The sequence below is a fragment of the Lithobates pipiens genome, unplaced genomic scaffold (genome assembly GCF_037356315.1).
Source record: "Lithobates pipiens isolate NorthernLeopardFrog02 unplaced genomic scaffold, aLitPip1_a1.2 Scaffold_27, whole genome shotgun sequence".
In the NCBI taxonomy this organism is placed as follows: Eukaryota; Metazoa; Chordata; class Amphibia; order Anura; family Ranidae; genus Lithobates; species Lithobates pipiens.
Window position 1 is genome coordinate 139,654,312 of NW_027507788.1, and position 144,179 is coordinate 139,798,490.

At 44.7% G+C, this 144,179-nt stretch overlaps 1 protein-coding gene across 1 annotated transcript; it reads left to right on the forward strand.

Annotated features, from left to right (window-relative positions):
• Positions 1-34,905: 34,905 nt before the first annotated feature.
• Positions 34,906-93,123, forward strand: LOC143934176 (L-amino-acid oxidase-like). Its single transcript, XM_077457566.1, has 7 exons — positions 34,906-34,947; positions 63,943-64,166; positions 69,568-69,677; positions 70,569-70,770; positions 72,486-72,554; positions 75,090-75,223; positions 90,860-93,123. Exons 1-7 carry the CDS (start codon positions 34,935-34,937, stop codon positions 91,641-91,643), a joined length of 1,536 nt encoding a protein of 511 aa, XP_077313692.1. The 5' UTR covers positions 34,906-34,934; the 3' UTR covers positions 91,644-93,123.
• The last annotated feature ends 51,056 nt before the right edge of the window (positions 93,124-144,179 follow it).

Sequence of the window (144,179 nt, forward strand, 5' to 3'; positions counted from 1 at the left end):
ATACTACCAGGCTACCCAGCTTGGTAGAATTGTGGATTGGTGCCGTCATAGAGACAGTAAAAGATGGGTTGCTATGGAACAACAAGTAAGCCCCATCCCTTTAGATAGAGCCATGTGGTGCGGCACGGCTATACCTCCCATATTAAGAGCTCATCCTTTAATAGGACCCACGCTCCAGATGGGAGCTAAAGCCGTGCGGATTCCCAGAATCTCAACAGTAAAATCTCCTTTATTTCCCATTCTAGGGAATCCACAATTCCTGCCTGGCTTGGAACCAGGAATATTTAGAAATTTAAGAGAGAAGGGATGTTTTCAGGCATTACATTTCTTGAGATCTAAAAAATGGCCATCATTAGAAATGTTAATGCAATCAGGAGGACAATATGAACTACCCCTTTGGCAGGCGTTACAGGTTAAACATTTCTTGGACACTTTAGGACCGACTAAGGATTTTGATCGGCCACTTACTAAGTTTGAAAAGTACTGCGAGAAGAAGGAGTCCCTCTCCCATATTATCTCCAAAATATATGCATTGTTAATTTCTCCTTTGGAGGATAATGATATCGTGAGTTTGGATAAATGAGAAAGAGATCTCGGACAAACCTTCACCCCGACCCAACGTCAGAAAATAATACATCTGACTTTGAAATCATCTAGATGTGTTAAGATACAGGAACTAAATTATAAAGTATTAATGCACTGGTATTATACTCCTTCACGAATGCATACCTTTTTTCCAGAAACATCAGATAGATGTTGGAGGTGTGGTAAGGAGAGAGGCACTATTGTCCATATTTTTTGGCATTGCCCAGTGATTAGACAGTTTTGGGAAGAGGTTTGGAAAATCTCTCAATTGTTTACTGAATATCATCTTGAGGAAGATCCGGCCTTTTTCCTATTACAATGTACACATATCCCATTAGAGAGATATAAGAATTCAATGTTATGCCATCTGGTGAACGCAGCTAAAATCTGCATAACCATTTGTTGGAAGGAAAAGGGGGCACCGCAAATTTCGCAATGGTTAAACAAAGTAAGGAAAATTGGGATCATGGAGAATTTGATCCCTATGCCTCCTGAGGAAAGGGAAGCTATAGCGCAAATCTGGGCCCCATGGGAAATTTTTTTACAGTCAGAGGAGGGGAAGAGGTTGATTGGAGAAGAAACGGAGGATTAGATGAACTGGTTGAGTGACATAAACCACACCCTCTGTTGGGTGGGACTGACTTCCCCCCCCCTTTTTTTTTTGTAGGAGGAGGACCGCTATGGGGAATGGATATTGTATTGGATATCGTATTGATATTGTTTTGTTTTGTTTATTAAAATGGCAGGAATATATTATGTTGTACTTTACTGATGATGTTTAATGGAATATTTGGTTATTAGAAAGTATTTCTTATATGTAATTATTTTTAATAACTTATGTTTTGTATTCTTGCAAAGAAATAAAAAAAAAAAAAAAAAAAAAAAAAGAAGCTGCAGAGTAGCAGATCATCTGCATACTGCAGCAGAACGGAACGATGCCTGGGTGTTCAAGCTCTGAGAGTTGTTTGGAGGACAATAGAATAGACAACAGGTGAGTCTATATAACCCTGGGGCATTCTAAACCAGGTCAATTTCTGTTTTTTAAAACTGAATGCAAAGAGTGGCTGTGTCTCCTTATCCACAGGGACGCTAAAAAAGCATTTGATAAATCAATAAGAGAGAAATATTCAGCATTGGGTGATATGGAGGTGAGCAAAGATGGCACATCAGGCACTATTGGAGCAATTGGTACAACTAAGTTGTTTATGGCCCTGAGATCCTGTACAAACCTGTAACTGCCATCCGGCTTCTTAACAGGATTGATAGGAGTGTTGTATGGAGAAATGATTTCTTTTAAAATCCCTTTGTCTAGAAAGTATTTTACAATTGGCTCTATGCCCTCTTCTTTTTCTCTTGCAATGGGGTACTGTTTTTGATACACAGGTAAAGCTCCTGATTTCAAAGTTGCTTTATTGGGTGTACAGGATATGAACCCTACATCCAGAGGGTCCACTGCCCATACTCCCTCTTCAGTATTTAGTTGATATTCATTGGCTTTTGTTGTGGGCACTTGCATGGTATTTATAGTGCCTACTTTAGTCCAGTCCCAGGGGAAGGTAGATCCCACTAGACTATCTATAATAATCCTTATGTCTTCCTGAGTATAATTCCTTCCTTTACAAGCTTTCTTCAAATAACTTATTGTTCCCAAAGCTGATACGGTGGGCTTGGGGCAGTGCTTGATAATATGATTGATATCCTCAATCTCAATAGGTTTTATTACCAAAACATCAGCCACGGTCATGAAAGGAAAAATCTGTGTAACTTACGGCATAGCTGCTTTTGCTGCCTGTGAAGTTACTTCCTCTTCTTCATCTGACCCCCCCGTATCCTCCACATCCTGTTTTGAGTCTGTATGTTTTATACTCTGATCCCCTGCTAGCTGGTATTGTTTCTCTAACTCCTCTGCAGCTTGTTTTAACTTTTCTGCTATCTTTCTCATAGTTTCGATCTGGGTTTGGATGTCTACCACTTTACGGCATTTTTAATCTTTTACGGACGTTTTCTCCTCTTCAAGAGACTCCCTATATTTAGAGGAAGAAGCAGCAGCATTGTCAGGCACTTTTGCAGGCATAACCGATGAGGCTACAGCGTCCTGGAACCCGGAGCGTCTCTATCTCTTGGATTTGGACCTTTCCTGTTTACAGTAACCAGTTTTCTTCTCCCTTCCTCATATACTCCTTGTCCCACACGGGATCCCCCTTGTAATACAGGGAAGCTTCACTGTCTCCAAAACAAATGGCCCTGATCATGTCCATATGGAATAAATCGTTATCACCCATCTTGGAAAATGGGCTACTACTTTTCATACCTTCAGTCCATCCCTCCAAATTCTCTACCCAAGGGTTAATATACAAATAATCAGTTCCGCATATTCAGGCTACATAACATTTACATGTCTCCCCAACACCTGGAGGAGAGATATCCTTACTTGAATGTTGGCCCATAACAACACCATGGAGGATGCTACCTTACCTTGCAGCGCCCGACAAAATCCACACAATACACAAACAGATTATCTTATTTGTCTGTAAGCGATAGAAAGAAAGCAAGCAAAAGGTTTGGGTTTTTCCGGCACACTCTATCAGATTTCCTTATTTAACTTCTTACAGTACTCTACTAACTTACTTGGGTTTCTCGAACCCTTTACTTTGGGTTTCTTAGAACCCTTTACCTTGGGTTTCTCAGAACCTTGGCACTTTCTCAGAGTTCCTCTTTTTTGCCATCACCCAAAACGGACTTCTACCGAGGCACATATATTTACATACAATCTTACAATATTTAATTTACAACTACACCCTTTACTAGTCCCGTTGGGGATTGGTCTTTTAACTAGCGGTCACGGTAAGAGAAATAATAAATGAAATCAAACTGACCGGACCAGAGCCCCCAGAAATTGTTGGGTTGTAGAGTGGTCTAGGGGTGAGTGGACCCTCAGTTAAGGTATCTGCCTAGATTATCCTTCTAACCCAGAAGGCCTGGAGACCACTCTGATCAGGAAGTATTCACACACACACACATACCATACATTTCTCAAAGTGGTGTAACAATTTATTTCTGAACTTCAGCTCATAAGGGCAAGAAAGCCCAACCCTCCATACATTAATATACGATAAAAACAGACATCAATTAAAACAAGCAGTGGAAAATTACTGAATATGTGCAGAAACAATATACGCCCCCAAATTCATATAGAAACTGGCCACAGGAAAGGCTAGTAGAGAAAAATAAATTGTTCTCGAGAACATTTGTTCTCAATAAGAGGAACTTAACTTAACTACACTCCTAACAGACTCTATGTGAATATTTATCTTAAAATGGATACTCATAGTATAGGTTACAATATCTAAGACGACAGGCAATAAGCTAAAACAAACATTAAGCTAAAATATTCCTTCAGCAAGGTCTGTAACATCCACCAGCTCTGTGATGTCTTCATGGAGGAGTGGAGGAGAACTCCAGTGGCAACCTGTGATGCTCTGGTGAACTCCATGCCCAGGGGGGTTAAGGCAGTGTTGGAAAATAATGGTGGCCACACAAAATATTGACATTTTTGTCCACATTTGGACATTATCACTTAGGGATGTACTCACTTTTGTTGCCAGCGGTTTAGACAATAATGACTAGGGATGAGCCGAACACCCCCCTGTTCGGTTCGCACCAGAACCTGCGAACAGACCTAAACTTCATGTGAACTTTAGAACCCACAATCTAAAGTGCTCATTTTAAAGGGCAATATGCAAGTTACTGTCCCCAGGGGACATGGATCAATGCAAAAAAAAAAGTTTTAAAAACTGCCGTTTTTTTCAGGAGCAGTGATTTTAATAATGATTAAAGTGAAACAATAAAAGTGTAATATTCCTTTAAATTTCGTAGCTGGGGGGTATCTATAGTATGCCTGTGAAGGGGCACATGTTTCTGGTGCTTAGAACTGTCCCTGCACAAAGTGTCATTTGTGCAGGAAAAAAAGTCTTTTAAAATCACTTGCGGCTAAATTGTCGGCTCCCCGTAATACAGAGAACACTCAATGAGTCTTCTCTGTATTAGCCGACAATTCATTCATTCATTGATAAAAAAAAAAAAAAGCGTGGGGGTTCCCCTAAATTCAATTACCAGGCCCTTCAGGTCTGATATGGATATTAAGGGGAACCCCGCATCAAATTTAAAAAAAAATTGACGTGGGGGTCCCCCTAAAAATCCATACCAGACCCTTTATCCGAGCACGCAACCTGGCAGGCCGCAGAAAAAGAGGGGGGACGAGAGAGCGCCCCCCCTCCCTCCTGAACCGTACCAGGCCACATACCCTCAACATTGGGAGGATGCTTTGGGGGTCTGTGACCCCTCAAAACACCTTGTCCCCATGTTGATGAGGACAAGGGCCTCATCCTCACAACCCTGGCCGGTGGTTGTGAGGGTCTGCGGGCGGGGGGCTTATCAGAATCTGGAAGCCCCCTTTAACAAGGGGACCCCCAGATCCGGCCCCCCCTGTTTGAAATGGTAAGGGGGTACAAAAGTACCCCTACCATTTCACAAAGAAAGTGTCAAAATGGTTAAATAAGACAAACACACTTTTGAAAAATTCCTTTATTAAAAATAAAAAAAATAAAAAAAAGATTCCAGTGGTGCTAATCCACTCTTGCTATCCAGCGACGAATCTCCGGGGTCCAGCGCTGTCCATACATCCGTCTTCTGTCTCCACTGCGGAGACTGCGGAGATCCCAGCGCTGACGTTTCTTATATTAGGAGGGTGGGGCCACCCGTCACCTGACCCCGCCCCCTCTGACGCTGGTAAAGGGAGCCAGGGGTTCCCCAGTGACGTATCGGTGACCCCACCCCCTCTGATGTAACGGAAACCTGTGTTACATCAGAGGGGGCGGGGTCACCCATACGTCACTGGGGAACCCCTGGCTTCCCTCTCCAGCGCCAGAGGGGCGGGGTCAGGTGACGGGTGGCCCCGCCCTCCTAATATAAGAAACGTCAGCGCTGGGATCTCCGCAGTCTCCGCAGTCTCCGCAGTGGAGAAAGAAGAAGGATGTATGGACAGCCTGAACTGAGAGATCCCCCGTCGCTGGATATGATCATCCATCGCTGGACCCCGGAGATCCGTTGCTGGATAGCAAGAGTGGATTAGCACCGCTGGAATCTTTTTTTTATTTTTTTTATTTTTAATAAAGGAATTTTTCAAAAGTGTGTTTGTCTTATTTAACCATTTTGACACTTTCTTTGTGAAATGGTAGGGGTACTTTTGTACCCCCTTACCATTTCAAACAGGGGGGGCGGGATCTGGGGGTCCCCTTGTTAAAGGGGGCTTCCAGATTCTGATAAGCCCCCCGCCCGCAGACCCTCACAACCACCGGTCAGGGTTGTGAGGATGAGGCCCTTGTCCTCATCAACATGGGGACAAGGTGCTTTGAGGGGTCACAGACCCCCAAAGCATCCTCCCAATGTTGAGGGTATGTGGCCTGGTACGGTTCAGGAGGGAGGGGGGCTGCTCTCTCGTCCCCCCCCTCTTTTTGCCAGGTTGCGTGCTCTGATAAAGGGTCTGGTATGGATTTTTAGGGGGACCCCCACGTCAATTTCTTTTTTAATTTGATGCGGGGTTCCCCTTAATATCCATATCAGACCTGAAGGGTCTGGTATGGATATTTAGGGGGACCCCCACGTCAATTTTTTTTTTTATTTGACACGGGGTTCCCCTTAATATCCATGTCAGACCTGAAGGGCCTGGTAATTGAATTTAGGGGAACCCCCACGCTTTATTTTTTTATTTTTTTTATCAATGAATGAATGAATTGTCGGCTAATACAGAGAACACTCATTGAGTGTTCTCTGTATTACGGGGAGCCGACAATTTAGCCGCAAGTGATTTTAAAAGACTTTTTTTCCTGCACAAATTACACTTTGTGCAGGGACATTTCTAAGCAGCAGAAACATGCGCCCCTTCACAGGCATACTATAGATACCCCCAGTTACGAAATTTAAAGGAATATTACACTTTTATTGTTTCACTTTAATCATTATTAAAATCACTGCTCCTGAAAAAACGGCCGTTTTTAAAACTTTTTTTTGCATTGATCCATGTCCCCTGGGGCAGGACCCAGGTCCCCAAACACTTTTTAGGACAGTAACCTGCACATTACCCTTTAAAATGAGCACTTTAGATTTCTCCCATAGACTTGTATAGGGTGTTTTCCGGCTTTTCGAATTTGCTGCGAACAGCCCAAATTGTTCACTGTTCGCTGAACAGGCGAACAGGCAATGTTCGAGTCGAACATGAGTTCGACTCGAACTCTAAGCTCATCCCTAATAATGACTGTGTGTTGTGTTATTTTGAGAGGACAGCAACTTTATACTGTAGCAAAGTGAAATTTCTTCAGTGTTGTCATATGAAAAGATAGAATGAAATATTTACAAAAATGTGAGGGATGTACTCATTTTTGTGAGATACTGTATATACAGTGGTGTGAAAAAGTGTTTGCCCCCTTCCTCATTTCCTGTTCCTTTGCATGTTTGTCACACTTAAGTGTTTCGGAACATCAAACCAATTGAAACAATAGTCAAGGACAACACAAGTAAACACAAAATGCAATTTGTAAATGAAGGTGTTTATTATTAAAGGTGAAAAAAAATCCAAACCATCATGGCCCTGTGTGAAAAAGTGATTGCCCCCTAAACCTAATAACTGGTTGGGCCACCCTTAGCAGCAACAACTGCAACCAAGCGTTTGCGATAACGTGCAATGAGGCTTTTACAGCGTCCTGGAGGAATTTTGGCCCACTCATCTTTGCAGAATTGTCCTAATTCAGTTACATTAGAGGGTTTTCGAGCATGAACGGCCTTTTTAAGGTCATACCACAACATCTCAATAGGATTCAGGTCAGGACTTTGGCTAGGCCACTCCAAAGTCTTCATTTTGTTTTTCTTCAGCCATTCGGTGGTGGACTTGCTGGTGTGTTTAGGATCATTGTCCTGCTGCAGAACCCAAGTTCGTTTTAGCTTGAGTACACGAACAGATGGTCGGACATTCTCCTTCAGGATCTCTTGGTAGACAGCAGAATTCATAGTTCCTTTTATCACGGCAAGTCTTCCAGGTCCTGAAGCAGCAAAACAGCCCCAGACCATCACACTACCACCACCATATTTTACTGTTGGTATAATGTTCTTTTTATGAAATGCAGTGTTCCTTCTACGCCAGATATACTTGGACACACACCTTCCAAAGAGTTCCACTTTTGTCTCATCGGTCCACAGAATGTTGTCCCAAAAGTCTTGGGGATCATCAAGATGTGTTGTGGAGAAATTGAGACGAGCTTTGATGTTCTTTTTGCTCAGCAGTGGTTTTCTCCTTGGAACTCTGCCATGCAGGCCATTTTTGCCCAGTCTTTTCCTGATGGTGGAGGCATGAACGCTGACCTTAACTGAGGCAAGTGAGGCCTGCAGTTCCTTGGACGTTGTTGTGGGGTCTTTTGTGACCTCTTGGATGAGTCGTCGCTGTGCTCTTGGGGTAATTTTGGGCGGCCGGCCACTCCTGGGAAGGTTCACCACTGTTCCATGTCTTCGCCATTTGTGGATAATGGCTCTCACTGTGGTTCGCTGGATTCCCAAAGCTTTGGAAATGGCTTTATAACCCTTTCCAGACTGATAGATCTCAATTACTTTCTTTCTCAATTGTTCCTGAATTTCTTTGGGTCTCGGCATGATGTGTAGCTTTTAAGGATCTTCTGGTGGACCTTACTGTGTCAAGCAGATCCTATTTAAGTGATGCCTTGATTGTGAACAGGTGTGGCAATAATCAGGCCTGGGTGTGGCTAGAGAAATTGAACTCAGGTGTGGACAACCACAGTTATAGTATGTTTTAACAAGGGGGGCAATCACTTTTTCACACTGGGCCATGATGGTTTTGATTTTTTTTCACCTTTAATAATAAACACCTTCATTTACAAATTGCATTTTGTGTTTACTTGTGTTGTCCTTGACTATTGTTTAAATTGGTTTGATGTTCCGAAACACTTAAGTGTGACAAACATGCAAAGGAACAGGAAATGAGGAAGGGGCAAACACTTTTTCACACCACTGTATATATATATATATACCTCCTGAAGTGTATAATATACTGTACACCGCCAAATGCACTGTATATATAGTGTACACTAAATGCAGGGTATATGCATATATCTACATAGCTATAGATCTATATCTTTATATCTATCTATCTATCTTTATATCTATCTATCTTTATATATATATATTATATATATATATATATATATATATATATATATATATATATATATATATATATATATATATTTAGATAGATAGATAGATAGATAGATAGATAGATAGATAGATAGATAGATAGATAGATAAAATACACTGCCTGCAAGTCATTAACTGCCTAATCTAGCTCAAGTTATCTCTAGCTCCGTCCACTCCAACACACTACATACGGCCGCTGTGTAAGTAGCCTTATATAGTATGGGGCCTTGACTTAGCCCCCTGAGCCATGATTGGCTAAAGGCACCCTGCCTTTGGTCAATCATGGCTCTCACAGCAGAAAGTGCTATGATTGGACAAAGCATGCAGATCAGGTGCTTACTTTGGCCAATCATCAGATATCAATGCACTACGATCCCTCGATGCTCAAATTTGTTGCGAACACCCCATAATGTTCGGAATTCTGCGAACACCCGATGTTCGAGACAAACTTATGTTTGACTCGAACCTTGGGACCATCCCTACAGCCTAATCTATCTCCACTATATCACACTACTTACGGATGCTGTTTGGAGCCATGATTGGCCAAAGGCACCCTGTAGAGGAGGTGGTGGACTGGCTTAGTAAACCATCCTCATCCTCCTGATCCTCCATCACACAAGCAGAGACTAGTGCACAGTCCACCGCAGCTGCCAGAGCAGTTTATTTTGCCCCCTTGTCCACAGCTACTCCTGCCATAGCGCCAGCATCATGAATGGAGGAGTCAGCTGCGTTATTTGAGAACAGCATCAGCCATTTGCTCTTTGACGATGCACAGCCATTACTTGATTCAGATGTTGGTTTTGAGGTTGAGGAAGGTAGGAACATGATCCCACAGAGAACACGAGTAAACAACAAATTAGCAGTCATGTTCCCCCAGCTGCAGCATATTGCCAAGTTTGCTCCAGTGATGATGAGGATGGAGGGGATGACGATGATGAGGCCACTAATGCGACCTGGGTGCCAGATAGAGCAGAGGAGGATAGTGCAGCTGGGACACAACCCCAGTGAAGCAGGGTGTCCTCCAGAGGCAGCCATCATGGAAGAGTAAAGGGCAGACACTCTATTCCATCAGATTGTGGAGCTAGAATATATCCCAGCCCATTTCACACAGCTCAGCTGTCTGGGCCTTTTTTAGCACATGTGCAGCCAATTGCTCTATTGCAATTTCAATAATTTGCCTCAAGCAGATCAAGCGAGGTAAAAAACACCAGGCATTTGGGTACTGTAAGAAACCATGAATCAGACTGGGACAGAAGTATTGTTAAATCACACTTGTTTAATAATAAAAGTAAATAGAACAAGCATAGTCAAAACATAGCCAAAGTTCAGAAACCGGAATGGATCGTCAGACAAGTCAGAAAGTCGGGGAGTCAGGGATCAGCGTAGTGGAACAGCAAGCAGGATCTGGAGCCAGAAGAAATGTCAACCAAGCAAGTCTTTAACAGGAACACAGGAGCCTCTGTGATGTTGACCATGGCGAAGGCAAAGATCATCTGGGCTGGATGGCTTAAGTAGGCAGGACTGATGAGCAGGATATAATCAACAGGTGAGTCACTGTGGAGAGATAGGAGCTGGAAATTAGCCGACAGCTGAGCGGCCGGCTCACAGAAGGAAGGGCTGAGCCCAGCCCTGACAGGTATCACATGCTTGACAAGGCATTTAAACTCCCACCATTCAGCCTGTTGGCAAGAGCACCTGAAAGCCACACAAAAGGGATGCAATTCTTCTCCTCCTCACTCCTCACCTTTCAGGTCTACCCCGCTATATCTCATGGCCTCTTAGCAACCTTCACTAACAGGGATGATGGTATAGCAAAGGGTGTCACAAGCCCTTGCAGCACGTCTGCCAGCAGCACACCACCAGCTGTAGAGTATAGCAGGCAAATTTCTCTGTCGCAGCTGCTGCAGCACAAAAAGAATATAGTCATTGCCACCCACATGCCCCTCATCTAAATTTCAGCTTGTCCCAGATGCTAGCTTTCCGTCTGATGGATTCTGAACCCTTCTGTGATATTTCAGAATGTGCTGTACCACAGTGGCAAGTTCCCAGTTGCTATTTTTTTGCACGTATGACCATTCCAGCTCTGTACCACCATGTGCAAGGCAATGTTGTGGCATTGTGGGCAAGGCAGTCAGCCACAAGGCCCACCTTACTGCTGACTTGTGGTCCAGCAAGCATGGTCAGAGATGATATATTTAGTTCACAGCACACTGGGTAACTCTGCTTGCATCCAGGAAGGATGCAGGACAGAGCTCAGTGCTGGACGTTGTTTTGCTGCCACCTCTCCATACAGCTAGTGGCGATGATGCAAGATTTGTCAGCTCCACCCCCTCTTCCTCCTCATCCATGCACTCCTCTGCTGAATTGTCCTTTGAACTGCCAGTACCCCCTAAGCCTTCAAGGGGCTATTTATTGGGTTAGGCTAAAAGATGCCATGCAGTGCTTCAGCTGCTCTGTCTAGAGGACAGAAGCCACACCAGAGCAGAGATTATTTCAGCTCTGCAGGAGGAGGCCCAGAGGTGGTTCACGCCACACCAAAGTGAGCCAGGAATGGTGGTGTGCGATAATGGCACTAACCTCCTGTCCGCCTTTCGACAGGGAAAGTTGACACATGTACCATACCTGGCACATGTCCTCAATTTGTTGGTGCAGCATTTCTTAAACAGGTACGCAGATTTGTAAGTGTAGCACTGACCCCCGAAGGAGCTGCTGGTTTGAATTGGGCCTGCTCTCTACCGAGAAACCCCACTAACTTGACTCAATCCCCTTGACAAAGCTGTGGTACAATGTAATACAGTACAATATAAGACAATGCAAAGTACTTGTATTACACTCTCAGGATCCACCTGGTAGGAAAAAAACAGTACGCCACACAACTGGATACTTAACCAGAAATATTGTTTACTGCAAAATATTTAAACAGGTGGTTACAGAAATTGTGCTATCATCCCAACGTAGGACGACAGCACAATATATTTAAATATAAAAACAATATTAACTGTATATTTACAATATATATATATATATATATATATATATATATTGTGGCAGCAGGCAGGTAAAGTCACCTGGTTGTATCCAGGATGGGAAATATGTGTGCCCTAGATTCAGGCTTTATGCAGACTTGTACAACTAGAGGGGAAGAGTTAATGAGCCCAGCTGAAGTAAATGGGCTCATTAAGACCTCTACAAAAAACCCCAGCATGCTTAGGGAGATGCTCCATCCTGGAACCAGTTTTGTGTTGTATAGACTGGGGAGTGTGACACCTGTTCTGTGCGGTGAGTTAACGCCTGTGTGGCAAACCTCTACAACAGAGACAGGGACTGGTGCAGCACAAGGCTGCACTCAGTTGTTAGACAGGGAATCTAAGTGTGTAGTTAGAGGTCGAGCTGACCAGGATTTATTTTCATGTTTTATTTTTGTTTGGCTGTTATATGTATCACTGCATGTAGCATAAATAAACCGCTTCTTTTGTTTTTTTGCACCTACAACGCTGTCTGCTGTGCCTGATTTTGTGTTGTGAACCCATCCAGGGGGTCACACACCCCCGCTGCCGAGCAAACCCCTCACAGTTGGTAGAGAATGCGGGCAACGATCCCGCTACCTCTCGCATATGTGGCAGCAGGCAGGTAAAGTCACCTGGTTGTATCCAGGATGGGAAATATGTGTGCCCTAGATTCAGGCTTTATGCAGACTTGTACAACTAGAGGGGAAGAGTTAATGAGCCCAGCTGAAGTAAATGGGCTCATTAAGACCTGTACAAAAAACCCCAGCATGCTTAGGGAGATGCTCCATCCTGGAACCAGTTTTGTGTTGTATAGACTGGGGAGTGTGACACCTGTTCTGTGCGGTGAGTTAACGCCTGTGTGGCAAACCTCTACAACAGAGACAGGGACTGGTGCAGCACAAGGCTGCACTCAGTTGTTAGACAGGGAATCTAAGTGTGTAGTTAGAGGTCGAGCTGACCAGGATTTATTTTCATGTTTTATTTTTTCAAGGCCAGCATGGAGGAGATACTGAGACAGCTGGCTCTAGCAAATGCAAATCAGCAGCAAACAAATGCGGGTTTACAAAGGAGCCTTGCAGCTCAACAACAGAGCCTTGCAGCCCAGCAGCAGACAAATGCAACTTTGCAGCAGAGTCTGGAAGCTCAGCAGAAGGCTCACCAGCAGAGTCTGGAAGCTCAGCAGAAAGCTCACCTGCAGAGTTTGGAAGCTCAGCAACAAGCCCAGCAGCAGACAAATGCAACTTTGCAGCAGAGTCTGGAAGCTCAGCAACAAGCCCAGCAGCAATCTGAAGCCCGCTTCATAGACCTGTTGCAGAAGCAGGAGCAGAGTTTTCAACAGCAAATAGAGACATTGATACAGCAACGTTCGCAGACCAATGAAGCAAGTGGTTACAATAATACCGCATCCTTTGGTGTGAGCCGTTTACTGACAAAAATGACTGGAGAGGATGATCCGGAGGTGTTTTTGACCACATTTGAAAGGACTGCTGAAAGGGAAAAGTGGCCTAAGGAGCAATGGGCTGGACTGGTGGCCCCTCTGTTAACTGGGGAATCGCAGAAAGCTTATTATGACCTAGAGCCTGACCAAGCAAAAGACTATGTGGTACTAAAAACAGAAATATTGGCACGGCTGTGTGTCACCCTGGCCGTCCGGGCTCAGCGTGTGCATAATTGGACTTTTCAGGTTGGAAAACCCCCCAGATCTCAAATGTATGATCTCATTCACCTGAGCAGGAAGTGGCTGCAGCCAGAGATTTTGACCGCACCAAACATTGTGGAACGTGTTGTTATGGATCGTTTCCTGAGAGCTCTTCCTACTGCCATCCAAAAATTGGTAAGCCATGGAGACCCAGAAAATGCAGATAAACTTGTGGATCTGGTTGAGAGATACTTGGCTACAGAGAACTTGACCACCTCTTCCAGGGACTCACGGACTTTCCATCCTAAGACCAGATCATCCCCAGTGGCGGGTAAGATGACTCCAAGGGGTGAGGGTGGAGAGAGTGAGAGGATGGGAGTTCTACCTAAGGTCTGGCGGGAGCAGCCCAGGAAGCCCATGCTGCAAGAGGCAGCGAAAAAGATTATTTGCTACCGCTGTCGGCAAGAGGGACATATTGCAGCCAATTGCCCAGTTGTGGATGAGCCTATGCAATGTGACTTTATAAGGGAGAGACGTCAGTCGCTGTTTGCGACAGTTGCATGCACTGCCATTCGGGGACCTGAGAAACATTTATGTAAAATGTGTATTAATGGTAGAAATGTTGATGTGTTGCTGGATTCAGGTAGCCTGGTAACATTGATAAAAGCTGAATTAGTTACTACAGAGGTCTCTGGGAAGAACAAGGTGGCTGTTATTTGTGTGCATGGGGACACCCGAGAGTATCCTGTAACTTCAGTGTTTTTTGAGACCCCCAAAGGTAACCTCTCTCATCAGGTGGGGTTAGTGTCTCACTTACCACATGATGCTATTGTGGGAAGGGATTTTCCAAAATTCTGGGAACTCTGGGATTGTCCTGAGCCCCCCACTGGTGCCCTTATAAACCAGGAAGATGACCAGAATTCCTCTGGGAGTGGTGAGGACTCTCCCGAATTTCCCTTGTCGGTATTGGCGGGGGAAACTCGAGAAACTGGGGAGGAGCCAACATCCTCAGATGAAAACATGCCGTCTGTGGAGTTTTCGGATCTTGAGGTTCACAGGGAAAATTTTGCCACAGAACAGTTAAAAGACCCCACTCTAATAAAGGCACGGGAAAATGTGGTGAAAATAGATGGCGAGTTAGTGAACCCAGATAAGACTTGCACTTATCCTTACTTCACTATGGAAAGGGACCTGCTGTATCGAGTGTCTCAAAGGGCAGAAGAAACCATTGAGCAACTTGTAGTGCCCAAACCTTACAGGAAGTTGGTGTTAGAATTGGCCCATGGGCACATTCTGGGAGGTCATCTGGGGGCCGAGAAAACCAGAGAGAGGGTACTGCAGAGATTCTATTGGCCTGGGGTCATGAAGGAAACAGAAAATTATTGTTCCTCCTGCCCTGTGTGTCAGAAGTCGGCACCTATGCCACATTTCCGTAACCCGCTGGTACCTCTTCCTATCATTGAGGTCCCCTTTGAGAGGATCGCAATGGATTTGGTAGGTCCGATAATGAAGTCTGCTAGGGGGCATCAGTACATTTTGGTTATATTGGACTATGCCACCCGTTATCCGGAAGCAATTCCTCTTCGAAATACCTCGGCCAAAACCATAGCCAAAGAGCTATCTCTTGTTTTTAGCCGCGTGGGTATTTGTAAGGAACTGCTTACGGACCAAGGTACCCCCTTTATGTACAGGGTTAGACAGCCAGGAAGGCGAAAGCCGGAGCAGATCTATCACGTCAATCTGCTGAAAGCCTGGAGGGATAGAGAATCCTTAGTCGCAGAGACTTTGTCACAAGCACAGCCTGATTGCTTAGTTCCTGAGGTTGGAATAGCAGACACCTTATCGAAAGCCCAACAACAGGAGGTTAAAGAGTTTGTACTTCGCAACAAAGAGATTTTCTCTAAACTGCCAGGACAAACATCTGGCGTAGAGCATGACATTATCACCCTGCCAGGAGAAAGGGTAAAACTAAAACCTTATAGAATACCAGAGGCCCGACGGGAGGCAATACGTGGGGAAGTTCAAAGGATGCTGGAATTGGGTGTGATAGAGGAGTCTCAGAGTGACTGGTCCAGTCCTATCGTACTAGTGCCCAAACCTGATGGGAGCTGGCGGTTTTGTAACGATTTTCGACAATTGAATAAAGTTACAAAATTTGACACCTACCCCATGCCGCGTATAGATGAGTTGATTGACCGGTTGGGAACAGCCCGATATATGACAACTCTTGATCTCACCAAAGGGTATTGGCAAATTCCCCTGGCCGAGTCGGCCAAGGAGAAAACTGCGTTTGTAACCCCAGATGGGGCATTCCAATATAAGAGAATGCCGTTTGGGTTACAGAATGCACCGGCAACATTCCAGCGGAAAATGGATAAGATTCTGAGGCCCCATCAGAAATATGCTGCAGCTTACCTGGATGATGTGATTATCCATAGCACAGACTGGGTCTCACATTTGCCAAAAGTACAAGCAGTCCTAGACTCTATCCGGGAAGCTGGGTTTACGGCCAATCCAAAGAAGTGTACCATTGGACAGGAGGAGGCCAAATATCTTGGGTACACTATTGGGAGGGGGGTGATAAAACCCCAAGTCAATAAAGTCGAGGCCATACAGAGTTGGCCACGTCCCAACAGCAAGAAACAGGTACGAGCCTTTCTGGGAATCGCTGGCTATTATCGACGATTCATTCCCCATTTTGCTTCTCAGGCTGTGCCCCTCACCAACCTGACAAAAGGGAAAGAGTCGGTCATGGTTAAATGGTCCCCAGAGGCTGAAGAAGCATTTCAGTCCTTAAAAACAGCCTTATGTAGCCAGCCAGTGTTGTACTCACCAGACTTCTCTAAGGACTTCCTGGTACAAACTGATGCATCAGACGTTGGGTTAGGAGCAGTGTTATCCCAGGTCTGGAACGGGGAAGAGCACCCAGTCATTTACCTCAGCAGGAAGTTGAAGTCCCATGAGGTAAATTACTCCACGATTGAGAAGGAATGTTTAGCAGTGAAGTGGGCTCTAGATTCCCTTCGGTACTATCTACTAGGTAGGCACTTTGACCTGGTGACTGATCACGCTCCTTTAGAGTGGATGGCTCAAAACAAGGAGACCAATAGAAGGGTAAATAGGTGGTTCCTGGCCCTACAGGAATTTAACTTTACAGTTAAGCATCGCCCTGGTGTTAAAATGGGGAATGTGGATGCTTTGTCTCGGATACATGCGTGTCTGACTGCTTGTGTTACAACCCCAAGGTTGAAACAAGAGGGGGGGGGTATGTGGCAGCAGGCAGGTAAAGTCACCTGGTTGTATCCAGGATGGGAAATATGTGTGCCCTAGATTCAGGCTTTATGCAGACTTGTACAACTAGAGGGGAAGAGTTAATGAGCCCAGCTGAAGTAAATTGGCTCATTAAGACCTCTACAAAAAACCCCAGCATGCTTAGGGAGATGCTCCATCCTGGAACCAGTTTTGTGTTGTATAGACTGGGGAGTGTGACACCTGTTCTGTGCGGTGAGTTAACGCCTGTGTGGCAAACCTCTACAACAGAGACAGGGACTGGTGCAGCACAAGGCTGCACTCAGTTGTTAGACAGGGAATCTAAGTGTGTAGTTAGAGGTCGAGCTGACCAGGATTTATTTTCATGTTTTATTTTTGTTTGGCTGTTATATGTATCACTGCATGTAGCATAAATAAACCGCTTCTTTTGTTTTTTTGCACCTACAACGCTGTCTGCTGTGCCTGATTTTGTGTTGTGAACCCATCCAGGGGGTCACACACACCCGCTGCCGAGCAAACCCCTCACAATATATATATATATATATATATATATAGACCTGGGAGCTCCCCCTACTTTAAAGGCTAAACGTGATATCTCACTTAAAGTACTTTATCCAGGGTCTTCTTTCTTCGCTAGCTAAAAGTCACTCCTTTGTTATTTGTAATCCAAAGTCTGTGGAGGATTAAGCTGAAGTGCTCCTGGTGTAACTCTAATAACTTATCTACACCGCTTGAGGCGCCAAAGTAGATAGGCCTCAAGCCTGCTCAGTGTCAGTTGCTCTGCTACTTCTCCATTGAACCACAGATTCCAGCGAGGCCTATATGTGAGTCTAACTGTGTGCAAAAGTTAACAAACGGTGGGCCGTAACCCTCTCACCAACTGTATCGGAGTTCCGCGTGATCTCTTTAGTCCAGTGACTGTAGCTTGCCTCTCAGTTAGCTGGGCCAGACGCTCTGTATCACTCCACTGAATGAATCTGGTTCTCTGATTCTCTGCTGAGTGTCTCTGGACCTTCTCAATCTGGTTTTCATCTCTCCGGCTCCGTCAGGTCACTTCACAACCGAACAGGATGACGTTCCGCAATGGCTACAGGCCGATGTCTCCGGGAAGCGGAGGACCTAAGCGGGGACCTAAAATGGCCACTCGGGTCCTTTTTATCCCCTACCCAGCATTCACTGTGTAAGAGAGTGTTCTTGGGTAGGTCACACAGACTCCTGGGTAACAAGATCAACCTTCTCAATCAAAACAACAGTCACTTCCTGTCCAAGTCTTTAGGTTGTTCTCAAGTAAAAATATACAGGTATGTTACCCATATTTGGTCACTAGATGGCTCTGGTACAGAACCACAGTAATGTCCATTAACCTTTCATTCCTTTCATTAAAGTATACATAACCACATCAATAAGCAAGGATGTCAGCGCTACACAAGATCTTCTGAAATAGGCCAAAGAGTCTGTAGCTAGTTCATGCGGTCATACACAGCCAGTATTTGGTTGGCTGAAATTCAGCGAGAATTCCACCTGTCCGTAAACCGCCTGATTTTTGACATGCCCACCCAGCAGCTGCACATGCAACACACGAGTACCTGTGTGAGTATGGCACAATGACAAGCTCAGGGCGGCTCCGTTTTTTTTCCCATGCCAATGGCTGCTGATAAAGGATGTGTTTACTGTATTGTCACCATTTGAGAAGGGGACAAGGATGGTGAGCCGTGACAATGCATGCATCAGTGACACAATCGCTGTTGTGTTCCTGCTGACACTGGCAGTGAAGGGGTTAACCACTAGAGGGCACTGTAGGGGTTAAGTGTGTCCTGGGGAGTGTTTATAACTGCGGGGGGCATGGCTACGTGTGACAAATCACTGATCTCTGCTCCTGAGATCAGTGATCAGTGGCCCAAATGAGTTGATTCTTTCCAGGATGGCCAGATGCCTTGGGAGAATGCTAAGTCTTGAGCACAGCAGAATGGAGACTCTCTGGGACAAAGCAGCGGACACAAGGTTTCTCAGGAGGAGTATGGATCTTAGCAGCAAGAATTTTGTCACCCAAAGGAGAAATAAGACTGGTGCGAACCGTACCCAAGATACGATCAGGAGGAATCATAGGAACTGGAACCGACTCCGACTTGGAAGTGGAGGAAAATTGTCGTGACAAGGCATCAGCCCTTACATTCTTAGTACCGGATAAGAATGAGACAATGTAAATAAAGCTCGACATGAAAAGAGCCCATTGCGCCCTTCTGGGAGAGAGTCACTTAGCCTTAGACAAGAATCTAAGATTCTTATGGTCAGTAAGTATAAGAACAGGCACAGTGGTACCTTCAAGGAGATGTCTCCATTCTTTCAGGGCTAAAATGATCGTCAACAGCTCTCTGTCACCAATCCCATAATTGCATTCTGCAGGTGACAATTTCTTGGAAAAGTAGCCACACGGATGCATAGCGCTCTCAGAGTTAGGACGTTGAGACAGAAGGGCACCAACTCCAGTCTCAGAAGCATCAACTTCTAGGATAAAAGGCAACATAGGATCAGGATATGCCAACACAGGAGCAGAAACAAAGGCAGCCTTGAGAGTCTCAAAGGCCTTAATGGACTCCGGAGACCAACTCTGTGGGTTACCGTCCTTTCTGGTCATATCAGTCAGGGGCTTAACCAGAGACGAGAAGTTACGAATAACCTTCCGATAGTAGTTGGCAAAACCCAGGAAATGCTGCAGAGGACGTAAACCCATGGGTCGAGGCCACTGTAGGACTGCCGAAAGTTTCACTGGGTCCATCGAAAAACCAGCAGTGGAAATGACATAGCCCGGGAATGTAACCTGTTTACGATGGAACACGCACTTCTCCAGTTTACAATAGAGATTGTCCTCTTTTCGTTTTTGAAGCACACGGCAGACATCTGTGTGGTGGCTCTCCAGGGACTTGGAAAATATGAGGATATCATCAAGATAAACCACCACACATAACTGCAACAAATCTCAGAGGACATTGTTAATAAATTCCTGGAAGACTGCTGGGGCGTTACAAAGGCCAAAACGCATTACCAGGTATTCATAATGGCCCGTTCTGTTATTAAATGCAGTTTTCCCCTCGTCGCCCTCCTTAATGAGCATGAGATTGTATGCCCCTCTCAAGTCAAGCTTTGTGAAAACCGTTGCTTCCTTGAGGTGGTCAAATAACTCTGTAATCAATGGAATCGAGTAGGCATTCTTAATCGTGACACGATTGAGACCCCTATAATCTATACAAGGTCTCAGTTCACCGCTCTTCTTCTTCACAAAGAAGAAACCAGCACCAGCAGGAGACGGGGATTTGCGGATGAAACCTTGAGAAAGTGCGCCAGCAACGTACTCCTCCATGGTCTTATCCTCCAAGACCAACAAAGGGTAAACCCGGCCACGAGGAGGTATGGCACCAGGTTGAAGGTCAATTGCGCAATCATAAGACCGGTGTGGAGGCAAACTACCGGCTTGACCTTTATCAAAGACATCGCTAAAATTGCGGTACTCCTCCGGCAGGGAGGGGAGTAAAGAGATGCACAGGACCCTAGATACCTTCAGGAAGCATGTCTCACTGCATTGTGGTAACCAGGAGAGAACCTCAGCACAGAGCCAATCAAAAGTGGGGTTGTGCCTCTATAACCAAGAATAACCAATAACCAGCGGAAACCTGGGTGAGGAAATAACTTGGAATTGGATTATCTCATGTTGAAGAGCCCCTATGGCCATGGACAACGGAACCGTCTCATGAGTCACATGGGCAGGCTGTAAAGGTCTCCCATCAAGAGCCTCAATGGCAAGTGAGTGAGTGTCACGCAGCTGCAGCGGAATCGAGTGCTGCAAAACAAATGCAGCATCAATGAACAGGCCTGCAGCCCCAGAATCGATTAGAGCCTGTATCTCGATGGATGAGATAGAAAGGGAAAGGGTGACCGAAACCAGGGGCTTATCCTTCTGGAGAACTGGGCATGAAACAACGCCACCCAAGCATGATCAGGAACAGCTGGTAACTGTGGAGAGAGATGAGAGCTGGCAATTAGCCAACAGCTGAGCAGCCAGCCCACAGAAGGAAGGGCTAAGCCAGCCCTGACCGACTATAATAGAATAGAAAAAAATTGCATTAAAAAATAGAATAGAATAGAATAGAAAGAATATAATCATTCCCAAAATTCAAAAATAATCAATTTGAATGTAGTATAGAAAAAACAACAGAATAGAATAGAATTGAAAGAATATAATCATCTTCCGAAATTCTAATTTCGAATAGAATAAATTGAAATTTGAATATAGAAGAATATAAAAGAATATAATAGAAAATAAAATAGAATATAAAAGAATAAAATAGAATAAACAAATAGAAAAATAATATAATAATAAAAAAAAGAATAGAATAGAAAGAGTATAACCATTTCCCAAAATTTTATTGGAATAATTTGAATTTAGAATAGGAAGATGGTTATATTCATTCTATTATATTCTATTCTGTTTTTCTCTATACTGCTGTGTTATTTTCTATTCGATTCTACTATGCTCTTTTCTTTTCTATTCTATTAAAATTCAAATTAATTCTATTTGAATTTAGGAAAATGGTTATATTATTTCTATTCTATTTTTTTTATTCTATTCTATTCTATTTGAATTTCAGAAGATGGTTATAGTATTTCTATTTTATTCTATTCTTTTGTTTTATTCTATTCTATCCCATTCTATTCTGTTATATTATTATCTAACCAATTTTGTTCTGTTTTACTCTATTATATTATATTCGTTTACTTTTTATTGTTATATTCTTTTCTATTCTAATATATTTTTTTCTATTCCATTCGTTTATTTTCTATTTTATTCTCTTTGGAAATTGGAAAACTATACAAATTCGAAAAGTTTTCAAATTGGAAAACTATACAAATTTGAAAATGATTCAAATTCAAAAACTATTTGCAATTGATTTGAAATCTTCGATCCAAAATTCAAATTGATTTGAATATGATTAAACTAAACAAATTCTGAAAACGAATTAAACAAATTTAATTAACCACTTGCCTACTGGGCACTTAAACACCCCTCCTGCCCAGACCAATTTTCAGCTTTCGGTGCTCTCACACTTTGAATGACAATTACTATTATTAGTCATGCAGCACTGTACCCAAATTAATTTTTTGTCCTTTTTTTCCCCACAAATAGAGCTTTCTTTTGGTGCTATTTGATCACCTCTGGGTTTTTATTTTTTTGCGCTATAAATGAAAAAAGACAGAACATTTTGAAAAAAAACGCATTTTTCTTTGTTTTTGTGCTAAAATTATGCAAATTATTAATTTTTCTTCATACATTTTGGCCATAATTTATACTGCTACATATCTTTGGTAAAAATAACCTAAATTATTGGATATTGTTTGGTCTTTGTGAAAGTTAGAGAGTCTACAAGCTGTGGTGCGAATCATACAAAGTTGATCACATCTGATGTACTGGTGGTCTATCTCATTTCTTGCGACCCAAACAAGCCAGGAAAGTACAAATACCCCCCAAATGACCCCTTTTTGGAAAGTAGACATTCCAATGTATTTAGTAAGAGGCATAGTCAGGTTTTTGGTGTTGTCATTTTTTCCCACAATTTTTTGCAAAATTAAGATTTTTTTGTTTTTTATTTTTTTTCCCACAAAATTGTCATTGTAATAGATTATTTCTCTCACATGGCATGTGTATACCACAAATAACACCCCAAATTTAATTCTGCTACTCCTCCTGAGTATTACGATACCACATGTGTTGGACTTTTTCACAGCCTGGCCACATAGAGAGACCCAACATTCAGGGAGCGCCATCACGTGTTCTAGGAGCATAAATTACACATCTAACTTGTTGACTACCTATTACACTTTTGAAGTCCCTGGAGCACCAGGACAATGACACGTGACACTGACATGGCACTGATGGCAGATGGCACTGATACATGGCACTGATGGCACGTGACACTGATGTGACACTGACGACAGGTGGCACTAATACGTGGCACTGATGACACTTGACACCGATGACAGATGGAACTAATCTGTGGCACTGATGATACGTGACACTGATGACACGTGACACTGACAAGTGGCACTGATATGTGGCACTGATGACATGTGACACTGACAGGTGGCGCTGGGGATACATGGCACTAGGGACAGGTGGCACTGGGGACACGTGGCACTAGGTACGGGCGGCACTGGGGACACGTGGCACTAGGGACACGTGGCACGTGGCATTGGGGACAGGTGGCATGGATAGGTGGCACTGGAGACAGGTGGTTCTGGGAACAGATGACACTTTTAGGTGGCACTGGGGACAGGTGACATTGATAGGTGGCACTGGGGACACATGGCACTGACAGGTGGCACTGGGGACAGATGGCACTGATAGGTGGCACTGGGGACAGGTCACACTGGGGACAGATGGCACTGATAGGTGGCACTGGGGACAGGTGGGCATGTGTGTGTGTGTTTCACTGTGTGTGTGTGTGTGTGTGTGTGTGTGTGTGTATACACTCACAGACGCTGCAGCTGCAGCACGGAAGCTCTCCCTCCTCACATGCTGTCTTTGTGTGAGGAGGGGAGCCGGCGATGAGAGATGATCTCATATGTTTACATATGAGATCACCTCTCATTGGATAGCCCGATCGAGTGCTAAATGGCTGCTGTGATTGGCCATTTAGCATGATCTGTGATTGGCTGTGTCCGAGGGACATGGCCAACACAGAACTTCCCTGATGCGTGCCCGCGGCGGAGCGCATTAGGGAAGTAAACAGGAGGACGTCCAAGGACAGCCTCCCGGCAGTTAGCGTCCGCTCTGTAGCCGTCTTTTGGCTATAGGGCGGGCGCAAAGTGGTTAAACAAATTTTTGTAAATAATGAATCAAAACAAAATAATTGGTTTTGTTCTGCACATGTCTAGTTACAATCTTGTGAAAAAGGAGAAACGGCGGAGAAGGGGTCCGCCTCAGTGATGCATTCAAAGCATTTTTTTCGTCCTTGTCCCACAGGACTGTCAGCATTCACATCCCATTGGCAGCGTCTGCATCATACGGTTGGAGATTATCTAGGGGCGAAAAATAGACATGGAGAGCTTTCCGGTTGACGATCCACTGAGTTACAGGGTGATGAGAATAGACCACCGGCCGGAACTTGCCCACTATGCAATTGAACTGGACTCGCTGGGCTTACCTGCATCCAGCGTGTTTTCCGAATGGGCATTCAGTGCTGCCACAGACTCGGGTTGATTGGTTGACATTTATCAAAATTATTAATCCCTGGATTAGCAGCAGCTATCAAGCCCCTAATGCAGATGTCGTTGATTAAGTGGTTTTGGCATATGGAATCTCTGCAAGACTGATAGGCTGCCTAGCTTTGTGGGTGTTGATTTTATCCGACTGCTGCGAAACAGACACCAGAATTTATCCAAAAAATCTCTAATCTTGTTCCAAGTGCACTAAATTGTGGTCTCATCATACAGCCTGGCTCGCCAAGCTATTGTTTACAAAATAATGAAAGCTTGCAGGGAAAATTTCTTTTTTTGTCTTGATTAATGCTGCAGCAGTGTCAGAAATCATGAAATCAGACCGAGACAGAAGTGCAGTTATATCACACTTGTTCAATAATAAAAGTAAAAAGAACAAATGTAGTCAAAACATAGCCAAAGTTTAGTAACTGGAACAGATAGTCACCCAAGCCAGAAGTCAGGGATCAAAGTAATGGAACAGCAAGCAGGATCCAGAGCCAGAAGGGATGTCAGCAATGCCAGCCTTTAACCACTTGCTTACTGGGCACTTAAACCCCCCAACAGTCCCAGACCAATTTTCAGCTTTCATCACTGATGCACTTTGAATGACAATTGCGCGGTCATACAACACTATACCCAAATGAAATTTTTATCATTTTTTTCCCACAAATAGAGCTTTCTTTTGGTGGTATTTAGTTACAGCTCGGAGTTTTATTTTTTGCTAAACAAACAAAAAAAGATGCAAAAAAAAAAAATCATGTTTTAATAGTTTGTTATAAAATTTTGCAAACGGGTCATTTTTCTCCTTCATTGAAGTGCGCTGATTAGGCGGCACTGATGGGCTGCATTGGTGGGCACTGATAGGCTGCACTGGTGGGCACTGATAGGCATAGTTAAGGCGGCACTAATAGGCACAGATAAGGCGGCACCGATGGGCACAGATAAGGCGGCACTGATGGGCAAAGATGGGCACAGATAAGATGGCACGGATGGGTGGCACGGATAAGTGGCACGGATGGGTGGCACGGATGGGCACTGATAGGTACCACTGATAGATGAGACTGATGGGCACTGATAGGTGGCACTGATAGGTGGCTCTGATAGGTGGCACTGCTGGGCACTGATGGGCGGCACTGCTGGGCACTGATGGGCGGCACTGCTGGGCACTGATGGGCGGCACTGGGGTGCAGCACCTTTGAGGCAGATTGTGGGCACTGTGGGTGGCACTGTGGGTGGCACTGCTGGGTGGCACTGTGGGTGGCACTGTGGGTGGCACTGTGGGTGGCACTGTGGCACTATGGGCACTGCTGGGTGGCACTGACGGGGGGCACTTACTTTTATTCAGGATGGCACTGCAGGGGGCAGGTGGGCACTGGCAGGGGGCAGGTGGTGGCTTGTATTGCTGGCTGTGATCGGGACTGATGTCCCGATCACGGCCGCCAGTGATCGGCTTTTTTTTTTCTCCTCGCGCTGTCAGCGCGAGGAGGAATAATAGCCGATTACCGGCTCCGTTCTATCACATGATCAGCTGTCATTGGCTGACAGCTGATCACGTGATAAGGGGTCGGGATCGACTCCTTGCACGGATCGGTGATCAGGCGAGTCTCATGGACTTGCCGATCACAGAGCGCGCCACGCGCTCCCCTCAGGGGGCGCACAGGCCGCTCGTGCACGGGACGACGTTAATAGACGTAGTCCCGGAAAAGTAGGTCCGCGCTAATGCCGTCATTTGGCAATAGCGCGGATCCCAAGTGGTTAAACAGGAATGCAGGACATGTTTCTTGTGATGTTGACTAAGGCGAAGGCAGAGCTCCTTTGGACTGGGTGGCTTAAGTAGGCAGTATTGATGAGCAGGATATCAACAACTGCTGAGTAACTGTGGAGAGAGATGGGAGCTGGCAATTAGCCGACAGCTGAATGGCCAGCCCCGAGAACGAAGGGCTGAGCCCAGCCCTGACAGTACCCCTCAAGACCCCTCCCTCTCAGAGGACTACCAGGCTTGAGGGGAAAACATCTATGGAAATCACAGAGGAGGACAGGGGCATGTACGTCCAAGGACGAGACCCAATAGCGTTACTCCGGACCATTCCCTTTCCAATGCACCAGGTACTGTATGCACCCACGGAACCTACGGGAGTCAACAATGGACTGTACTTCATACTCCTCATGGATCTCAACCTGTACAGAGTGAGGAAGTGGCACCGAGGTGGTAAAGAGGTTGCAAACCAAAGGGAGACGTGAAATACATTTGAAATACGCATATTAGAAGGAAGGTCTAATGCATAAGCCACTGGGTTAATCCTGCAAAGAATACGAAAAGGCCCAATAAACTGAGGTGCGAACTTCAGTGAAGGAACACAAAGTCGGAGATTGCAAGATGACAGCAAGATCCTGTCCCCAACCTGGTAGGAAGGCGCAGGCAGGCATCTGCGGTAAGCGTGGAGTCTGTACCTATCATTAGCATGACGTTAAGCCTCCTGGACTTGTGCCCAAGTGGAACAAAAACCACAGAGATGCTCTTCTAATGCAGGAATACTCTGCGGAACAAATGAGTCAGGTAACATGAGGGTTAGAAACCATAATTGGCCCTAAACGGGGACAATAGGGAGCAGAATTCAAGGCACTGTTGTGAGCAAACTGCCCACGGTAATAGGTCTGACCAGTTGTTATGATGGTCAGAAATATAGCAACGTAGGAACTGCTCCAAGGACTGATTGGTTCGTTCTGTGGCATTAGACTGCAGATGATACACAGAGGAAAAAGCAAGCAGAATTCCCAACTGTGCACAAAAGGCTCGCCAGAACTGGGACACAAACTGACTACCCCTGTCCATGTAAGCGAAAGATCTCCCGAGCAAAATTGGAAGCCAGTTCCTTAGAAGTGGGCAACTTCTTAAGTGGAAAACAATGACACATCTTTGAGAACCGGTCAACCACCATAAGGATAACTGTGGGGAGTTGGGTAACTCCACAATGAAGTCCATAGACAGGTTGGTTCAGAGCCTCTCTCCATTGGGTATGGGTTGTAGGAGGCCCACTGGAAGGTGTCATGAGCACACACGGAACAGGCAGCAACGAAGGCAGTTACATCAGCATGTAGACTAGGCCACCAGAATTGTTGGGAAATGGCCCAAACAAGTTGATTCTTCCCATGATGGCCAGCTGCCTTGGGAGAATGGTAAGTCTGGAGTTCATTTAGAAATTCTCTTTTAAAAATGTTTTTTTTGCATTGATACATGCCCCCAGGGCAGGTCCCAGACCCCCATATTTTTTCTATGCCCAATAACTTAATATAAGCCTTCAGAATGGGCATTTTAGATTTTTCCAGTTCCGGTCCCATAGGCTTTAATGTGGTCCGTTCGGCTCTGAACTTTTGCAATGTTCATGTACACCCGATCGGATTTTCCGACAACAAATGTTCGAGTAGGGATGAGCTCACTGTTCGGCGAATTCAGAACTTTGTGGACCGTTCACACCAAATTCATGTGGCATGAACGGCCCACAATTCACTATGCCATCGCAGTGCATTGCTGGCTCATGATTGGCCAAGCATGTATTGTGACCCCGCATGCTTGGCCAATCACATTGCCGGCAGCGAGGAGAGCCATAATTGGCCCACAGGCAGGATGCCTGTGGCCAATTATAGCTCAGGGGGTTTAGTACACGACCCACACTATATAAAGCTGCCAGCACAACGGACCTGTGTAGTGTTTTCCGGCGTGCAGGGAAAGAGCAAGATAGGCAGGGACAGTGTGTTCTTTTCCCAGGCATCTGCAGGAGTTAAAGTGGATGTTGTGTACCTCCAGCACAGTATACACCTGTATCTACCCTTTATTGCTGGTCTTCTCTAATTAAGGCATCTGCAGGAGTTAGTGGGTGTTGTGTGCCTCCAGCATGGTATACACCTGCATCTACCATTTTTTGCTGGTGTTCTCTATACAGGCATCTGCAGGAGTTAGTGGGTGTTGTGTGCCTCCAGCACAGCACAGTATACACCTGTATCTACCCTTTACTGCTGGTGTTCTCTAATACAGGCATCTGCAGGAGTTAAAGTGGGTGTTGTGTTCCTCCAGCACAGTATACACCTGTTGCTACCCTTTTTTGCTAGTGTTCTCTAATACAGGCATTTGCAGCAGTTAGTGGGTGTTGTGTGCCTCCAGCACAACATACACCTGTATTGACCCTTTATTGTCTGTTGCATATCTTGCATATTAGCCTTTAAAATTAGCACTTTTGATTTCAAACGTTCGCGTCCCATAGACTTTAATAGGGTTCTAAAGTTCGTATGAATTTTTGGTCCGTTCGAAGGTTCTGGTGCGAACCGAACCGGGGGAGGGTGTTTGGCTCATCCCTAGATGGGAGCTTGTTGTCGGAAATTCCAACCATGTGTAGGCTCCATCTGAATTTTTTTTGTCGGAATTTTGGACAACAAATATTTGAGAGCTGGTTCTCACATTTTTTCAACAACAAAATTCATTGTCGGGAATTCCGGGTGTGTGTACACAATTCCGACGCACAAAAGTCCATGCATGCTCTGAATCACGTACGAGACAGAAGCGCTCGGTCTGGTAAAACTAGTGTTCGTAATGGAAATAGCACATTCATCAAACTGCACATTTTAATGCAGCACATTCTCTTCTTCTTTATAATGCTAGAAGTTTTGCTGCTGATATTCACACAGAGTTCTCACAAACGGATTTCTTTATTATTTCTTGTGATCTCATGAATAATATTTGTTATTTTTTTTTTTTTTTTTGGCAGAGCTCCATAATAATGTTTAGAATTTATTTTTATAGGGATTTTTTTTTTTTTAATGAAGATCTTCACTTTTTTTATGAAGATCTCCTGTTTTTTTTTTCTAGTGAGCTACTTTTTTTTGTTTTTGTTTTTTTATCAAGATCTCCTGTTTTTTTTTTCATTTTTTTTTCTACTGATCTCCATATTATTTTTGTCGTTTTATGTGTCAAGTTACCACAACACCATTATTAACTTGTATTTTTTAACCTCAAGGAGGTTGTTTGGTGTTGGTGTCCCTTGTTAATTTGACATTGTATTTTGAAATGTATCTGCCTACTCACAAACAAACTGTCCTTTTTGAAGTAAAACACATAGGCAAGTATTTTTATGAAAAAAAAAATAGGTATTTATTATGGGTCATAACCAAATAAACTATACCACAGCCTGGCTACATAAATGTCATCTGTTGGCCTTAAAATGGTTGCCGGGGGGATCTGCGGCTTCACTAATTCCAACAATTGATCCAGTGCTGCCTTCCTCTTTTCTTTTATTGGTATAAAAGGGGTGGTTTACCTGCCACAGACAAGGCAGCTCCCTGTACATATCAATGAATATGGGGATAAAGTCTTGATCATTCAATAGATCCATTTTCTCTGCAAGACACAACGCAAGACAAACCCTAATGTCAGGCTAAACTCTCCTAATCATGTCCCAATAAGCAGTATAGGCCCAAGTTAAAATTTTACCTTCATTATCACGATCGGTACTTCCGATACTCTTTCCTCCGCTCACAGATCATATGTACGACGCATTTTCCCGGCCCCTTCTCTTTCGACACAGTGTAAGAGCACATGGCAGAGAAAGAACAAGTGCATGCAGACAGCAGCAACAACGACAAAAGCCCAGAGCCACGAACATACCAATCCGGGGGAGATTTAAGGCCTCAAATATGTACTTTGTAGAGATGGTGGAGATGGTGGACATCTTGAAGAGGGCTGACTATGATGGGAAGCATGGACCGTACCCAAACCCAAATGTGAGAAAGGCCAAGATCATGGCTAAAGTTGTGAGAAGTCTGCACAGGAATTTTAGGGTACGACGATCCAAGGATCAATTAAGGAAACGCTGGTCAGACATGAAATTGAGAGAGCATGATTAGTACAGAAAGATAAGGCAACTGCTTCTAAAAAGAAAGCAGTTGTCGTGTGTTCCTATTATTATTACTTGCATGCTGCTTCATGTGCTCTTATTTACTGCTGTACAGTTTAAAATGGCAACTTTCAGGTTCGTGGGCACAGTAATCGTTCGTAGTAAACATCGTTCATTCGCCCACTAATACAATGTTTTTGGCAGATACAGGTTAACTACATTTGTTCAGGCCTATTTGTATTCAAAGAAGTTTAGTACATTGTTGTCTAGATGGGTTTGTAACTAGAATGAAATTAAAACTTGATTCAGTGTAAGGAGAGGACACTCAGCAGCTGTTTACACATCTGGATGCAGGAGCACTAGTGTGGGACACCAGAACAAACTTTTTCGGGTGTCCCACGCAGGTGCTCCAGTGGATACTAGTGCTGTCTCCATGTGTGAAACTTGACCAAAAAAGGTAAGTATTCCAGCTTTAAGAAAGGGAAAAGGTGGGTGTCTGAGACCACAGCCTCAGGTAATAGATGGATGCTTGCATATTTATAATACATGGTGTGTTTTTTTTATTTTAGGTGATGTGGATGTTGTGGAAGAAGAAACACATTTCACAAGTGCAAGTGCACAGTTCCTCATCGGGGAGATCAATAGGGATTTACAGAAGATCAAGGAGGACATCAATGATGTGGAAAAAAGAATCAAAAACATCATTGATCGTTTTAGGCAGTTGGACACCACCGCCAACATCACAATACTATTAAACCCTTTATAGTTGTAATTAGGGATGAGCCTGATGTTCAAGTTGAACGTCAGTTCGACTCAACCATCAGATGTTCTCCTGTTCGCTGAATAGCAAACAATTTGGGGTGTTCGCGGCAAATTCAAAAGCCATGGAACACCCTTTAAAAGTCTATGGGAGAAATCAAAAGTGCTAATTTTAAAGGATTGTATGCATAGTATTGTCATAAAAAGTATTTGGGGACCTGCGTCCTGCCCCAGGGGACATGTATCAATGCAAAAAAAAGTTTGAAAAACATCAGTTTTTTTGGGAGCAGTGATTTTAAAGTGGTTGTATACTGTTTTTTTTACTTTTACCTACAGGTAAGCCTATAATAAGGCTTACCTGTAGGTAAAAAGAAATCTCCTAAACCTGTATGGTTTAGGAGATATTCCCCTCGCAATGCGCTGCTGACTGCAGCGGCGCATGTGCAAAGGGGATTTTCGTCTGAAAGCCTGTCAGACGCTGGACTTTTGCTGGAAAGAAATCTCCCTGCGCGCATGCGTTGGAGTGACGAAGACACGCCAAGGGAACATGTCAGCTCCCTCAGCATGGATCGTTGGAGATATCAGGGCCCCGTTCTAAGGTAAGTAATTCATAATGAGCCAGTATGCACCAAAAGACTTTTATTTATAATTAAATCAAAAATAAGGCTTTCTTCAGCACACAGATCAAAACGTAAACCAAGTCCGCTTATCTTCAGCACAAAAACAAGAATTAAAGAAAAAAAATACAGTTCTGTAGTCGGGTCTTTGCCCCAAAGTTTTCAGAGTCCTTATAGAAATCTTTTGCAGCCTCCAAAACAGCAACACAGAAACACAGCTCATCAGACAGGTTCCTGTCTGATGAGCTGTTTTCTTGGAGGCCTTTAACCCCCTGTGTGCAGAATCTCTGTGGTCAGGGAGGGAGGCTCTTTGCCACCCAAATGTCACTTCAGAGCCCCCCAAATTCCGGGTCCCAACTATCTCTCTCTTAATATAGAGAGGACCATGAGTTAGTCCTCTCTTGATGACTACACCCATAATTTCTCACCCATTTTGGGTGACCCCCTGGTCTACCGGGACTCCCTTAAAGTGACCACAACCTGAATACTGGTGCTACATAGCACCCATCCAGGACCCAACCTTGGCATCCTGTACAATTGATACATGTCCCCTGGGGCAGGACCCGGGTCCCCAAACCCTTTTTATGACAATAACTTGCATATAAGCCTTTAAAATTAGCATTTTTGATTTTTCATGCTTGTGTTCCATAGACTTTAATGACTTTGCATGTTCAGACAAATTTTTTGCATGTTCGCATGTTTTGCTGGGAACCTAACCGGAGGGTGTTCGGCTCATCCCTAGTTGTAATAGTATGACCCCAAGTTGGGGGGTGGGACTATGTGGACGTGTTTCCCATCTATTACCCCTCTGCAGAAAGTCCCACTGCTGGGCAAATTGGGAAGCCACAGTCTGCCATTCCTGTGGCATTGAAGGAAACTGTGGAGTGAAAGAAAAAAAAAATTGTACTTTTGCAAATAACATTGCAAGCAGATTAGACACAAACATTTTTGGCCAACATCAGTATAACATTTATTTGAAGGAGTAGTTAAAGAAAAAAATATAAGAATCACTTATCAGATTCCTCACCCTCTCTGATGGCCCATTGTAAAAATTTTAGGGGGGAGATGTTTTGGACAGGTAACCCTCTCCACTTCATTGAGAGCTGAATGCATAAATAATGTGTGCTACTTTGGCCAGGCCCTCCTTACTTACTCTATTGGCAGCCTACTGGACAGGTAAGAAGTCTCATAATACAAAAATATGAGTACACACTGTACAAATTTAAGCACATTTTTTCATTCTGCTATTGCCTATCAAGATAATAGGAGAACAAATCTTTAAACAGTACCATTTGAAAGTATTCAGGCAGGCCCTTGCACTACATGCTTTGGTGAATTTATCCATAAATATGACCAAAAAAGAGGTAGGTATAGTGTGTATGGGTTTGGCAAAGTCAGCAGATAGAGTATTGGTATCGTTTGACTTAGCCATTGGGGGAGGGAGGGTTCCAAATGATTTTGGGACCCCCAAAAAAGCCTCTGGCACTCCTTCTGAATTTAAGCACACAAATAACATTTGTACACATTTTAGGGGCTGTTTAGGGTAAAGCACTACTATGGAGCTGCCAAAATACATTGTTAAGTGACAATGTACACTAGGTGTGTATGGGCTCAGAATAGCATGCTGGGGAGGTAAGGGAAGGCAAATATGCATGAAGGACAAAAAAGGAACTTTAAAAACTTCCAGCATTCATGAGGATAAAGAGGACATTCACAGCATATTACAATCATGGTAATTAGGGAATGATGAAAGAAATACAATACATTAGCAAACATTAAATACATATAATGTGATGTTAAAGGAGTAATCTTACCTTAATATCATCCTTTTGCAGGACTTGAATGATGGCAGAACAGGTCTCTGGAATAATGATGCCTGTCGAGAACTTGATGTCCTGCAGACTTATCCCTGCTGCCAAGTACCGCAACATGAAGACTAGCTTCTGTTCAGGAGTGATGGCTACGAACCCACACGAACCCACAAGCACAAACTGAAGAGCATTAACAATCTGAAAAGCACAAGGCTGAAAAATGTGAATCATCTCTCACCAAACTTCTACTAACACGAGATAAACACGAAATTAGCAGAAGGAGCCCAATGGGTGGTGCACTGGCTATTGAAATTCCTCTTTATAGTGATGTCGTATGTATTGCATGTCAGCGCGTTTGGAATTTCCAATAATATTTGTGCGACCGTGTGTATGCAAGACAAGCTTGAACCAACATCTGTTGGAAATAAATCCCAGGATTTGGTTATCGGAATGTCCGATCGCGTGTACATGGCATATCTCTACCCATAGACACACTCTTAAACCTTGTGGACAGCCTTCCCAGAAGAGTTGAAGCTGTTATAGTTGCAAAGGGTGAGCCAACTCAATATTGAACCCTATGAACTAAGACTGGTATATCATTAAAGTTCGTGTGCGTGTAAAGGCAGTACTTTTGACATTATAGTGTATTTCTGTCTTATTGTTATTATCTCACATGCAGAGTGCCAGATAGCTAGGTCTAGGCCTCTGTATTTGTGTAGCAGTCACCTTCCATTATGTTAGTAGGTAAACCTGTTTATTACATCAGAGTTTATATGCAGCTTCTGTTATTTTAGTTAACCCTGACCCTTCTGGTCTGGGATTTTATAGCTAATTTTAGCTCGGGTTCAATGCCCAGCATAAGCTAGAGCCATGTTAGGCATCCAAAGGCTACTTGGTATTTAGAGGTCCAGTTGCATGGTAAATAAGAAGCTACTAGGGGCTAAGATGCAGACTCTGAATTCCATTACCCCACCACCATTTCTGCTGGTAAGAAGCTGCATTCCAGGCTGATTGAAAAACGGTTGGAGGATCTTCCCATTACCACTGATCTTGTCTTAATGTGTCCTACACTGAAACAGACACAACATTGTAATCATCCCCTGGGGCCCCTGCAACTAAACTTTGCCACAATGTTTATGTGGAGGTATCTTTATTCATGAATTTATTCATAACTATATACACCCAAGTATATATCCACAATTCCACCAGGTCTGTCGTTGGGCACATTTGTATATTGGATGTAAGTACTATAATTAAACTTTTCTTATATAAAGTTTGTAATATTTTCCCACTGGTTTGCTTCTATATACTTATGGTTAATGTTATGTTCTGGTTGCAGCAGTTCCTCTGCTCCCAATTACTTTGAATACATTACTGTTTAATTTCACAGAAAGAGAATCCCCTGCTCACACAGGACCTGTCCTGGGTGGTGGCACTGCCAACTTTATTATCAAAGCCACTCTTCCACTTAGGGGAGAGTTCTGGTTCAATTATTTACCTACAGATTTAGCGCAATATCCTGTTTGGGGAGGGACATTCTTCATCATCCCACAACCCTCCCCAAAAGAGGGTTACATGCTCAACAAACAATAGTGAATAATGAATACCTAGACAGACAATAGTAGACAATATCAATCGCTTCTAATACCATCATAACTATTTTCATCTGTCAACAGAGATTACACATAAACCTTATGTTGTAACATCAGTTGTATGCTCTATATATGACATCAAATTTGCATGTTGGTGATTTATCACTACAATATGTAAGAGTTGCTCCTCCTATTAAGTTAGTAATAAAAACACAGTGCAAATCTACAATATTAGTTCTGTACAAACAGAAGAAAGACATGGAGAAGTTTAGTAAGTGTTGCTTGCTATTTTCCTTAATATTATATTGCTTTGTTTTTAGAAATGAGGAAAATTCACAGTTTTTGCTTTTAGAAAACTTCTGCAATTTTTTTGGACATTTTACTGAAATTTTACCATTACAGTGAAGTGCTTTGTCAATGCAGAAGAAGAAATTTAGGTGGTTGAAAGTGCTATTTGGCTGTTTTTAAAAGTGCAATGGGCTTTAAATTACTCCTGATGAGCACATTTTACTTTTGTGTGTTTTTTTCCCCCTTTTTGTATGGTTTACTTTACTTCTTTTTTTTCCTTGTTTTGTACTTTTATACAAAATATGTATTTTCAGGTGGACACTGAGGCTAGAATCACACATCTGGCTGTAGATGGTTTGAATTTCAGTCAGTTCAGCAGGGCCTGGATAAGATTAAAACCATATATGAGCAAACTGATTGTACCCAAATCAATACATCAACTTGGGTACAACCAGCGTGTGAGATTTCTAGCATGCCATTATTGTCAGCGGCTATAGCTGTGGTTGCAGAAATGAAAATAGCATTATCTATGACCTGCCTTAATGTCTTCTCAAGTCAAGAAAATATTTAAAACAATACAAACTAAATTAGGTTGAATTACTTCAAACTAGAGTTCACTCACATATTTTAACTGTACGTTTTTTATTAGAAAAACTGAACAATCGATCCTATATTTACTAGATGTAATAGAGATGTGCGATACCTAAATCATTTGCTGTGGAGATGCCTGAAGCTACACATATTGGGGCTCAGTCATCTCCACAGTGAATACTGCCCTGCAGGTGTCTATCACAGCTTGACCCTAAGCACTGCATTTTAAGTATGCTTGATGCCGTAATCAATGACAAGTATGCTAAAGAGGCTTTGTATTATTATTCACAATGTCTTCAGGGTTCTGTACTATAATTTAATTACATTTACTCTTCTGGGGAATGGAATAGGTATTTTGTATATTGCAATGGAATTCTTGTCATATGTTTATGGTTGTGACATCTCAATAAAATTGTACTTGATTTAAACAGGGACAGAGCAAAAAGTTGGGCTTTAAAAGTCACATGTTAAAATTACACTGGAGAATATGATCCTTAAAACATTTTTTTTTTGTTTACAAACTTTTTTTTATTAACCACTTGACAACTGGGCACTTAAACCCCCCTCGTGATAAGACCAATTTTCAGCTTTTAATGCTCTCCCACTTTGAATGACAATTACTCAGTCATGCAATACTGTACCCAAATTATTTTTTTGTCCTTTTTTTATACAAATAGAGCTTTCTTTTGGTGGTATTTGATCACCTCTGGGTTTTTTATTTTTTGCGCTATAAATGAAAAAAGACCGAAAATTTTGAAAAAAAACCGCATTTTTCTTAGTTTCTGTGATAAAATTTTGCAAATTATTAATTTTTCTTCATAAATTTTGGCCACAATTTATACTGCTACATATCTTTGGTAAAAATAACCAAAATTAGTGGATATTATTTGGTCTGTGTGAAAGTTATAGAGTCTACAAGTTGTGGTGCAAATCATAAAAAAATGTATCACACCTGAAGTACTGGTGGCCTATCTCATTTCTTGCAACCTAAACAAGCCAGGAATTTACAAATACCCCACAAAGGACACCTTTTTTGAGTAGACACTCCAAGGTATTTAGTAAGATGCATGGTGAGGCGTTTGATGTTGTAATTTTTTCCCACAATTCTTTGCAAAATTAAGATTTTTTTTTCCACAAAATTGTCATTGTAATAGGTTATTTCTCTCACATGGCATGTGTATACCACAAATGACGCCCCAAAATACATTCTGCTACTCCTCCAAAGTATGGCAATACCACATGTGGGACTTTTCACAGCCTGGCCACATAGAGAGGCCCAATATGCAGGGAGCACCATCAGGTGTTTTAGGAGCATAAATGACACATCTAACTTTTTGACTAACTATTACAATTTTGAAGGCCCTGGAGTACCAGGACAATGGAAACACCCCCAAAATGACCCCATTTTGGAAAGCTAACACCCCAACGTATAATCTACGAGGCATAATGAGTCTTTTGAATGGTTCATTTTTTTTTTTCCAGAAGTTTTTGGAAAATGTGGAAAAAAATGAAAACGCATTTTTTTTTTACACAAAGTTGTCAATTTATAAGATATTTCCAACACATAGCATGTACATAGCAAAAATGACACCCCAAAATACATTCTGCTACTGCTCCTGAGTACGGCGATACCACATGTGTGAGACTTTTACACAGCCTGGCCACATACAGAGGCCCAAAATTGAAATAGCACCTTCAAGGGTTTTAGGAGCATAAATTACACATCTCATTTCTCAACCACCTATTACACTTTTGAAGGCCCTCGAGCACCAGGACAATGGAAACGCCCACAAAATTACCCCATTTTGGAAAGCTAACACCCCAACGTATAATCTATGAGGCATAATGAGTCTTTTGAACGGTTCATTTTTTTCAGAAGTTTTTGTAAAATGTGGAAAAAAAATGAAAACGCATTTTTTTACACAACGTTGTCCATTTATAAGATATTTCCAACACATAGCATGTATATAGCAAAAATGACACCCCAAAATACATTCTGCTACTCCTCCTGAATATGGCGATACCACATGTGTGAGACTTTTACACAGCCTGGCCACATACAAGGAACACCATCAGGTGTTCTAGGGACACATAGCATGCACATACCAATAATTACACCCCAAAAAACATTCTGCTGAGCAAAGGGTAAAAAAAAGATTACCCGTGGTTTTAGTAGCACAGTTGTCCACAGGAGGATAGCACTGGTCCAGGCAGCAGGCAGGGACTTGGTCAGCAAAACCAAACGCAATTGTCCAGGCAACAGGCAAGAACACTTTCCATAGTCGGTACAGGCAGGGATACAGTCCAGGGTCAGTGCAGGCAGAGATTGTCAGCAGTGGCAAAATATTGATCCTGGTAGTAGGCAGGAACATGGTCCATCCATGTGGTGTGGTCAGTTCATGCGACAGGCAGAGGCATTATGGCATAGGTTCTACAGGCAGCAGGCAAAAGTAGGGCCTCGTTCAGGACAGAATGGGGATAGGGGTAGAGGCTTCTCCCACCCAAATCTCTTTGAAGACTCCGAGTCTCCAGACCCTAATCTAGGAATGAGAAAACAAAAAAAAAATGTTTTCTTCATCCAGAAAAACAATTCTGGAGCCCCTCACATATGTGAGACCCCTGTATTTATGAATCCCACTTGTCCAGGGGCAGGGTACAAGATCAGTCCAAGAGGCAGGCAAAAAGGATGGTCAAACAGTCCAGGGTGAGTTCCAGATCAGGCAGAGGTATGGACAGAATCAGTAGGCAGAAACGTGGTCGAATAACAAGCCAGGGTCCGTTACAGAGCAAGTAGATGCATAAGGAGTGTGACGGTAAATGGCAGGAAGGGAGGGTTATATGTTTACCATACTTCACTAATAATGTAGTGAAGTATGGTAACGGCGGAAACAGACAACTATGCAGAGGCCTGGTTGGGAAGGACATTGGGGACAATAAAAAGTGGTGTCCCTTCTCATTCCTCCTTTGGAGCACACCCGGCATTTTTTCTGACGTTTTTGGCCTGTTGGTCTGGGAGGGATTTTATCAGGAAAGTGGAGTTCGGAGAGTCTACTAATCACAGCAGATCGAATGGTTTCTGGTGGGCTGTTTGGGAATACAAGGACAGTGGTGATTTCCTCTTGGTAGGCAAGGAAGGATTTGGGTCTTTCAGTGGATTTGTGATAAATAACGTAGCTGTTGTATATGGCCAAATTAAAGAAATAAATGGAATCCTTTTTATACACCTGGTATGTTCATCTTGAGGCAAGGTAGGGTTCAAGCATCTGGTCGTTGAAGTTGACACCGCCCATGAACATGTTGTATTTGTGGATACATGTTGGCTTTTGAACTCGGCCATCCCACCTGTTGATCTCCACAAAGGTATTATTGTGGATCGATAAAAGAACGTACACATCCCTTTAGTCTCTCCACTTCACAGCCAGAATTTCCTCATTCCGAAAGCTCGCCGTCTCCCCTCTTCTTAGCTTCTTGTTGATGTGGCTTTGAGGAAAGCCCTTCCGGTTCTTCCTTACAGAGTGTTCTTTCTGTGGAGGTTGAGGAACAGGGGTAAACTTCTATAAAATTTGTCCACATACAGATGGTAGCCTTTCTCCAGGAGTGGATTTATGAGTTCCCAAAAGACCTTCCCACTCAATCCAATGTATTCTAGGCAATTGGGGGATGTAGCTGGGTGTCCTTCCCTTCGTATACCATGAAGGCATAGGTATACCCTGTAGCGCGGTCGCACAATTTGTACATCTTCACCCCATAGCGGGCCCTTTTGGAGGGAATAAATTATTTTATGCCCAGCCTGCCAGTAAATTTGACAAGGGACTCATCCACGCAAATGTGTTGGTCTGGGGTAAACAACTGGGGGAAGATATCAGAAAAATAATTGAGCAGTGGCCGAATTTTAGAAAGCTTGTCAAAATTAGGGTAATTTCAGGGAGGGCACTGGGTATTACCATTGTAGTGTAGGAATCTCATAATCATGAGATATCTGGTCCTGGGCATTACTGAGGAAAAGATGGGCATGTGGTGGATGGGGAGGTAGACCAATACGAACGTAAAACATTTTTTTTGGTTAGTCCCATACAGAATGTGAGGCCCAAAAAATGTTTAAACTCCTCCACTGTTAAGGCTCTGCACTCGTAGGGACGGGCATAATAGGACATTGGGTTGCTTGCTATAAATTGTTGGGCATATAGGTTGCACTGGACCACAACTGATGCAAGCATGTCCTCAGTAAAAATAAGGTTGAAAAAATCGATTGGTGAAAAATTTTCTGTGTCCACCTGGACTCCTGGCTGGGCAGAGAAAGGGGGAATGATAGCTTCTCCTGAATTGAGAGGAAGCCAAAAGGGGTTCTGAAGAGAATAGGGAAAGCTGGCATGGGACCTAACCCTTTGGGACAGAGGTGACACCCCACTGGTACATGGCCTTTGCCGAGGTACTGCGGTGCTGGCGGATGGCATTATGGTGCTGGTGGATGGCATTGTGGTGCTGGTGGATGGCACTGCCTCCTCACCAGTACGCCTTTGTCTGGCGGGCGGACTCTCATCCTCCTCTGAGGCTGTCTGTGTTCCACTGGTTAGGATAGGCTCGTAGTCCACGTCAGACTCACAATCCAAATATGAGGAATCCAAAGCGGAGAGCTCCCCCTTGCTCTTGTCAGCTGCAAGAATATTGTATGACTCCTCGGCTGAAAATAATCTTTGTGACATTCTCACAAATGGCACTGATATGTGGTACTGATGACACGTGACAGAAGGCACTGATGTGGCAGGTGAGACTGATCTGACAGGTGACACTGATGTGACAGGTGACACTGACAGGTGACGCTAATGTGGCAGGTGACACTGATGTGGCAGGTGACACTGTTAGGTGGCACTGATAAGTGGCACTGATGACACGTGACACTGGCAGATGGCACTGGTGACAGATGGCACTGATGGCGTGTGGCACTGATGTGGCACTGATGACACGTGGCACTGATGTGGCACTGATGTGGCACTGATGAAACGTGGCACTGATGTGGCAGGTGACACTGACAAGTGACACTGATGTGGCAGGTGACACTGACAGATGGCACTGACGACAGATGGCACTGAGATGGCACTGAGATATGGCACGGATGACAGATGGAACTGAGATGGCACTGATAGATGGCACTGATGACAAATGGCACTGTGACACTAATGCCGCGTACACACGTAGCCGACTATCCGGTGGACTTAGTCCGGCGGACTGTCCGCCGGACTTTCCGAACGGGCTACTTGCCCACACACGGCACTTTTTCAGCGGACTAATACGGCGTACTAAGTCCGCTGGACTATCCGCCATACTTTTGAAATGAACGGACTCGCCCACACACGTGGAGGAAAGTCCGCTCATTTTGAGCGCGTCTCCAGGTAGACGGGGCCAGCGAAGGAGGCGTCGCTGGCCCCGTCACCTGGTATGGACTTAAAGGGGAACCCCCACGCCGAAAAAATCGGTGTGGGGGTCCCCCCAGGTTCACATCAGACCCTTGTCCGAGCACGCTACCTGCCGGCCAGGAAAGGGGGGAACGAGCGAGCGCCCCCCCCCCCCCCTGAGCCGTTCCAGGCCGCGTGCCCTCAACATGGGGGGTGCCTTGGGGAAGGGGGGGCCACGCGGCCCCCCCACCCCAAAGCACCTTGTCCCCATGTTGATGAGGACAAGGGCCTCTTCCCGACAACCCTGGCCGTTGGTTGTCGGGGTCTGCGGGCGGGGGGCTTATCGGAATCCGGGAGCCCCCTTTAATAGGGGGGCCCCCAGATACCGGCCCCCCACCCTATGTGAATGAGTATGGGGTACAATGTACCCCTACCCATTCAGCTGTAAAAAAAAGTAAAAAGGGTTAAAATAGTTTATTGCACAGCTCCGGGGGTCTTCCATCTTCGGGGGTCTTCTAGGCGGCCGAAGAAGAAAGCCGGGCTCCTCCGCTAGCAAAAGAGCTAGCAGAAGATAGCGGAGGAGCCCGGCTTTCTTCTTCGCCGCCGCCCTCTTCTTCCGACTTCAGGGGTCTTGTCCCCCTCTTCGGTTCTTCTTGCCGGGCCACCGCACCTTCTTCTAGCTCTTTTACAGGCGGTGGCCCGGTCTTCTGTCGCCGCTGTCGCCGCTTTCGCCGTCTTCTGTTCTTCTCTTCAGATGTTGCCTCGTCGCATCCTTCGCTCACAATGGCACGGACGCGACGCATGGCGACTTATATAGGGACATCACCGGATGATGTCCCCGCCTATTATGATGTCACAGTCCCAGCATCCTCTGCGACAGAAGACCGGGCCACCGCCTGTAAAAGAGCTAGAAGAAGGCGCAGTAGCCCAGCAAGAAGAACCAAAGAGGGGGACAAGACCCCCCGAAGTCGGAAGAAGAGGGCGGCGGCGAAGAAGAGAGCCGGGCTCCTCCGCTAGCAAAAGAGCTAGCAGAAGATAGCGGAGGAGTCCGGCGAGAAGACCCCCGAAGACGGAAGACCCCCGGAGCTGTGCAATAAACTATTTTAACCCTTGTGTGTTGTGTTTTTTTTAACTTTTTTTTACAGGTGAATGGGTAGGGGTACATTGTACCCCATACTCATTCACATAGGGTGGGGGGGCAGTATCCAGGGGCCCCCTTATTAAAGGGGGCTCCCGGATTCCGATAAGCCCCCCGCCCGCAGACCCCGAAACCAACGGCCAGGCTTGTCGAGAAGAGGCCCTTGTCCTCATCAACATGGGGACAAGGTGCTTTGGGGTGGGGGGGGCGCGAGGTCCCCCTTCCCCAAGGCACCCCCCCATGTTGAGGGCACGCAGCCTGGTACGGCTCAGGAGGGGGGGCACTCGCTCGTCCCCACCCTTTCCTGGCCGGCCGGGTAGCGTGCTCGGACAAGGGTCTGATGTGGACCTGGGGGGGACCCCCACGCCCATTTTTTCGGCGTTGGGGTTCCCCTTTAAGTCCATACCAGGTGATGGGTCCAGCGACGCCTCCTTCGCTGGCCCCCGGATACCTGGAGACGCACTCAAAATGAGCGGACTTTTCTCCGGGCGGGAAAAGTCTGTTCATTTCAAAAGTACGTCGGACTGGCACTCACCCGGCCGCATTGTCTGCCGAAATGCGAGTCCGGCGGGAAGATTGGAGTGCAAAAATACTTTCTAAGTCCGCCGTACTTTTGGGTAAAAAAAGTCCGCCGGAGGCTACACACGGGCGGATTGTCCGGCGGACTTGAGTTTGCCAGACTTTTCCACCGGATTGTTTGATCGTGTGTACGCGGCATAACAGTGATGAGCACTGTGACACTGTATAGGCACATGGGCACTGTGTGGGCACTGATGTGTGTTTTCAACTAAAAAATCTACTTTCACAAATCCATTGGCACTGGCAGATGCAGCACAGATCCTCTCTCTCCTCACAAGCTGTCTCTGTGTGAGGAGAGAGAGCAGGCAATGAGAGATGATCTTATATGTTTACACTTGAGATCATCTCTCATTGACAGGTCCGATCGCATTGTAAATGGCCGCTGTGATTGGCCGTTTTTACAGCGATCTGTGACTGACTGTGTCCAGGGGACACGGCCAGCACACAACTTCCCTGATGCACGCTCGAGGGAGCGTGCAGCGCGGAAGTAAACAGGAGGACATCCAGGGATGGCCTCTCGGCAATTGGTGTCCGCACTGCAGCCATCTTTCGTCTATAGCGTGGGTGCCTAGTGGTTAAAGCATATAAAATATACATTCTCGTGACAAGATACAACAAAGAGTAGATGTCACAAATATAATGTGTAAATGTGTGCAAAAATGCGAACTCCATTATAGGACACGAACGTGAAAAATCAAAAGTGTTAATTTTAAAGGCTTATATGCAAGTTATTGCCATAAAAAGTGTTTGGGGACCTGGGTACTGCCCCAGGGGACATGTATCAATGCAAAAAAAGTATTTAAAGCGTCCATTTTTTCAGGAGCAGTGATTTTAATAATGTAAAGTGAAACAATAAAAATGAAATATTCCTTTAAATATGGTGCCTCGGGGGTCCCCTTAGTCTGCCTGTAAAGTGGGGCATATTTCCCATGTGTTTTACTGTGCCGCAGCAAAATTACATTTCAAAAGGAAAAAAATGTCATTTAAAATTGCTTGGCAATATAGATAAAAATCTATGAGAAAATTTGGGTGGGTTCCCCCCCCAGTCCATTATAGGCCCTTCGGATCTGGTATGGATATAATAAGGGTAACTCCACGCCAAAATAAAGTAAAAAAACGGTGTGGGGTCCCCCCAATCTATACCAGGCCCTTTGGGTCTGGTATGGATTTTAAGAGGAACTCTACGCCAAAATGTAAAAAAAAAATGGTGTGGGTCTCCCAAAAATCCATACCAGACCCTTATCTGAGCAAGCAGCCATGGCAGGCCAGGGAAGGGAGGGGATGAGTGAGCGCCCCCCCCCCTCCTGAACCACCCTAGGCCACTTGCCCCCAACATGGGGAGGGTGCTTTGGGGTCCTCTCAAAATAATTCAACACACAGGCATTAATGTCTAAACCGCTGGCAAAAAGTGAAAATGTCCAAATTGGGCCCAATTAGCCATTTTCCCTCCCTGATGTCATGTGACTCATTAGTGTTACAAGGTCTCAGGTGTGAATGGGGAGCAGGTGTGTTAAATCTGGTGTTATCGCTCTCACTCTCCCATACTAGTCACTGGAAGTTCAACATGGCACCTCATGGCAAAGAACTCTCTGAGAATCTGAAAAAAAGAATTGTTGCTCTACATAAAGATGACATAGGCTATAACAAGATTGCCAAGACCCTGAAACGGAGCTGCAGCACGGTGGCCAAGACCATACAGCAGTTTAACCGGACAGGTTCCACTCAGAACAGGCCTCGCTATGGTCGACCAAAGAAGTTGAGCGCATGTGCTCAGCATCCTATCCAGAGGTTGTCTTTGGGAAATAGATGTATGAGTGCTGCCAGCATTGCTGCAGAGGTTGAAGGGACGGGGGGCAGCCTGATGCCATGTACACATGATCGGAATTTCGGCCCGCAAAAGACCGATGAGAGCTTTTCATCAGAAAATTTAGCTGGCCGAATTCCCACCAGTAAAAAGTTGAGAGCATGTTCTCAATTTTTCCTGACGGATCAATTCCGATCATGTGTATGTAATTCCAACGCGCAAAAACTCACGCATGCTCAGATTCAACTACGAGATGGAAGCTATTGGCTACTGCTTATTGAGCTTTCTTTTTCTAGTCCCGTCGTATGTGTTGTACGTCACTGCATTCTTGATGGTCGGAATTTGGTGTGACCGTGTGTATGCAAGACAGCTTGAGCAAAATCCCATCAGAAATTCCATCAGGAAAGCCATCAGAGCTTTTTCCGACCAAAATTCTGATTGTGTGTACGCGGCATAACAGTGCTCAGACCATACGCCACACTTTGCATCAAATAAATCTACATGGCTGTCATCCCAGAAGGATGGCCTCTTCTAAAGATGATGCATAAGAAAGCTTTCAAACAGTTTTCTGAAGACAAGCAGACTAAGGCGGCGTACACACGCGGGGACTGTCTGCCGAAACTAAGTTCGTCAAACAGTCCGCTCAAACTTTTGAATGAACGAACACGCCCACACACGGCACTTTTTGAGCGGACAAATACGGCAAACTTTGTTCGTCGTACTAAGTCCGCGCAACTTTTGAGCTGAGCGGACTCGCCCACACACGAGGCAACAGTCCGCTCATTTCGAGCGCGTGTCAAGGTAGGCGGGGCCCGCGACGGAGACGTCGCGGGCTCCGCCGCCTGGAATGTACTTAAAGGGGAACCCCAACGCCGAAAAAATCGGCGTGGGGTCCCCCCAAAGTCCACAACAGACCCTTGTCCGAGCACGCTACCCGGCCGGCCAGGAAAGGGGGGCGAGCGAGCGCGCCCCCCCTCCCGAGCCGTACCAGGCCGCATGCCCTCAACATGGGGGGTGCCTTGGGGAAGGGGGGGCCGCGCTGCCCCCCCACCCCAAAGCACCTTGTCCCCATGTTGATGAGGACAAGGGCCTCTTCCCGACAACCCTGGCCGTTGGTTGTCGGGGTCTGCGGGCGGGGGGCTTATCGGAATCCGGGAGCCCCCTTTAATAAGGGGGCCCCCGGATACCGGCCCCCCCACCCTATGTGAATGAGTATGGGGTACAATGTACCCCTACCCATTCACTTGTAAAATAAAAGTACCCAAAAAAAAAAACACAACACACGAGATAAAATATTTTATTGCACAGCTCCGGGGGTCTTCCGTCTTCGGGGGTCTTCTCGCCGGACTCCTCCACTATCTTCGTGTAGCTCTTTTGCTAGCGGAGGAGTCCGGCTTTCTTCCTCCCCGCCGCCGGCCTCTTCTCCCGTCTTCGGGGGTCTTGTCCCCCTCTTCGGTTCTTCTGCCGGGCCACCGCGCCTTCTTATAGCTCTTTTGCAGGCGGTGGCCCGGTCTTCTGTCGCCGCTGTCGCCGCCACCTTCCGTTCTTGTTCTTCTTCTTGTTCTTCTTCTTCTTCTCCAGGAGATGTTGACACGTCGCTCTCTCCGGCCGGAATGCCAGAGCCGTGCTGAGCGGCCACTTATATAGTGACAATGGGGCGGTGTCACATGGTATATGTCACATGGGTTGGTCACATGGTGACCCCGCCCCCTTACGATGTCATAGTCCCCATGTGACATCAACCCATGTGACCAACCCATGTGACATATACCATGTGACACCGCCCCATTGTCACTATATAAGTGGCCGCTCAGCGCGGCTCTGGCATTCCGGCCGGAGAGAGCGACGTGTCAACATCTATTGGAGAAGAAGAAGAAGAACAAGAAGAACAAGAACGGAAGGCGGCGGCGACAGCGGCGACAGAAGACCGGGCCACCGCCTGCAAAAGAGCTATAAGAAGGCGCGGTGGCCGGCAGAAGAACCGAAGGCGGCGACAGAAAAACGGAAGGCGGCGACAGAAGACCGGGCCACCGCCTGCAAAAGAGCTATAAGAAGGCGCGGTGGCCCGGCAGAAGAACCGAAGAGGGGGACAAGACCCCCGAAGATGGGAGAAGAGGCCGGCGGCGGGGAGGAAGAAAGCCGGACTCCTCCGCTAGCAAAAGAGCTACACGAAGATAGCGGAGGAGTCCGGCGAGAAGACCCCCGAAGACGGAAGACCCCCGGAGCTGTGCAATAAAATATTTTATCTCGTGTGTTGTGTTTTTTTTTTTGGGTACTTTTATTTTACAGGTGAATGGGTAGGGGTACATTGTACCCCATACTCATTCACATAGGGTGGGGGGCCGGTATCCGGGGGCCCCCTTATTAAAGGGGGCTCCCGGATTCCGATAAGCCCCCCGCCCGCAGACCCCGACAACCAACGGCCAGGGTTGTCGGGAATAGGCCCTTGTCCTCATCAACATGGGGACAAGGTGCTTTGGGGTGGGGGGGCCGCGCGGCCCCCCTTCCCCAAGGCACCCCCCATGTTGAGGGCACGTGGCCTGGTACGGCTCGGGAGGGGGGGCGCGCTCGCTCGCCCCCCTTTCCTGGCCGGCCGGGTAGCGTGCTCGGACAAGGGTCTGTTGTGGACTTTGGGGGGACCCCCACGCCGATTTTTTTCGGCGTTGGGGTTCCCCTTTAAGTCCATACCAGGCGGCGGGGCCCGCGACGTCTCCCTCGCGGGCCCCGCCTACCTGGAGACACGCTCGTAATGAGCATACTTTCCTCCGAGCGGGAACAGTTTGCTCATTTCGAAAGTGGCCTACACACGGGCGGACTGTTCGCTCAAACAAAGTTTCAGCGGACAGTTTTTCGGAATTTCCGAAAAACTTTGTTCGTCAAACTGTCCGCTGAAACTGTCCGCTGAAGCCCCACACACGAGCGGACTGTCCGCTGAAACACTGTTCAGCGGACAAAGTTGAGCCAACAGTCCGCCCGTGTGTACGCGGCCTAAGAACACTGATTACTGGAACCATTTGCTGTGGTCTGATGAGACCAAGATAAACTTATTTGGTTCAGATGGTATCAAGCGTGTGTTTGACTCAAACATCAAGCTCATTCCTAATCTTGAATACAAAAACAAAGAAAAATTCAGAAGCATACAGAAAAACCATTAGAAAATATGTATCAGTAACTGTCAAAAAAATTTTCAATGCATAAAGAATCAGAGAGATATACTTAGAGTATTGATCTTACAGATCATGGCAACTTAAATTGATACTATATTAATTTAAGATAGCAGAATATGCCTATGGCTTTTCCAAGCTTCCCACTTACAATCAAACAGGTGCATTTAATCCTGTAGTGTATACAAAATCCTTTCCATCAACATAACACCATGAACCCTATCTAGTATTGAGGACAGGAGTACTGCTGGGGAAACTAAATAATGTGTATTAATCTTTTCTCCTTGAGCAGGACACCTGGAATAGGCGCTCCAATAAGACACATTGAGATTGTGAGATTTAGGGATGTACCTGATATCGTGAGGCTATAGAAGTTATTTTATTCCATACCGGAGAGAGAATCCCACACTCCCAAAATACATATTTGAAGGTACCCAGGAGTGGACATCGCGGGAAACAGAGTCTGGATGTTCCCGGAAACATGGCTTGGAGTTCGGAAGGGGTATAATACCATCTGGTCAATACCTTAATGGCAGTTTCTCTGACTGCTACTGATTATATCCAAATCTTCCGGAGTAAACTGTGCATCACAGTCAATTTCTCACTTGTTCCTATAAGGATGCTCACTTGAAAAATAGGAAGCTAATACAGCTTTATAGAGGTCTGAAATTAGGCCTTTACCTCTGGGAGAGTCATGGCAAAGCTGTTGAAAAGATGTGTGTGGGAAGAATGGGGACAGGCTATAATCTGAGATATAAAAGTGGAAGGGAAGGGAAGAAAGCACCAAACCAGCATAGTGTAGCACAATTTATTAAGTAAAATACAATATAAAACAAATAGAACTCACAAGTGGGTGAGGGGGAGAGAGAGGATGACCGTCCACAGTAGATTGTAATGAGCTGGGTGCTGTGTGGTAGTCCTTGGTGGAGATGAAATCCGGCTGTGGTGGGGAGCAAGATGATGAAGAGTCCATGCAGGGAGACTGGCATTTGGCTGCCCTGTGTGGCCGTGATAGTATATCCAGAAATCGGATGTCCTCCCAAAGACAATGTGTCCAGCTGGAGTAGTGAGAGCAGCTGTCAGTCCAGCCGCAGTGTGAACCAATCGGGACGTGCTTCAGAAGCTTAACCACGCCTCCTTCATCAGCCAATTGGCTCACATGGTGGCTGGACTGACAGCTCCTTTCACTATTCCAGCTGGACACATCTTCTTTGGGCAGACATCTGATTTATGGATATACCAAAATGGCCACACAGGCCAGCCTAACTCCGATCTCCCTGCACAGACTCCAGGCTCATTTTGCTCCCCACCATAGCCGGCTTCCTTCTCCACCAAGGACTATTACACAGATCCCAGCTCATTACAGTCCACTGTGGACTGTCATTCTCTCTCTCCCCCTCACCTGCTTGTGAGTTCTATTTGTTTTATATGGTATTTTACTTAATAATTTCCAGCTCAAGAATTAAAGCAGCCTTACCAGCACCACAGTGCAAGCCATTTTGTACTAATTGACACCTCTTTTTTATCTGGTATATGATATTTTATCAGTATAGGATGGGCACAATGTCAATGCTGTAGTGTTTTTTGGTTATGAGATATAAAAGTGCCTTATTTGTACATAATAATAATGTTCCCAGAGCAGGATTTTCTTCTGTGAGTGCAAAAAATCAAAAGTGGAAAATGCACCTTCTATTTAGAGATTTGCTAAGGTGATAAGGGAATTAGTCTGCCACCATGAGAAGCTCTCTGGGGAGTCAAAAGCTGGAGTAAATGATCCTTCCTAGGAAGGATGAGCCTTGAGGTACAGATGAGATCAGACTACGTTTACTTTTATTTCCTTTACTACCAGATTAAAGACTGAGTTACAATAGAATTAAAGAGGAGCTGCACCTAAAAAAAAAAAATATTAAAAGCCAGCAGCTACTAATATTGCAGCTGCTGACTTTTAATAAAATCACACTTACCTGTCCCAGGTTCCAGCGATGTCGCGGCAGATGACGAGCGGGCAGACGGCTTCACTGCCCGGTTCCCTACTGCGCATGGGTGAGTCGCGCTGCGCGTCTCTTATGGTCCCCCGCTGTGTCTCTGGGAACTGTGTTTCCCAGAACACAACGGGGGGCGGGGCGTCTGCGGGGGTTCTGCGGCAGTCTGGCCGGAAGTGGGTACAGTTACCTGGATTATCCAGGTAACTGCACCCCCCTCCCCCCTGAAAGGTGCCGATTGTGGCACCGGAGGGGGGGAGGGATCAGAATAGCGGAACTTCCCCTTTAGGGTGAAGAACCGCTTTAAGGGGTATAAGTTAAAGCTAGAGGGTGACCATAGGATATATGGGAGGCAATAAGAGTGAAGATAGTTGGATTCAAATTTCACCCAAGATACATTTGAGTTTGGGATATTCCATTGGGCAATCTGAGAAAAGCGGGCTGCTAGAAAGCATTACCATAGATTAGGTAATCCTAGGCCACCAGTACACTGAATTTATATTAAACATGTCTAGAGAATCTAGGAATCTTGTCTTGCCAGATAAATCTATTAACATCTTTTTGTAGATTATCAAGAAAGGTTTTTGGGATAATGATAGGAAGAGCTCTAAAAAGATATAAAAGTTTAGGTAACAGATTCATTTTGACAGCCGTGACTCTCCCTAAGAAAGAATTCAATAGGAACGCCAGACTTTAAGTAGAGATGGGATACATATGGTGGATAGTTTGCAGCAAAACTAGAAGATAACTGTGGTGTGATGTATATGCCGAGGTAAGGTATTTTGTCAACCGACCATTAAGAAGGAAAGGATTCTCGCAGTGCCTCACACTGAGCAGTGGGTATATTAATTGGGAGAGCTATAGATTTTGTAATATTGAAATCCCAGAGGTAGAGGCAAATTTTGATAATATAGAGAATAAATTGTGCAGGGAGATTTGGGAATGGGTCAAAAAGTACATAACATCATCTGCATACAAGCAAATTTTAAATTGAGAGGATTCAATGGGGTATCCAGTTATATCTGGGTGTTGTTTAATAGCTATTGCTAGGGGTTCTAGAGCTAAGGTGAATAATAAAGGGGGCAAGGGACATCCCTGTCGGGGTACCCCTGCCCAGTGTGAAGAAGTCCTAGTTGCAACCTGGTAATTTAATTCTAGTTTTGGGAAGGTGGTAGCGAGATTGTACACCAGTCAAAAATTCATCTTTAAAGCCCATATGTTGTAGCACCAAAAACAAGTAAGGCCATCAAAAGCCTTCTTAATGTCAAGACTCAGTAGTAGACCTATTTGTATGGAGATTAGCATCTTGAAGAACATTCATAGTCAGATGAATATTATCCATGATGAATCTATTCGGAATGAATCCTGGTTGATCAGAAGAGGTCAGAATTTTTGTAATAGTAGCCAGTTTATCAGCCAAAGCATGACAAAAAATTTTGAGATCATTGTTAATGACTGATATCGGCCTGTAGTTTTGTGGGAGTAAATGGTCTTTAAGGGTTTTTGGTAATAAGGACATATTGGCCATTGACCATTTCATTCGGGAAATGATCATTGTTAAGAATGCTGTTAAACATAGTGGTTAATCAGGTTAATTGGTTAAAATAGGGACAAAGTGTTTATAGTAACTAGCAGTAAACTCATCCTGGCCTGGAGTAACCGAACTCTTTAAGGATTTAATTACTCTGAGTATCTCTTCCTCTGTAAAGAGTGCATTAAGAGATTCTAATTGAGAAGGTGACAGAGAAGGAAGAGGAAGGGAGGTTAGCCAATTGAGTGATGCTGGGGGGGTTTTGATGAGCAAGTAAAGTTGAATAAAAGTTAACGACTTCCTTAGGAAGTGAGACTATATTACTTGTGGCATTTCAGAATTTCAGAGTTTATATAGCTGGGGATATGCAAGGTATGGTTACGTTTACGAGCGAACATGGATGACACAGAGTTACTATGTAGGAGAAATTTGTCTTTTGACCATTGGAGGCATTTTTCTACTTATGCTGTTGACAGGATATTTAATTCCAACAATTTCTGAGCTATTAGTTGTCTATTAGATAGTTTTGGGTTTCCAATTTGTATTCTGTGTAACTTATCTAGTGCTTTAGTTAAAGTAAAAATGTGTTTCCAGCGTTCCTTATTTTTCCGTGATGCAATACTGATGAGATGGCCCCATAAAAAACTGCCTTGTGAGCCACCCACAGAATACCAGGGGATATATCTGGCGTGGTGTTTAAAGTAAAGTGTTTTCTGAATAGCGGTAGAAATCTCTTGATGGATAAAGAGTCATTTAAGCGCCAAGTGTATAGTGGATAGGGTTACAATGTTATGGTCAGACCATGGGCAGAGATGATTTCAGAATTGGTGGAGTTAGCTAGAATATTGGGGACACAAAAAATGTAGTCCAACCTGGCAAAAGAATCGCTGGGGTGGGAATAAAATGTATAGTCCTAATAGTCCTATGTGATCTCCAAGAATCTATTAATTGTAATTGTAATAACTGTAGTGTTTAGTCAGTGATTTGGGGAATGCTTTAGAGAAAAGAGAGGCAGTGCTCCTGTCTATCCGGGGGTGGGCCACAAGGTTAAAGACACCGCCTATACCTTAAAAACTTTTTTTTACTTTTTATTCCAAAAATATGAAGCAAAACGCATTACTGATCTTCAGTGTAAGCCAAACGAGCCTAGTCACTTCTTCTTAAAGTTGAATACCAACAAATAATGTTCTTTTTAGTTTCGTATAGAGTGGGGAAGGGTTATAACCGCATTAGGTATTTGTTGATGTAACCTTTGGAGAGATTTAGTACAACTTCCTGAAAAAACAAAAAGATATCCCCTGGGTGGGGTTTTTAACAGCATATATTACCTGTGAGGGCCGATATATATATACACAGTAGGAATAACTACTGAGATGACGCGGAAAATTTGTAATATAATTATTTATTGATAAAAGAATTAAATGGGTGACACGTGGTCAGGAAATTGAACTCCACTTGGTGAATAATGGTACATGTATAGACAGGGAAATTACATCATATGAACTCTATTACATCTGTATACACAGTAAAACATAGATAAAAGTAATCCTTTACGCGTTTCGACCCACTCAGGGGTCTTCTTCAGAAGGTTTATCTATTGTAAAAGAGAGGACAAACATAAATATATATCCATACATTATGATATATTGAAGGTAACCTACTATAGACATAGTGAATGTCTGATATAGTGATATTGTACAAATATCGGTTACTATATATCACAGGTGAATACCTGTATAATCCACGGTGGAGATCCTCTTTAAAAGACAGGAATATGCTCAGACACATCCCCCATATCAATCATTCATTGATGTGCCACAGCTCATCTAGCTGGTATAGGTCGCTGTGTCCTACCATCAAAGGAGGGCAGGGAAATGGAATCCAACAAACGGGATAGCTTGCGAGGGATCACATCCCTAATTCCACCTCCTGTGTGTAGGTTGGAGGGGAGTATAGACGTGGACAGCCCAGGGTCAAGGGCGACACCCTGCAGTAGGACAAAATATAAAGGTAATAAAAAAGTTTTTATATGTATAAGTGTATATAAAATACACTAATTGGGTACTATCTGGTCTATAAATGGAGAACACAGGTCCCACCAGAATAGTGTATAAATAGGGAAACTTGTGCATGGATTCCCAGATAGATCAGCACACTATGAAACCAAAAAGAGTAAACAACCATAGAAAAAAATCATAGAAAAAACACCTGTGAATGACACGGAAGTGTGAAGAAACTATAACCGTGAGAGTAAAGAAACAAAACAAGGGAAAGAAAAAAGAAAAAGGAAAGGAAAGAAAAAGAAAAGCCAAATACATCACATGCCACAGTGAGCACAGATCAGAAAAGGCTGAATGAAATGGTGAAGCTGTCTGTGTAATTACCTATGTAATCTTGCAATACGTGCTCATGTGTTGGATGAGCCCAAAGAAAGGCAATATATTAAAACAGGAGGAAGAGGTCCTGCGAATTTGCGCAGGTCCACCCCTTTCTATTCAGGAACCGTGCAAAAACAGAGGGAGACTTTCGTCTACAAATAAATAAAAATAATAAAGAGTGAGCAATACAATAACCCAATTGTATCAGAAAGAAGTTGCAGTGTCAGCAAAGACAGACCAGTAGCTTACCCTCAAGCATAATGTCAGTGTATCAGGTGTCCTGTCACAGATGGAATGAATTCCTTATCCATGAAGGTGAGGTATAAATACCTTATATCTAATTGGTTCAGCTGGCTCCATTACAAGCCCAGCTGAATCAGTTGTAAGCCCTATCAGGGAGTCCTGCCCTTCTGTCAGTCTAATAATTCGGTCGCCATCTTGGGCGACCGGATGTGATCCCCCCGGCGTTCTGGAAATGACCCCTCCAACATGGCGGAAGGGTACCCAGCTTTGTCGCACCGGCGTGACGTCGGCACGTCACTCCGCACGCGCAAAACGCGCGTGCGAAGTGAAGCGCCGCGTCCAAAGCTGTCCCAGAATGCCGCCGGCCAGATACAATCCCCCAGGGGGGCGGGTGGGATCACCCCGCTCATACCTGGGATCACAGGGGAGGGGCATGCGCGCACAATATGCCCCGCCCCTTCTCTGGCCGGGAAGCCATGCCGAAGGGGTCCGCCCTATATGCGACGCCAAGAGAGCACAACAGGTGGCACCATCTAGAGGAAAGAAAGGAGAGGTGCGTCTGGACATCCTGTCAGCAAGTAAAAAGAGCACATGTTAAATGAAACTATATCAAATAAAGACAACCGCTAAATAGTAAATATATATTACAGGTAATCTGAGCATACAAGAGAACAACATCTACTTAATGGTGTATAACTGGACATAACACAATGTTTCTAATGTGGCACAATCACAAGGGAATGTTACATATTTCTCTAAGGCAAGAGAAGGGGCGGGGCATATTGTGCGCGCATGCCCCTCCCCTGTGATCCCAGGTATGAGCGGGGTGATCCCACCCGCCCCCCTGGGGGATTGTATCTGGCCGGCGGCATTCTGGGACAGCTTTGGACGCGGCGCTTCACTTCGCACGCGCGTTTTGCGCGTGCGGAGTGACGTGCCGACGTCACGCCGGTGCGACAAAGCTGGGTACCCTTCCGCCATGTTGGAGGGGTCATTTCCAGAACGCCGGGGGGATCACATCCGGTCGCCCAAGATGGCGACCGAATTATTAGACTGACAGAAGGGCAGGACTCCCTGATAGGGCTTACAACTGATTCAGCTGGGCTTGTAATGGAGCCAGCTGAACCAATTAGATATAAGGTATTTATACCTCACCTTCATGGATAAGGAATTCATTCCATCTGTGACAGGACACCTGATACACTGACATTATGCTTGAGGGTAAGCTACTGGTCTGTCTTTGCTGACACTGCAACTTCTTTCTGATACAATTGGGTTATTGTATTGCTCACTCTTTATTATTTTTATTTATTTGTAGACGAAAGTCTCCCTCTGTTTTTGCACGGTTCCTGAATAGAAAGGGGTGGACCTGCGCAAATTCGCAGGACCTCTTCCTCCTGTTTTAATATATTGCCTTTCTTTGGGCTCATCCAACACATGAGCACGTATTGCAAGATTACATAGGTAATTACACAGACAGCTTCACCATTTCATTCAGCCTTTTCTGATCTGTGCTCACTGTGGCATGTGATGTATTTGGCTTTTCTTTTTCTTTCCTTTCCTTTTTCTTTTTTCTTTCCCTTGTTTTGTTTCTTTACTCTCACGGTTATAGTTTCTTCACACTTCCGTGTCATTCACAGGTGTTTTTTCTATGATTTTTTTCTATGGTTGTTTACTCTTTTTGGTTTCATAGTGTGCTGATCTATCTGGGAATCCATGCACAAGTTTCCCTATTTATACACTATTCTGGTGGGACCTGTGTTCTCCATTTATAGACCAGATAGTACCCAATTAGTGTATTTTATATACACTTATACATATAAAAACTTTTTTATTACCTTTATATTTTGTCCTACTGCAGGGTGTCGCCCTTGACCCTGGGCTGTCCACGTCTATACTCCCCTCCAACCTACACACAGGAGGTGGAATTAGGGATGTGATCCCTCGCAAGCTATCCCGTTTGTTGGATTCCATTTCCCTGCCCTCCTTTGATGGTAGGACACAGCGACCTATACCAGCTAGATGAGCTGTGGCACATCAATGAATGATTGATATGGGGGATGTGTCTGAGCATATTCCTGTCTTTTAAAGAGGATCTCCACCGTGGATTATACAGGTATTCACCTGTGATATATAGTAACCGATATTTGTACAATATCACTATATCAGACATTCACTATGTCTATAGTAGGTTACCTTCAATATATCATAATGTATGGATATATATTTATGTTTGTCCTCTCTTTTACAATAGATAAACCTTCTGAAGAAGACCCCTGAGTGGGTCGAAACGCGTAAAGGATTACTTTTATCTATGTTTTACTGTGTATACAGATGTAATAGGGTTCATATGATGTAATTTCCCTGTCTATACATGTACCATTATTCACCAAGTGGAGTTCAATTTCCTGACCACGTGTCACCCATTTAATTCTTTTATCAATAAATAATTATATTACAAATTTTCCGCGTCATCTCAGTAGTTATTCCTACTGTGTATATATATATCGGCCCTCACAGGTAATATATGCTGTTAAAAACCCCACCCAGGGGATATCTTTTTGTTTTTTCTTTACTTATTAGGGGTGACCAGCGCCCTCTGACCCTTTATTGGGGTGTTACTGCCTTTTTTCTTTTTTTTAGTACAACTTCCTGTCCAGATCCTTGTCAGTAAAGAAATCTAAATCCTAGTACACATGGGCCGAATGTCAGACGACATTGGGCGGTTCAATAAAAAAACAGCTGACATTTGGTGTGTGTGTATGCCAGCCAGTCCGACAGAAGCTGGCCATTCAGCCGGGTTCTGTTAGATATGTATGCTGCAAAACCAGCAGCCGACCAGTTTCAGATTAGCGCTCCTAGCCAATGGCTGAGAACGCTGACCAGAAGGGGTGGAGGGGGAGGGGCGCTGTCTCCCTGTCAGAACACAACAGCTCAGAGGGGGAGATTGCTGTACTAACATCGTATTGTTAGAACAGTAGCTCCGACTGGAGCTGTCAGTTTTTTTTCAGGTTGAGTGAAAAAACAAATCGTGTGTGCAAGGTTTTAACCACTTGCTGACCGCTGCATGGCGATATACGTCAGCACAATGGCCGCGGTGGGAAAATGGGCATACCTGTACATCCCCTCTAAGAGGCTGGGATAGCAGGCGCACGCCGCGTAAAGCATAACCATGCCCGCGGGATCGGTGGACTCGATGTCTGCCATTCTCCCTGCGATTGTGTCAAGGAATTTCCCCGTTCTGCCTTGTGTCATAACAGAGATCACTGCTCCCTTTCATCGGGAACAGTAATCGCTGTCATGTGAGTTGAAGCCCATCCCCCCACAGTTAGAATCCCTCCCTAGGACACATTTAACCCCTTCATCGCCCACTAGTGGTTAACCCCTTCCCTGCCAGTGTCATTTACACAGTAATCAGTACATTTTTATAGCACTGATTGCTGTATAAATGGCATTTGTTCCAAAATAGTGTCAAAAGTGTCCGATGTGTCTGCCATAATGTCGCAGACCCAATAAAAATCACAGATCGCCACCATTACTAATAAAAAACGTAATAATAAAAAACGTAATAATAAAAAGGCCATAAAACTATCCCCTATTTTGTAGACGCTATAACGTTTGCGCAAACCAATAAATATATGCTTATTGTGCTTTTTTTTACCAAAAATATGCAGAAGAATACATATTGGCCTAAACTGAGGAAAAAAATATTTTTTTTATATATTTTTGGGGGATATTTATTATAGCAAAAAGTTAAAAAATATTTTTTTTTTCAAAATTGTTGCTTTTTTTTGTTTATATCGCAAAAAATAAAAACCACAGAGGTGATCAAATACCACCAAAAGCAAGCTCTATTTGTGGGAAAAAAAGGACGTCAATTTTGTTTGGGTACAACATCGCATGACCGCGCAATTGTCAGTTAAAGTGACTCACAAAAAGTGCTCTGGTCAGGAAGGGGGTCAAATCTTCTGGGGCTGCAGTGGTTAAGCTGGCCACAGATGATTTCTCCAGCCACACAAACGAGGTGGATGGAGGAATCCCTCCTGCCAAAACATTGTATTCTGAAAGAGGGACTCTCCGCTCTCAGAATACACTGATTAGTAACTCCAGCCACTGATCACCAACAGTTTTCCAACATTAAGCCCCATACACACTATCAGATTTTCTGCTGATTTTTTTCCTTCAGATTTTCCAAAACCATATAATATCAGGTCAAACCTTAGGAGTTTCAATATGTATGCAATCAGGCAGGCCCTTGCACTACATGGTTTTGGTCTAACAATTGACTTCTGTTGTACAGGGATGGCCACCCATGGATCAGCTAGTCTCTTTAAACTGACGAAATTTTAATTAATCTATGGCCAGCTTTACTGGCAGAGATTCAGAAAGCAATACAATCCTGACAGATGTCCAAAGCCATCCCCAGTCTACTAATGAACTGAATGCTGTCTAAAGCCTGGTACACATGATGAGATTATCGGACAAATGATTGTCCGTTTTTTTTTTTTTTGCACACTAGTCTCCATATTGAAAATTTAGAGGTTACTAGAGTTACAAAAATTCTCGTATGACAAAATAAAAATTCAAAAGTGATCTAATGTATAGTATTGTATTTATATAGCATTTTTGGATTAAAAAATGCACTGATTAAACGAAAATCATATGATTTGGTATCATACGAGAAAAATTTTCATGTTTGTCGGGTGAACTGTTGTGATCGGCTCATGAAAGCTGTGTACTAATGTTCAGATTATCGAACGATCAATTCGAAAGCGGTATTTTTCGTACGATTTTCTGATTGTGTGTACTAGGCTTAAGACACATTCTCCACATTTTCTGTCCTAATGACACAACAACAAGTGAAGTGGATCTCACTTTAAGGGATACAGACAAACTTAAATGACAAAGAGGGTTCTAATTCTAATTCTTTCTAACTCTATCCAGATCTAAATGAGACATTTTGTTGGAGTTCTATTTTAAGAAACAAGCTAGAACACGCCTAGACTATAAATAATGACATATTGTTTACTTGTGAAAGCTGATAAATGGAGGTTCCTCTGCTGTTTTTTCCTTATAAAAATTCTTTGCTAATCACTTTTAATTGCAAGGTATGTATTGCTGTTTTGTGTTAGCCATTTCCAACTGAAAACTGGATCAGAACTAAAAAGAAATAATAATGCACAATCTAAATTTGATCTTGGTTTTTGGAATCAATGGGTTTAATATATCTCTCACTTTTGAGCCTTTTTTTTTAGTGTAGAGGTCTTTCTTCTTATTTGTGTCCTAATTCTTCTTTCTGTTTTTCTGTTTTTGTGATACCTGTATTGTTTTCCAGTTTTAGGTAATTGAACAGTATGTTTTGAGGAAGCTCCATATGTAATATGATATAAAGTAGCTCTAGTCCTCAGTCTATGTACCATTGACAGGTAACAAGCAAATATATGATACAGCTAAGGAGAATATAGCCATTGGAAGTTCATATTGCTTTCTGTGTTTAAAGGTCCACAAATAAAATATCAAAAACAAGTTGTTGGACTGTTTTCTTGTCTTTGAATGAGAGTAAAAATGCATGTTGTCTTGCTGTGCAGGAATAGGGGGACCAGAAATCCAATGGCTCCTGCAAGGGTAGCACTACATTGATATGAACCTTATTAAAATTAATAAAAAATATGAACTAAATAAATAAATAACAGCACTAAAGATAACCCCAAAGAACATTTATTTTACATTTCTCAGGTATATCATTCTTATGATGGGTGATACAGGGGCAACTGACTATAAGATGACTTAAAACATAATAAAGCAGAATTATCCATCAATATTCCTACCAATAATTTTTTTTAATATTGTTAACGTGGGAAAGATTATTCAATAGGAAGTCATATGCCGTGTACATGCCGTGTACGTCTGGCGGTTTCTCTGATGGAGTTCCGACTGAGTTCCTCTGAAACGGACTTGCGTGCACACGATCACACCAAAGTCCGATAGTTTAGAATGTGGTGACATAAAGCGCGTACGACAGGACTAGAAAAAATAAGTTAAATAGCCAGTAGCCAATAGCTGCCCTTGCGTCATTTTTGGTCTGTAGGAATAGCATACAGACGAACGGTTTTCCCGATAGGAATTGATTCCATCAGAAAGATTTAAAACATGTTTATTTCTAGGTCTGTCAGAATTTTGAAAAGAAAAAGTCAACTGAAGCACACACACGATTGGAATATCCGATGGAATGATTCCGTTGGACCTTTTCTGCCGGAAAGTCCGACTGTGTGTACACGCATTACTCTCTGTACTCTTGGCATGTAGATAGCAGTGTAAGCAGTCAAGGGAGTGACATTCATACATGTTTGACAATCAGTTATCTGGCTGTCCTTAGTACTTTCAACCCCAAAAATTACCTTCAGTAACTTTACATGTCTCCATGAACTGTTGTGGGGCATTAATACATGTGCATTAATACGCATTATGGCATTCATTGATGTGCTTTGGGTTAAGCAGCCTATAATTATGAATGGGCTTCCAATGAATCACAGCAGATTAAAAAACATACATGATCTTTTTGTAAAAACCTAGCACACCACAAAGCATACTAGATGGGTTGTGGTGTGCTGCCATGCATCATGTGATGGGCTCTCCTGTACAATGTGTTGGGGTACTGTTCACAATAAATGACACCTCAATGCATCACACTCTGAGCAACTGCATTAGCATGCATTGTGGTAATTGCACACTAACGCAAGAATTTAAGCACTCATTGCCACAATGCACACATGCAAATGGTCCCTAATTCTTACAGTTGTGCTGTACACAGGTATTAAAGGCAGAGAAACTTCATATTGTTGAGCACGGCTGCTAAGCCATAAGTTTAACTTCCCACACAAGTTGTATTTATCAGCCTAGCCTAAGAAACAAACAAAAAAGTTCCCAGTGGGGGTCTCCATTACATACAGTTAGGTCCATATATATTTGGACACAGGCACAATTTCCATACTTTTGGCTGTGTATGCCACCAGAATATAATTAAAATGAAACAATCCAAATGAATTTGAAGTGCAGACTTTCAGCTTTAATTCAAGGGGTTGAACATAAATATAAGTACAAATTTTAGGAACTGCAACCATTTGTATACACAGTCCCCCCATTTTCAGGGGCTCAAATGTAATTGGACAAATGAATATAATCATAAATAAAATGTTCATTTTTAATATTTTGTTGAGAATCCTTTACTAGAAATAACTGCCTGAAGTCTGGAAACCACAGACATTAACAAAGACTGGGTTTCCTCCTTTCTGATGCTTTGCCAGGCTCTAACTGCAGCTGTCTTCAGTTGTTCTTTGGTTGTGCCTTTACTTTTGCCTTCAGCAATTGAAACGCATGCTCAATTGGGTTGAGATCGGGTGATTGACTCAGCCATTGCAGAATATTCCACTTCTTTTCCTTAAAAAGCTCCTGGGTTGCTTTTGCAGTGTGTTTTAGATCACTGTCCATCTGTTCTGTGAAGCGCCGACCAATCAACTTTGCTGCATTTGGTTGAATCTGGGCTGACAGTAGATCTCTAAACACTGCAGAATTCATCCAGCTGCTTCTGTCTTCTGTCACAACATCAATAAACACCAATGATCCAGTGCCACTAGAAGCCATACGTGTCCATGCCATCATACTGCCTCCACCATGTTTTACAGATGATGTGTGCTTTGGATCATGAGCTGTTCCAAGCCTTCTCCACACTTTTTTCTTCCCGTCATTCTGGTACAGATTAATCTTATTTTCATCCGTCCAAAGAATGCTTTTCCTGAACTAGTCTGGCTTTTTTAGATGTTTTTTGGCAAAGTCTAATCTGGTTTTTGTATTCTTCAGGCTTATAAATGGTTTTCACTTTGTGAAGTCTTCTCTTGATTGTAGACTTTGACAATGATATGCCCACCTCCTGGAGAGTGTCTTTCACTTGTCTGGATGTTGTGAATGGGTTTTTCTTTAACATAGAGAGGATCCTGTGATCATCTACCACTGTTGTCTTGCGTGGACTTCCAGGCCTTTTAATGTTGCTGAGCTCACCAGTGTGTTCTTCTTTCATCAGAATGTTTTTGAAGTCTTACAATGGCCCGTATCACTTGCATTGACAGCTCCTTTGAGCACATGATGTAGGTTCACAGCAATAGTGTCCAAATGCAAATACCACACTTAGAATCAACTTCAGACCTTTTACCTGCTTAATTGATAAAGAAATAACAAAGGAGTAGCCCACACCTGGCCATGAAACAGCTTTTGATTCAATTGTCCAATTACTTTTGGTCCTTTGAAAAAAGGGGGGTGGCTTCTTAAGAGCTGTAACTCCTAAACCCTTCCTCCGATTTGGATGAGAGTGGTTCAGCCCATATCCATTATATAACTGTAGCTTGAATATGTTTTGGTAAATACCTGAAAAAAAAACTAAAATTGTACCTATGTCCAAATATATATGGACCTCGGGCCGTCTTTATATTGATTGGACCCCTCCATGTAATTTTGCTCTCCACCTGCTCTGAGACATACAATAAATAGCAGCTAGACTCAAAATCAGTTTACTGAATCAGATTAGGCAGCAATTGTGATTGGCTGCCAGAGGTTGCAGTGCATCATTGCCGCCCACTGACTGGCTGCTAGAGATTACAGCACACATTATGGCTCACTGATTATTTGCTAGAGGTTACAGCATGTGACTTCTGCTTGTTGATTGGTTGTTAGAGGTTACTGTACATAAATATTGCTCACTGATTGGTTGCTAGAGGTTACTGGACATCCTTGCCACTCACTAATTGGCTGCTAGAGGTTACTGCACATTATTACTGCTCACTGATTGGTTGCTAGAGGTTGCAGAATATCCTTACCACTCAATGATTGGTCGCAAGAGGTTAGTGCACATCATTACTGCTCACTGATTGGTTGCTGAAGGTTATAGCACATAATCTCCACACTGCCTGCATGCCATGGACGGACGAGGTGACGGGATCCATTAATAGACAGACAACGCCTAGGGATCCTAGGACTCCTGGGATCAATGGCATTGCTGGGGGGTATTTAGTGGCAATTCCGGGGGTTTGATAGGATCAGTGGCAGTGGTGGGGGGATGGGATTAGTTAAGAGGCAGTACACTGTGGCAAATTCTGAATCATGTAGAGCAAAGCTGGAAATCTTTGGCAAGTTTGTAATGGACGATTCTACACTGACCACCAATGTAATGGGGAATTTACAATGAACACCAATGTAAAGGGAGGTTTTCACTGACCACCAATGTGAGGTGGAATTTGCACTGACCACCATGTAATGGGGGATTTTACGCCAACCTCCAACATAAAATGGATTTTCTACACTAATGCCAATGTAATAGAAGCATTTACACCAACCACCAGTGTAAGGGGGGATATACAATAGCCTTCATGTAAGGAGGAATATACACTGACAATCATTGTTGAGGAGATTTGTACTGACTACCAATGTAAGGCAACACTTCTACACTGACAACCAATGTAAGGGTGACCTTCACACTGACCACTAGTGTGAATGAAAGGATTATACACCAAGCCCCAATGTAATGGTAAGATTTACACTGACCACCTATGTAACTGAGACATTTAGCCTGCGTTCACATTGCATTCACATTTCTTTGTGTGGGGAACACATGAAAAATCACTTTCCTGACATCACGGAAATGTGCTGCCCTACACAGCATACACAGCGCTGGCATTAATTGTTAATGACACTCTCACGCATCTTCTGAGATGTGCATATTCACATCCACCAAAATCCACGGGGCTGTAGCACCATGTTATTTTAAAAAAGGGTCCCACCTCCAATTTGCTTACCTTTGCAGAAGAGGCTGATGTTAGGTTTAATGACCACAGTTGTAGGCAGGACTTTCCAGCATGACCCTTTACCTCCCCAGTGGGCAGCATTCAGCAGAGGTGATGGTGGATTCGACCTCAGGGGGGAATTTAAACTGGGATATGAGATATGAGATATGATACAAGTATTACCCAGCTGCTTTGGGCCCCACAACAATGATTGGGCCCATGGCAGCTGCCCCTTTTGCCTTGCCTTAAAGATGGCCCTGATGGACCTAACTGTATATTCATATTTTTATGGTTGGTTAGTAAAAATATTATCTAAAGTACTTTGTAATCATTTTGTTCCCTCAGTATTTCTCAGCCTGCTGATTTGGGCTGGAGCATATGGTCAAAGCAGCAAAGGTTCAAACTTGTTGGAAGAGTGTCTTAAGGATCCGGAGTATGAAGAGATGATGGATATTGCCATACAAGGATTGCCTTCTGTCCCAAAATCTAATCGGAAACACATTGTAATTGTTGGCGCCGGGATGTCTGGATTATCAGCGGCCAAAGTATTACAGGATGCCGGTCACAAAGTAAGTTTATGAATTTGTCAGAAGATACTCAAAGACATTGGTAGTAATTAATTTTCATCCAGTTGCAATATACTGTACCTTGGTAATTTATGATAAGGTTTGGCAACCCTGGCATGTCAATGTACCGAGTATTGTCAAGGCCTCAACATGAAAGTGTAAGCATAGCCAAAAAAATATTTATTTTTTAAATAGACAAAAGAAAGGTTAAAGTAAAACGAAACCTTCACATCAAAGCACATGTGTCAGTATACTGTATCTTAGAATAGCTAAGCTCACCGCATTAAAAATTTGTGCATGATGAGCTTCATAAACCGTATTATATGCACCGGTTATTGTGCTCTGCCCCCGCAATCTGCTCAACCACCATTGCCAAACTTCCGGTCTGAAGCTTGAGCAATGCATATATAATCATAGCATGCACAGATTACAATGTATTGTTTTTGTTAAAAAGCATTACATAACAAACTTGATTTTAAGCAATATTAAACCCAAACCAAAAAATGAAATATATTGCAGCACACCAGTCATTAGATGTGGTGACTGTTTTAGTTCTTATTTAGGCTTTGCACTCTCTGTTTTCACCTAATGATCTGGCCACTGGCCAACATTACACCTCCTGTAGTAGAGTGCTCCAACTCTGGATGAAGGAGCACAGGGGCACCTTTAGACACCAGCATTGTCCATCTGGGGGAAGGAGAGTGTTAAGCCGACCATATATGAATTAAAATTTGTCCATTTAATTGAGGGACTGGCCAAATTTGGATCCATGTATGGATAGGGTAGTTGTTTACCCCTTTAGCTCCGAAAGATTTAACCCCCTTCATTATCAGGCCATTTTTGGCAATACGGCACTGCGTTACTTTGACTGACAATTGCGCAGTTGTGTGACACTGTGAACAAATAACATTTATATCCATTTTCCCCACAAACAGTTCTTTCATTTGGTGGTATTTGATCACCTCTGCGTTTTTATTTTTTGCACTATAAACAAAAAAAGACTGACAATTTTGAAAAAAATACAATATTTTTTACTTTCTGCTATAAAGCATATGCAATAAAAAATTTAAAAAATCAAATGTTTTCATCAATTTAGGTCATTATATATTCTGTGATACGCTTATTGGGATTTTTTTTACCAAAAAGTATATTGATTGGTTTGTGCAAACTACTAACTATGGGATATATTTATGAAATTTTTATAAATAAAAAAATTATATATAAATTATTTTTAGCACTGATCACTGTGTTAGTGTCACTGGTTCCCAAAAAGTGTAAAAATTGTCAGTGTCCGATTTGTACACCTCAATATCGCAGTCCCGCTATAAGGCGCTGATCGCTGCCATTACTAGTACATATAAATAAATACATTTATTTTTATCACTTTCTATCACAAAGCTCAAGGCAGACTTTCTTGCCTTATCTGGAAAAACAATTTGCAGCATAAAAAGCTGGCTCTAGATGTGACAGAGCCATTACCCACCTAATTAAAGTCACAGAGTCACACTCAGGTCATCTGATTGCAATTAACCGCCACCTAGAAGACCTGTATAACAAAGTGCGATGACATAACATTAGGGTCTGGGGGGTTCCAGAGATGGTTGAGCCTGATTGTATTACCTCTGTTCTGCAATTAGGGGTGGGCTGGGCCGGGGTAGGGTGGCAATTGCCCCCCTGGCCACCCTAACTTATGTTGAAAATGACCGAAGGCCACTGCCTGCTATAATTTTTTTTCATCTCTAGGAAGTCGGGCCAGGGGATCAGCCGTGGTGGCTGGTCGCTGTTGCATTCTGGGAGTTGTAGTCCATGCTCAAGTGCAGAGGAAGCTACAACTCCCTGAGACCTTGGAGGCAAGCAGATGCAGGGCATGCCAGGGAGTCAGAACGCACATGACTGGCTCAGGCTGTGATGCTGGTTACAACTTGACCCCAGGTCCAGGACCAGGAGCTTCATCCCCCCCCCCAGGAGGCCATGGTGTGCAAGGACCTGCTGAGCTGAGCTTCAAGGTGAGAGACCCTGACACCCCCAGCTGACCCCCACATCCCATCCTCCCCCCATACACTCCATTTATCCTACCCCAGTGATCAGGCTGCATTTGATGCGCACTGATATGCTGCATTGATGGGCACTGGTGAGGCTGCATTGGATCGGTACTGACCAGGCTGCTTTGATGGGCAATGATCAGGCTGCATTAATGGGCAATGGTGAGGCTACATTGATGGGTACTGGTGAGGCTGCATTGGATGGGCACTGGTGAGGCTGCATTGATGGGCAATGGTGAGGCTGCATTGATGGGCACTAATCAGGCTGCAGTGATGGGCATTGGTGAGGCTGCATTGATGGACACTGATGAGACAGCATTGATGGGCACTGATTAGGCTGCATTGATGGGCACTGGTGAGGTAGCATTGATGGGCACTGGCGAGGCTGCACTGATGGGCACTGGTGAGGCTGCACTGATGGGCACTGGTGAGGCTGCATTGTTGGACACTGGTGAGGCTGCATTGATGGGCACTGATCAGGCTGCACTGATGGGCACTGATGAGGCTGAGTTGATGGTCACTGGTGAGGATGCATTGATGGGCACTGATCAGCCTGCCTTGATGGGAACTGATGAGGCTGCACTGATATAATTCATAAGGAAGCATCTTTAACAAGACATATGATTAGGTTGGTTGGGACAATATAAGTGGGAGAAAAGAGGAGTCAAACACATCTACACTAAGGATGAGCTCAACACTCCCTGGTTTGGTTCGCACCAGAACATGCGAACAGGCAAGAGCCCCCCTAGATTCCTTTTGTTTCATGCACCCCCCAGAGCCCAGGTCCCTTCCTCTCCTTCAACCCACTGACATAGATGGCAATCAGTCCTCCTCAGAGAAAAGAGAGGATGAGCCGAACACACCCCCCCCCCATCCCGGTTCGGTTTGCACCAAACATGAGAACAGGCAAAACATTTGGAAGAACATGTGAACACCATTAAAGTCTATGTTATACGAACATGAAAAATGAAGAGTGCTAATTTTAAAGGCTTATATGCAAGTTATTGTCATAAAATAAAAAGTGTTTGGGAACCCGGGTCCTGCCCCAGGGGACATGTATCAATGCAAAAAAAAATGTTTTAAAAACTGAATTTTTTTTTTTCGGGAGCAGTGATTTTAATAATGCTTAAAGTGAAAGAATAAAAATGAATTATTCCTTTAAATATCGTGCCTGAGGGGTGTCTATAGTATGCCTGTATAGTATGCTTTAGAATTTGCCACAAACACCGCATAATATTTGCTGTTCCACGAACATGCGAACACCCGATGTTCGAGTCGAACTTACATTCAACTCGAACATCGGGCTCGAAAAAAGTTTTGGCTTTCGATATACTTCATAAGAAAGCAACATTAATAAGACATGAACATATTTGTCTAGAACACATGGCTGAAAATACATCTATAAAAATATTAAGTCATAAGCCTTATGGTAGAGAAACTAGCTATCAGATGTCCCTGCTTTGGCAAACCTTTCCATATTTTGGACCTCTGAATGGATGAGGCCTTATGCACAGTTGGCCAAAATATGGTTGGGTTGGGACAATATAAGTGGGAGACAAGAAGAGTCAAACACATCTACACTTTTCAAGGTGTAAATCTCAACTCTAGGACATACAGTAGTTCAAGAGTACATTGTAGTATCTGATACATTTCCAGTCATAACTGGTCTTTGCCAAGTAAAGTAGCCTAATCACTTGAACTCCGAAAGATTTACCCCCCCCCCCCCATGACAAGGCCATCTTTTGAGATATGGCACTGCATTACTTAAACTGACAATTGCACGGTCGTGCAACGCTGTACTCAAATAAAATGTATCCTTTTAGCATTTGATCGCCTCTGTGTTTTTTATTTTTTGCGCTATAAAGATGCATTATCACTGTATTAATGAGACTGGCTGAGAAGGGGTTAACATCAGGGGTGATCAAAGGATTAACTGTGTACCCTTGGTGATAACAGTAAACAGGACAAATAGACAGGGTAAATCTACCTAACAGTGATAGAGATCTCTCCACTCTATGCATAAATCTGTTGTGAATGCTGAAATTAATTTCTCCACAATGCCCATAGATACTTAGGTAATTGGGGACTTGTTTTAAAGTGTCTTTACTGCTTGTTTGGAATGCAAATGGTCATTTGGAAAGTTAAAAACATTTATTCTGGTTTAGAATAAAGTAAAGGGGGTCAGAACCCTTACCATGTGTTATTGCTGTCTTTGTTCCACACTGGGGGGAGGTTAACTATTGGCCAGACAGAGATGAGAAATCTAAAATGTAAGTTGTTACCAGAACAGGAGGTGATCTATCAAAGGGGATACCTATTCCATTGGCATCTGTCTAAGGAGGAGATTTACCATCACTGCATCACAGACAATCTCTGCAACATAACATAGCAATAAAAACATGACACACGTTTTCACATTTCTGTACTATATATAGAACTAAAAGGATTTATTAACAGAGATTTTCATTGAAAATTTTCCCTTTGTTCTCTTAGTTTTGGATGAAGCAGGAAAAGTTTTGAACATCTGTCAGATTTTTATTGCTGTTGGTGTCTGTTGGGCACTTCTTGTTGAGTTGGCAGATTTAAGTCTCTTCAAGGTGTATACCAGTAACAATAAAAATCCAACAGATATTTAACCCTTTTTCACTCTATCCAAAAATGTTTGGCCTGGTGTTCCAGTTTAATTGATGGTGGGTATAGAAGGAAAAGCACTCAAATTGCCTCATCTGTTAATTGTGAAGAAATAAAGAAAAATAATTCCAAAAAAGGAAAACTTGTGGTCGGACTTTAAAGGCACAACAGACAGCAGAAATATACAAAAAATATTACCATTTATTGAAATATATATATAATACAAAAAACAGGGATGTGAAAGAAACATAGATAAAAATCATATATATAAAAAACAGTCTATATATGATATGAACCCTAATGCGTCTACGCGTTTCGTTGTACAGTTCTTCAGGACACATTTGGGGTTCAAAGGTTGCAAGGAATAGAAAAGGGTCTCACTATCTAAAGATAAAAACACACAGATTACAGTAAACATATAATAAAAAAAGAAAAACACTGTTTATGCCAAGACATGTACACAGGGATAAACAGGGCAGGGATAAACTGATTATTACCTTGCAAAAAGAGTCACATATTACTCAATCAGTGATCAGAAAAGTGGTTTCCCACAAAGGATATACAATATATATATATATATATATATATATATATATATATATATATATATATATATTTCAATAAATGTTAATATTTTTGTATATTTCTGTTCTCTGTTGTGCCTTTAAAGTCTGACCATGTGTTAGTGGAAACATTACAGGCAAATATTCACTCTATCTTTTATATTTCAGGTGACAGTTCTGGAGGCCAGTAACCGTGTAGGAGGTCGTGTACTGACCTATAGAGATCCAGAGGGCTGGTATGGAGAACTGGGACCCATGCGTATTCCTCCATCTCACAGGTATATATAAAAAGCTTTTATATTCATGAAAAAATATAAAGTTCATCTTTGTACCTTCTGATAATTAAAAACGAAGGCTGCCAATTCCTAGAGGATTCGGATATTCACATTAACACTCACACTATATAATGTTCCACTCTGCAGTGCAGAGTCCAGCTTTTTTCACAGAAAGTGTTATTAAAGGGGTTGTAAAGGTAAATGTTTTTTCACCTTAATGCATTCTATGCATTAAGGTGAAAAAACATCTGACAGTGCCTGCGCCCCCAGCCCCCCATTTTACTTACCTCACCCCTCGAAAGTCCCGCGCTCGTCCCCCCACGTCCTTTCCACCGTTCAGCCTGGCCACTGATTGGCTGGATTGGATGAATGGAAAGCAGCGCAGCCATTGGCTCGCGCTGCTGTCAATCACATCCACTGACGCAGAGCGCCAGGGGGCGGGGCCGTGTAATACAGCGAGCTGCTATAGCCACCGGTGTTCTGGCATATTCAGTCCGACCATCATATAGCGTCCGCCCCGTACTGCGCATGCGCCGTTCCTCCTCGGCTATTTTCGGAATCTGTGTTGCTGTGTACTGCGCATGCGCAGTACACAGCGGACGCTATCTGATGGGGGACCTTATATGATAAGACACCGGCTGTATCACGGGAGCGCCCTCGCAGATGCTTCTCACCATGCAAAGGAGCTCGCATGAACGTGAGAAGCACCTGTGGGAGGAAGCAGAGACAGCCGCCGAGGGACCCCAGAAGATCAGGTTCGGGGCCAAACGAGCTGCACAGTGGAGGTAAGTATAACATGTTTGTTATTTAAAAAAATAAAAAATAATTCACTTTACAATCCCTTTAACCTTAGTATGTAAAATTCCTAAAACGTGCATCTGTTCATTTTTCCAGGCTCATACGGGAATTCATTCGTCAGTTTCAATTGCAGATGAACCCTTTTATCATATCTAATGAAAACAGTGTATACATGTTCAATAACATAAGACAACTGCAAAAGGATGTTACTAAGATGCCAAACCTGTTTGGGTTTGCATTGAGCCCCGAGGAAGAAGAAGTATCCCCTGATGATCTATATTCTAATTTGGCATACAAGGTAATCACTGTGTCTCAGAAAATACTATGACAATAAAATAAAAGTGTTTTAGTGCATATATACACTGATTATGTACCATGAATCAAATTAACATAAAACATATAATCAAACATCATACATCTTATCTTAATAATCCAAACACATGCATGAATGTATAAAGTGACTCAGTGGACTAAAAGTGCTATGTGCAAAAATTGATACAATAGAAGATCTTGTGAATCAAAGATAACATAATTAGATAATAAAGTCCATTCCAAAAATAGTCAAATCTTGTAATGGTGATTCAAACGTGTTCTCGTGTCCACACAGGTGCTCCCCCTTTATGTGTATATGCTCACCTCAGAGCACGTGACCTCACAATTAAGTTCAGTCACTGCACGCATATGAACCACCCCTGGGTTAAGTGTTATGTCCCATAAACACGATTGGAAATTCCGCCAGCAAAACTCTGATGTGAGGTTTTGGTCGGAAATTGCGACCATGCGTATGCTCCATCAGACTGAGATGGAGAGCAGGTTCTCTATTTTTCCGATGGAAAAATTTCTGATCGGAAATTCCGATCGTCTGTAACAGTTCCGACGTGCAAAATTCCTACGCATGCTTGGAAGCATTGAACTTAATTTTCATCCCGTCGGAAAAACCATCCAAGATTTTTCAGACGAAAACTCAGATCGTGTGTACGCAGCATTAGTGATGGGATCCTGGGCTGCTCAGTGACGCTGTTTCCACATCCATATAAAACATATGAAGGACTTGATAGTGTGATACCATTAAAAAAAAAAAAAAAACACTGGTGCCAGGTGCTTCAAGGCACCACTCTACAGAAAGCCAAATTGCCAAATTAGTGTGTCCTTCCATCTTGAGACAGACCACCTGTCTCCTGCATCGTCCTGTCCCTTCCCCAACATGTGTTGATACAGAGATATAACCTATCTTCCCCCTGATATATATGATGTTTGATTAGATGCTTTATGTTAATTTGATTCATGGTACATAATCAGTGTATATATGCACTAAAACGCTTTTACTTTTTGTCACTTTAATAGGGCATATATGCCATTATTAAGATAGTGCAGCATTTTCTTTTCATATATATTGTTTTTGCACAGTCTTATGGGACGTGATCAATGTTAGCAGCTGTCCGGATAGGAGTTGATATATACTAGTGGTAGCTCGCAATGTTTTTTTGTTTTTATACAGTCAGAGATGTGATGACAGAAGTCCAGTGTAAATCCAAGATACAACAGAACAGGAGAGCATATGTAGGATCAGAGCAGTCAGATAAGAGTCAGATAAGAGTATACAGCATTGCCAGCTACTGACAAATGGTTCTCATCAGAGTACAGGGCCAGAGACACCAGCTCTTCACCAATGAAGGTATAGATGGATTTTAGCATCAGGACAACTTCCTGTTCCAACGTGATTGTGCACCAGTGCACAAAACAAGGTCCATAAAAACATGGATGAGTGAGTTTGGGGTGGAGGAACTTAACTGGCATGCACAGAGTCCTTACCTCAACCCGATAGAACATCTTTAAGATGAATGAGAGTGGAGACTGCGAGCAAGGTCTTCTTGTCACCAGCATACAAATATAAACAGACAGGAACAGGAGGAGAAGCCAATGCAGATGGGTAAACAGGATTAGAAAATGATAAAACCTGACCTTTGAGGAAATTTAGTCTTCATTGTAACTTCTCACATTTTCTTCCTTTAGTTTGTAAGACACGTTGCTGGAGAAAACTGCTCTGAAATCTTGGGCTCACTTGACAAAGTTTCCCTTCAGGTAAAATTATTAGGCCGAAACAATAACACCGAGAGCACAAATATCCAGGGATCTCTCTAGATGAGTATTTTGCTTTCTACGTTAGCAGGCATTAAATCAGCTGGGATAAAAACTGGGCGGTTATTTGCTACACTTATGCCCGTATACACAATCGGAAATTCCGCCAGCAAAAGTCCGATGAGAGCTTTTGGTCGGAAAATGCGATCGTGTGTATGCTCCATCAGGCTTTTGCTGGCGGAATTTCGGCCAGCAAAAGATTGAGACCATGTTCTCAATTTTTCGATCAGAAAAAGTCCCGATCGAAAATTCCGATAGTCTGTACAAATTCCGATGCGCAAAATTCCTAGGCATGCTTGGAAACAATTCGACGCATGCTCGGAAGCATTGAATTTCATTTTCTCGGTTCATCGTAGTATTGTACATCACCACGTTCTTGATGGTGGGAAAGTTCAGAGAACTTTTGTGGGACTGTGTTTATGCAAGCCAAGCTTGAGCCGAATTCTGTCGGAAAAATCATCCAAGTTTTTCCGACTTTACGGGGCATTACACAAGGGATGCTTTTAGCTGGTTGTGATGTCCAATATTTCTGTTTTAAATTCTAAACAAGACAAGTTCCCATCTTTAGACTATGTGTGGAACAACTCCAGTGCTTATGGACCTGTTAAATGTTTGAATCGTGCTAATTAAAGTTGTAACGCTATCCTCTCAGGAGCTGCTGAGTATAATGGGACTCCTGTTCACTTGTGAGCCCTGAGTAAGGACCCATACACACTATTAGATTTTCTGCAGATTTTTGCCTTCAGATTTACCAAAACCATATAATATGAGGTCAAACCTTAGGAGTTTCAACTTGTGTGCAATCAGGCAGGCCCTTGCACTACATGGTTTTGGTAAATCTGAAGACAAAAATTAGCAGAAAATCTGATATTGTGTTTGGAGCTTTATGCCGTGTACACAGGATCGGAATATCCAACAACAAAACCGTGGATTTTTTTTCCGAAGGATGTTGGTTCAAACTTATCTTGCATACACTCGGTCTCACAAATTTTGTCAGAACTTCGGAACATAAGAACGCGGTGACGTAAAAGGCGTACGATGAGCCGAGAAAAGGGAAGTTCAGTAGCCAGTGCGGCTCCTTCTGCTTGATTCCGAGCATGCGTGAGCTTTTGTGCGATGGACTTGTGTACACACGATCAGACTTTCAGACAACCAGTGAAGTTGGCGGAAAATTTGAGAACCTGCTCCCAAACATTTGTGGCCGGAAATTCTGACAGCAATTGTTCGATGGAGGATACACACGGTCGGACTTTCCGACAACAAGCTCACATCGAACATTTCCCATCAGAAAGTCCAACCATGTGTACGCGGCATTAAGGTTTGACCTCATATTATATGGTTTTAGTAAATCTGAAGCCAAAAACTTTCATGAAATCTAATAGTATGAATGATGGTATGTTTTATACTGTAATCTTTGAAATTGTCTATCAGAGGCTATATCCAAAATTTCATAATAGTGTGTATGGGTAGGGATGGGCAAACGGTTTGGCCCTTTGGTTGTTCTACAGAACACCGAACAATATGCGGAACACCGTTAAAGTCTATGGAACATTAACATGAAAAATCATCATCATCGTGTTCATTTTAAAGGTGTATAGGCATGTTATTGTCATAAAAAGTGTTTGGGGACCCGGGAATGTATCATCGCAAAAAAAGTTTTAAAAAAGCACTTTTTTGGGGATTAGTGATTTTAATAATGCTTAAAGTAAAACAATAAAAGTGAAATATTCCTTTAAATTTCATACCTGGGGGGTGTCTATAGTAAGCCTGTAAAGTGTTGCATGTTTTCCTGTGTTTAGAACAGTCCCTGCACAAAATGACATTTCGAAGGAAAAAAAAGTAATTTAAAAATACTCACGGCTATAATGAATTGTCGGTCCTGGCAATACAGATAAAAGTCATTGAAAAAAACGGCATGGGATCCCCCAGTCCATTACCAGGCCCTTTGGGTCTGGTATGAATATTAAGGGGAACCTGAACCAAAATGTAAAAAAAAAAAATTGCGTGGGGGTCCCCTCAAATTCCATATCAGACCCTTCAGGTCTGGAATGGATTTTAAGGGGAACCCCATCCCAAAATTTTAAAAAAATGGCGTGGGGTTCCCACCATCCATACCAGACCCTTAACCTCCCGGTTACGTAAATGGGTAATTATGCTCCTGCCCTGCCCCTTTGCTCACTCACTTAGGACTTGTAATTCTATTCCATTTTAACTGAATGAAGAAGTCCTGCTTGCTGCATACTGGTCCCAAGATTATTAGCAATGCTTTACTAGTTCCTATTCCATCTAAACTGCAGAGCACTGCCATTTGGGCCATTTAACAACCTACGATCAGTAACAATGCAGTGTGTTATAAAGTAAAAACTGGGAAATCGCTGCAGCTCACCACATGTACCCCTCTACATGAACTTAAAGTTTAATAAGTTCCCATCTTTGCAAAACCCTAATACTGTGCTTTTTTTTTTTTTTCTGAAATAGTCAATCATGACAGATGAAGGACATTTAAGTGCTGGTGCTATGAAGATGCTTGGAAACTTGATGAATACTAATAGTCAGCCCTACGTCTCATTTATGGAAGCAGTTCTGGATATGTATATTTTTAAAACCCCAAGGTACAGTAAAAAAGTAAATACATGCATGTGTCATATTTCCCTTTATACAAATATATATAAACCAAAAGCTTAAAGAGTGGTGAGTTGAGAGCTGTCCTGGGTTTGGTTCAAGCAGGGATCACAAACTTCAAAGTAGACATGTGCAGAACCAAAAAATAAATGTTGTTTTGTTTCAATTCCATATTTACATAAATTTGTTTAGTTAAATTTGTGTCAGGTTATCTGAGGCCAGGTGACAGATGCACACCATTGGGGTCAGGAGTGCACCGCTAAGGTAGTGGACCCTATGGCTGACTGCTGCAGATCCACTGGAGCACCAACACAGATCCCACTCGGAGCTAGAGCATAAGATTCCCCAGGGTGCAGTGTTTAAGAGTTTAAGAGTCAGCAGGTGTTCACAAGAGACTCTAGTGGTGAGGATGGACTGCGCTGCAACTGGCTCCAGGTCACGGCCCCCAGGGTCTTCCAGCTCACGTTCACAGTAGGCTACTGGAGGATAGAGAGGAAGCAGCAGTCCAGGACAACAAGGGATAGTCAGGAGATAAGCCAAAGGTCAGGACAACTAGCAGACAAAAATAGAGAAAGAACATGCCAAAGGTCAGGGTAACAAGCAGGCAGGGATAGTCACAGAACAAGCCAAGATCGGTAAACAGAAACAGACGTAGAGCATGTGACAAGAGGCATACATAAAACTAAACACACAATATTTCTCGGGCAAGGCAGGCTTGGACAGCACTGTGTTAAATAGTGTATCCTGTAGAGGCTAGGGTGGAGATTGCTTAACCATGGAGGTGTGAGAGTGCAGGCCCTAAGGCTGACACATAGACTATTTTTTTCTATCCTATTCTTTTCTATGCTATTCAAATTCATTCTTTTTAAAATTTGAATGTCAGAAGATGGTTATTTTCTATTTTATTCTATTCTATTCTTTTCCATTCTATTCGTTTCTATCCTGTGGACATGAAGGTATTACTGCAGATGACATGACAATTTGTTTAATTCGTTTTCGGACTTCATTTCATTTATTCAAATTCAAAAATATAAAAAAAAATTGAATTCTGAGTGTGTAAACGATTCGAATTGCATTCAAATTCGACTCAAATTCCATTCTGAATCAAATTTATTCTATTTGAGATTTTGGAAGATAGTTATATTCTTTTTATTCCATTATATTCTATTGTTTTTTTTCTGTCCTGTTCTTCTTTTATGTTCTGTTCTTTGCTTTTATTTTATATTATATTATATTCAAATTCAGATTTATTCTATTAGAAATGAGAATTTCAGAAAACATTTATATTGTTATATCCTTTCTATTCTATTCTATTATTTTCTATTGTTTATTCTATTCTATTCTTTTCTATTTTAATATTTTATTTTCTATTATATTATTTGCTAGTCTATTTGAATTATAATTGATTCTATTCAAAATTAGAATTTTGGAAGAAGGTTATATTCTTTCTATTTCCTATAAATGCATATCAGACTCTTGAGTCTAGTTTGGATGTAAAGGAGAATTCCATCACAAAAAAACGGCACATTGGCAAAGTATCCTACTGGCAAAACACCTTGTTGAAGTGCAAAGGACAAAGGTCTTTTCCCCATAAACCTAGCCCAGTGGTCGTGGGGGGGGGGGGGGGTCTGCGATCGGGGAGCTTATTGGAATTTGGAAGGCACCTTTAACAACATGTGATTTTATGCACCCGTTCTCAGTCACAAAAAAAATGTAAACAGTAAAAAAGAAAACAAACAGTATTTGACTATTCAATTTAAAGTAATTTAAAAGTAATTTAATAAAAAATTTAAATAAAAAAAATTCTCACAATGTACATCCACTGTCAATCACATTGTCCAGTGATGCATATCCATGTCAATTAACCACTTGGCGACCGCCACACGCCGATATATGTCGGCAGAATGGTACGGGTGCTGCGCAATTGGGCGAACGCGTCACACCCCCCCCCCCCAGTTCCTGATTTCTGGCCTGGACCTGCTGATCAGTTCTGGCGAATGAAAATGCTTCACTTGCCTGTAAGTGTAAACACAGGCAGGGGAAGGGGAATTCTTTTCGGTTCCAGAGAGAGGAGAGAGGACAGCTAAACGTGAGTTGCATGCCACTACACTAATACCAGTACACATAGGTAAACTTGTCACCCCCCGATCACCCTCTGATCGCCTCCCCAGTTAACCCCTTCACTCCCTGTCACTGTGTCACCAATTGCAGTTGTCCGATTTTTCACTGATCACTGCATTGGTGTCATTTGTGACTGTAGTAGTTTAGGGTTCCCAAAAATGTAGTGTTAGCAGGATCAGCCCAGAAACTTTCTAGCACCTGCATGTAGCTCCTCCGCCCAGCCCAGCCCAGCCCACCTAAGTGCAATATCAGTCGATCTCTAAACTGAGGAAAAAAATTGCCTTTTTTAAAAAAAATTTATTATAGCAAAAAGTACAAAATATTGTGTTATTTCAAAGTTGTCGCTCTTTTTTATCGCACAAAAAATAAAAAACGCAGAGATGATCAAATACCACCAAAAGAAAGCTCTATTTGTGGGGACAAAAATGATGTCAATTTTGTTTGGGTACAACGTCGCAAGACCACACAATTTTCAGTTAAAGCGACGCAGTGCCGAATAGCAAAAAATGGCCTGGCCGTTGAGCAGCCAAATCTTTCTGGGCTGAAGCGGTTTATATGGGAGGGGTGGACCTCAATGACCGGTTGATGGCGTTGTACTTAATTGCCTGTAAGGTCAGACACTGGTATAAAAAAGTGTCTGTATACGTATTCCAATTGGCTCTGATGAACACTTACAGTATGTGCTATATAAAGCGTCAAGACGAAATGGATCCTTCCTTAAATTCCAGGAAGAGATTGTCACAGTCCTTCTGTTTCCAGACGGTGCTGTGCCCCAACTTCCCAACACAAATACAGTGAGCTGGATGCATGAGAGCCACTTTCCGTATGTCCTCCCTGGTACACCTACCCAACGTTCACCCCAAAGAAAATGTTGTGTCTGTAGGAAACGTAGATATAGGCATGACACCCGCTATTAGTGTCCCTCCTGTCCTGACCATCCTGGTCTTTGCGTTGGTGAAAGTTTTCAATGCTACCACACACTAGTGGAGTATTAGCGTAGGTTACAGCACTGCACAGATTAGGGAACACTTTCACAGGGTCTCCAAAGATGCCATTGCATTTTGAGAGACCCGAACCTGGAATCGAACCGTTATGCCCTGTACACACGGTCGGACTTTCCATCGGAAAATGTGCGATCAGATCTTGGTTTTTTGGAAAATCAGATCATGTGTGGGCTCCATCAGACTTTTTCCATCGGAATTTCTGACACACAAAATTTGAGAGCAGGATCTAAAATTTTATGACAACAAAATCTGATCGTTTAAATTCCGATCGTGTGTAAACAATTCTGAAAGACAAAGTGCCTCACATGCTCAGAATAAATTACAAGATGAAAGCTATTGGCTACTGCCCTCTTTATAGTCCCGTCGTACGTGTTCTACGTCACTGCGTTCTGAACAATGGGATTTTCCGACAACTTTGTGCGACCGTGTGTATGCAAGTCAAGTTTGGGCTGAAATCCGTCGGAAAAAATCAGACGGATTTTGTTGTTGGAATGTCTGACCATGTGTACAGGGCATTACAGTTACAGCACAAATAAAAGTGTAAAATAAAAAAAAAGTAAAAAAAAAAAAATATATAAAATAAAATAGCCAAAAATAGTTGTTGTTTTATTGTTCTCGCTCTCTCTATTCCCTCTCAGTTTTTCTGCTCTTTTTTACTGTATTCTATGCTTAACTGCAATGTTTTATTGTTACTATGTTTGTTTTTTTTAGGTATGTAATTCTTTTATACTTTACTGTGTTTTATTGTTAACATTTTTTTTGTTTTTAGGTACGCCATTCAGCTGCAGCACTGATTTATTTATCTTGACAGCAACAGCGTTTTCTCTCACGATACATAAAGTGCTGTAGGAGGTGATTTCACCATTACAGTTTAAAAAAAAAAGAGCATATATGCCAAAGCATGAGGCAGGATGCTTCGGCATATATTTTTTACACTTTTTTTTGTCACAGATTATTGTTTGCTTTTCAGGCGCACCATTCAGCTGCAGCACTGATTTATTTATCTTAACAGCAGAGGCATTTGTTCTCACGATACGTAAATCAGCGACTGTAGGAAGTGATTTCACCACTACAGTTAAAAAAAAGATTGGTGCATGTACGCCCATCAATAGAAGTGGGTGGATGCAGTGTGGTATTCTAATGGTGGGCATACCAACCGCTCAATATCTTTTTTTCGTTAAGCCCACAGGCTGCATGAAAAAAAAGAACATTACACTATATGACCAACAAGGACCAGCAACATACGTGCTGGACTTTGAGTGGTTATACCAGAATGATGCCTGCAGGTTTTTGGTATTATTTTGGTATCGTTCTTTTCAGCAAGCGGTCAGCTTCCATTTAAAAGCAATCATAGTGGCTAATTAGCCACTAAACTGCTTTTACAAGCAGTGGAACACCCCCCCATCCCCTCCCATTGTCTTCCTTGGTTTTCTCTGGCTCTTCTGTCCCACCGGGGAACCTGATAATGCAGACGCTGGACCTACCAGCTGACCATTGATCTAATCAAAGAACAGCTCCAATCATCTCTATGGCCTAAGAAAACAGAAACTACAAGCATTTTATGACTTTGGTTTTGCCGGATATAAACAGTGTCATTGGGAAATTGGGAAAGCATCTTATCACACCGATCTTGGTGTGGTCAGATGCTTTGAGGGCAGAGGAGAGATCTAGAGTCTAGTAATAGACCCCAAAAGAGTACCTGTCACTACCTATTGCTATCATAGGGGATATTTACATTCTCTGTGATAACAATAAAAATTATAAAAATAAAAAAAATTAACATCCCTGCATCCCTGTCCCCCCGTGCTCACGTGCAAAGGTGAACGCAAGCGTCGGTCTCGTGTCATATGTAAACAGCAATTGCACTATGCATGTGAGGCAATGTGAATGTCAGATCGAGGGCAGTAATTTTAGCAGTAGACCCCCTCTGCAAATCTTAAGTGGTAAGGTTGTTAAAGGCTTTTAAAAATGTACGTAATTTGTCGCTGCTGCATGGTTGTGTGCAATTTTAAAGCATGTCATGTTGGTATCTATGTGCATTTGGGCAATATAGTGTGTTTTAGTGGATTAAAATTCAAACCCACCATTTTAATCTGTAGGGTCTTTGCTTTAAAAAAATATATAATTTTTGGGGGTTCAGAGTAAATTTCACATGCTAACTTTTTGTTAACATGAAACAAATATTTTCATGTTAACAAAAAGTGTCAGAAAGGGCTTTGTCTTCAAGTGGTTAGAAAAGTGGGTGATGTGTGGCATAAGCTTCTAATGTTGTGCATAAAATACCATCACAGGTCAAAACCCCTCGAAATGACCCCTTTTTGGAAAGTAGACACCTCAAGCTATTTGCTGATAGGCATAATGAGTCCATGGAATATTTTATATTTTGCCACAAGTTTAGAGAATATTACAATATTTTTTTTTCCCACAAAGTTGTCACTAAATTATATATTGCTCAAACATGCCATGGAAATATCTGAAAGGACACCCTAAAATACATTCCGCTGCTTCTCTTGAGTACAGGGATACCATATGTGTGAGACTTTTTGGCAGTCTAGTCATGTACAGGCCTCAGTAAACCAAGCACCGCCTTCAGGCTTTCTAAGGGCGTAAATTTGTGATTTCACGCCTCACTGCCTATCACAGTTTCCAAGGCCATGAAATGCCCAGATAGCATAAAAGCCCCTCAAATGACTCCATTTTGGAAAGTAGACACCCCAAGCTATTTACTGAGAGACATGGTGAGTATTTTGCAGCTCTCATTTGTTTTGGAAAATGAAGACATTGTTAGGTGTGACCTCAACAAGTCACCTATTTGTCAGGTTATGTTACCGTTTCCCAATTGTTAGTTAGAGTTCTTATCCAAGCAAAGAGACACGGAGATATTATTCAGTATTTCTGCTCAGAAGTCCGTCGTTAACTCTGACTGTCTCTGACTGACTCTGGCTCTGAGGCTTCTTTATTACATCTTTTATAGACAGAAAAGGGCAAACATCAGCAAATGTAAAAAAACAACATTTTTGCAAAGGAAAGACAATTCTCCGGGTGTTATCAGCTGATAAGACAATCTTCTGGGCGTAGACTGCTTTTTAGGGCTGATGCGGCCTCTTCTTGATGAGTACGTGACTAAAGATGACGAATCCTTATTTTACAGAGAAGGATAGAAAAATACATGTATTTAGTAAGACATAAGGTCAACCATTTTTTGTTTAGACACCCCTTAATCCTTACATTTCCCCCTTTGACATCACCCCTCCCTCTTGCCCTGGGTCCACCTGAACAAGTTCTAGTCAGCCTATATCCAGAGTACTCTCCCTGACCGCGAGTTGTCAGAGGGGTATACACCCATCCCCCTGGACAGTACCAACATCTAAAATTCAGGAAGAGTGGCTTTTCTGACAGATGGGTGATGTCAAGAAACTAAATCTACCTATCTTCACAAAAGTTCCATCTTTTCCGCATCATTTACCTTGGCTTTCTTGCAAAAGCACATAAACAACTTAAAGCATGCATAAAAGAAAAATACGAATAAGAGCACCACTATAATCGTCATTGCTGCCTTCTTAACCCAAGAGAATAACCCTGAGAAACTAAAAGTTCCACCAAACCGATCCCAGTCGCGACCAATATTTCGGGCCTTCTCTTGTAAATTCTTTACTTCCGTACAGTGTTGTGCAATGATGTCATAATAGTCAGGTACCTCAATGCTGGTGTTATGTATCCAAGTACAGCACTCATAGTCCTCAGTAGTTTCACAGAGTCCTGTCAGTGCTGCACTCATACTTTCAATTGCTAATTCATGTAATTCTAATTGTTGTCTGATGGCTCTGGTCTCCAGATTTAACTTAGTAATGTCATCAGAGTTTTTCTCCAAAACATCATTAATAATTCCTGTATAGTTATTTAGTCTTTTCATTAAGTCTATACCCCATCCTGTTCAGGACGGGAACCAAGCCCATGCCATGTCCTTCTTCAGGAATATTTCTCTTTTACTACGATACCTGAGGGGATATCTAGGATGCATGCTAGCTTCTAATAGGTGATCACCTCGTTCATCACCTACTACTCCCATTACTGGTACTAAACTTGCGAGGTAGCACCATCCCTGAGCTCTTCTAGGTATCCAAGTATAACATTTATCCTCACAACAGATATATATATTATTTCCCAGTGCTACTGATCTTGAACTGATATCATTTCTATAACGAGAGGTGTATCCATAGAGGGATAAGTTGGATACTAACCACCTAACATTATTATCCACAATGTTAGTGAGGAAGTCAGATAATGTCTGGTGTGTGCTGGAATTACTGGGATAGAAGCTTCCATTTAATACGACAATGGACAAATTAAACTTGCTGTCTTGGCATTCTCCATTTCCTCCCGTTGTGTTCCCTAAGTTGAAACACCAATCAGGGGAAAAGGCGAGACCATTTGACTTAAACATTACTGTCTCATTGGTATTTGTTCTAATTATGTTAATGCTACTGTTAGCAAGATCAGTATAGTTTATAGGAACTGCCATCAGTGGTATACTTGCTGTGCTGGGGTGTAATTTGCTACAAATCCAACATTTCTCATATCCTGACTTCTGGGCATAAGCATATTTAAACTTCAGTAATAACATTTTTTTAGAAAATCCTTCATCCTTGTGTATTTTATTCTGTGAGGTAACCAAACTATTAGCCAGAATTACTGAAACAATAAAAAGATACATGTTGTCATTTGCCAACTGGCTCCTTTTTACAATGAGAAGCGTGGATCCAGGTAGGTTTCCCTTCCAATTTCACTGAGGTTGCTGTAATCAATAGCACCTGGAAAGGACCTTCAAACCTTGGTTCCAGTGTCTTTCTGGTATGTTTCTTTACATACACATAGTCTCCTGGTTGTAGATCGTGTGTACCTGTGACAGAATTAGGGTCTGGAAGAGAAGAATACACACTCTTGTGGATTTTAGTCAGACGCTGTTGCAACTGTATTACATACGTAGTTAAACTATCACATTGTATTTGCATACTTTGAGGAAAATATAAACCTAATCTAGGTGCACTTCCAAACAGTATTTCATATGGGGATAACCCTGTTTTTCCTGTTGGGGTGTACCTAATAGAGAACAAAGCTAAAGCTAGGCACTCAGGCCATGGTTTGTTTAACTCCTGCATAGCTTTTTGTATTTTCAGCTTGATTGTACCATTTACTCTTTCTACTGATCCTGAACTCTGTGGGTGGTAAGGAGTATGAAAACTTTGTTGAACCCCTAACATTGCCATCACATTTTGCATTATTTCTCCCGTGAAATGTGTCCCCCTATCTGATTCTATTGTTTCTGGGAGACCAAACCTAGGTATCAGCTCAGTAATCAGTTTCTTGGCGGTGGCTTTTGCCGTAGCTGATTTCACAGGATAACTTTCGGGCCAGCCTGAAAATAGGCAGATGCACACGAGAACAAATTCAAAGGGGCCGCTCTTAGGCATTTGTATGTAGTCAATCTGCAGTCTCTGAAAGGGATATTGGGCCCGGACCTGATGTTTACGTGGGGTTTTCACTCTCTGTCCTGGGTTATTAATCAGACAGATTTGGCATGCAGCACAGTAGTTCCTTGCAGTACTACTGAATCCAGGGGCTAGCCATCCTTGGCTTACAATCCTATACATAGAATTGGAGCTGACATGAGTGGGTAAGTGGACAGCCGCTGCCATTGCGGGGTATAGAGAAGCGGGTAGACATATTTTGTCTCCTTCTCTCCATACATTGTCAAGGCCTGGTGCAGCTCCCTCCTTAACCCAACGGTCCTTCTCAATAGCCCCTGCTTGTTCCTGTAGTTCCATTAGCTGCTGCCATGTGGTTTCGGGCATACTCACCTGTACCGTGGCTAAGGTCTCAGGGCTTACTTCCCCTAGAGCTGCCTTCTTTGCAGTTAAATCTGCAAATGCGTTTCCTTTTGCCTCAGTTGTTTTTGCGCTCGTGTGTGCCGCTATCTTCATGATGGCTACTCTTATAACCTTTTGAAGATTGTTCAGGACTCTTTTGATTCCTTCACCATGTTTAACAGGTGTGCCTGCTGCTGTAAGGTAACCTCTAGCTTTCCATATGTGGCCATAATCATGTGCAACACCGTAGGCGTATGCGGAATCAGTGTAAATGTTCCCTTCTTGTCCCTCCAAGTGTTCTAGGGCTTTCTCTAGAGCGGTTAGTTCCGCTTCTTGTGCCGACATGTGTGCTGGTAGTGACTTTGCCTCAATTACCTGTGTGTCCGTTACCACAGCATAACCTGTGTGATATTTACCTTTGTCATCGGCAAATCTACTACCATCTATGTACAGTGTGTGTTCTGCATTTGCAATGGGTATGTCTGTGACATGTGGGAACCCCGTGGTTTCTTGTTCCATAAGTTGAAAACAATCGTGTTCATCAGATGTTATGTCATGAAATGAAAGTGTGTCAGAATCCTGAGTATCTTGTGCTGTATCTACACCATTATCATCATTACTCCCCCCTGTCAAATCTGTCTGTAATGGTAAAAGCTGTGCTAAGTTAAAAGAAGTGCATCGCTGAAAGGTAACATTGGGGGGTAGGAGCAAGGTGCATTGTAGACGCAGCTGCCTTGCCATTGATATGTGTTTTGGCTGGACCTGTGATAAGATGGCGTGTATGTCATGTGTGGTATGTACCACTACAGGATTGTCTAAGACAATTTCTGAGGATTTGTCAATGATAATTGACACTGCTGCAACTGCTCGTACACAGGACGGTGATCCTCTAGAGACAGGATCGAGAGCCGCCGAGAAGTATGCTACCGGCCTTTGTTTGATGTGTTGTTGTGTCAACACCCCTGTTGCGTGTCCCGTGATTTCAGCAATGTACAAATGAAATGTTTTGGTATAGTCAGGGATCCCGATCGCAGGTGCCAAAATTAGTAACCTTTTTAAGGTGCTAAAAGATTCATGACCTGCTTCTGTGAGTACATAGGGTACTATTTTCAAGCAATCATATAATGGCTGCATCAGAGAACTGGCATGTGGTATCCATTGTCTACAATATGACACCATTCCCAGAAACATACGAAGTTGCTTAAAATTGCGTGGGATATTCATTTGTCTTATGGCCTGGACTCGGTCTTCAGTGAGATGTCGAGTACCCTGGGATATACAGTGGCCCAAAAAGACAACCTTTTTCTGACATACCTGTAACTTAGTTCTATTCACCTTGCACCCTTTTTCAGCCAGGAATTGTAACAATGAGAGAGTGGCTTTTAAACAAGTCTACATATTGCAACAATACACAAGTGTCAGGCGGTTGCCATTCCCCCTATTTTTACTTTTTAAGGTTTAGTCAGTGGGGCATCAGTCAGGAGTCCGTCATAACCACTTATGGGTATGGTGTCACGGGATGTCATGTGTGGAGGGACTACTGAATCAGACAACAGACTGCGTGACGCTCCTGTGTCAACCAAACAAGGAATATGTTTACCTTCCACCTTCATCAACATGTGGAGCATTTTGTTCTCTGATTCAGCTAGGACTGGGGCAAGTCATGCGGTCGGATCGTCCCTATCATTGGTACGCCTCTGTCTGTAGTCCCTCGTGTCTCTGTCCGTGTTTCCTTCCTGTTCGTCTTTTATCCTTTTCCTACAGTCTCTTTTTATATGTCCCACCTTGTTTCAGTAATAACAGGTAAGAGGTTTACGGGAGGAATTCCCTCCTTCATTGACCCGGGCAACAGTGTTAACTCCCGGTGTCCTTCTGGGTTTAGTTTCTGCTAAATCAGCCTCTATGCCTTGTGCTTTCTGCAACAATGTTCCTCTGTCCCGTATGGCTCTCCATTCGGGAGTACATGCCTTCAGTTTGTCACCTATTTGGGGTACTAGTCCTTCCATAAACTGTCGATTGAAAGCCCTAATGGTGACGGGTAAGGCTAAATCTAGACCTTCGTCAGCCATCATGCTTTCCATGTTGAGGTAAAATTCTGTAACAGTCTGACCTGGGGCCTGTTTTATGGGCGCTGTCGAACCCCTTTCCTGCTGTTTCCCTTGGCAAAATTCTCGTAACTGAGCAATAAACAGGGGTCTAGAGTCTATATGACGGGGATGTACTCCTGGTGGATCTGCCGCTGGATCCCCTTGTGGTCTATGTGGAGCAATTTCATTCATAAATTGATTAAACATCGTTAGTGTCATTTTATGTCTACATATATCTTCCCCATCTTGCCAAGTTGCTTCATGTGTGTCTAGTAATTGTGTCACGAATCTACAGAATGCGGCAGGTTTTGCTACGGGATCAGGAGCATTCTGTATTAATGCCATAAGAGTGTCAGCCGACCAAGGTGTCCATGTCCTCAGAACGACTTGTCGGGTCACTGTAGGTGGCTGTCCTGCTTGACCCGCATTTGGATTATTTACTTGTATTACCCTAGTCCGACTATGGACTGGAGCTACGGGCTCTGGTCTTTGAGCTCCGCAATGTACACATTCCTGTGCCCAGTCTGTATTCTGGATACCGCATACTCGGCATACCCATCCTCTTCCTCTTAAGGAAGGATAAAGTTTTGGTCTTTCATTACCTGGTGTGGTAGTGTTATAAGGGGGTGGAGTACCTCCCGTATTTACCCTATCGCCGGGAGCAGAAGGAAGACTTTTGTGTCGGACCTTCATATCCCATCCACCCTTTTCCTGACAATACTCCCATCCCTCCTCTTCAGCCCTGTTGGAAACCTTAATTAAACATTGTATTTGTGATACCCATCTGTTCTGCAATATCTCTCCCTGTCTGTCTCTCTTTATTTCTTCCCAACCTTCTACACTTAATCCATTTTCTCCATCCATCCCCAATTTCTTGAGAATCCTATTTGTGCCCTGTGCCTTATCCTTCCCATACAACATTGTAATTATGTCTTTAACAGCATAACATTTCTGAGATTCCTCCTGGGGTTTACCATGTGTCTGGCCCATTTTGACAGTCCTGCCTAGGTGGCGTTTGGATCACTTACTAAGTGTCTCGTTGCCTTCTCCTCCTAGGGTGCCAAAATACTAAAAACCTCTCCTAGATGAGATCGAATTACTTTATATGCTAGCCAACTGACAAATATTATGACCAGACTGACGGCTACAACATATACAAGCATTCCCTTTTGGTGGCCAAACACATATGACTAGGTCTCCGGGACTTTGTGGAGACCTTATTTCCCTTCCCATTACCATGGAATCTCTCAGCATTCGTTTCTTATTCCTGCTTTATTGAGGCAGTCAGGACTTATACTTTCAACCCGTTTTTAGGCTCATGAATCAAAAAGCGTATATCAAACTTAAGTGTCGGACCCCCAAAGTACTCTTACGAGTTAAGGGCGCATTCCGTTACCCATTGGGATGATATATGTTTCAATTCACACCATACAAACAGGGCTTATTTCATTCACAACAGACAGATGACAAGTAGACAGACAAGAAACAACGGTAACATAAGCCAAAATATTAATTTCAAGACCCGCTTACTACAGAGGTTGGTGTTTACCTGAAGAACAATTCAGACAGATCAGGTGGGCACAAATCTAAGAAGCACAGAGTTTATAAGAAAATAAAGCTTTTCTTACCTGCGCAGGATTTGTCTGTGGTTCTTGATGTGCCCGGCCTTTTTGTTTCGTCCTTATGTTCGTTCGCCTCTTGTAGTTTCTTCAGCGAGTCCGTGTTCGCGGCGCCAGAAATGTTAGGTGTGACCTCAACAAGTCACCTATTTGTCAGGTTATGTTACCGTTTCCCAATTGTTAGTTAGAGTTCTTATCCAAGCAAAGAGACACGGAGATATTATTCAGTATTTCTGCTCAGAAGTCCGTCGTTAACTCTGACTGTCTCTGACTGACTCTGGCTCTGAGGCTTCTTTATTACATCTTTTATAGACAGAAAAGGGCAAACATCAGCAAATGTAAAAAAACAAAATTTTTGCAAAGGAAAGACAATTCTCCGGGTGTTATCAGCTGATAAGACAATCTTCTGGGCGTAGACTGCTTTTTAGGGCTGATGCGGCCTCTTCTTGATGAGTACGTGACTAAAGATGACGAATCCTTATTTTACAGAGAAGGATAGAAAAATACATGTATTTAGTAAGACATAAGGTCAACCATTTTTTGTTTAGACACCCCTTAATCCTTACAACATTTTCAAAACTTTGTGACAAAAGTGAGATCTGCAAAATACTCAACATGCCTCAACATGCCAGAAAATAGCTTGGGGTGTCTACTTTCCAAAATTGGGTCATCTGAGGGGGTTTTGTGCTATCTGGGCATTTCATGGTCTCCAAAACTGTGTTAGGTAATGAGGAGTGAAATCAAGAATTTATGCCCTTAGAAAGTCTGAATGCAGTGCTTGGTTTTCTGGGTCCTGTACGCGGCTAGACTGCCAAAAAGTCCTACATATGTGGCATCTCCTTACTCGGGAGAAGCAGCAGAATGTATTTTGGGGTGTAATTTCACATATGCACATGGTATGTTTCAGCAGTATATCATTTATCGATTACTCTCTGAAAACAAAATTGTAATTTTCCCGATACTTGTGGCAAAATATATACATAAAAAAATAGATAAAACTTCAAAAAAGTCCACAATTTAAATATATATATATAGCAGCGCTCAATATACAAAATCTTATTCAGATATTAGTTCATATGTGCTCTTGAAAGACTGGTGATAGAGTCCAATGAGTGAAGAGAAGAAAAAAGGATCAAAACCACTTTCCACCTGGCGCTTTTTTCCACCTTATGTGCTCTCCAAATACAAACCCCCCAAGGGGATGCACTCACCAGAAAATCAAGGATGTATGAGCCTCCAATAAACCAAACCACTGAGTTGTTTAGTCGTGGGAAATCAAAGAAATGGGAGCCTTCAAAACTTTAAATTCATTGGTCGCTTGATATCTCCATAATAGGATGGTCCAGTACTCATAAAGGAGACAAAATCATACTGACATAGTGTGATACTGTTTTAAAACCTTTATTAAAACCCCCCATACAAAATCAGCGTTCCAAATATATTCAATCAAATCGCATAGGATAAGTGTACTGTGCCTGAGTTACTCGTGGTGAGCCCCTTCGGTTACCGCGAACGACCGCTCTGTGCGTTCGGCTTACTTCCTGGTACCTTGGTTGGTTCACGAACGAGTACTGGAACGCACACGAAACTTATTGTTCTATTATTTATTTGATTGAATCATTTAGTAATCATAAGGAGTAGTCTAAAGATTGCTATATTTTTCTTTTAAAATTAAATCCTCAAGCGCTGAGCAGTGTGCGATTTGTAGGTAGGTGACGATAAATTTCCAGCACGCTGGCCTGAAATACACTTGTGGCAAAATATAAAATTTTCCATGGACTCAAAATGCCTCTCAGCAAATAGCTTGGGGTGTCTACTTTCCAAAATTGTGTTATTTGAGGGGCTTTTATGCTATGTGGGCATTTCATGGCCTCTGAAACTGTGATAGGTAGTGAGGAGTGAAATCAAAAATGTACACCCTTAGAAATCCTGATGGTGGTGCTTGGTTTTTGGGGTACGTGGCTAGACTGCCAAAAAGTTCTACACATGTGGTATCCCCGTATTCAGGAGAAGCAGAAGAATGTATTTTGGGGTGTAATTTCACATATGCCCATTACATGTCTGAGCAATATATCATTTCAGTGACAACTTTGTGTTAACAAATTTTTTTTGGGGTAATTTTTCAATCACTTGTGACAAAAAAATAAAATATTCAATGTGCTCAACAAGCCTCTCAGCAAATTCCTTGGGGACATGTGGCTGAATGCTTTTTGGCCTAAATACATGACTAAAATTGAGATTATTGTATTTTTTTTATAGCAAAAAGTAGAAAATATAATTTTTTTTCAAAATTTTCTGCCTTTTTTTCGTTTATATTGCAAAAATAAAAATTGGAGAGGTGATCAAATGCCACCAAAGGAAAGCTCTATTTGTGGGAAAAAGGGATGCAAATTTTGTTTGGGTACAGCATTGCATAGCCGTGCAATTACCAGTTAAAACAGCACAATGCCAAATTGCTCTGGTCAGGAAGGAGGTAAATCCTTCTTGGGCTGAAGTGGTTAAGATGCCTGCCAACTCACCAAAACAAAACAAAAACATGTGTTCCATTAGGGAGATTTCCTCACATGGAGATGCTACAGTGTAGCAGAGTCAATCTTTCCTCTTATTTCTGGAAATTTTGGATTTCCCATTACTTTCTTTTCAATAAAAATAATACAGGGGTTCTAACCCTTCCTTAAAAAAAAGTTTTGCACAAAGCTACACTTTCATTTTTTTTTGTGTTGGGGTCAATTAACATCTATATCAGACCTTAATCTAGGTGAGGGTCTGACATGAATATTTAAAAAAAGCACAAATTGTATGAAGGAGCCACCATTTGCTGTATGTGGGTGGTAAAATGTTAGATGGTTAAATGATTATATTTAATGACTTATAGAAAAATATCATAGATAAGTATGACCTAATTCAAAAAATATTCTATTTCACCAGGTTAGATGAGATCACTGGAGGCTTCGATCAATTGCCCCTGGCCTTGGCCAAATATTTGGGAAATGTGATCAAATTGAAATCCACTGTAGTTAAAGTCATGAGGAATGAAAAATCTGTGATCGTCTACTACCGTAAAGATAGGACCACTCCTCCCACCAGCATAATCGCAGACTATGTCATTGTAACATCCACCGCAAAGGCAACCAAACGTATTAAATTCAGTCCTCCTCTGACCAATGAGAAGGATTTTGCATTAGGTAACATCCACTATGCAAGTGCCACTAAAATCTTACTGGGCTGCACTGAGAGTTTCTGGGAAAAGGATGGTATTGTTGGTGGGAGAAGTATCACCGATCGCCCATCGCGTTATATCTATTACCCAAGTCACAACTTCACCGGAGGAAGAGGGGTCCTCCTTGCATCATACACTTTGTCAGACGAGTCTTCGTTCTTTCTATCCCTCAGTGATGAAGAGTGCGTTGACATTGTTTTTGAAGACTTGGCTGCCATCCACTTGAGATCAGAGAAGGAGCTCCGACGCCTTTGTCCTAAGTCTGTGGTGAAGAGGTGGAGCCTGGATTCATATTCCATGGGTGCATTCGCCCATTTCATCCCATATCAGTATAGTAACTTGTTTGAGTACCTGGCTAAACCTGAAGGCAGAATATATTTTGCTGGGGAACACACTTCAGCTCCCCATGGCTGGATTGACACAGCTATTAAAACTGGTCTGAAAGCTGCAAGAGCTGTTCACAGAGATGCCAACACTTTTCTCCACAGATAATTTAATGGCATACGTGTATGAATATCAATATTTCTTTGTTCTGGAAATATACATTCTATGTCAAGCAGTGTACTTTAAAAATGAAAAATGATTTTGGTGAAAGTTTAATAGTATCACAAGTTTATATGCCTAGACATGTGTATTAATTTGGGCCAAGTGCACTAGGAGGTTTTCAAAAATGTTATCTTTAAGATAACTAGTCATGACTAGACTTATATTAGGATTATAACCTTCAGAAGTCTATTTTTAAAATAAATTGCTGAATAAATATCAAAAACATTTGGCCAGTCATCACAGATTCTCAAAGTATTTTGCCTAACATGTTTATTTCCTATGATTATCAGCTCCTTCTAGTGGACAAAATGTAGTTATTTCCTGACATAACTTAAAGGATAAGTTCACTTAAAAAAAAATAAAAAAATACACATTTTATTGCAGGTAATAAAAAGTGCATTTATTATTATTTTTTATTGGAGCCTTGAAAGCTTGCACCAGCAATCAGCAGATAGCTGGTGCCATGCAGGTCTCTTGCAGAACTGTCAGTGTATCTTGTGTGCCCATACATCCCATACAGGCAAGCATATTTACTGACAGGAAGAATCAATAAACTACCATGGTGCTCTACAGTACCGTGGTAGTTCATTGAGAAATACAAGCTGACAGACGCATAGGTTGTCCAGGCTTGAAGTTCATTCACACACACAGCTGTGTAAATGAATGAGGTGGCTGTGTGGGGGGATCCTCACATGGCTGCGCCAATTTCAAAAAGTGACAGCTGGCACAGGGAACTTCTTCCCGTACTGATGTCACACAGAGACAGTGGATCCCCCAGTGGCTGCAGGTACAGGAACATGTTCCACTCTAAAAAACGGAAAGAAATTAAATGTATTTGGAAAAATAAGGAGAGAATTAGTGACGGCTAAGCGAAAGCTTGTGAAATTTGTTCAGCTATTTTTTATATAAATAGTCCCTTTGGTCTTAAATTGTTATACCTGTGCAGGTGTACCCATCATTCATTTATATATGCCCCCTTATTAAATGTCACTTACTTGTTTGTGTCTAGTAGCTTAATTCAGAAGGTCAGAGGTCACCCAAATTCTGACCATGACTGCTTTCTCAAGTGTCACTTCACACACTACATACTATGTCCTCTAAAACAAGCCGAAGAGTTGGGTACACGCAAAAGTAAATAAAGCTAAATAGCGGCCAAATATAATTGATTTATGTAAGCCTGCGCAGTTATACTAATTTAAGGCAGAATGTTCAGATTTTTAGCATAAATCCAACCAGGACTTTTTTTTTTTTAACAGGACGATGCTGTAAACTACATTTATAAACTCAATATACATTTATAAACTCAATGTTTCAACTTAATGATTTTGTAGTATTCTTTTTTCAAACTATAGTCTATGGTATACTGTGTGTGTGTATAAGTATCTATATAGACCATATGTACTTCAATAAAGCGCTGTCAATAAGATTCTCTGTGTCAAAACTGTGTTTGCTATGAGAGGATTCATCCAGCCACTTGGGCAATTACTGTGTACAGCTTTCTAGATAATAAGCAGTTTCACAATTTTTCAAAAGATATGCTGTGTAGGCATTCATAGTGACTTGACTTTGGGCGTTGTTGACTTAGTATAGCATCCACCCAGGTCACCTCCCAAAAAGAGAGAAATCTTGTTTTGTAGCCCTCAGGCCTCCTCTGTACACCCCATTTTCCTTGACTAATTTGGCTCGGGAATTACCTACAGGACCAGTTTATATCTGGGACCTAACTAGTGGGTTTTTATGTATCTGTCCAATTTGCATTTAGCAACCTTCTTGTAGATCATGAAGGATGAGCCGAACCCCCCCCCCTGGTTCGGTTCACACCAGAACCCGCGAACAGACCTAAACTTCTTGTGAACTTTAGAACCCTATTAAAGTCTATGCGACTCGAACGTTCAAAATCAAAAGTGCTAATTTTAAAGGCTAATATGCAAGTTATTGTCATAAAAAGTGTTTGGGGACCTGGGTCCTGCCCCAGGGGACATGTATCAATGCAAAAAAAGTTTTAAAAACTGACTTTTTCGGGAGCAGTGATTTTAATAATGCTTAAAGTGAAACAATAAAAGTGTAATATTCCTTTAAATTTCGTACCTGGGGGGTGTCTATGTATGCCTGTGAAGGGGCGCATGTTTCCCGTGCTTAGAACTGTCCCTGCACAAAGAGTCATTTCTGCAGGAAAAAAAGTCATTTAAAGTCACTTGCGGCTATAATGAATTGTCAGCTCCCCGTAATACAGAGAACAGTCATTGAAAGTCTTTGATAAAAAAAAATTTAAAAGCGTGGGGTTCCCCCAAATTCAATTACCAGGCCCTTCAGGTCTGGTATGGATATTAAGGGGAACCCCACGTCAAATAAAAAAAAAAAGCCCACTGGGACTCTTTTCCAGGCTATGGTGCTGCTGGCTACCCAGCATGTACCTCCCAATCTCAAGCATCCACATTACAAACAGGGCATATTGCAGGGATTGATGGTGCATAGATACACCTTGCATCACATAATTTCCTGTTTGGAAATAACACAATGCAGTCAGCGATGCCCACTGAATCCTGGGAATGATGACACTCATCTTCCAGAAGCAGAGGCGCCACAGGAAATGACGTGCATCGCCGCGGCCCCCAAAGGAGAAGGAAAACACAAGACACCCTAGCAACAAGGTACACAGAGCTGGGGAAAAAATTGCCAAATGTTGTTCAATTTGCGGGACTGTAGCCATTGTAGCAAAGATTAAATTATGGGTGGAACTCTGCTTTATAGATAGACAGCAATGAGTGCTGCTCTTTCCATGCAGAAGCTTCTTGACTGGCTACACCCCCATATATTATTGAACAGGTAAAGTGGGGTGAATGGCGCTACCTAAATTAAGCAATAACACACACCGCTATGCCCCCTTAAAGGAGAATTGTACAAAAAAACTTGTTGTTAAACCCACAAGTGCTTTTTTACCACTACTATTTACCTTTATATTGGCTTTCGGAATTTACAAATGCAGCAATTTAGAAATCAGATTAAACGTTTAGAGGTGATTTATTCCTCTACCTTTTCAAACTGGTATTGTGGTCATAATATAGCATTTTCCTGACATACCTTAAAGCAGTGTTTCTCAACCTTTTTAGCGAGCTGTAGATATAACCATACTTATTGTAGATGTGGCTTTAAATAATAGAATAAAAATTAAAACTCACCTGACACAAACATTATAGTGTGAACAGTGCACATAGAAATCAATTGTTTTCTTTATGTTCTTGCAGAGACCTACGTTAGAACAAGCCCAAAATATTTTAATCAAGTCAAATTGTCACATATTTTCTATTAGTTTTTTTGTAGCTGTGAACGAGGGCTTACTGAACTTGAACAAAACTCTCAAATATTGTGATTCATAAATAGGACAGCAGGCTATGGGGACAGTTGGGACTTGTTCACAACATACATTCATAAGAATTGATGGAAGATGATGCAGATTTGACTTGCATAGAATACTTTAGTCTTGTCCACGTAATGTAGGTATCTGCTAGGACTTAAAGAAAATAACTGATTTCAGTGTGCTCTGTTCACACCACAATGTTGTTATCATTTTTTGAGTTTTTCACTGCAGAAAAATGCATACATGTTGCAAATTTCTGTGCAGAAAAAATACACACATGATACCAATGTTGTTTTCAATAGGCACTGTCAATGTGCAATAATACTTGGTGCCTCCTCTATAGTTCCAGCTCCTCTGAACCTGTGAGGGTGGTGCCAGGAGGAGTGCTGACAGTTGGAGCACATCGCTGAATGTTGCAGAGGCGAGATCCTGTGTATGGTAGCAACTGAATGCAGACTGCAGGGGCCTGTGGTTGGACGAAACTGAATGTAGCAGGTGAGATCATAATAATATTATGTACAATTATGGCATAACATGGAGCTATTATAATCTCACCTCCTGCTACATTCAGCCTTATCCAGCTGTGTGCCCTAACTCTCTGCTCCCCTCCCTCTGCAGTCTGCATTCAGTGCTGTTACAGATAGGATGTCACCTCCTGTTCTCAGCTCTCTGCATTGCGTTTCTGCAGTCTGCATTCACCCCTTCTGTACACAGGAAATCATCTTCCAATCCAGCCATGTGCTCCTTTTCTCTGCTCCCCCCTACATAGCGTGTATCACTGCTACCATTCAGACAGATCTCACCTTCTGATCTGGTAATTCCTCCTCCATAGTCCTCGTTCTTGGCTTTCTTCGCGGCTCCCACTCTGTGCTCCATGCCTTCAGTCTTCATTCTTGGCTCCCATGGCTACCCACCTCAATTCTTGGCTCCTTGCCTCCAGTCTTCATTCTTGGCTCTCATGGCTACCCGCTTCCATTCTCGGCTCCCCACCTACATGCTCTCCATTCTCAGTTCCCATGGCTACCCTCAATTTTCAGCTCCCTGCCTCCAGTCTTCATTCTTGGCCCCCAAGGCTTCCTGCCTCAATTCTCGGCTCCCTACCCCCAGTCTTCATTCTCGGCTCCCATGGCTACCCACCTCCATTCTTGGCTCCCCGCCTCCATGCTCTCCATTCTTGGCTCCCATGGCTACCTGCATCCATTCTCGGCACCCCGCCTCCATGCTCTCCTTCCTGGGTCCCATGGCTACCCACCTCCATGCTCTCCATTCTCGGCTCCCATAGCTACCTGCCTCCATTCTCAGCTCCCTGCCGCCATGTTCTCCATTCTTGGCTCTCATGGCTACCCGCCTCCATTCTCAGCTCCCTGCCTCCAGGTTCTCCATTCTTAGCTCCCCGGCTCCATGCTCTCCATTCTCGGCTCCCCACCACCATGCTTTCTGTTCTCGACTCCCCGAATCCATGCTCTCCATTCTCAGCTCCCCGCGGATTTCAAAACTCCTGCTTTCTGCATTTCTCCTGACTCCGCCCTTTGAGTTCTCTGAGCCGGAACTACAGAAAGGGCATTGGGTTTCAATGCGCGCTGACAGTTCTTACTGTCAGCGCGCATTGGGAACACTGGAAACAACATTGGGCGGATATACATTTGCTACAATGTTGAATCGCAGCAGAACCCAGGTTGAGAAACACTGCCTTAAAGGGTAACTCTACTTTCGTGGGGAAAAAAATAGCAAATAAAGAAAAAATAATATAGCATATACAATTGCGACACAAAACATATTGTAATTGAATGTTGTTAAAAATTACCTTTCCTTTTCAATCTGCAGCTCTGTAATTTTCTGAAAATGCAATGCAATATGGCTACCTGGAGGTGTTCTGCCCCCCAGATACATAATTTACTGCTTGTGTGATTGGCTTACTGATTTTGCAAGAAGTCTGCACTAAGATACAAGTCAGATATCAGGCATTCCCTGCAACAATAATTTCATTTTTGGTGAGATACTCCAAATAGGAAATCATGTCTAAAGTAATGCAGGCCCAGCCGCTTTCCTCATTGGTGCTCGGCAGGTGCAGCAGCTGATTGATAATTATGAAACCTCTAAATCATTGCAATGTACATAGATCACCCAAATCTTCTTTCTCAACAAAAGTGGTGTTACACTTTAAAGGATAAGTTTACTTTTTGCAGGTAAAAGAAAATTTGCATTATTTTTTTTAGTTTTTTTGGAGACTATAAAGCATTGCGCTAGTGCCATGTAGATCTCCTGCAGATCTGTCAGTGTATTTGTGTGCTTGTACCTCCCGTATGGACAAGCAGACACACTGACAGGAAGAATCAATGAACTACCATGGCGCTACACAGTGCCATGTTAGTTCATTGAAAACTACAAGCTGACAGCCACAAACGATGTCGGGGCTTGTAGTTCATTCACAAACAGAGCTAAGTGAATGAATGACGCAGCCGTGTGGGTGGAGCCTCGCAACGGCTGCGCTTATTTCAAAAAGTGACAGATAGTACCCGGAACTTCTCCTTCTACTGCTGTCACACACAGGCAGTGGATCCCTGAGTGGCTGCAGGAGGGGCAACATGTTGCATGTTCCACTCTTAAAACAGATGGAACATGTAACATGCTCCCAAAGGTGAACTTATCCTTTAATCAGGAAAATAATTAAGACCACTAGAAGGAGCTGACAACCATAGAAAATAAACCTATTATGAAAAATATGGTTAGAATTGGTGATGGCTAGGCGAATGCTTGTGAAATTTGTTCAACTTCATCTCCTTCTAAGGCATATAACCCTAAGTTAACCAGGACAGGGGTTTTCAGTGCAAACATGTTGGCATTATTAAATATTAAAATATGATGAATGCAAAACAAGGAACCATTTATAATTATACACAGTCTTGAAGTACCCCATTCTAATATGTAAAAAGTGAAAAAAAACAAAATAATAGTTTTACATTCTGTATTGAAGCAGCATCAACACACGGGCCAGCCAGCATTAGAGGTGATTTATTCCTCCACCTTTACAAGCTGATATTGTGGTCACAATGTGATATTTTCCTGACATACCTTCAAGCATAAGTTTACTTTAAAAAAATTAAAAATAAATGCAAATTTTTTTTGCAGGTAAAAAAATATTTATCATTATTATTATTTTTGGAGCCTGTAACACGTTTAAGAATGCTTGTGAATTTTTTTTTAGAAATAGACACCTTGGTCTTAAATTGTTATACCTGTCAGGTGTACCCATCATTAATTTATACAGTATCTCACAAAAGTGAGTACACCCCTCACATTTTTGTAAATATTTTATTGCATCTTTTCATGTGACAACACTGAGGAAATGACACTTTGCTACAATGTAAAATATTGAGTGTACAGCTTGTATAGCAGTGTAAATTTGCTGTCCTCTCAAAATAACGCAACACACAGCCATTAATGTCTAAACCGCTGGCAACAAAAGTGAGTACACCCCTAAGTGAAAATGTCCAAATCGGGCCCAATTAGCCATTTTCCCTCCCCGGGGGCAAGTGACTCATTAGTGTTACAAGATCTCAAGTGTGAATGGGGAGCAGGCCTGTTAAATACTGTGTTTTCGCTCTCGCAACCTCATACTGGTCACTGGAAGTTCAACATGGCACCTCATGGCAAAGAACTCTCTGAGGATCTGAAAAAATTTTTTTTACTCTACATAAAGATGGCCTAGGCTATAAGATTACCAAGACCCAGAAACTGAGCTGCAGCATGGTGGCCAAGACTATACAGCGGTTTAACAGGACAGGTTCCACTCAGAACAGGCCTCATCATGGTCCACCAAAGAAGTCGAGTGCACATGCTCAGCATCATATACTGAGGTTATCTTTGGGAAATAGACGTATGAGTGCTGCCAGCATTGCTGCAGAGGTTGAAGGGGTGGGCTGGTCAGCCTGTCATTGCTCAGACCATACGCCACACACTGCATCAAATTGGACTGCATGGCTGTTGTCCCAGAAGGAATTCTCTTCTAAAGATGATGCACAAGAAAGCCCAAGGCCAGTGCTACCACTAGGCAGACTAGTCAGCCGCCTAGGGCGCACTCCCACCTAGGGTGCTGCCATGACCGCTGGTTTCCTTACTCTCTGCTGGAAGGAGGGGGCATGGGAGCTTGTCAGTGCCCCGTTTTCCGGTGCAGGAGGAAGGTGTCAGTCTCCTCTCCTTTCCTCTCTCCAGGGTAAGGGAGCGCCAGTACACCATCTTCCTCTGGGATGGGGGGGCAGGATCTAGCAGATGTGGTGTCATGCCTGGGCGCAGGGGAAGGGGACAGACATGGCACACGTCTTGGTGCAGGAGGAAGGAGGTGTGCCGTGCCAGTTAGCTTCACCCCCTCTCTGCGCCTGTCAGCACCTGAGCTGTACCCCAAGAACCAAGCTGGGAATGAGCCAGAAGAGCAGTGAGCGGAACCCACAGGAGACTGACACTAAAGAGAGGCAGACACCCGGAGACTGGGAGGGAGAGGAGATACTGAGGAGACAGGGCCATCTTAACGCATAGCAAGGGCCCGAGGTGCATGGAGAGCCCCTGAAGTTTCACCCCCGCAGACTGTAAACATGGGGGGAGCTGCCTGCCTGTAAAAATGACAGCTTCCCTGGGCGCTGGCAAATACAAACTACACATGCACAGTTTAACAGCCAGCCATTCTTTCTCAGCTGACCTTGGAATGGGGCATGCTTAGAGTGCTGTCTGATGACACTCCAGGGTGGACCCTGTCAGGGCCAGATTAACATAGGGGCTATTGGAGCTGCAGCTGCTTTGAGGATTGTAGCTCGGCGATCAGGAGTCACAGGTAGGTATCTAAAGACCCACTCCAGCACTGGTTAAAATATGGGGCTGCTATCATCTATGGTTCTGGAGAAACAGGGCTTATAATAATTATTTGTATATTACTTATGATAATTAACCCCTTGCCACCCAGGCCCATTCTGAGACTTCTCTCCTACATGTTAAAGTCATCATTTTTTTTATGCTAGAAAATTACTCAGAACTCTCAAGCATTGTATATTGTTTTAGCAGACACCTTTTTTAATAAAATGGTGGTCTTTGCAACTTTTTATGTTACACGATATTTGCACAGCAATTTTTCAAACTTTTTTTTGGAAAGAAACTGTTTCATTCATAAAAAAAAAACACTAAAGTTAGCACGATTTTTTGTTGTGTACTAAGCGATGCTTTACATTTTTTTACAGGTTACATGTTTAGAGTTACAGAGAAGGTATAGTGCTAGAATTACTAACCAGTGCCTTCCCAAGGACTGACTAGTATCTTTCCCCAGCCTGTCCCCACACACACTCTCACCTGCTGACCTGTAAATGGGGCAATCACTCCCGCAGTGTTATTGTGTTCTGCCAGTGAATACAATGGTAATTTATGCTAACTATAGCTGGCAGCACTGATTGTTTTGGGGAAAACCTGACAGGCTGGTTGTACTTAAGTCGGTTAATAGGTTGACTTGTGTAAAACCACACTTCTCTCCTATACATAACGACCGCTGTCACATCCTACACACTCCTCTCCTATACATAGTGCCCGCTGTCATACACTTCTCTCCTGTACATAGTGCCCACTGTCGTACCCTCCACACTCCTTTCCTATACATAGTGCCCACTGTCATACCCTCCACATTCCTCTCCTGTACATACTACTCACTTTCATACCCTCCACACTCCTTTCCTATACATAGTGCCCACTGTCATACCCTCCACACTCCTCCCCTGTACATACTACTCACTGTCATACCCTCCATACTCCTCTCCTGTACATACTACTCACTGTCATACCCTTCATACTCTTCTCCTACACATAGTGCCCACCGTCATACCCTGTCAGGGATGGCTTAGCTCTTCCTCCTCTGGGCTGGCCACTCAGCTGTCGGCTAATTGCCAGCTCTCTTCTCTTTCCACAGTAACCAGCTGTTCCTGATGATGATCGTCTGACCTGCCTATTTAAAGTCTTCCTGCTCACTTTTTCATTTGCCTTCACGTTGGTCACATCACAAGGAACCATCTCCTGCTGTTTGTTTCAAGACTGGCTTTCTGACATCCCTCCTGGCTTCTTATCCTGCTTGTAATTGCTCTCCTTGGATCCCTGACTTTAGGCCTGGCTGATTACCCGATCTGGTTAATGAACTTTGGACTGGTTGACTACACGATCTGGCTACTGGACTCTGGCTATGCTTGACTACGTTTTTTTCTATTTACCTTTTTATTTTTATTCATAAACAAGTGTGATTTGATTGTACTTCTGCCTCAGTCTGTTTCATGGTTTCTGACAGTAGGCGAAGGCCGGTGTGGAGGCAAACTACCAGCTACTACATCGCCAAAATCACGGTACTCCTCTGGCAAGGAGGGCAGTGAAGCGGTGTACAGGACCTTGGATACCTTCAGGAAGCATGTCTCACTGCATTGTGGTGACCAGGAGAGAACCTCAGCACGGAGCCAATCAAAAGAGGGGTTGTGCCTCTGTAACCAAGGATAACCAATAATCAGCGGAAATCTGGGTGAGCAAATAACTTGGAATTGGATTATCTCATGGTGAAGAGCCCCTATGGCCATGGGCAACAGAACCGTCTCATGAGTCACATGGGCAGGCTGTAAAGGTCTCCCTTCAAGAGCCTCAATGGCAAGTGGAGTGTCACGCAGCTGCAGCGGAATCGAGTGCTGCGAAACAAATGCAGCATCAATGAACAGGCCTGCAGCCTCAGAGTCGATTAGAGCCTGTATCTCGATGAACGACTCAGCCCAAGAAAGGGTGACCAAAACCAGGGTCTTATCCTTCAGGATAACTGGGGACGAAACAATGCCACCTAAGGTCTGTCCATGACAGGACCTCAAGGTTCGGGCGTTCCCTGGGCGGGTAGGACAAGACTTCAAAAAGTGACCTGCCTGGCCACAATAAAGGCACAATCTCTCCCTCCTCCTAAAGGCTCTCTCATCCGCAGAGAGACGCGTGAAGCCCAGGTGCATGGGTTCATCTTCACTGACCAACTCGGTACCAGGAGGCATGGGAGGTGAGGGAGGCATGGGTGGGACTACAAAGCTTGGAGGCAAATGTACCGGAGGCTTCCACAAGCACTCCTTAAAGTGGTTGTAAACCCTTACAAACCACTTTGACCTACAGGTAAGCCTAGATTAAGGCTTACCTGTAGGTCCAAGCAATATCTCCTAAACCTATATGGTTTAGGAGATATTTGCCCGAAAACGGGCACCGCTATGTACGGTGCATGCGCCGTAGACAGCAGCGCGCAGGCGCACTGAGCGCGGCATTCTCAGCGACGGAGCTGCCGCGCGTGTCGGCTCCCGTGCGCATGCGCGGGAGTGACGTCATCGCGGCTTCGCCGAATGACAGTGGCGGAGCTGCGAGACCCCACCTACAAGATGGATGTGGCCGACTACGGTGGATAGCGGCGACTTTGTTGGCTCCTGTGTCAGGTAAGTGACACATAATGGGCTACTATGCGATGCATAGTAGTCCATTATGCTTTGCCTTTGCAGGGAATGAAAGAGGAAGTAAACCATCAGGGTTTACTTCCTCTTTAAGGCTGGGTTCACACTGCTGCGGGGGGAGATCCGGATGTGATTCGCACCGCACTGCAGTGCAAATCACATCCGATCTCCGTAGCGATGCGAGTTCAGCCATACAGATAGTATGGCTGAATTCGCATCGCTCCCGCAGCAAAGTCGCACGGGACCCTTTTTTTGGTCCGCAGCAGAATCGGATCGCATGGGTATTCACACCATGCAATCCGATTCCTGTGCGAGTGTGCAGATCGCACTGCGATATGCGGACGGATCTGGGGGTGTCATTAACATTTCATTGACACTCCCAGCCGTTCGCATAGGGCAGTGTGAACTGCCGGCGGGAGGCATGCAATGCGGGAAAACGCCGCGGATTCGCGGCGTTCCCGCATCGTTGTGGTGTGAACCCGGCCTAAGAGAAAGTCTTTCTCTGAGTCTGGAGTCAATGAGGATGGCAAACGAGATCAAGCTCTCCAGCCTCTGCTGCCAGAGTACGGAATTCAATGGCATAGTCGGCAACAGTTCTCATACTCTGTTTGATGGACATGAGGCACTTGGCAGCAGAAGCGGAGCATGCTGGAACGTCAAAAACCCTTTTAACCACTTCAGCCTCGGACCAATAAACACCTTAAGGACCAGAGGTCTTTTTCCAATTTCGCACTGCGCTGCTTTAACTGGTAATTGCGCGGTCATGCAATATTGCACCCAAACGAAATTTGCGTCCTTTTCTTCCCACAAATAGAGCTTTCTTTTGATGGTATTTGATTGCCTCTGCGATTTTTTTTTTTGGCGATATAAATGGAAAAAGAGCGAAAATTTTGAAAAAAAAAGATATTTTTTTCTTTTTGTTATAAGAAAAATCGAATAAACTAAATTTTAGTCATACATTGAGGGCAAAATTTATTCAGCCACATGTCTTTAGTAAAAAAAATGTCAATAAGCGTATATTTTTTGGTTTGCGCAAAAGTTATAGCGTCTACAAACTAGAGTACATTTTCTGGAATTTACACAGCTTTTAATTTATGACTGCCGATCTCATTTCTTGAGGTGCTAAAATGGCAGGGCAGTACAAATCCCCCCCAAATGACCCCATTTTGGAAAGTAGACACCCCAAGGAAATTGCTGATGGGTATGTTGAGCCCATTGAATATTTATTTTTTTTGTCCTAAGGGATTGAATAATGACAAAAAAAAAAAAAATATATATAAAATATATTGCTCACACATGCCATAGTTATATGTGGAATTGCACCCCAAAATATATTCCGCTACTTCTCCCGAGTATGGGGATACCACATGTGTGGGACTTTTTGGGAGTCTAGTCGCGCACGGCACCCCGAAAACCAATCACCACCTTCAGGATTTCTAAGGGTGCAAATTTTTGATTTAACTCCTCACTACCTATCACAGTTTCGAAGGCCATAAAATGCCAAAATAGCACAAAATCCCCCAAAATGACCCCATTTTGGAAAGTAGACACCCCAAGCTATTTACTGAGAGGCATGTTGAGTCCATGGAATATTTTATATTTTGCCACAAGTTGCGGGAATATTACAAACTTTTTTTTTTTTTGCACAAAGTTGTCACTAAATGATATATTGCTCACACATGCTATGGGCATATGTGAAATGACACCCCAAAATACATTCTGCTGCTTCTCCTGAGTACGGGGATACCACATGTGTGGGACTTTTTGGGAGTCTAGTCGCGCACGGCACCCCGAAAACCAATCACCACCTTCAGGATTTCTAAGGGTGCAAATTTTTGATTTAACTCCTCACTACCTATCACAGTTTCGAAGGCCATAAAATGCCAAAATAGCACAAAACCCCCCCAAATGACCCCATTTTGGAAAGTAGACACCCCAAGCTATTTACTGAGAGGCATGTTGAGTCCATGGAATATTTTATATTTTGCCAAAAGTTGCGGGAAGATTACAAACTTTTTTTTTTTTTGCACAAAGTTGTCACTAAATGATATATTGCTCACACATGCTATGGGCAGAAGTCAAATTACACCCCAAAATAAATTCTGCTGCTTCTCCCAAGTACGGGGATACCACATGTGGGGGACTTTTTGGGAGCCTAGCCACGTACGGGACCCCGAAAACCAAGCACTGCCTTCCGGATTTAAATATAAAATGCTACCAAAAAACCTGTTAGCGATGGCAGGGATCAGGCCTGACTCTGCGATCGCTGCAGTTATGTGTTTAGTGTTTTGTAAGTGACAGTGATCGATCGATACTGCACTTGGGTGGGCTGGGCAGAGGGGCAAAACGCAGGTGCTAGCAGGTATCTGGGCTGATCCCGCTAACAATGCGTTTTTTTGGAACCCTAAACTGCTGGGGACGCTAGTATAGATCTGATCAGATCAGATATTGATCTGTTCAGATTCTATAGCACTACGGGAGGTGTATGCTTTGCGTGTGGGTGTTAACGGTACTGGCACTAACCTAGCGCTGCCTGGGGCGACGCAGACCCTGACCCTAAAACCTAATTGATATCACCCGCCGGGTGATCAGGGGGTTAAACCTTTATTGGGTAATAAATGGTGGGTGCCCTGATGCTATAAAAAACAAACTAACCAGAGTCACCCGTAACACTTATACGGTGATCAGTGGTGAAAGGGTTAACTAGGGGCAATCAGGGGGTTCAAATTTTTATTAGGTAGTATATGGGGGTCCCTGGCGCTATATAAAAACCTGACGGGGAACCTAAATAACTAACTGGCTAACCAGCGTCACCAGTGACACTTATACTGTGATCGCTGGTGAAAGGGGGTGAAAGGGTTAACTAGCAGCAATCAGGGGGTTAAAACCATTATTGGGTAGTATATCGGGGTACCTAGTGCTATAAAAACCTGGCGGTGAACCTAAAAAAATAACTAGCTACCTAGCGACACTAGCGACACTGATGCAGCGATCAGAAAAATGATCGCTTAGTGACACTGGCAAAAGGGGGTGAAAGGGTTAACTAGCGGCAATCAGGGGGTTAAAACCATTATTGGGTAGTATATCGGGGTACCTAGCGCTATAAAAACCTGGCGGTGAACCTAAAAAAATAACTAGCTACCTAGCGACACATGCAGCGATCAGAAAAATGATCGCTTAGTGACACTGGCAAAAGGGGGTGAAAGGGTTAACTAGCGGCAATCAGGGGGTTAAAACCATTATTGGGTAGTATATCGGGGTACCTAGCGCTATAAAAACCTGGCGGTGAACCTAAAAAAAATAACTAGCTACCTAGCGACACTAGCGACACTGATGCAGCGATCAGAAAAATGATCGCTTAGTGACACTGGCAAAAGGGGGTGAAAGGGTTAACTAGCGGCAATCAGGGGGTTAAAACCATTATTGGGTAGTATATCGGGGTACCTAGCGCTATAAAAACCTGGTGGTGAACCTAAAAAAATAACTAGCTACCTAGCGACACATGCAGCGATCAGAAAAATGATCGCTTAGTGACACTGGCAAAAGGGGGTGAAAGGGTTAACTAGCGGCAATCAGGGGGTTAAAAACATTATTGGGTAGTATATCGGGGTACCTAGCGATATAAAAACCTGGCGGTGAACCTAAAAAAATAACTAGCTACCTAGCGACACATGCAGCGATCAGAAAAATGATCGCTTAGTGACACTGGCAAAAGGGGGTGAAAGGGTTAACTCTAGGGGCAATCAGGGGGTTAAATCTTTATTGGGGGGTGATAGGGGGCTACCCTGGACCTAACACTAACTGTCCTGACAGTTTTTACTGTCACAACTGACACTGAATGCATTGATCAGTAAAGAAATGATCAATGCAATCAGTGACACTGTGACTGGGGGGGGGGATCGGGGGGCGATCGGGGGGGGATCGGGGGGGGGGGTTTGTGTGCCTGTGTGTACCTACATGTCAGTGTAGTGTTGGTGCACACTTACTATTAGTCTTCTCCTCGTAGTCCGGTCAAAAAGACCGCCCCGAGGAGAATGACATCACTTCCTCCTTCCTGTGTAAACAATACACAGTGGGAGGAAGCTTCTCATTGGCCAGGAGCGATCCAGAGGGGGTGGCCGAAAACCAACGGCCATCCCCTCATCACGGAGCGCTCCTGGAGCGAACCGGACCGTCGTATCCAACGGGAGGGGGTCCGATTGGACCCCCCACCCGCTGGAAGGCAATCACGTACATCTACTTGATTGTGCCTGCCTGTGCTATTGTGCTGACGTACATTGGCAATACGGCGGTCCTGAAGTGGTTAAAGGAGGCCACAAACTGAGGGTAACTCAAGACAACAGGTTTTTGCATCTCCCATAGAGGGTTAGCCCAGGCCAAGGCTCTCTCAGAAAGCAAAGATATCACGAAACCTACTTTGCTTCTGTCCGTGGGAAACGCCTGGGGCAGCATTTCGAAGTATATCTCAGCCTGATTGAGAAACCCTCTGCATTCAACTGGATCGCCCCCAAATCACTGGGGAAGCACTGCGGAGCAGAACCAGACATACCTCTTATAGAGGTAATACTCGAGGCGGTTGCCTGCACAGAGACTGGCGCAGCAGCAGGGACGGCCTGCGACACAGGTTGTATCGGAGCAGCCACCGTGGGGGATTCCAGGTGAGTCGTGCAATTCAGGAGCGTTTGTAACGCCAAGGCAAACTGATCCATGCGGTGATCTTGCTCATCCAATCTGGAAAAAATATTACCAACAAGTGGATTGACTATATCTTCTGAATTCATGGCCTTCAAGTTGGTCACATCACAAGGAACCATCTCCTGCTGTTTGTTTCAAGACTGGCTTGCTGACATCCCTCCTGGCTTCTTATCCTGCTTGTAATTGCTCTCCTTGGATCCCTGACTTTAGGCCTGGCTGATTACCCGATCTGGTTAATGAACTTTGGACTGGCTGACTACACGATCTGGCTACTGGACTCTGGCTATGCTTGGCTACGCTTTTTTCTTTTTACCTTTTTATTTTTATTAATAAACAAGTGTGATTTGATTGTACTTCTGTCTCAGTCTGTTTCATGGTTTCTGACATACCCTCTCTCCACACTCCTCTCCTGTAATTACTGCTTACTGTCCTACTCTCCACACTTCTCTCCTGTACATAGTGCCCACTGTCATACCCTCCACACTCCTGTACATATTGCTCACTGTCATACCCTCCACACTCTTCTCTTATACATAGTGCCCAATGTCATACCCTCTACACTCCTCTGCTGTGCATACTGCCCACTGTCCTACCCTTCACACTCCTCTCCTGTACATAGTGCCTTCTGCCATACCCTCTGCACTCCTCTCATGTACATAGTGCCCACTGTTAGACCCTCCACATTCCTCTCTCTCACCTGAACATACTTCCCACTTTTATACCATCCATACTCCTCCCCTATTCCTCTTACCCACAAAAACTGTGCTTTAAAATTATACTGAATATCCGCAATGTTACCAGCTCTAGAATGGGCACACTTTTGTTAGTTCAACTAAAGGAAATCTCACAGTCCTCATATTTGTTCTGCCCCATTATTAGTAGTTATTTAATTTTGTAATTACTATTGTAATGTATAGAGGAACATAGGGGATGTGAGCTACTATAAATATAGCACTTGTACAAAAGCGTCCCTGAAAATATTTTTGAAATGTTGACAAAATATGCACTTAGGCACTGCCCAAGGGCCACAGGGTCAGTAGGGGGCCCCATGAAAGGCTCCTGTGATATTAAAGCGGTAGTAAACTTTTCTAACATTACTACTTTTTAGAGGCCCTGGGGTAGGTTATGCCATAATGTACAAGTATGCTCAGCCAGGGGCGTAACTAGAAATCACAGGGCCCCATAGCAAAATGTTGCATGGGCCCCCCCTCCCCCACAAAAAAAAAATGAACTAATGCCATTGAACAACAGATTACCACACTCATGTAGCACAGTACCCAGGCAACAGCTTATATTAATTTCAACCAACAAAGTATGCAGTATACTGTATACAGCCCCTGAAGGACACACATGCATATCCCCATCAGTACAGGCCCCCTCAGTGCAGACACCACCCTCAGTGCAGGACACCCCTCAGTGCAGACACCACCCTCAGTGCAGGACACCGCTCAGTGCAGACCCCCCCAGCAGTGCAAACCCACCCCTCTCAGTGCAGACCCCCTCAGTAGTACCGACCCCCCAGCAGTGCAGACACCCCCCTTAGTACATACACCCCTCTTAGTGCAGACCCCCCCCAGCATTACAGACCCCCCATCAGTACAGACACCTCCCACCTCAGTGCAGACCCTCCCAGCAGTACAGACACCCCCCACCTCAGTGCAGACCCCCAGCAGTACAGACACCCCCCATTACAGACCCCCCCTCAGTGCAGAGACCCCCATCAGTATAGACCCCCCACCCAAGTGCAGACCCCCATCAGTACAGACACCCCCCACCTCAGTGCAGACCCCCATCAGTACAGATACCCCCCAGCAATGCAGACATCCCCCTTAGTACCCACACCCCCATTACAGACCCCCCTCAGTGCAGGACCCCCCCAGCAGTACAGACCCCCCCAGCTTTGCAGACAACGCCCTCAGTGCAGACTCCCCCTCAGTAGTGCAGACCCTCCCACAGTAGTGCAGACTCCCCCCTCAGTGAAGGCCCCCCTCAGTAGTGCAGGCCCCCCCTCAGTAGTGCAGGCCCCCCTCAGTAGTGCAGGCTCCCCCTCAGTAGTGCAGGCTCCCCCTCAGTAGTGCAGACCCCCCTTCAGTCTCAGTAGTGCAGACTCCCCCCTCAGTAGTTCAGACTCCCCCCTCAGTGCAGACCCCCCTCAGTAGTGCAGGCCCCCCTCAGTAGTGCAGGCTCCCCTCAGTAGTGCAGGCTCCCCCTCAGTAGTGCAGGCTCCCCCTCAGTAGTGCAGGCTCCCCCTCAGTGGTGCAGGCTCCCCCTCAGTGGTGCAGGCTCCCCCTCAGTGGTGCAGACTCCCCCTCAGTGGTGCAGACTCCCCCTCAGTGGTGCAGACCCCCCTCAGTACAGACCCTCCCTCAGTGCAGACTCCCCCTCAGTAGTGCAGACCCCCCTCAGTGCAGACTCCCACTCAGTAGTGCAGACCCCCCCCTGCAGTGCAGACCCCCCCATCAGTACAAAACCCCCTCAGTAGTGCAGACCCCCCTCAGTAGTGCAGACTCCCCTCAGTAGTGCAGACTCCCCTCAGTAGTGCAGACCCCCCCTCAGTTCAGACACCCCCTCAGTACAGAACCCCCTTAGTAGTGTAGACTCCCCTCAGTAATGCAGACCCCCCTCAGTAGTGCAGCCCCCCCAGTAGTGCAGAGCAGACCCCCTCTCAGTAGTGCAGAGCAGACCCCCCCTCAGTAGTGCAGAGCAGACCCCCCCTAAGTAGTGCAGACTCCCCCTCAGTGCAGACTCCCCCTCAGTGCAGAATCCTCCTCAGTACAGACCCCCCTCCGTAGTGCAGACCCCCCTCAGTACAGAACCCCCTCAGTAATGCAGACCCCCCTCAGTAATGCAGACCCCCCAGTAGTGCAGACCCCCCCTCAGTAGTGCAGACCCCCCTCAGTAGTGCAGACCCCCCCTCAGTAGTGCAGACCCCCAGTAGTGCAGAGCAGACCCCCCCTCAGTAGTGCAGAGCAGACCCCCCTAGTAGTGCAGAGTAGACCCCCCCTCAGTAGTGCAGAGCAGACCCTCCTAATAGTGCAGAGCAGACCCTCCTAGTAGTGCAGAGCAGACCCCCTACCCTCCCTTACATACCTCACAACAGCGCTGACAGTATCCACATACAGTGGTGTGTGTTCCTCGAGGCTCGAGCGCAGGCTCCTCCTCCTCTGTATGTAAACAGATAGGAGGGGAGGTGGCTTAGGTCCGAGCCGCTTTGTCCCTCAGCCTGTGCTCGAGCACAGAAGGCACAGGTAGGGTTGCCACTTTTTCTTCAAGTCAAACCCGAACACTTTAGCGGCGCACAGCAATTTGTTTTTATACATATATTTTGCTATTAAATAACATTTCTAATCATATGAAGTTAATAACAAGGGCCCCCTTTTACATATGAACTCGCAGAGTTCCCTTTCACTATAAGTGGGACTCTGCAGACACTGGGGAGTAAGGGATGCTCTGGGAACCATGATTTAAGGGGTAACACAGAACTCTGATGTATGGAGAGTACTCTGATGTAAGGGGAAACACTGTGACCTCTGGTGTAAAGGGGAACTCTGATGCAAGGGGTGACCTGAGAACCCTGACACTCTCAGCTTAGACAACTACATGCAGCAACCCTGCTGGGAAGCCATAGCCCAGTCTAAATGTGTCCGGGTTTCAGGCAGTCTGAAACCCGGACACATGATTCCAAACCCGAACTGTCCGGGTGAATCCTGGACAGGTGGCAAACCTAGGCACAGGTGTTAGTGGTGCAGCTGCCGCTACCCAAGGGTGTCAGCAACGCCACTCACCGGGCCCTAGATCGGCTGCGGGCCCCATAGCGCCCGCATGGATCGCTATGGCGGTAGTTCCGCCACTGTGCTCAGCATATTAGCACATTAGGGCAAACTTAAATTGTCAGACTGAGCCCTCCAGTGCTGTGCTGTGATCAATCCGGCGGGGCCCGGGCACTTCCATCTTCACCCGGTCTTCCTTCTGGGTTCTGTGCCTTCGGTCACTTGCCTTGGCCAGGCTGCGTTGATGTCATTCCCACACATGCTCATGTACATCCTCTTTCTCTCATCCCCCCTTTGTCTCTCATCCTTCCCTCCCTTACCACTCACACCTCTTTCTTCCCCTTTCTCTCTCTTTCTCTCTCTCTCATTCTCCATCTCTCTCTTTAATTTAATTTGTTATATCTATCCCTCTATGTGTTTAACTTCTTTGGCTTATACATCAGTCCTGTTAATTGTCCTTACGTGCTCTGCTTTGATGATCTCCCTTTGTGCTTTCCTCTGTTTCTTTTATATCACTGCTGTACTACCCGAAAAAAGTCTGATGGTAACCTGTCTTAATGTCTTTTGTTTCAATTTTTCTCAATAAAAACATGTTTAAAAAAAAAAAAAAAATTATTTGTTATAACAAAAATAGTTTGCATTTTTATTTATTTATTGCTTATAAAAGGCCCCACCAAAATCCTCAGCACCAGGCCCATGATATTCTTAATCTGGCCCTTGACCCTGTGTTTAAACATCTTGGAAGCCTGGCATTTTCCCGCTGCCCCATGCAGCTCAAAGTTCAGTGCACTCAGAGAGGAGTCCACTCCCCCCACTGCCTGCAAAGAACATACCGGCCAGGCTAAGCGGATATCTCTCCCCTTCACTGAGAAGCATGAGAGCAGTCAGATCACCTGGAGCTACACACAGGAGTCGTGGATGGCTTTGATCTTCAAATGGTCCCGGTAAGCCTCACACTTTACTCCTGGATACTATGCCCTTTCCAGGTCACAGAGCTCTGTAACAACCCCTTTTCTGGGCCCTCCTGTACTGTCCCCCCTTATTGTGCCCCCAGTACAATGCCCTCGTGTATTGTGCCCCCTGTACTGTTCCCCTTGTACTGTACCCTCCTTTACTGTGCCCCCCTGTACTGTCTCCTATGCACTGTGCCCTCGTTTACTGTGCCCCCTGTTCCTGTACTGTGCCCCCCCCATTTTGTGCCCCTGTACTATGCCCTCCTGTACTGTGTCCTCCTGTACTGTCCCCACCTGTACCCATGCTCCATATTTTGTTCGCCCTGCCCTGTTTCCTCCTGCTTGCCCCGTACTGTGTAAAGAAATACCTACATACAGGCCACTGATAGGCTGTGAGAGATATTTATGACAGGGAAGCAGTGTGTACATGGAGGGGGGGTGGCATAAAAAAGGGTGGGAGCAACTCCTCATTATCTGTACACCATCCATCCCCATTCTTCTGCACCAAGTATAGTGTCAACACTGACTGTGGCTATGTACAAGGACAGGAGGAGCCTTCCCCACTCTACCCTTATGAATGTCTATATAGCACCAACATCTTCTACAGTGCAGTACAAGGACATTTGTCCTTCCAGCAACACTATCAATGCAGAGACATTTACAATGCAGAGACACCACAATGCAGCTGCATTTCTACCTAAGACCCTGTTCACCCATACTGTACTGGCTTGTGTTTTTTTGGGGGGGGTGGCTGGTCTTGCCTAGGGTGCAAATTAGTCTAGCACCAGCCCTGAGAAAGCCCACAAACAGTTTGCTGAAGACAAGCAGACTAAGGACATGGATTACTGGAACCATGTTCTGTGGTTTGAGACCAAAATAAATGTATTCGGATAAGATGGTGTCAAGCGCGTGTGGCGACAACCAGGTGAGGCGTACAAGGACAAGTGTGTCTTGCCTACAGTCAAGCATGGTGGGAGTGTCATGGTCTGGGGCTGCATGAGTGCTGCTGCGACTAGGGAGCTACAGTTCATTGAGTGAACCATGAATGCCAACATGTACTGTGACATACTGAAGCAGAGCATGGTCTCCTCCCTTCAGAGACTGGGCCACAGGGCAGTATTCCAACATGATAAGGAACCCAAACACACCTCCAAGATGACCACTGCCTTGCTAAAGAAGCTGAGGGTAAAGGTAATGGACTGGCCAAGCATGTCTCCAGACCTAAACCCTATTATGCATCTGTGGGGTATCCTCAAATGGAAGGTGGAGGAGCGTATAGTCTCTAACATCCACTAGCTGTGTGATGTCGTCATGGAGAAGTGGAAGAGGACTCCAGTGGCAACCTGTGAAGCTCTGGTGAACTCCATGCCCAAGAGGGTTAAGGCAGTGCTGGAAAATAATGGTGGCCACACAAAATATTGACATTTTGGGCCCAATTTGGACATTTGCACTTAGGGGTGTACTCACTTTTGCTGCCAGCGGTTTAGACATTAATGGCTGTTGTATTATTTTGAGGGGACGGTAAATTTACATTGTTATGCAAGCTGTACACTCATTGTAGCAAAGTGTCATTTCTTCAGTGTTGTCACATGAAAAGATAGAATAAAATATTTACAAAAATGCGAGGGGTGTACTTTTGTGAGATACCGTATATGCCCCCTTATTAAATGTCACATACTTCTTTGCATCTAGCAGCTTGATTCAGGAGGACAGAGGTCACCCAAATTCTGACCATGGCTGCTTTCTCAAGTGTCACTTCACACACTACATACTCTGATCTCTAAGACAAGCTGAAGAGTTGGGTACATGCAAAAGTGAATAAAGCTAAATAAGGGGCAAATATAATAGTTCATATTTAAGCCTGTGCAGTTATACTAATTTAAGGCAACATTTTCAGATTTTTAGCATAAATCTAACCAGGATTTTATTTATTTTTTTAAACGGGGATGAAGGGATACTATAAACTATGTTTTTAACTGAATATTTTAATTTTATGATTTTGTCTGTAGGCAAAGTCTTATTTTAATTAGGGGCATTCATTTTAAGGCGTGGTGTAGAGAAAAGGCAAAAAACAGGTGTGGTTTAAACAAAATAGTGGGCGTGTCGTTTTAAAGGGGTGTGTCGCAAAGGGGGTGTGGTCTGAGTCTGAGATGATGGATGGGGGGGGGGGGGGAATAGGGAGGGAAGGAAAGAGAAGGAAGGAAAGAAAAAGGGATAATGGGACAGCAGGCCCAGATCCTACGCTACAATAGAAATATGTGTATTCTATAAAGTTTAACAATCAGCAAATAAAGATACTCCAAACACCTGGTGTTAACGCTTCAATCATCTTGGCACCATGGTTGTTATGGTGTCAGGATGATTGAAGCACATTATTTCTATTATTACATTGTAATATAAAATTAAATAGTTCAACTCAACATAATGCCCTGCGTATGTTACTTGCCACGTTGCTTGCCACCAGATGCCATCAGGAGTGGCCCAGCAGAGTCCCTCCTTACATCAGGCGTCCCCAGCGCAGTCCCTCCTTACATCAGTTGTCCCCCCCGAAATCCATCTTTACAACAGGCATCCCCGGAGGAGTCCCTCCTTACATCAGGCATTCCCAGTGAAGTCCCTCCTTACATCAGGTGTCCCCAGCGGTGTCCCTTCTTACATAAGGCATCCCCAGTGTAGTGCCTCCTTAGATCAGGAGCCCCCAGCAGAGTGCCTCCATGGATCAGGTGTCCCCAGTGAAGTGCCTCCTTAGATCAGGTGTCCCCAGCGGTGTCTCTCCTTAGATCAGGTGTCCCCAGCGGAGTGCCTCCTTATCTCAGGTGTCCCCAGCGGAGTGCCTCCTTAGATCAGGTGACCCCAGTGTAGTGCCTCCTTAGATCAGGCGTCCCCAGCAGAGTGCCTCCTTAACTTAGGCGTCCCCAGTGGAATGCTTTCTTACATCAGGCGTCCCCAGCAAAGTGCCTCCGTAGATCAGGCATTCCCAGCGGAGTACCTCCTTAGATCAGGTGTCCCCAGTGGTGTGCCCGCTTGGATCAGGTGTCCCCAGCGGAGTGCCTCCTTAGATCAGGCATCCCCAGCAGAGTGCCTCCTTACATCAGGTGTCCCCAGTGGAGTGCCTCCTTAGATCAGGCGTCCGGAGCGGAGTTCCTCCTTAGATCTGGTGTCCCCAGTGGAGTCCCTCCTTAGATCAGGTGTCACCAGTGGAGTGCCTCCTTAGATCAATTTTCCCCAGTGGAGTGCCTCTTTAGATCAGGCGTCCCCAGTGTAGTGCCTCTTTAGATCAGGTGTCCCCAGTGGAGTGCCTCCTTAGATTAGGTGTTTCCAGTGGAGTGCCTCCTTAGATCAGATGTCGCCAGTGCATTAGAGTCCCTTGGCTCTGCCTCTCACAGACTGGTGTTGTGCCAAAATTGGTTTCCCCCAGAAAAAATGTTTCCCCTGGCTCTCGGCTGAAATCAGAACTCTGCCCTCGAGCCTACTGAACTCCAGTGCCTCCTAATCTCCACCCTTCCAGCCCTCTGCACCCCAGCTTCTCCCACTCCCCCTCGCAATGTTATTCAGCCATCTACCACCCCTGTGCACGGCCCTGGTTTTCATGGGGAAACCTGTCTCGGTACAACATAATGAAAACTGGGGGCGTGCACGGGGGTGGTAGATGGCCGAATAACATTGCGAGGGAGAGTGGAAGGAGCTGTAGTGCAGAGGACTGGAGGGGCAGAGTTACGATCTTAGTGGAGAGCCAGGGGAAACAGGAAAGAGATCTTGTGGCAGCGGCGGTCATATTTTTGGAGTCAAAAGCAGCTCTGATTTCCCAGGACAAAAGCAAAATCCTGGGATTTTAATCCGGACGGCCTCTGATTGGGATAAGGGTCCCAAAATTGGAATTGTTCTGGGAATATTAGGACTGTTGGCAAGCATGGACACAGTCTTTGCTGCCACTAGAGGGAAACAGTTTCACTGTAGCAATGTTACAGAGTGTCTTCTGATTGCAGGAATATATCTATATCCAGCTCCCTGCTACATATACATTATATATATATATATATATATATATATATATATATATATATATATATATATATATATATATCCTATGTACTTCAATAAAGAGAGGCCCGAAGATGAATCCCAAGGCAATTAACGGAGAGCCGGCATGACAGGGGTTAAAGGGGCTTGGGTTACAGAGAGTTAATAGCATATGGCAGAAAAAGTAATCCGGATGGCCGCACTTCAACAAAATTATTTTTATTAATAATAATCCATACAGCAAAAAAAGATACAAAGGGAGTTAATAGCAATTGGGCGTTCAGGTGCATTATACAGGGCTATTCAAAGTAAGTTATGGGGGCTGGGTGGAACTTTGGGGAAGTGATTAGGGGATGGAAAAGGGGGTGGTCTCCAATCGGAAGAAGAGTGGGGAACAACTTTCCACACGTTAGGGCTCAGTTCTGCACCTGTGGTTGCTTTCCCTTTCAACTATGGGATATTTGGAGACCCTGATTTCCCAGCTACGGGCAGCAGCTGCTGTGCACGGTACGGACTGGCTGCATTCCCAGGTCAATGGTCTACTCGTGGCAGCCGGGCGGGACTCGTGGGAAGGGGCTGCGGTGGCCGGTGCAGTCCATCCATCTGCTGCTGATCAGGTGCCTGTTGCGGTGCTCGGGAGTGGTTCTGTGGCCACCTGGGTGGCTCAGGGGAGGGGGTTGTGTATTCCCCAGGAACTGGCCTGTTACCTGAAGCTGCCGGTGTCCCTGTTCTAACAGTGCCGATGGAGGGGCGGAGATCCAATGACAGCGTGGTGGCTGGCGGGAAGCATGGTCAAACGGTGAGAGGAGCAGGGAGCACGCTCGGACGGGTGAGTGCCCGGCTTGTCAGTGACGGGGAACGGCCTGGGCCTTTATGGAAGATGTTGGCTGATGACGTCACTGATGGCCCTCAGCGGGCGCCAGGAGCAAAGGGCTGGGGCCGCACAGCAGATCATGAGGATGCTCCCCTGTTGGAGGGGGAGCTGGAAAAGGAGAGTGACGATGAGCCAGTGGCATAGCCTGCAGCGGGGGAGAGCATGGTGACGGCTGGTGGAGGTCCACTTCCACAGCAACCTGGTAAGCGACCTTTAGGCCTACCCTCTGTGTCTACTGTGTGTGTGCCTGTTGCTGGGGGAACAGGGTTCTGAGGGGGCTTTGCATAGGGGGTTCTGTGTTGTCCGGGGCTGGGGTTGCAGTGGATTCTGGTAGGGCAGTTTCAGGGGTGCGGGACCTGGCACAGCTATTGGCAGGGTTGAGGGACGTTTTGGGGCGGCTGGACCCTATATCAGGTAAAGGGTTGCCCACGGTGGCCTGGGTTCCTCCTGCTGGTTCAGGGACAGGTGTACTGGGGCCTCCAGCGGTGGCCCGTGGCAGCGGGAAATGGGACATTGTCTAGTCTGCCGCTGGCAGCTCCAGGGGGTGTTGTCTTCCTCGGTACAATTAGCAGGACAGATGCCTGAACGCTGCTGGATAATTTGGTGGTTTCTCCTTTGGGGTTAGTCCCCAAGAAGGAACCCAACAAGTTTAGGCTGATTCATCATTTGTCGTATCCCAAAGGGGGTTCGATGAATGAATTAATCGATCCCAGTTTGCGTTCCGTTCTCTACACCTCTTTTGATGTGGTGGTACGTTGGGTTCGTTTCTATGGTCGGGGGGCTTTATTGACAAAAACGAATATTGAATCCGCTTTTCGCTTGTTGCCTATACATCCTGACAATTTTCACTTGCTGGGTTGTAAGTGGCAGGGGTGCTATTTCATTGATCAGTGCTTGCCTATGGGGTGCTCCATTTCTTGTTCATTGTTTTAAACTTTTAGTTTGTTCTTTGGGTGGGTGGTCCGGGAGGTGTCTGGGCTTCCGTCTGTCATTCACTAATTGGATGATTTTTTGTGAGTTGGGCCAGCTGCTTCTAGTCGTTGTAGGTTTTTGTTGGCTACGGTTCAGCACATGCGAAGCACTTTGGCATTCCAATGGCAATGGACAAAATGGAGGATCCAGCTATGGTATTGAGTTTTCTTGGCATTTTGATTGACACTGTGGCCATTGAATGCTGCTTCCTTGGGAAGCTCAATTTGCTTGTCGGATCGGGTTTTTAATTGCTGGTTGGGGGTTTGGGCTCCTGGGCATCACATTCACCTGACCCGAGAAAACACAGGGTGGACCTGCTAGTTTGGGAGTCCTTTTTGCATTCTTATAATGGTCTGTGTGGATGTCTGGCGCTATGTCCAGTTTTGATTTGGAGCTATTCACAGATGCTGTGGGATCGGCTGGCTATGGGACATATTTTGGGGGTCAGTGGAGTGCTGGCCCGTGACTGTTGGAATGGCGGGAGGCTTGTTTTACCAGGAACTTTGCACTCTTGGAACTGTTTCCGATTGTGCTCGCAGTGGAGCTTTGGGGTTCTCAGTTCAGTAACAGGAAGATCCGTTTTAATTGCAATAATATGGCAGTTGTGCAGGCAATTAATAGCACTAATTCCTTAGCCAATGCTCTTTCTTGGTTTCAGTAGGACAAGTTTCACTCGTTGGCTCCGGGAGCGGGGCAACTGGGAGTTCCTTATCCAGCACAACTATGGCAGATAACCTTGGAGTGACTGCGATGCTGATTCCGCGTTCGTGAGTGAGGCTACCTGGTCGGTATATTCGAGGGTTTGGGAGAAGTGGTTTGGTCTGGTCCGTGGTTTGGGTGATGCCGTAGTTGAGAGTGATGACAGGTTCTTGGTGTTGTATCTCATAGGTCGGAATGTGGAGGAGGGAGTGTCGGTGTTGAATAGTAAGTTGGCAGGGTTGGTATTTTTTTTTCAAGCCGTTTGGTTGTAGGGATTGTACGAATAATTTTTTGGTTCGGCAACTGGTAAAGGGCTACCGTAAGGGGTTTTGGGCGGTGGATGGTTGCTTTTGAGTTGTTGGGTTCTTTTTTTTGGATACTTACCAATGTGTATTTGTCAGCCTATGAGGCCCTTTTGTTTCAGATGATTTTTGTTTGGCATTTTTTGGGGCGCTGCACATTGGGGAATTGGTTTGTTCTTATAGATGGGGATCTGATGGTTTGCAGTCGGCTGACATGCAATGTAGTGAAAATTCAGTGTTTTTCTGGATATGGAGATCCAAGATGGATCAAGTCAGTCGAGGGGAGCGGGTGGAGTTATTCATTATTATGGGGTTTGTCCGATGCAGGTTGTCACATTTTTTGGAGTCACGCCCAGGTCGCGTTGGCCCCTTTTTATTGCATGCGGATGGTTCAGCTTTGTCTCGGTATCAGTTTCCGGCAGTGTCCAGGAGGTGTTTGGTTTTCTTAGGTTTTTGTCCACCCGACTTTGCATATCATTCCTTTCATATCAGGGCCGCAATGGAGGCAGCGCATTTGGGGTTAAGTGAGGGGGCCTTGAGGCGCATTGGTAGGTGGGAATCCTGGCGTTATCCCATGTATGAACATCCTCATTTGTTATAATTTATGTTAGTCTATGTGGGGTTTGATGTCTGTATGCTGTCCTGTTTGTCTCCTCATGTTTTTTGGGGGGAGGCCGGCTTTGTATTCTCGCTTCCATGTGTGTGGTGTTTTGTTGTTTTTTTCTTTACAGGGAAGGGCTCCTGCTTGATTTGGATATTGGGCCACTCATACATCCACTGGGGAGCGAGAAGAGCTAATGTATGGCCTGACAGACATCAATTGGCCATTCCTAGGGAGGAGGCCTGGTTCGTTGGATTGGGATGCCTGGTCTATTGTGGAGTAGAGTGGTTCCTGAGGTTGAGCGTTATGCTCGGGTTGATAGAGCCCCCGATGTATTAGTGGTGCATGCTAGGGGAAAGGATTTAGGACTACAGTCCATGGAGGGAGCTCATCCGGGATGTTAAAAATTACTTCTTTGGCTTTGACTAGCTTACCAGGGCTTGTTGACAGTATGGTCCAATATGGTGACCCATATACAATGGAGGTGGGTTAGGTCAGTTACGGGTCTTAAAAAGGCAAGGTTAAAAGTAAAATCGGGAGGTGGCACGATTTCTGATGCACAATGAGGTTTTGGAGATACGCCATCACGAGTTGGAATTGGAACCTTGGCAATATTTACGTGGGGACAGCATTAATTTGAATGCTGTTGGTATTGACATGGGGTGTCTTGGTTTGGAGGAGGGTATCCAGGTTTGCACGGTAGTGGTAGGGTGCAAGGTCCTCTTAGGTCATATGGGCACAAAAAAGGTATGGTGTAGGGACCCATCTGAGGTATGGCTGAGGTATGGCTCCCAGTTGGTGTATGTGTACGTGCGAGTTGTCTCCGAGTCAGTGGTTTTGCGGCTGGAGGCCTTAGAAGTGACTAGCAGGTAAGGTTTTGGTTTTATGCCTATTGGGACATTGGGCTCCTTTCTTTAACCGCTTACCGACCAACCGCCATCATTTTACTGCGGCAGGTTGGCACGTTCCTGCGAGCCGTCATAGCTATACATCGGCTCCTTCAAGCAGAATAGCAGGAGCGCATGCGCTGCCGTAGGCACGCGCCCGCTGTACTGTGGGGGTCCTAATGCTCGTGGCCGCCGGTCGCGATGATCACCGGCCACGAGTGATCACGGGCACGAGAGGCAGAACAGGTGTAAAAACACACGTCCCTGTTCTGTTCTGTGAGGAGAGACAGATCGTGAGTTCCTAATAGCTAGGAACCACAATCTGTCAACCATCCCCTCTAGTCAGTCCCCTCCCCTACAGTTAGAACACACAGTCAGGGAACACAATTAGCCCCTTGATCGTACCTAGTGTTAACCTCTTCCCTACCTGTGACATTTATTCATTAATCAGTGCATTTTTATAGCACTGATCGCTGTATAATTGTCAATCATCCCAAAAATGTGTCAAAAGTGTCCGATGTGTCTGCCATAATGTCACAGTCACAGTAAAAATCGCAGATCGCAGCCATTACTAGTAAAAAAAAATTATAATAAAAATGCCATGAATGTAGAATACATATTGGCCTAAACTGAGAAAAAAAAATCGCCTTTTTTAGGGATATTTATTGTAGCAAAAAGTACAAAGTATTGTGTTTTTTTTTTCAAAATTGTTGCTCTTTTTTTTGTTTATAGTGCAAAAAAACAAAAAAAACAAAACAAAGAGATGATCAAATACCACCAAAAGAAAGCTCTATTTGTGAGAAAAAAAGGATGTCAATTTTGTTTGGCTACAGCGTCGCACGACCGCGTAATTGTCAGTTAAAGCGACGCAGTGCCATATCACAAAAAATGCTCTGGTCATTGAGCAGCCAAATCTTCCATGGCTGAAGTGGTTATTAAACTGTATGTTATGTTTTGGTATGTTATTGATATGTTAATTGTCTGCATCAGCCCGGGAAGGTTTTACCCCCTTCCTGACCAGAGCACTTTTTGAAATTCGGTACTGTGTCGCTTTAACTGACAATTGCGCGGTTGTTTGACGTTGCACCCAAACAAAATGCTTTTTTTCCCACAAATAGAGCTTTCTTTTGGTGTATTTGATCACCTCTGTGGTTTTTTACTTTTTGCTATAATAAATATCCCCCCAAAATATATTAAAAAAAAATTTGGTAAAAAAAATAAAAAATAAAATAAATAAATAGCAATAAGCGTATATATTGATTGGTTTGTGCAAAAGTTATAGCGTCTACAAAATATGTTTTTTTTTTCTAGTAATGGCGGTGATCTGTACAACTGCGGCGGCTGGTCGGCAAATGGTTATTGGATATTTATATTTTGTTTAATAAAATGGCTGATATGGCCAGTACACCAATTCTGTGTGGTGTGATCATTAGATGGAAGGGTGGGGTTATTGGTATAACAGGCAACAAGCCATATTTAATACCATAGTCAAGCGCTATCAATAAGATTCTCCGTGTCAAAACTGTGTTAGCTGTGAGAGGATTCATTCAGCCACTTGGGTAATTACTGTGTACAGCTTTATAGATAATAAGCAGTTCCATCATTTATCAAAAGATGTATTGTGTGGGCATTCATGATGACTTGACTTTGGATGTTGTTGGGTCAGTTTAGCAATCACCCCACCCAGGTCACCGCCCAAAAAGAGAGAAATCTTGTTTTGTAGCCCTCAGGCCACACCCAATTCTTTCCTTGACTAATTCTGCTTGGGAATAACCTACAGGACCAGTTTATAGCTGGGAACCAACTAATTGGTTCTTATGTATCTGTGTAACTGGTATTTAGCAACCTTCTTGTAGATGATAAACAAAGTTGACATTTTTTTTTTTGCCTGCTACAAACCATGAACAGGAGTGCCCCTTTTAAAGATAGACAGCAATGAGTGTTGCCATTTCCGTGCAGAAGCTTCTTGACCGGCTTCACCCCCTTATATCGCATGTTGCAATTGATTCCTGTTTCAAGCTAATTAGTTGGATGAGATAATGGGTGGTGGTTACCAGCGGGTATTCCTTACAATAATGTCCTGCACAAGCATAGCAGTAGTGATGAGCTTTATGTTTGGGTCGAACATGAGTTTGACTCGAACATTGGCTGTTCGATCATTCGTTGAAATACGAACATTATGGGGCGTTAGCACCAAATTTGAATGGCGCATCACACCCCATAATGCACTGCAACATCGCAGTGCATTGCTGTCTGATGATTGGCATGCTTTGGCCAATCACTGCGCCGTCAGCAAAGAGAGCCATAATTGGTCAAAGGCAGGGTGCCTTTGGCCAATTATGGCTCATGGGGTTAAGTCCACGCCCCATACTGTATAAGGCCGCCTGCACATTGGCCCTATGTAGTGTGTTGCTGGCATTGACTGAGAGAGAGTGTAATTTCATTTAGATTAAGCAGGTAGGCGATTCAGTTAGCTGCAGTGTATTTAATATATTTATACAGTCAGTCTCGTGTGTGTGTGTGTATATATATGTATATATATATATATATATATATATATATATATATATATATATAAAATATATACTGTATCCAGTTTAGCTAGATCTGACTGCAGGCCATTCCTGGTGTACTGTTTCTAAAATACTTCAGGCAGGCAGGTGATTCAGTTAGCTGCAGCATGATTCAGTTAGCTGCAGTGTATTTAAGAGATCTCTGCCTTCAGACGCTCATAGTCACTGATATGTTCCACTGGGAGGTCAAAATAGGCCTTTTGCGGGTCAACGGTGAGGAAAGGGGAGATAATGCCGGCCTATTGGTCACGGGGCCACCCCTCTCTCTCCGCTATCCTCTCAAAGGTGGTGAGAAAGGCCTCTACATCATCGCTGGGCATTAATTTTTGTAAAAAATGGCTGGCCCTCACAGACACCTGGTTGCCAGCGGCGACAGCCACTTGTTCACGTCCCTGAGCCAGCCACTGTACTGCCTCCTGCAAGGCAGCCACCTGTGCTTGAGTGGACTCCTGCTGAGCAGTAAACTGGGCAGCTAGCAGCCGTGTACTTTCCTGTTGTGCAGCTATGGCCTGTGCCAGGGCCTGCTGCTGCTGAGCCATCGCTTCCTCATCAGCGTCTGCTGAAGCTTGCTGCTGGGTCACGGTGGCTTGTGCCAAAGCCCTGATGACCTCCTCCATGTCTTTGCCTGCTGCTTGCAGCGTCTGGCCTGGCTTCACCCAAGACATGCAATTTGTACACAGTCTCTTTTAAATGTCAGTTTTTAAACGGTTTTTGAGGCTGCAAATGCACTTTTGCCAGCATCCAAGACACCAGTTGTAAAGTTTGGGGATACTAGCTCCACGGGACCAAGTGCGTAAACCGGTATAAGGTGAAACCAAAATACATTTATTTTATAATTAAATCAAAAATAAAGCTTTTCTTCAGCATACAAAAAACATAAATTAAAGTCTGCTTATCTTCATCACAAATAATACGAAAAGAAAGCACCTACAGTTCTTGAAGTCAGGTCTTCACCAAAAAGTTGTTTTTAGAGTCCTTGCAGAGATCTTTTTGCAGCCTGCAAGACAACAAGACAGCTCCTCAGACAAGTGTTCTTCTCCTTCTCCTCTTCACCACCACCTCTCTATTACTTCCTGTCTTATAGGCTGTCTTCTTGGAGGCTGTTAACCCCCTGTGGGCCGAATCCCTGTGGTCAGGGAGGAAGGCTCTTTCGAATGAATGAATGAATGAATGAATGAATGAAATACTTGTATAGCGCACAATGCAAACTGAATCGCCTCTAGGCGCTGTGGCGAGCTTTGATCATCTGCTAAAAGAGGAAGGTCTTGAGTTTTTTCCTAAAAGCCAGGTGATTTTCTTCCAGGCGGATGTTGATTGGTAGAGCATTCCATAGCCGAGGCCCTTGGACAGCGAATCTCCGATCCCCCTTGGATTTATACCGGGCTTTGGGCACGCCCAAATGTCACTTCAGAGCCTCCCAAATTCCGGGCCCCAACTATCTCTCTTAAATATAGAGAGGACCGCGAGTCAGTCTTCTCCCAAAACTATTCCCGGAATTTGTCACCCATTTTTGGGTGACCCCCTGAGGCCTACCATGATTCCCTTAAAGGGACCACATGCTGAATATAGGCGCTACATAGCACCCGTCCAGGACCCAACCTTGGTGACCTGTACAATATATATATATATATATATATATATATATATATATATATATATATATATATATATACATATATATATATAGATATATATATATATATTGTAATATTTGGGAGGTTATTTTAGCTTAAAGGTAGAGCTTACCAGTGAGCTGAGTCCACGCCAGACATGCCGTTTTAAGGGCTTGTAGGCCCACTTTTATTAAAGAAAGAAAAGTCCAATAACAAAATAGTTGCCCACACAGGGGTTTCAGCCTCCCACAGCAATAATGTACGTAGAACCAAAAATACCAAGCCACCTGGCTCTCTTTAGCAGCACTGCTGCTCAGACTTCGGCTGCAGCCCTCTTGGCTCTTTAACAGAGTTCCTGTACACCCAGTACCTCAGCACTCTTTACTAGCTTCTTGTTTTCAGCCCACAAGCTTGGACCCTCTGTCTACTCTGACAGACCGACCTGTGCAGCCATGCACACTTCTTCTCCCTTACTCGCCTGGACTCCTCGGGAGGGTGGAGCCCAGAACCATGGTCTTGGCTCTGTTTTAAACCCAGGACCCACCTGTGCAATCATCCAGCCAGACTTCTGGCTGTTCCCAAAACCCGGTCCCAGGATTGGAGATTCCGTACTACCACAATATATATATATATATATATATAATGTAGCACTAACCCCTGAAGGAGCTGCTGGTTAGATTTGGGTTTACCGTTACCTTCTTTCTCCTCACGTCACGTCTAGGGGTGTAGATGGCCCAGTAACTTGGGAGACTGACGAGAGATCCACTTAAATGGATTTTATTTGCAAAAACTTAGACAATGAACAGTCCCTTAAAATGGGATCCGAGGGTTGGAAAGGAAGTTCAGGTACTCTTATGCCCTGTACACATGATCGGACTTCTTGCCGGACTCCTCCGCTATCTTCTGCTAGCTATTTTACTAGCGGAGGATCCTGGCTTTCTTCGTCGTCGCGGCCACTGTCTGGGGGTCTTCTTCCGACTTCGGGGTCTTGTCCCGCTCTTCAGGGGTCTTGTCCCCCTCTTCGGTTCTTCGCTATCTTCTGCTAGCTTTTTTACTAGCATTGGCCCAGTCTTCTGTCGCTGCCGCCGCCGCCTTCTTCTTCCTTGCGATGGTGACATGATGCTCTCTCTGGCCCCAATGGCAGGGACGTGTTGTGCGGCGACTTATATAGGGACAAGGGGTGGGGTCACTGGGTGATGTCACATGATGACCCGCCCCTTATGATGTCACAGCCCCAGAGGATGCTGGGGCTATGACATCACCCAGTGACCCCGCCCCTTGTCCCTATATAAGTTGCTGCACAACGCTTCCCTGCCATTGCGGCCAGAGAGAGCGTCGTGTCAACATCGCAAGGAATAAGAAGAGAAGAAGATGGCGGTGGCAGCAGCAGCGACAGCGACAGAAGGACGGGCCAACGCTAGTAAAAGAGCTAGCAGAAGATAGCGGAGGCCCAGCAGAAGAACCAAAGAGGGGGACAAGACCCCCGAAGAGCGGGACAAGACCCCCGGACAGCGGCGCCGATGATGAAGAAACGGAGGAGCCCCCCAAGACGGAAGAAGAGAAGACCACCAGAGCTGTCCAGTAAATTATTTTAAAAACTTGTGTTGTGGTTTTTTATTTACATTTTTTTTTCACCAGGTGAATGGGTAGGGGTACATCATACCCCATACTCATTCACATAGGGTGAGGGGGCCGGTATCTGGAGCCCCCTTATTAAAGAGGCCCCCTGATTCTGATAAGCCCCCCTCCCGCAGACCCCAACAACCAACGGCCAGGGTTGTCGGGAAGAGGCCCTTGTCCTCATCAACATGGGGACAAGGTGCTTTAGGGTTGAGGGGCCGCAGGGCCCCCTTTCCCCAAAGCACCCCCTGCATGTTGAGGGCAAGCGGACTGGTACGGCTCAGGAGGGGGGGCTCTCGCTCATCCCCACCCCCTTTCCTGATCGGCTGGGCTGCGTGCTCGGATAAGGGCCTGCTATAGACTTTGGGGGGACCCCCACACCGTTTTTTCGGTGTAGGGCTTCCCCTTTAAGTCCATACCAGGTGACTAGCGGCGTGTCAATCTCGCCGATGGAGGCGGCAACATTGAATTCCTTCGCTAGTCCCGTCTACCTGGAGCCATGTTCAAAATGGACAGACTTTTCTCTGTGTGTGGGTAAGTCCGTTCATTTCAAAAGTCCGGCGGATTGTCCGCCAGACCTAGTCCGCCGGAAAAGTCCGGTCGTGTGTGGGCAGGTCCGCTCGTTTGGAAAGTCCAGTGAACCTCCGCTGCAAAGTCCGGCGGTTTGTCCGCCGCAGTAAGTCCGCCGGATAGTCTGATCGTGTGTATGCGGCATTAGTGTCAAAGTCAAAGTTGAAGAACGTGCTTACTTTGACTGCATCCAGTGAATAGCCATTCACAACTGGATGTTCACTCAAGTCGGACAGTCCCTCTCTCACAAGGCCTAGCAGCCAACAAAGTGCTTGCTCAGGAACAAGTCTCTGCCACAGTTGTTGTAGAACATACACGAATACGTCTCTGCCACAGATGTTGTTGTAGAACATGTAGGAAACTAAACTTGTAGAACACTTGTGTGATACCTGGATCTTTCAGACAGCTTGGCGATATACACAAGACCGGATTCTCTTGGGTACTTCAACCCTTCCAGGCTCTTACTAAGAAACCAGCCCGTACGTGGTCTTCTTCTGAAGAGTCCTCCCCTGGAATGCTTGAAGTCACTGGGTCTCTCCCAAAACGGAGACGGCACCCAACCACCTCAGAATCCTCCTTTAGTTTCCTTGCCTCGGGCTAGCCAGCCCCGAGGCCACAAGATCGGATGGATCTGCACCCCAGGCCATAGCCTTCCTGGGGGCTGGTCAGGAGGACCAGGACCATGAAGTCAGTGCATCCTTCTGGACTGGAACACCGAACCATGTGACAGCCGCATCTTAAATACCCTCTTCCAGAAAGTACAGCAAAAGCATCACTCCCACTGGGTGGGCTTCGAGAGAAAGTAACTTAAGTGCCCAAATAGACCATAGTTCCATGCCTGCCAGAAGAGACAGTCCCCCCTGTGGCCAGGCTGAACATCTCATAGTCCAGTCAGATTGATGCTGAAGTCCAAATTTAGACTATTGTACCCAAACCAATCTGCAGTTCGGGTGTAACCTTAAATTTGAAAAACACATAGCATGTGTTCTTCAGGAGCCAGCTACACATATATATATTAGGGATGAGCCGAACACCCCCCGGTTCGGTTCGCACCAGAACTTTCGAACGGACCCCAAATTTGCACGGACGTTAGAACCCCATTGAAGTCTATGGGACTCGAACGTTCGAAATTAAAAGTGCTAATTTTAACGGCTAATATGCAAGATACTGTCCTAAAAAGGGTTTGGAGACCTGGCTCCTGCCCCAGGGGACATGGGTCAATGCAAAAAAAAGTTTTAAAAATGTCAGTTTTGGCGGGAGCACTGATTTTAATGACGATTAAAGTGAAAAAAAAGTGAAATATTCCTTTAAATATCGTGCCTGGGGGGTGTCTATAGTATGCCTATGAAGTGCCACGTGTTTCCCGTGTTTAGAACAGTCCCTGCACAAAATGCCATTTAACGGAAATAACGTCATTTAAAACTGCTTGCGGTTTTAATGTTATATCTGGTTCCTGCAATATGGTTGAAAATCATTCAGAAAAATGGCATGGGTAGCTCTCCCTGCCCATTACCAGCCCCTTTAGGTCTTGTACGGATATTAAGGGGAACCCCATACCCATATTAAAAAAAGGAAATACGTGTGGCCCCCAGGCCCTATATACTCAGAACAGCAGTATACAGGCGGTGCAAACAAGACAGGGACTGTGTATATTTGTTGTGTTAAGTTGAATCTGTTTGTAATTTACAACTGGTACATTTTTAAAGTGTAGCTCCAGTCAAAAAAACTATTTTTAAGCTTTTTGGAAAACATAGGGAAGGGTTATCACCCCTGTATAATTTGTTTTGCTGTCCGTCTTTTTTTATCTCACTTGCTGTTGTCTCCTTCCATTTGCAGTAGGAGATGTTTGTAGGTTGGATATTTGAAAGTAGGGGCCTGCCCTATATGCTCTGCAGAAATGGCGGAACAAGGTGTTGGTTTTGCCACAACATTGTAAGCCCTGAAAGTGACTCTTGGTGGGCGCTGGAGCGCCCTGCTGTGAACGATTATATCAAGAATTGTAATTACATGCCATTGTTGAACAGTGGTAGAAAAATTGACCTTTGATGGTTGTGGTGCTGGTGCCACAACACTATAAGTCCTCACAGTTACTCTGGGTGGGCACAGGAATGGGCCCTCCTGTGAAATATTATATCAAGAATTGTAATTACATGTCCCTGTTAAACAGGGGCAGAAAAATTGTGCCGTAGGCACTGGTTCTGGTGCCACGACACTGCAACCTCTCCCATATGCTCTAGTTTTATTGCAGGAATTAGCCCTGCTGCAAAGCATTGCATCAAAAATTGTAATTAAACGCCCCTGTTAAACAGGGCCAGGAAAATTGGGCCTTAGGCACTGGTGCTGGTGCCACGACACTGCAGCCTCTCCCATATACTCTAGTTTTAGTGCAGGAATTAGCCCTGCTGCAAAGCATTGCATCAAAAATTGTAATTAAACGCCCCTGTTAAACAGGGGCAGAAAAATTGGGCCTTAGGCACTGGTGCTGGTGCCACGACACTGCAACCTCTCCCATATACTCTAGTTTTAGTGCAGGAATTAGCCCTGCTGCAAAGCATTGCATCAAAAATTTTAATTAAATGCCCTTTTAAACAGGGGCAGAAAAATTGGGCTGATGGCATCACCCAGAACCAAAAATGTTCTTCCAACATATCAGCGGAGGAGGAAGAGGATAGACAATCAACATAACAGGACAGTCACTCAGCATCAGCATAGGCAGTCTTGAAGGGATGTGATATTTCAAAAAAAATTATTCGGTTACATCAGCTTCCGGTGCTTGGTAGCTGTGGGTGATCCAAGACTGATTCATCTTGATGAAGGTCAGTCGATCAACTGATTCGGTGGACAGGCACACCCTGTGATCGGTAACAAAGCCACCAGCAGCACTGAAGGTGCGTTCCGAAAGAACGCTGGATGCAGGACAGGCCAGTAGCTCAATTGCATTCTGTGCAAGCTCTGGCCAGTGATTCATCCTCAAGACCCAATAAACCAGAGGATTTTCGGTGGGAAAGGTGTCCAAGTCTGACCTTGCCCCTAGGTATTCCTGCACCATGTAAATCAGACGCTGGCGATGGTTGCTGGAACCGATCATACCTTGGGGCTGCGGACTAAAAAATTGCCTGAAAGCATCAGTCAGACGGCCACCTTCTCCACCGCTCCTTCTGACCGATGCCTCAGCAACACGTTGTCCAGGACCAGGAGTTTGTAACCTCCCAGTCTCTGGAAAAGCATTGCACAGACCTTTCTGCAAGGCCTCCCGGAGATGTCTCATCCTCTGCTCCCTCTGCGACGGCAAGATAAGGTCGGCAACCTTACCCTTGTACCATGGATCAAGGAGAGTGGCTAGCCAGTAATGGTCCCTCTCCTTGATCCGAAGAATACAAGGATCCTTCTGCAGGCTTTGCAGGATCAGGGAGGCCATGCAGCATAGGTTAGCTGAGGCATTCGGTCTGGAGTCCTCTGAGTCACTAAGGACAACATGATCCGCAGCTACCACGTACAAGTCCACGGGTTTCTTGGAACTGTAAATCATCCCTACAAGACTGCTGCTGCTGATGATGCTGAGTGCCAGCCTCCACCTCCATGCTGACACAATCATCCTCCTCCTCCTCCTCCTCCTCATCCTCATCCTGTATGATGGGTGGCACAGCAGGAACACTATCTGAATAAAGGGAGCCTTGATAGGCAAGGAAGTCCTCCTCTTCCTGCCTCTGTTCTGCCTCAAGTGCCCTGTCCATTATTCCACGCAGCGTATGCTCCAAGAGGTGGACAAGAGGTACAGTGTCACTGATGCATGCACTGTCACTGCTCACCATCCTTGTGGCCTCCTCAAACGGTGACAGGACAGTGCATGCATCCCTGATCATGCCCCACTGGGGTGGTGAGAAAAAACCGAGCTCCCCTGACCCTGTCCTGGTGCCCTAGTCGCACAGGTACTCATTGATGGCCCTCTGCTGCGTGTGCAGCCGCTGCAGCATGGCCAACGTTGAGTTCCACCTGGTGGGCATGTCACATATAAGGCGGTTCTTGGGCAGGTTCAACTCCTTTTGGAGCTCAGCCAGCCGAGCACAGGCATTAAATGATCGGCGGAAATGCACACCGACTTTCCTGGCCTGCTTCAGGACATCCTGTAAGCCCGGGTACCTGCCCAAGAACCGCTGCACCACCAGTTTAAGGACGTAAGCCACACAGGGCACATGGGTCAGTTGTCCCTGTCTGAGGGCTGAGAGGAGGTTGGTGCCATTGTCGCAAACCACCATTGCTGGCTTAACCACTTGCCGACCAGCGCACGACGATGTACGTCGACAGAATGGCACGGGCAGGCAAATGGGCGTACATGTACGTCCCTTTAAATTTGCCGCCCTGCCATCGGGAGCGCGTCGCCGGCGGCGTGCTCCCGCGCTGGTCGGGACCCCCGTGAGTCCGGTCGCGGGACCCGCAGACTCGATCGCCGTGGGCATCCCCGCGATCGTCTCACGGAGCGGCCAAATGAAGAAATGCCGTTGTAAACAGCATTTCTTCATTCTGCCTAGCAACTAGTGACGCTGATCTCTGCTCCATGTGATTGGAGCAGAGATCAGTGTTCACTAAATGAAACCCCAACCCCCCCCCACAGTTAGTAACACACCCCTAGGAACACTTAACCCCTACACTGCCACCCACTGGTTAACCCCTTCACTGCCAGTGTCATTTACACAGGAATCACTGCATTTGTATAGCAGTGATTACTGTATAAATGACAATGGTCCCATAAATGTGTCAAAAATGTCCGATGGGTCCCCCCACAATGTCGCAGTCACAATAAAAATCGCTGATCGCCGCCATTACTAGTAAAAAAAAAAATAATAAAAAATTATTAATAAAAATGCTATAAAATTATCCCTATTTTGTAAACGTTTTAACTTTTGCGCAAACCAATCAATAATCGCTTATTGCAATTTTTTTTTACCAAAAATATGTAGAAGAATACGTATCGGCCTAAACTGAGGGAAAAAAATGTTTTTTTATATATATCTGGGGGATATTTATTATAACAAAAAGTAAAAAATAATGCGTTTTTTTCAAAATTGTCGCTCTATTTTTGTTTATAGCGCAAAAAATAAAAACCGCAGGGTGATCAAATACCACCAAAAGAAACCTCTATTTGTGCTGAAAAAAGGACGTCAATTTTGTTTGGGAGCCACGTCGCACGACCGCGCAATTGTCAGTTAAAGCGATGCAGTGCCGACAACCACCTCTCGGCCTGCCCCTGCAGAGCTGACAAAACATCCACCCCAGTGTGGCTCCTGTCCCCCAAACAAACCAGCGCAAGCACGGCATGGCATCGTTTTGCCTGCGTACTTGCGTAGCCCCTGGAATGCCTATGGAGCACCGCTGGTTCTGAGGACAGAGCACTGGAAGAGGCCATGGAGGAAGAAGAAGAGGAGGGGGTGGAGGAGAGAGGTGTGTCACAACCAATAGTAGCATTTTGGAGGCGTGGTGGCGGAACAACCTCCAACACTACTGCACCTTGTCCTGCATCCTTCCCAGCTGCCAGAAGAGTGACCCAATGGGCCGTGAAAGACAGGTAACGTCCCTGTCCATGCCTGCTGCACCATGAGTCAGCAGTAATATGCACCTTACCGCTGACCGCCCTGTCCAGCGAGGCAAGGACATTGTTATCCACATGCCGGTAGAGAGCCGGAATCGCCTTCCGTGAGAAGAAGTGGCGTTTGGGGACCTGCCACTGAGGAACCGCACATTGTACAAACTCACGGAAGGGGGCCAAGTCTACCAACTGAAAAGGCAGCAGTTGAAGTGCTAGCAATTTAGCCAAGCTAGCATTCAACCGCTGGGCATGTGGATGGCTGGGAGTAAACTTCTTTCGCCGGTCCAGCAGCTGGGGCAGGGACATTTGCCTGCTATAATCGGACATGGGTGTACTGCTAGCAGAGTGCCCGGAAGCACCTAATTGTACACCTTCATTCCTCTCAGAGCAGGTTTCAGAGAGGACTGAAGGTGTAGTGGGGTTGGAGATCCCAGCTGATGAGGAGCAAGGAGAGGTCCGCTTTGTTCTTTGGTGTGGGTCTTTGAGGTACGCTTGCCAACGAGCTGCATGGCAGGTCAACATATGTCTGGTCAAGCATGTGGTGCCCAAGCGTCTGATGTTTTGGCCACGCAAGATACTCTTGAGTCATATGTTGCAAATAGCAGCGGTGCGATCTGATGCACTCGTCTCAAAAAAGGCCCACACCAAAGAACTTTTAGAATAACGCACAGGGGCAGCGCCCTGCACAGGCGGAGCTCTGCGGTGTGATTCAGTTGGTGTGCTGCCCCTAAGCTGGCCCCCGGAGGGCATCCTGCCTCGTTGGACATGTGCCTCCTCCTCCTCTCTTCTACCAGGCACCCACGTGGAGTCAGTGCCCTCATCATCCCTTCCCTCTTCATCGCTGGAGCAAACCTGGCAGTATGCTGCAGCTTGTGGAACATGACTGCCAGATTGCTGTCCTTCTTGAGCATCCCCTCTCTCTGCATTCACGCTACTGCCTTCCTCTAGCTGAGTATCATCATCAGAGCCTACAAAACACTGGGCATCCTCCTGGAGCATGTACCCAACACTGTGCTCAAAGAGTCCAGGAGACTCCTCAGGAGGACGTGGTGGGTCTAGGGAAGGAGTCACTGATGATGACATTGAGAGGAGGGAAGACGATGCGTTGGCAGCTGCTTTGCTAGTACCCTGAGCCTGGGTGAGAGAGGATGAGGAGGATGAAGAGGGCTTGGTCATCCACTCTACCAAGTCATTGGCATGTTGTGGCTCAACATGTCCAGCTGCCGAAAAGAAGGACAAGCGTGTCCCATGGCCACGTGCTGATGATGACGATGCACCACGTCCACGACCAGCACTGTTGTCTCTAAACACAGAGCCTGCTTGCCCTCTTTTATCGGCTCGCGCCTGTCTACCTCTCCTTGCTGGCCTTCCAGACATGGTAATGGCCTGAAGGGAGTTGGGAAAACCAGCAATTGGGTAGTGTATATTGTGCTGGAGGCACACACGACTTCCACTAACTCCTGCAGATGGCAGATTGCTCAAATAGAGAAGAGCTATGTAGGTGGATATAGCGGTGTATACTGGGTTCAGAGCATACAGACAGCACGCACGATCTCCTACCGCTGACTGCAAGCTCTATTTAAAACGAGCAGGATAGTTAGCTATATAGGTGGATATAGCGGTGTATACTGGGTTCAGGGCACGCAGACAGCACGCACAATCTCCTACCGCTGACTGCAAGCTCTATTTAAAACGAGCAAGATAGTTAGCTATATAGGTGGATATAGCGGTGTATACTGGGTTCAGAGCACGGAGACAGCACGCACAATTTCCTACCGCTGACTGCAAGCTCTATTTAAAATGAGCAAGATAGTTAGCTATATATGTGGCTATAGCGGTGTATACTGCGGTCAGGGCACGCAGGCAACAACCACTACAGAAGAGCAGGAGCGAAAAATCGTCCGATAACGATCGGTGTATACTGTGTTAAAGGTACACAGAACACCCACTAACTGCTACAGACGCCAACACACTACACAAGGCCGCCGCGCTGGCGGCCTTATATAGTATGGGGCGTGTACTACACAGCCTGAGCTATGATTGGCCACAGGCATCCTGCATGTGGCCAATCATGGCTCTCCTCGCTGCCGGCGCTGTGATTGGCCAAGCATGCGGGGTCACAGTGCATGCTTGGCCAATCATGAGCCAGCAATGCACTGCGATAGCACAGTGCATTGTGGGCTGTGAGCGCCACACGAATTTGGCGCAAACGGCCCATAACGTTCGGAATTCACCGGAATTCGACTCGAACACGAAGCCTTGGATGGGTATGGCGGCACGGGGAGCGGAATGTATGCCTTCATGAATGGGGGATGGTGCGGGGTCAGCAGCCGTAGGTGTAAGAACACACATCACTGTTCTGCTCTGTGAGGAAAGACAGATCGTAATATCTAGGAACCACCATCTCTAGTCAGTCCCCTCCCCCTGCAGTTAGAACACACAGTCAGGGAACACAGTTTACCCCTTAATTGCCCCCTAGTGTTAACCCCTTCCCTGCCAGTGACATTTATACAGTAATCAGTGCATTTTTATAACACCGATCGCAGTATAATTGTCAATCGTCCCAAAAATGTGTCAAGTGTCCGATGTGTTCGCCATAATGTCGCAGATCGTAGCCATTACTAATAAAAAAATTGCTTTTTTGGGGGTATTTATTATAGCAAAAAGTATTATATTATTTTAGTTTTTTTCAAAATTGTCACTCTTTTTTTGTTTTTTAGCGCAAAAAATAAAAACCACAGAGATGATCAAATACCACCAAAAGAAAGCTCTATTTGTGGGGAAAAAAGGATGTCAATTTTGTTTGGGTGCAACGTCGCACGACCGCGTAATTGTCAGTTAAAGCGATGAAGTGCCATATCACAAAAAACAAATGCGATATAAACAAAAAAAGTGACAAGTTTGAAAAAAACGCAATATTTTTTACTTTTTGCTATAATAAATATCCCCCAAAAATATATAAAAAATATTTTTTTTCTTTAGTTTAGGCCGATATGTATTCTTCTACATATTATTGGAAAAAAAAATTTGCAATAAGTGTATAGTGATTGGTTTTTGCAAAAGTTATACAAAATACAAAATAGGGGATAATTTTATGGCATTTTTATTATCATTTTTTTTTTTTTTTACTAGTAATGAAAGTGATTTGAGATTTTTATCAGGACTGCAACATTATGATGGACACATCGGACAATTTTGACACATTTTTGGCACCATTGGCATTTATACATCAGTGCTATAAAAATACATTGATTACTGTAAAAATGTTACTGGCAAGGAAGGGGTTAACACTAGGGGGCGATCAGTGGGTTAATTGCTTTCCCTGGTAGGTAATTCTAACTGAAGGGGGGGGGACTGTGTAGGAGAGATGACAGATCGCTGTTCATACTCTGTATGAACAGACGAGCTCTCTCTTCTACCCTCAGAGAACCGGAAACTGTGTGTTTATACACACAGATCCCAGTTCTCCGTGTGTCAGCCACGATCGCGGGAGCCCCGCAGCGATCGTGAACGCCAGGCTCTCGCATCGGCTCCGGGGGGAGCAACGGGCATGCTCACGCCTCTGGCAGTGGCTCTGGCAGTCACTGACATGACGTCACTTCGCCCAGCCGTGACATTCTGCCTCAGTACAACTGCGACGGCTGGTCGCCAAATGGTTATTGGATATTTATATTTTGGTTAATAAATTGGCTGATATGGCCAATACTCCAATTCTGAGTGGTGTGGTCATTAGATGGAAGGGTGGGGTTATTGGTATAACAGGCAACAAGCCATATTTAATACCAAAGTCAAGTGCTATCAATAAGATTCTCAAAACTGTGTTGGCTGTGAGAGGATTCATTCAGCCACTTGGGCAATTACTGTGTACAGCTTTATAAATAATAGTTTCATCATTTATCAAAAGATATGTTGTGTGGGCATTCATAATGACTTGGCTTTGGGTGTTGTTGGGTCAGTTTAGCATCCACCCCACCCAGGTCACCGCCCAAAAAGAGAGAAATCTTGCTTTGTAGCCCTCATGCCACACCCAATTCTTTCCTTGACTAATTCTGCTCGGGAATAACCTACAGGACCAGTTAATAGCTGGGAACCAACTAATTGGTTCTTATGTATCTGTGTAACTGGCATTTAGCATGACTAGTGTAGTCTAGATATCCCCAACCTTCTTTTACTGTCCTTGGACCACACATACTACCCCAATCCCCTTCTCTTTTACCCCCATCAAATGATGAGACCACACAAGAGTTTGGAGTATAAATGGCCATAGCAGCCTTTTATTAACCAAATATTAAATATTTTCCAATTTTACCGTATAACCTTTGTAACAACAACTTTTTTAAATCACAGTCTATTGGTCTATGATGGCACCCCAAACTTAACACTTTCCACCACTACACTGCGGGACCTTTTTCACCATACCAGGCTGTATGATCAGCTAGGAGACAACCCCCTTCCCGCAGTGCAACCATTACCGTATTCCAGCAGACACCGTTTCACTGGAATAAACCAGAGGGGCACATACTACCGATGAGCCCCCCACCACTTCCATCACGTATGATTTTGCCACCATCAAAGACCAAAGACACCGCCATTACACAGCTGCTATGACGACCCAAGTCCATGGTTCCTGAAATAAAAGAAAACAAACAGACAACACACACAACAAAAAACACAGGGAGGGTGGGTGGGAAAACGGCCTCCTTCTGTCTCTCTCAACGACTGTTCCCGGAAGTCCCCGCCTCCCCTTTAAATAAACTCTCCTCCCCCTCAGATTCCTTTATTTCTTAAATCCTCCCCTTAAGACCTCTCACACTTTTAACCCCATGCTGTCTCCCTTTCCACATAGTCATGCCCGGCCTTGCACTATTTTGTTTCTCTTTTTTCCGTTCAGGGGCCTCACTTGACTAGTGTAGTCTAGATATCCCTAACCTTCTTTTACTGTCCTTGGACCACACATACTACCCCAATCCCCTTTTCTTTTACCCCCATCAAATGAGACCACACAGGAGTTTGGAGTATAAATGGCCATAGCTGCCTTTTATTAACCAAATATTAAATATTTTCCAATTTTACCATATAACCTTTGTAACGACAACTTTTTTAAATCACAGTCTATTGGTCTATGATGGCACCCCAAACTTACCACTATCCACCACTACACTGCGGGACCTTTTTCACCATACCAGGCCTCCAGCCGTATGATCAGCTCGGAGATAACCCCCTTCCCACAGTGCAACCATTACCGTATTCCAGTAGACACCATTCCACTGGAATAAACCAGAGGGGCACATACTACCGATGAGCCCCCCACCACTTCCATCACGTATGATTTTGCCACCATCAAAGACCAAAGACACCGCCACAGCCCGCAAGGATAACCCCTTACCCTTAAGGGCCCCTCCACACCCGCAGGGCCCACTGAATCTGCTCCTAAAGACCCAGCGCCCACAGGTCAATACCCACAGCTGAGAGGTGAATCCCCTCGCCCCACCGGAACATACCCACCTTAGTCTCCAACTCCGTGTGTATAACTGCCCAAACCCCCTTACATGAAACAACTCACCCCACCACCTTGTTCACCACAGGCAAGCTTTATTATACCTTGCTACTGATCACGCAATGAGCCTTGTAGTCTGGGCAACAATGTCGGACCACACCATTAACCCGGCAGGGAAAGGCCGAGCGGAGTGTCAACATTCTGACTTAACAGCTGAAATTACCTCCCTGATGAGACTGACCCCTAAACATTCTCTCCCACCCGTAGAACCAGAACGTCCAGTTGCCTGACCGAGGTGAGCTTAATGTTGTACCTCCGGCACCACCGTGCTCCACACCATCCCAGGGATCCCTAGCCAGCGGATACACGCCTCCTTCCGAGAGATACCCAGCCGCCTGCCATCTGATCTATCCTCCGCTCGCCTGGCCCCCCAAAAACATAGGGATGCCCCAATATCCAGACAAGGCGTATGTGCACTTCATCCGAAAGGACAGAACAACAAACAAGGGTATCACCAACAGACACGGGGATGCCACCATAGCCAGACAAGGCGTATGTGCACTTCATCTGAAAGGACAGAACGACAAACAAGGGTAGCACCCACAGACATAGGGATGCCCCCATATCCAGACAAGGCGTATGTGCACTGCATCTGAAAGGACAGCACGACAAACAAGGGTAGCACCAATGGACATAGAGATGCCCCCATATCCAGACAAGGCGTATATGCACTTCATCTGAAAGGACAGCACGGAATAAGTCAACAATCTCTTGGTTCGGTAGGGCCGCTGTCCTAAAAATGAATGCGTTACCTAGATTATTGTATATCTTGCAAACTATCCCCATAAGGATTCCCCCCTCCTATTTCCGCACATATAACAGAATCTGCTCCAAATTCCTCTGGGGTGGCCGCTCACCTAGAATAAAATTTCTCACACTTACTCGTCCGAAACATCTCGGAGGAATAGGACTTCCTAATCTCTCTAACTATAACATAGCGGTACATCTCACAAGAATTCTTGATTGGAATCTCCATTCAGCTCGAAAAGACTGGGTCAATCTGGAAGCATCCTTCACTGACCTACACTTGAATGCCCTCCCTTGGATACCCCCGAACCGCATCCCACAGGACGTACACGAACACCCCTTGATTGGTCCAACCTTAACGTATTTTCACCAAACATGTCGAAAAATGCTCCTATCCTCGACTCCAGGTCCTATGACACCATTAAAACTAAACCCTGACTTTCCCCCGGGCATGCACAAATGCTACCTGACTAACTACTGGCCAGAAATGTGCCCTAGAGCACATCAAATGTACCGTCGAGGCAAACTCCTTTCAGCTCATCAATTCTCTCTGACAGTGGAACGCCCGCCCATCCCCCCGTGGGACTACCTTCTTCTCACACAATACCTTAAATCTACAGTAAAAGATGCGCAATACCCAAGACAACTATCTCCTTTCGAAAGACTATGTATGCAAAGAACGCCCCAATCTCACCTCATCTCTCTCACCCACAATCTCTTGTATGAGAACTTAAAAGCTAACGACAGTAAAGCCTGCAAGCAATGGGAAAAGGATTTAGCGATCCCGATCTCAGAAGAGAACTGGGAGAAGATTTTCCTGAACATCCACAAAGGCTCGAGAAATGTGTATGCACAGGAAAATGCATATAAAATCCAATCCAGATGGTATCGCACACTGTCTCTCCTTAACAAATTTAACCCGACGGTTTCTGATGCTTGCTGGCGTTGCCAACAGTCGAAAGGCACCCTACTTCACATATGGTGGGAGTGCCCAGCCCTCCAGACATTTTGGAAAGCTGTCCATCAAACTATCTCCACTATTGCCTGTCATGACATCCCGTTCACACCGGCACAATTTCTCCTTCACCACTCGACACTTCCTCATAAGAAGTATCATAAGTCCTAACAATGCATCTAATAAATGCGGCGAAACAATGTATACCCCTACACTGGAAATCCTCGCGCACCCCATCACTCAAAGAATGGATCAACAGAGTCCAGAAAATTGCTGACCTAGAAAAGCTTATACATACTGCCCAAGATACCCCTACCAAATTTAGCAAAAAATGGGCTGGTTGTATATCCTTCCAAACAACTACAGCATTTGACGCTCTAAGTAACCCTACCACCTAGTTCAATTGGACCACTTAGGATATAATGGATAGACCATCGAAAACTTGTATGATCCATCTCATTAACAATACCCATAATATGCAGATCTCCTTCTCTCCATACCCATCCCATTCTAACGGACCTCCAGGCATCCAGTCCCGAAACGAATTTCTTTAAGATAACCGAATAAAAGAATCTATCATCTGAGAGCAGTTACAAGGGAGTCAGAGACAAACGCCCCCATTTCCCCCCCTTGACCATTTTTTTTTCCCTTTCCCCCCTTTCCCATCCTTCCCCCTCCAAATCCGACTGAACTGAATACTCACCATTCTCGCTTCTATACATTCCACCAGATTACCTACACACAACCTCACATGTTGAGTTTGAAACACGAGTCATCGACATCGCCATCTCCACATACACCTAAACGCTTCACTTCGCCAACTATTACTGCACAACGCATACTCGAGACTCTATACCATATGCGACCACCATATGAGAGACCACTTGAATCTTGAGTCCACACACTTAAGTAACAGGAGATGGGCTTACTGATCAGTATGGGCTTAGTTTTATTACTTATACTTTTACAATGCTGACCAGGATTTTTGGTTTATGTACTCGTGTCAGTTTTATGTGTTTGTTATCCCATGTATTAACTGTTTCTATAAATAAAAGAAATTTTATGAAAAAAAAAAAAGAAAGGACAGCACGACAAACAAATGTAGCACCAACAGACATATAGATGCCCCCATATCCAGACAAGGCGGATTTGCACTTCATCTGAAAGGACAGAATGAACAAAACAAGGGTAACACCAACACATAACGCATTCCACAACTAAAGCAAAGCTAACTATTAGATAGCTACCTCCGACACCGTACCACGCCCACTCTCAATCGTGTAACAATTTTGTAGGCAAATGCCAGTGCGGAATTACCTACCTTCTCACCGTCTAATCCTCATTACCGCTGCCTCATCCAGCCCCACACCTGGCAGCCTCTGTGGCCGCCCAGACAGTCCAACCCCACCGCCCTAAGTCTCTTCCGATAAACTACCACGACTGGAATGTGGATACTCAGGATCCATCCCTGCGTAACAAGAATGGCCCACCCCCCTGCAAAATGAACTCTCAAAGAGTCCATCACCACCCTCCCAGGGCAAACCCGGGAACCAGGCAATGTAAACAGCTGCATACTCACCCCCTTTTCCCTCTGGTCTGTCCTAGACCTGCGCAAACGTAACACCACCCTATCTTCCCCGATACCCACATCCATAGCCGTAAAAAAAAAAACTTTCTACCCGCCTGTAGGGGCTCACCAACACCCCCCACTCAAATTGCGCCAAAACGCTATGCAAAAAACAGCTGTAAACAAAATGACCCCTTAATCCAAGGAACACATGGAAGCCCAATGGCTGCCCATGGCCCGAAGAATGGAAAAGCTAATGGCAGCCAAGTGTCCGTATGCTTGTGACACCTCCGAAGCCCTTTAAACGCGTGTTGCCCCCAACACTCTTTCCGTGAAGTCCATCTGGCCCACGAAGTTTGGACAAAAAGCCAAACCAGCCAGTTGCCGCTTAATGGCAGACACCGACCCTCCCCCCCCATACCTTCACGTGCATGGAAAGGAAATACACCACCCACAGTTTGACCTCTGACCCAACCAACACAGCCCCAGCAAGCCATACAGAAACCATCCACTCACTCCATACCTTGTTGTAAGCCACCAGGCCGCCCACTCACCGACCTACTGATCCATCCTGCGGCGACTCCCATACAATCTCCCAAAACCCCCCACGGGACCCCTCCTTCTCTGCAGATGGAGCTAGCTCCCGAACTCGTCCCACTGAAACCGAGACAGGAAATCAAACAGAGTATTGTCACTGCCCAGGAGGTGTACAGCATACATAACATTGTGCAACTGCATGCAATGCCCATACCAAATGGTGCAGCAACCGTACCACCATCTGTTATGATGCGGGAATGCGGTAGATAACCTGCACCACACACAGTGTCAAACTTCAACCTACTCTTCAAGTTCCTACACGCCTCCCCCACAACTCCGTAGCCAGGACCACTGCAAACCATACCAAAATACCTGTTACGAAGGGACCCCGCCTCCTCTGCGCTCCCTTGCCCCTGAAAGAAAGCCCCATAGCCTGTCCACCCTCCTGCATCCATGACCCACTCAATATCAAATTACTCCCCGGTCCAGCCCAAATCGATCGCCCATGATATTTCTCGAACACGTGCACCCAGCATTCAGATCCCCTTTGTATTCCCTAGAAAAACCTTTTAGATCGGGCCTGGGCCTGAACCCTGGCTGTTGCCACCGACAGCCGTCGGCAGAAATCCCTGCACATCGGACTACTGTGACATGCAAAATTAAAACCTGCCCAGCAAAGATTGTAATAACCAGAATCAAACACCACGCTGACCCAGCATCCCCCGAATCTCAATCCTGACCGCGTCCACTTGAGGATCCGGGGTCCCTGATGCCCCAGAAAATTAACATCTGCCTTCGAGCCCTCAGTTTTTTACCACCACCAATGGCACGCCGAACCTACCTGCAATGTGCTGTAACATGGACAGGAGAATCGCACACACCTTCGAGGCCGGTGGCCCCACACCAAGAAATTCATCCAAATAGCGGATGACGGAAATCCAGGCCCAACACATGCTTAACCACCCACTCCACCATGGCCAGCCATCTATCCATGTAACAGTCCCTTGCCCCAGCACCCCAGAAGCTAAAAACTAACCGGATGTACTGGAAGCCAATGAAAAGCTACCTCGATGTCAGGCTTTGCCCGGAATGTTCCTTTCCCATAGCGCCAAACCCACCTGTCAGCAGCGTCAAAGAAGAATAAGACACCGTACAAGCTTTGGGGTCCCTCGCCTCATTAACCGAATCCCTGCTTGCAAACGAGAAGTTGGGCATAAGACGAACCTCTTTTGGTTCCTCCTCAAGGACCACCCCTATTGGTGAACAAACCAAATCCCACCATTTTTTTTTTTTTAGTTAGTATTTTATTTATTCATTTTTTATATAACAAGGGCCCTCCCCCATGCCCCACTCTCTCCATTTTCTCAGAAACCACCCCCAGATTTGGTTTGGAGCAGACCGTACATACTGCACCATAAACGGTACCCCCGCCAGGGAACACGGCATCCTAAGAAACCTTCCACACACCCATCAGCCAACAGCCTAGCCGCCCCCCCCCCAATCAGGGTACCTATTTTGGAAAAGGCTGCATCCTTCCCCTTCCCTCCACCGTTGTCATCCCCCTTGTTTGCAAACTCCTCGACACACGTAACTTCTCTGAAACACCGGGACAGGGGATATGAACCCCCACATCAGATGCACTCCTGCTCACGACAGCCGGAACCCCCGAATCCACCGTAGCTCTCATAGAAATACCTAGGCGGGTGTCTCCCCAGCCCCCTCCCCCTGAAGAAACTGCATTGGGGGCCCACGCCTAAAACACCAAGCGCCTACAGAGGCCGATGTCCCGCCATCCCACCAGAGAGAGCCACCCTACCCTGTTTAAACTAAGCACAATACTGCAGCCCAGCGGTCCCCCCCTAAACCTAGTGTGCCTCCCCAATGGCCGCAGTGTAACAGGCTAGAGCCGAGCAATTTGCCTGTTTTTCTTTGACCGTGCACGCTTGCCATCATAGCAAATGCCTGCAGCCAAGTCACAACGTCCGTGGGCTCAACCAATACCCCTTCTCCCCCTCCTCCTCCTCCTCATTCTCTGAGTCATCGGGCTTGACCCTCTCCAAGGGGCAGCAAAGAGAAGAACTCCCCATACTCACCCCTACCGAGCTGGACCCGAATCCCCGCCGTAAATGAGCCCCCAACAGCCCCTCAGAGCATATGGAAACTCACACCTTTTGTGGCCTCTGCAATTATAACCATATCTGCCCCACCCGGGACCACCTGCACCCCTCATATTGCACCAGCCATCCCCACCAGAATTCTTGGCAGGGGGCCACGCCAAAGCTAAGGGGGCCCCTGCCCCCTGTCTGCTCTTTTCACCCGGCAACCCATGGGGATACCTGTGGGGGCCCCTCTTAACCAGGTACTACCAACCCCCCACCAACTTCCGCAGTTTTCCCACTGTCCCAAAGGTGACAGGCGAAACGCCCGATGCCCCCGGGACAACCGCTGCATCCGTATGTGCCCACAGCATAGTACCCCTGTCCCTTCGGACCCCCTTTCCCCACCTCCAGCAACTGACAAAGTGCATCATTAAAATCGACGTGAGAC

What these genes read in the sequence shown, in the direction of transcription:
- LOC143934176 (XM_077457566.1), top strand. An exon ending in ATTCTAATTTGGCATACAAG is followed by an intron (nt 70,771 to 72,485) that starts GTAATCACTGTG and finishes TTCTTCCTTTAG; the next exon opens with TTTGTAAGACACGTTGCTGG. An exon ending in TTGACAAAGTTTCCCTTCAG is followed by an intron (nt 72,555 to 75,089) that starts GTAAAATTATTA and finishes TTTCTGAAATAG; the next exon opens with TCAATCATGACAGATGAAGG.